At 41.9% G+C, this 136,881-nt stretch overlaps 3 protein-coding genes across 3 annotated transcripts in view; all 3 read left to right on the forward strand.

The window, feature by feature from the left end:
* The window catches only part of LOC106590355 (uncharacterized), a 20,173-nt gene extending 520 nt beyond the window's left edge, over window positions 1–19,653 (forward strand). The window contains exons 1-12 of the mRNA XM_014181294.2: window positions 1–135; window positions 761–856; window positions 1,076–1,309; window positions 1,414–1,573; window positions 1,674–1,835; window positions 3,767–4,299; window positions 16,456–17,061; window positions 17,478–17,573; window positions 17,809–18,042; window positions 18,162–18,321; window positions 18,719–18,880; window positions 19,001–19,653. The exon at window positions 1–135 is cut by the window's left edge and continues 520 nt beyond it. Coding sequence (XP_014036769.2) covers window positions 1–135; window positions 761–856; window positions 1,076–1,309; window positions 1,414–1,573; window positions 1,674–1,835; window positions 3,767–4,299; window positions 16,456–17,061; window positions 17,478–17,573; window positions 17,809–18,042; window positions 18,162–18,321; window positions 18,719–18,880; window positions 19,001–19,521 — 3,099 coding nt within the window. The 3' untranslated portion in view covers window positions 19,522–19,653. The remainder of the gene's footprint in view (window positions 136–760; window positions 857–1,075; window positions 1,310–1,413; window positions 1,574–1,673; window positions 1,836–3,766; window positions 4,300–16,455; window positions 17,062–17,477; window positions 17,574–17,808; window positions 18,043–18,161; window positions 18,322–18,718; window positions 18,881–19,000) is intronic.
* Window positions 19,654–37,372: 17,719 nt separating this feature from the next.
* LOC106590354 (tripartite motif-containing protein 16) lies at window positions 37,373–51,603 on the forward strand. Its single transcript, XM_045710562.1, has 10 exons — window positions 37,373–37,990; window positions 38,614–38,709; window positions 39,150–39,383; window positions 39,485–39,632; window positions 39,773–39,934; window positions 40,036–40,542; window positions 49,355–49,500; window positions 49,603–49,750; window positions 49,877–50,038; window positions 50,140–51,603. The coding sequence occupies exons 1-10, from the start codon at window positions 37,427–37,429 to the stop codon at window positions 50,652–50,654; spliced, it is 2,682 nt and encodes an 893-aa protein (XP_045566518.1). The 5' UTR covers window positions 37,373–37,426; the 3' UTR covers window positions 50,655–51,603.
* Window positions 51,604–52,843: 1,240 nt separating this feature from the next.
* On the forward strand, window positions 52,844–121,658 carry LOC106590353 (apoptosis regulator Bcl-2). Its single transcript, XM_014181290.2, has 3 exons — window positions 52,844–52,972; window positions 53,187–54,306; window positions 120,539–121,658. The coding sequence occupies exons 2-3, from the start codon at window positions 53,749–53,751 to the stop codon at window positions 120,671–120,673; spliced, it is 693 nt and encodes a 230-aa protein (XP_014036765.1). The 5' UTR covers window positions 52,844–52,972; window positions 53,187–53,748; the 3' UTR covers window positions 120,674–121,658.
* The last annotated feature ends 15,223 nt before the right edge of the window (window positions 121,659–136,881 follow it).

A 136,881-nucleotide genomic window follows, 5' to 3' on the forward strand; every position in this document is an offset into this window, starting at 1 on the left:
ATCTGCTCTCATCATGACAAACTGGTGGAGATTTACTGCCATACTGATCAGCAGTTTATCTGTTATCTGTGTACAATGGATAAACATAAAGCCCATGATACAGTCTCAGCTGAATCAGAAAGGACTGAGAGACAGGTAAGGACAACAACTCTGTAATAATTGTTCATTCACAGTATCAATGTGAGAATACTATTAATTACAGAATATTATTCACTGCACATATATTTCTGTATGACATTGAAAAGGAAGTTAGCCCACACCCAATAACCTAAGGCTGACAGGTAGCCTAGCAGTTAAGAGCGTTGGATCAGTAACTGAAAGGTCTCTGGCTTGAATCCCTGAACCGGCAAGGTGGGTGGGTGGGTGGGGGGGACCCAGGACCGAGTTAAGTAAATCCTGGATTAAGGCAGCCACTGTCATCTCTCTGATTCAGAGGGGTTGGGTTAAATGTGGAAAACACATATCGGTTGAATGCATTCAGTTATGTGTATCCCCTTTCCCTTCCCACATATGCACACATGAATGAAACAGAGGTGATTCGATTACAACACAACCTTGACTGAGACATGAGGAGTTGCATTGGCTCCCTGAGCTAATGCCTAGGCTTTAGCAAATGATCGGTCATGCGCATACAGACACGCATGTGACTTTTCTTCCATAGGTCATGGACTTTGACCTATCATGAAGTTTGATCTGTTCTCAGTAAGACAGAGTCACTTGTACACATGAACAATGGACTGACATTTGTTTTTCCCACCAGAGTCAGCTGGGAGAGAAACAGAAGGAAATCAAACAGAGAATCCAGAAGAGACAGAAAGAGATACAGGATGTGAGACAGGCTGTGAAGTCACTCAGGGTGGGTGTTGTTGACCATTTGGATGTATTTACTTAGAAGATAGTCACCTTTAAAGTAAACTACAGTAAAACTGAAGCCAGTGAGTAGCCCAGTGCTGGGCCATGTTCCAATCCCACTGAGCCCCACAGTGGGGAACAGGTTGTCTGGAGTTCTTCTGAGAGCTGAGTGAATGAACTGGTTGAAATGGAACCCCTCCTCTCTTTGTTTGTTTCCTAACAGCGCTCTGCACAAGCAGCAGTGGGGGACAGTGAGAGGATCTTTACCGAGATGATCCACTTAATTGAGAGAAAGTGCTCTGAGGTGAAAGAGCTGATCAGAGCCCAGGAGAAGGCTGAAGTGAGTCGAGCAAAAGGACTGCTGAAGCAACTGGACCAGGAGATGGCTGAGCTGAGGAGGAGAGAGGCTGAGTTGGAGCAGCTCTCAAACACAGAAGACAACATCCAATTCCTCCAGGTGACATCACGATCTCTCTGTCCCCAGCATCAGGTGTTACTGCTGAAAGTGAAATGTTTGTATTTCTCAACAATCATCTGTTCTGTTTTTTTATGTCTCTGTAGAGTTTCCAGGCTCTCTGTGTCCCTCCTCGATCTGAACACTTACTCAGCATCACTGTCAACCACCACGTCTTCTTTGAGGATGTAAGGAAATCAGTCGCTGAGCTAAAAAGCCAATTAGGACAAATCTGCTCTGGGGAAATTGCCAAGATCTCTGTAAAAGGTAGGTAACCTAGGCAACTACTGAGCCCTTTGACTTTCTGTAATGTTTTTGTCATGATCACTATTGAAACAGTGACATTTAATTCCCTATGTTTCCATAGTGACAAAAGTCCACATTGTTCCACCTTCTGAGCCCCGTTGTCTTCCATCATTTGACACAACTCAGTCTACACTGTCAGTTGGAGGACTAGTATCACATTGGAATGACACCACCTGTCAGAAGACAAGGCCTGAACCCAAGACCAGGGAAGAGTTCTTAGAATGTGAGTAAAGAATATACCCCAGCTAGCGTATAACGTTCTGAGAACCATACGTTTCTTAGAGCTTTGTGAGAGCATGGTTATTTTGCATACGATCTTTCCACAGTATTCTGAGAATGGTGCAGGATACCCAACTAGCACATAATGTTCTGAGAACCATGTTTCTTAGGTGGGAATTTCAGTACTTCAGCATACGGATTTCTACGTGTTTCCTCATTCATTAAAAAAAAGTGGTACCGGTTGCCTTCAGACAAGTGCCGTGACACTTGTGGGGGTCGTAGAGCAAGTTAGTTTGTAGCCCAAATGGTTCGGACACTACCAAACAAAAGTTGGCACATCGACATCGACACTTTACATAAAAACCACAAGAAAACATTAAGAAAGTTCAAATAACATTCTACGAGTGTTATTTCAAAACATATACATTCCGTTATCAGCATCAACAAAACTCTATCTTGTTAAGTGTGTTCAGGTGTGTCGGCCACATCCACTAATTGGCCACACCTGATCTTAATGAGTGCTTGCCAGCTAGCACATTTTGTTCCTTGGAAGTTATGGGAATGTAAGTTTTTGGTTTCCCATTGGTTCTGGGAACGAAGCCATACATTTCCTAACCGGTAAAACTGAGTGTTTTTTAAACGTTCTGAGAATGGAATTAAAAACATTTTTTAATTACTAGGTTGCAGGAAGTTCTGAGAATGTTTTACTATGGTTCGCTGAAAGTTTTCCTGGGAGGTTTTATTAACTTTCTGAGAACAGAAATTATTGATATTTGAAGGTAATTAAATAACATTCTGAGAACATGTTTCAATAAGACTTTTAATAACACTGCTAGCTCAGTTTGGGTTAACTGTTTAGAACTCCAAGCACAGATAGGACACATTGGAAAGTCATTTGCTTAGGCATTAATCATGCATTTATTTTTCTATTGTGGCACGGAGTCAGTGAGCCTCAAACCTATGATCTTCTGTTCTCTATTCATGGAATTAGTCCACTACACCACCAGGACAGTTGTGTTTCATTTTTTTAACTTATACAAACCTGTTCATTTTTGTCTATTCAAACAGACCTTATTTCAACATAAAAAAGCACTCATTAATATCAGGTGTGGTCAATTAGTGGGCGTGGCCAGCATACTTAAACACACTTAAGAAGATAGAGGATAGAGAGAGTTTTGTTCACGCTGAGAACTGTTTTCTCCTTCCCACCTTCTGACACCCAGATGGCGGCACACATCTTTGCGTGCCTAGCAGATATCTTAGCTTGAATGTTGGCCCACCACCTTAAGCTCAACCTCGACAAGATGGAGCTGCTCTTTCTCCCGGGGAAGGCCTGCCCACTCAAAGACCTCTCCATAATGTTTGACAACTCCACAGTGTCCCCCTCCCAGAGTGCAAAGAACATTGGTGTGACCCTGGACAACACCCTGTTTTTCTCTGCAAACATCAAAGCAGTGACTCGCTCCTGCAGGTTCATGCTCTACAACATCAGTAGAGTAGGACCCTACCTCACACAGGAAACAATCCAGGTCCTAATCCGGCACTTGTCATGTCCCATCTACACTACTGCAACTCTCTGTTGGCTGGGCTCCCCGCTTGTGCTATCAAACCCCTGCAACTTATCCAGAAGGCTGCAGCCCGCCTGGTTTTCAACCTTCCCAAGTTCTCCCATGTCACGCCACTCCTCCGCACACTCCACTGGCTTCCAGTTGAAGCTCGCATCCACAACAAGACCATGGTACTTGCCTACAAAGCAGCAAGAGGAACTGCCCCTCCCTACCTTCCGGCTATGATAAAACTAAAAACTTACGTTCACACAGCTTCCAAGGAACCAAATGTGCTAGCTGGGACTGTACATTGCACTTTAATATACTACACACACGCACACCTGCATGCACACATACATTTCACCTGTTGTTTTTTCTTCATCCTCAGATTACTGTCAGCTCACATTGGATCCCAACACGGCATTTAACTGTCTGTGTCTGTCTGAGGGGAACAGAAAGGTGACACGGCGTTATAAGGCCCAGCTTTATCCTGCCCATTCAGACAGATTTACCACCTACCCCCAGGTGTTGTGTGGAGAGGGTCTGTCTGGAGCCTGCTACTGGGAGGTGGAGTGGAGCGGGGACTGGGTTGATATAGCTGTCTCATATAAAGGGATCAGCAGGAGAGGACCTGATGAGGGTTTGTTTAGAAGCAGTAAACAGGCCTGGTGTTTGGAGTGTGATGCTTCTGGTTGCTCTTTCTATCACAATGATAAACAGATTGTCATACCTGTCTCCTGTTCCACCAGAGTAGGAGTGTATCTGGACCACAGTGCAGGAACTCTGTCTTTCTACAGCATCTCTGACACAATGACCCTCCTCTGTAGAGTCCAAACCACTTTCACTCAGCCCCTCTATCCTGGGTTCACTGTCTCTAGAACTGTGAATATACTGAAACAAACCAAGATTATTAGAGCAAACTAAAACTGAAACTAAAACAAAAACTAATCTTGAAAAAACAATTTAGTAAACTGAAATAAAATAACTAAGAAATTGTAAAAAAAATATATATATATATATATATATATATATATATATATATATATTATTTACATTATTTACATTGACGGTCTACCTGGGAACAGTGGGTTAACTGCCTTGTTCATGGGCAGAACGACTGATTTTTACCTTGTCAGCTCGGGGATTCGAGCTGACTAACCCGTTTTAAAAACTAAAACTATACTGAAACTATTATCTTTGACTCCAAAATAAAATAAAACCATCATTAACTATGTTCAGTTGGAGTTTTTTTCTCAAAACTTTGGGCAAATATCTAATTTTTATTTATTTCACAAGGTAGGTAAGTTGAGAACAAGTTCTCATTTACAATTGCGACCTGGCCAAGATAAAGCAAAGCAATTCGACACATACAACAACACAGAGTTACACATGGAGTAAAACAAACATACAGTCAATAATACACTAGAAAAATAAGTCTATATACAATGTGAGCAAATGAGGTGAGATAAGGGAGGTAAAGGCAAAAAAGTCAATGGTGGCAAAGTAAATACAATATAGCAAGTAAAACACTGGAATGGTAGATTTGCAGTGGAAGAAAGTGCAAAGTAGAAATAGAAATAATGGGGTGCAAAGGAGCAGAATAAATGAATAAATAAATACAGTAGGGGAAGAGGTAGTTGTTTGGGCTAAATTATAGATGGGCTATGTACAGGTGCAGTGATCTGTGAGCTGCTCTGACAGCTGGTGCTTAAAGCTAGTGAGGGAGATAAGTGTTTCCAGTTTCAGAGATTTTTGTAGTTCTTTCCAGTCATTGGCAGCAGAGAACTGGAAGGGGAGACGGCCAAAGGAGGAATTGGCTTTGGGGGTGACCAGAGAGATATACCTTCTGGAGCGCGTGCTACAGGTCGGTGCTGCTATGGTGACCAGTGAGTGGTGATAAGGGGGGACTTTACCTAGCAGGGTCTTGTAGATGACCTGGAGCCAGTGGGTTTGGCGACGAGTATGAAGCGAGGGCCAGCCAACGAAAGCGTACAGGTCGCAGTGGTGGGTAGTATATGGGGCTTTGGTGACAAAACTAATAGGGTTTTCAATGGGGTTTTCAAGCTTTTAAGGTGTTTTCAAGCTACTGAATCAGGAGAGGCCGACGTTTAAAATAGACCTAGCTTGTGCATCACAATCACTAGGGACGGACTTTGATTTGGAGGCCACAGGCAGATGCCAGTCTGAGCCCACCCTTCCCCTTGAACGAAGCAGAATAAAAAGGCTAACTGAAAACCTTTGAAATACCCTTCATTAGTAAAGGTCTTTGCATCACCACCTACAGGGGTGGGCAATCATTTTGGCTCGAGGGGCACATCTGGATTATACAATTCAACAGACTTTTTTGGGACCGGTTTGTGTGTCAAAAGCAATTTGCGGCCCAGAAACTGGGCAGTTGTTTGAAAATAGGTATCATTATAGTTTCTACATACAGTGGTTCCTCCTTTAAAAGTTACGTCATACTGAAGCACACCTTGTGTGCTGCCTCAGCATTCTGTGGCCCGTCATTTAATTCTCAGCCATTTCTTCTGTTACTGCAAGTTATTGCTAGTTTGACCACCAGAGAGCATCTTTGAGAAGCATTTGATAGTACTTCCGTATTGGCATTACCAGAGAATTTAAAACCCTTTTTGTAATAACATAGTATATGGGATTGATTTTAAGAAATGTGTCTTAATTAATTTGATTAATATTATGGTGTTTCTATTCAGAGAAAAAATATGCACAATCGTTTGTCTCTACATTAACTAACATATTCCTCTCAATTGCACATTTTTTGCTTGACTCGTTATGACGTTATAACTACTTACATTTGCCTCCCGTAATGTTTTGTCAGCCATCTTTGCTGAAGAAAGTCACCAGGGAGGGGTGGCTCGTGTCAAATTCATCATTGGAACCACTCGATATGATTGGTCATATAAAAACCTTGGGACCCAAATGCATACTGAGTGCTCTAACTCTCCCTTGTGGTGGTCTGGAGCAATGAAGCCGTGACGCTGGGTACCTCTAAGTCCCGCGGTGTAAGCTCACAACTTTTCAAGGAGGAACCACTATACTTTTTGTCTGGTTTTAGTTACTCTGCCTTCAGAAAGTATTCACACCCCTTAACTTTTTCCACATTTTGTTGTGTTACAGCCTGAATTTAAAATCACTTAAGGATAGGACCCTTTTTTTCAATTTTCACCTAAAATGACATACCCAAATCTAACTGCCTGTAGCTCAGGTCCTGAAGCAAGGATATGCATATTCTTGACACCATTTGAAAGGAAAATCTTTGTGGAAGTTTGTGGGAATGTCAAATTAATGTAGGAGAATATAACACATTAGATCTGATAAAAGATAATACAAACAAAATAAACATGTGTTTTCTATTTATTTTTTGTTCCATCATCTTTGACATGCAAGAGAAAGGCCATACACTTAGATAGGATTTTAGGTGTAATTTAGATGTTGTCCCATAGATGACAGCAGTGTGTGTGCAAAGTTTCAGACTGATCATGTGAAGAATTGCATCACTACACAACATTTTGTATCAAGTTTGCCAGACGTTTGCCCAAATGTGCCAAATTGGTAAATGTATACATTTTCAAGTACATAACTATAGAGAACATACAAAAATGCTATGGTAATAAAACATTTACGTTTGCACATTCCAAGGCCAGGCATGGGTTAGAGACAGAAGTAAGTACATTATTTACCTTCAGAGGTGAATGTATCAAACCAGTTGGTGTGATAAAAGTTTTTTGTTGTTGTGCACTATCCTCTAACAACAGCATGGTATTTTTGTTGTTGTAATAGCTACTGTAAATTGTACACCGCAGTTAGATTAACAGGAATTTAAGCTTTCTGCCCATATAAGACATGTCTATGTCCCGGGAATTGGCGGTTGTTTACAACGTCATTCTAGTCACATTATCGCATATTGAGCAACAACCGTCCCGGTTTAGGGACACCGATCCCATTAATCCATTTTAACAAGTCACATAATAAGTTGCATGGACTCACTCTGTGTGCAATAAGTATTTAACATGATTTTTGAATGACTATCTGATCTCGGTACCACACACATAAGGTCTCTCAGTCGAGCAATGAATTTCAAACACAGATTCAACCACAAAGACCAAGGAGGTTTTCCAATGCCTCGCAAAGAAGGACACCTATTGGTAGATGGGTAAAAAAAGCAGACATTGAATATCCCTTTGAGCATGGTGAAGTTATTAATTACACTTTGGATGGTGTATAAATACACCCAGTCACTACAAAGATACAGGCGTCCTTTCTAACTCAGTTGCCAGAAAGGAAACCGCTCAGGGATTTCACCATGAGGCCAATGGTGACTTTAAAACAGTTGCAGAGTTTAATGGCTATGATAGGAGAAAACTGAGGATGAATCAACGACATAGTAGTTACTTCACAATACAAACCTAAATGACTAAGTGAAAAGAAGGAAGCCTGTACAGAATATAAAATGTTCCAAAACATGCATGTTGTTTGCAATAAGGCACAAAAGTAAAACTGCAAACATTTTGGCAAAGCAAATAACTTTCACTGACTACCACTCTTCATATTTTCAAGCATTTTGGTGGCTTGTGTTATGGGTGTGCTTGTCATCGGCAAGGACTAAGGAGTTGTTTGGGATAAAAAGAAATGTAATAGAGCTAAGCACAGGCACAATCCTAGAGGATTTGCAACAGACATTGTGAGACAAATTCACCTTTCAGCAGGACAATAACCTAAAACACAAGGTCAAATATACGCTGGAGTTGCTTACCAAGATGACATTGAATGTTCCTGACTGGCCAAGTTACAGCTTTGACTTAAATCAATTTGAAAATCTATGGCAAGACTTGAAAATGGCTGTCTATCAATGATTAACAACTTACTTGACAGAGCTTGAAGAATTGTTTAACCTCTTGTCGTTCGCCTAGGATGGGGCGCTACAGCGATTTTTGAAAAACATTCGTGCCCATTTTAAACGGCCTCCTACTCAAACTCAGAAGCTAGGATATGCATATAATTACTACTTGTGGATAGAAAACACCCTAAAGATTCTAAAACTGTTTGAATGGTGTCTGTGAGTATAACAGAACTCATATGGCAGTCAAAAACCCGAGACCGATCGTAACAGGAAGTGGAATTCTGAATTGCGGACTCAACTTCATCAGTTTGCCTGTAAATCACACAGTGAGCAATGGTTCATTGAGCACTTCCTATTGCTTCCACTAGATGTCCCCAGTCTTTACAAAGTGATTTGAGCCTTCTACTGTGAAAACTGAATGAATGAGACGCAGTGGAACGTGGTCACACGGAGAGGGCCATCACCATTATGACGCCGGTGCCCCTGGCTACCCTCCCCTTTCGAAACGTTTTGAAACACAATGCAATCGTCCCCCTTGAATCTTATTGGAGCTCTGGTTGAAAAAGGCCCTAAAGATTTATGTTATACAACGTTTGACATGTTTGAACGAACCTAAATGGAAAAAAATAATTTTTTCGAAAGTGGAGTCCCGCGCACGACGGAACTTTTGGTGCAGCCTTCAGAACGCGCTAACAAGAACAAGCTATTGGAACATAAAGGATTAACTTTTTCGAACTAAAATACATTCGTTGTGGACCTGGGATTCCTAGAAGTGCTTTCTGATGAAGATAATCATAGGTAAGGGATTATTGACAATAGTATACAAGACTAGATTTGATATGCGATTGTTCCAAGATGGCGCTGACCTGTAACGGTAGCCTATTTTCTGAGTATCGCATCCCCTTTTATCGCAAAGTGTGATTATCCAGTAAAGTTATTTTTAAATCTGGCATTACAGGTGCTTTCAAGAGATATTCATCTATGAATCTTAGAATGACAATATTATATTTTAAAAATGTATTCGCCGATGTACGCGCCGATGTAAAATGCTGTTTTTATATATAAATATGAACTTTATCGAACAAAAGAAAGCATGTATTGTGTAACATGATGTCCTAGGGGTATCATCTGATGAAGATTGTCAAAGGTTAGTGCTGCATTTAGCTGTTTTTTGGTTATTTGTGATGCATGTGGTTGGTCGGAAAATGGCTTTGTGGCTACTTTTACGATATACTCCTCTAACATAATCTAATGTTTTGCTTTTGCTGTAAAGCCTTTTTGAAATCGGACAACGTGGTTCGATTCAGGAGAGGTGTATCTATAAAACGATATAACATAGTCCTATATTTGAATTAAAAAATATATTAAATTTCGTTATGCTAATGGCGATAGGATTTTTCGCTGGATGTCCGTCCCGTATGAGCCCGACCAGGGGTTAAAGAATAATGTGCAAATATTGTACAATCCCAGTTTTTTTTTATACATTTGCAAACATGTCTAAAAACAGATTTTCACTTTGTCATTATGGTATATTGTGTGTAGATGGATGGGAAACAAATACATTTAACTTCTTATGGATGGTGGCAGTATTGAGTAGCTTGGATGACTGACGTGCCCAGAGTAAACGGCCTGCTACTCACTCCCAGAAACTAAGATATGCATATTATTAGTAGATTTGTATAGAAAACACTCTGAAGTTTCTAAAACTGTTTGAATGATGTCTGTGAGTATAACAGAACTCATATGGCAGGCAAAAACCTGAGAAAGAATCCAAACAGGAAGTGGTCTGTAGGACTTCAATTAATTGCCTATTCAAACTACAGTGTCTGTGGGGTCATGTTGCACTTCCTAAGGCTTCCACTAGATGTCAACAGTCTTTAGAACCTTGTTTGAGGCTTCTACTGTGAAGTGGGGATGAATAAGAGCTACTGGAGTCAGAACACTGCCAGCAGGGCATGAGCCTCAGGCATGAGCACTCACATGAGAGAGAGGTACCTCCGTTCCATTGCATTTCTGAAGACAAAGGATTTCTCCGGTTTAAACTTTATTGCGGATTTACGATAAAAACATCCTAAAGATTGATTATATACATCGTTTGACATGTTTCTATGAACTGTAATGGACATTTTGGAGTTTTCGTCTGACATGCGCGTCCTGAATTTGGATTTGTGAACTGAAGGCGCGAACAAAAAGGAGGTATTTGGACATAAAGGATGGACTTTATCGAACAAAACAAACATTTATTGTGGACCTGGGATTCCTGGGAGTGCATTCTGATGAAGATCATCAAAGGTAAGTGTATATTTATAATGCTATTTCTGACGATTGTTGACTCCAACATGGCGGATATATTGTTTGGCATGTTTTTGTGTCTGAGCGCCGTACTCAGATTATTGCTTTTTCGGTAAAGCTTTTTTGAAATCTGACACAGCGGTTGCATTAAGGAGAAGTTTATCTAAAGTTCCATGTATAACACTTGTATTTTCATGAACATTTATGATGAGTATTTCTGTAAATTGATGTGGCTCTCTGATGAGGCAAATGATTACTGAACATAACGCGCCAATGTAAACTGAGATTGTTGGATATAAATATGAACTTTATCGAACAAAACATACATGTATTGTGTAAAATGAAGTCATATGAGTGTCATCTGATGAAGATCATCAAAGGTTAGTGATTCATTTTCTCTCTATTTCTGCTTTTTGTGACTCCTCTCTTTGACTGGAAAATGGCTGTGTTTTTGTGTGTGATGGCACTGACCTAACATAATCATATGGTTTGCTTTCGCCGTAAAGCCTTTTTGAAATCAGACACTGTTGCTGGATTAACAAGAAGTAAAGCTTTAAAATGGTGTATAATACTTGTATGTTTGAGGAATTTTAATTATGAGATTTTTGTTGTTTTGAATTTGCCGCCCTGCACTTTCACTGGCTGTCGTCATATCGATCCCGCTAACGGGATTCAAGCCATAACAGGTTTTAATCAATGTTGAATTCAGGCTGTAATGCAACAAAATGTGGAATTAGTCAAGGGGTATGAATGCTTTCTGAAGACACTGTAGTTAGGGATGCACTGATGTGGAAATTCTGGGCAAATTACCTATATCGGATATTTTCTTTTGCAATATCAAGCCAATATGTATATTTCGTTATTGCCTTTTTAAACATTCTAGAACAGATATACTTTGCAACCAAGTGTTTACATGTATGTTCATAAACCTAATAATAAAATATGTCAAATGTATTTAATATGGGAAAGGAGTATACATTTTTATTTGCATCAAAAAGTGAGTAAAATGCATCCGGAAGGTATTGTTCAGGAAATGATATGGGAAGATTGGTAATAAATGTGTAGAAAAACAGTTCTGCACTCTTTTCAGTTGTGGTTTTGTCACAGTCCTTTCTAACGAGTCTTGTGCAGCTTGCGTCGTAGAGGGAAATGGAATACACATACGTGTTCGGGAGAGTTTTAGCTTTCGGAAATGGGGTCATAGGGGTCATAATAGCTAAAAGACCCAACCAAAAGCTAAAGCCAGATTCGGAGAAAGAAAAATAAAACCTCTCCGTTTGACACAACCAGAGACAGCTACAACCGTTAAATTGCGTACATCGCCGGAGGGCCTCGAGCAGAAGAGGAAGGCAAGATAACAGAGATCTCACCAGTGACTATCACTAACTGTCACTAGCTAACAGGGAAAAAAATGGCAAGGTAGCTAACTTGATTCCTCTTACATTTACAGGCAGTACTAACGTTAAAACGCATTGGATTGGTTAAATAAACATGGGCGAGAGAGAGTTTCCTTCCACAGTATGTTTTGCACCAGTCCTGCCCTCCAGCCCAGCCCGAGTGGCCCTCCTGCCCTCCGGCCCAGCCCGAGTGGCCCTCCTGCCCTCCGGTCCAGCCCGAGTGGTCCTCCTGCCCTCCGGCCCAGCCCGAGGGGCCCTCCGGCCCTCCGGCCCTCCGGCCCAGCCCGAGGGGCCCTCCGGCCCTCCGGCCCTCCGGCCCAGCCCGAGTGGCCCGAGTGGCCCTCCTGCCCTCCGGCCCAGCCCGAGTGGTCCTCCTGCCCTCCGGCCCAGCCCGAGTGGCCCTCCTGCCCTCCGGCCCAGCCCGAGTGGCCCTCCTGCCCTCCGGCCCAGCCCGAGTGGCCCTCCTGCCCTCCGGCCCAGCCCGAGTGGCCCTCCTGCCCTCCGGCCCAGCCCGAGTGGCCCTCCTGCCCTCCGGTCCAGCCCGAGTGGTCCTCCTGCCCTCCGGCCCAGCCCGAGGGGCCCTCCGGCCCTCCGGCCCAGCCCGAGTGGCCCTCCTGCCCTCCTTCCCAGCCCGAGTGGCCCTCCTGCCCTCCGGCCCAGCCCGAGTGGCCCTCCTGCCCTCCGGCCCAGCCCGAGTGACCTGCATGTCTTCCGACCCATCCCGAGTGGCCCGTCTGCCTGGCGCAGCTATCGGCGCCACCAAATTGAGAGGACCAATGAAAGTCCTTAACCTCTCACATCTAGACGTTCCGCTAGCGGAACACCTGCTCCAATATCCAATGATAGGCGTGGCGCGAATTACAAATTCCTCAAAAATACAAAAACTTCAATTTTTCAAACATATGACTATTTCACAGCATTTTAAAGACAAGACTCTCCTTTATCTAACCACACTGTCCGATTTCAAAAAGGCTTTACAGCGAAAGCAAAACATTAGATTATGTCAGCAGAGTACCAAGCCAGAAATAATCAGACACCCATTTTTCAAGCTAGCATATAATGTCACAAAAAACTAAACCACAGCTAAATGCAGCACTAACCTTTGATGATCTTCATCAGATGACAACCCTAGGACATTATGTTATACAATGCATGCATGTTTTGTTCAATCAAGTTCATATTTATATCAAAAACCAGCTTTTTACATTAGCATGTGACGTTCAGAACTAGCATACCCCCGCAAACATACGGTGAATTTACTAAATTACTCACGATAAACGTTCACAAAAAACATAACAATTATTTTAAGAATTATAGATACAGAACTCCTCTATGCACTCGATATGTCCGATTTTAAAATAGCTTTTCGGTGAAAGCACATTTTGCAATATTCTCAGTAGATAGCCCAGCCATCACGGCTAGCCATTTAGACACCGACCAAGTTTAGCCCTGATCAAACTCCGATTTACTATTACAAAAGTTTCATTACCTTGGTTGTCTTCGTCAGAATGCACTCCCAGGACTGCTACTTCAATAACAAATGTTGGTTTGGTCCAAAATAATCCATCGTTATATCCGAATAGCGGCGTTTTGTTCGTGCGTTCCAGACACTATCCGAAATGGTAAAGAAGGGTCGCGCGCATGGCGCAATTCGTGACAAAAAAATGCTAAATATTCCATTACCGTACCTCGAAGCATGTCAACCGCTGTTTAAAATCAATTTTTATGCCATTTTTCTCGTAGAAAAGCGATAATATTCCGACCGGGAATCTCCTTTTCGGCAAACAGAGGAAAAAATCACAAAGACGGGGGCAGCCAGGTCACGCGCCTAAGCCCACAGTCCCTTGATCGGCCACTTGAGAAAGGCGATAATGTGTTTCAGCCTGGGGCTGGGATGACGACATTCAGGTTTTTCCCGGGCTCTGAGCGCCTATGGACGACGTAGGAAGTGTCACGTTAGAGCAGAGATCCTTAGTAAAAGATAGAGATGGCAAAGAAGTTCCAGAAATGGTCAGACAGGCCACTTCCTGTAAAGGAATCTCTCAGGTTTTGACCTGCCATTTGAGTTCTGTTATACTCACAGACACCATTCAAACAGTTTTAGAAACTTTAGGGTGTTTTCTATCCATATATAATAAGTATATGCATATTCTAGTTACTGGGTAGGATTAGTAACCAGATTAAATCGGGTACGTTTTTTATCCAGCCGTGAAAATACTGCCCCCTAGCAATAAGAGGTTAAAGAACAATTGTTGTCCCAAGAGTTGTGTACGGGAGAAGAGAATGTGTTGGACTATGTTAGTCGCTTTCGTGAGCGCCTACACCAAGCCTGTGCACTCGCTAAGGAAGCTCTGTCTTCCTCACAGACGAGTATGAAAGGACGCTATGATAAACAGGCTGTTTCTCGTCCACTACAGACAGGTGACCAAGTACTGGTGTTATTGCCTGTTCCAGGATCTTCACTCTCAGCTCGATTCTCTGGTCCTTATTTGATTGAAAAGAAATTAAGTGAAACTGATTATGTGCTTCAAACTCCTGATAGGAAACGCCAATCTCGTGTGTGCCACATTAACATGTTGAAAGCATCAGTTTTTTTTCTCCCCAGATCAATCTCTCTCTCTCTCTCTCTCTCTCTCTCTCTCTCTCTCTCTCTCTCCTACATGTCACATTTGTCCGGTTATCCTGTGAGTATTGTTTTGTTGTTTGTTTGGTGGGAAAAGGGGGTACCAAGACAAGTCGCCCATGGGCATACATTACCCGTAGGAATACTTTTTCTAGGTACCCTAGTTAGAACTGGGCGGACCACCCACTGTATTTTTGGTTAGTTAGCTAGCTGTTCTTGAAGTAGGCTAGTCTAGTTTAGGGGTGTTTTGGATTATTGTTTCTTTGCTTGGGTCCAGCTCAGCCCCTTTTCTCACACCACATTACCGTGTGTTTAGCAATAAACCTTTAGAGTTTGACGGTAGATTTCAGTTGTCTGTGGTTTTTGTTCTCACTGTTACTTGTCACTATTCTAATTTGCATGATTTATGTTACGGGTCTCGTATCCATCCCCCCTAGACTGCCGGGCCAAAAGGGATTCGTAACAGTAGAAAATAGCAAAAATAAAGAAAATCCCTTGAATGAGTACATGTATCCAAGCTGTTGACTGGTACTGTATGTGTAGTACGTTATTTTACTGTAGTCATAGTTTTACCTAGAAGTGTGCATCACTGAAGAACTGGTAGTTCATTGCTGTTTGAGAATGACTCAACATTCGGGCTGATCTATGACCTTACAGCACCTCCCCTGGTCAGAGGGGGATGAAGCGACCTCACAGAGCTACACACAACAGCACTTTATGGACATACAACAGACATAGATTGGTGGTTCTGTAATGGACAGAAGACAGAGTTAATGAATACACTGTGCACAATACAATCTCTGCCACTGCTTGAGGAAGACAGAGAAGTACGGTATGTGACATGCAGAGTCAGGAGGATGGACAGATGCCCGGAACCCTAACAACTGGACCCTAGCAACCAACCAGTGGTCAGAGCCCCAGGTCACAGAGAGGGCAGAGATCAGCAGGCAGACACCCCGACTCTTGCCGGGGAGGGCTCCTACTACAGAGGTTTGAGAGGGCTGTGAAATGGTGTTAACAGACACCGACAGGGAATTCATAACAATTGCCGTGGGTTTGTAATAGAGGAGCAACCAATCAGTTTTGTGGTTATGTGCCCAAGTTAATAAGCTACTTTTCACAGCTTTCCCACACAATATTTTTCGCCACATTGTTATGTTGGCAACAACCACAATTAAACTAAACGATTGCTTCTGTGCTACAGTATGTGGAGAATAGGGTTTATATGTCTCCAGTGTTTGCAAGCCTCACTCCTTTCTCCTAGCCTGGGAACCAGAGGGTTTGTGCTATCATTCCACTCCTTGCCACTTCTTGTCAGGTGACACAGAGTACAAGGAGTGGAACGTTAGCACAGACAGGCCTGGATTTCAGGCTACATTTCTCCACCCTCTTATCTTCTAACTAACCCGTTTGACAGGATCGGCTGAGCAAGGCACTATACAGAATCACTGATCTACAACTTATATTCCATCACAAATAACTACTCATTATGTTCTCGCAGCACCTTGCTCACACCTATCCCCTGGAACACACTGTAAGTCTATGACCATTGAGGATTGCCACTGTTGCCAAGTGAAATGGGAGCCCAGGACTCCAGTTCACATACTCCAGGTCACCCCCTGATCTACCATCATACTGCCTACAGACTGTTTTCCTGAATTGTCACTTAAATCTTCCTCAATAAATCTGATTATAGCTATGTACTTGGAGGTGTAGTGGTCTGTATCGAGTGAATTGTCAGTTGGGGAGAATAGAGTGTTGCATGACACACATACTATAAATAGAACTTCCTTAACCACCTCTGTCCAATCACAACCCTCTTCCTGGTGTCTGTCCAACGCAACACTGTGTACAATCAGGAATGTTCCCACTCAAAAGCACAAACAATTCTAGAGCAACGAAAGTAGTGTCATTCGGCTAGTGTGTGCACCACAATGGCAGCAGCCATGGACTCAATCAGTTGTTCAATATGTCTGGATATACTGAAGGATCCGGTGACTATTCCCTGTGGACACAGCTACTGTATGGGCTGCATTAAGGACTGCTGGGATCAGGATTATGTGATGGGTTTTCTGATCAGCTGTCCCCAGTGCAGACAGACCTTCATCCCAAGGCCTGTTCTGAAGAAAAGCACCATGCTAGCAGAATTGGTGGAGACTCTGAAGAAGACAGGACTCCAAGCTGCTACACCTGCTCACCATTATGCTGGATCTGGAGATGTTGCGTGTGATGTCTGCACTGGGAGAAAACTCAAAGCTGTCAAGTCCTGTGTGGTGTGTCTGGCCTCTTACTGTGAGACTCACCTCCAGCCTCACTATGAATCTCCTACCTTTAAGAAGCACAAGCTGGTCAAAGCCTCCACACAACTAGAGGAGAAGATCTGCTCTCATCATGACAAACTGGTGGAGATTTACTGCCGTACCGATCAGCAGTTTATCTGTTATCTGTGTACAATGGATGAACATAAAGTCCATGATACAGTCTCAGCTGAATCAGAAAGGACTGAGAGACAGGTATTGACAATCTATAATTTCGCTCATTCAGAGTATCACTGTGAAAATACCATTCATTGCTGAACATTAGACACTACTGTACAACATAGCTTTGAAAAGGAAGTCAGCCAACACCCAATAATTGAGCTGTGCTAATATACACACTCATGTGATGTTACCTTTACTGAGACCTGAATAGTTGCATTGGCTCTTTCAGCTAATGCCTAGGCTTTGGCTTAGCAGGCTAATGATATTTTCTGGCATGCAGGAGATCTGAGATCGAACACGATCGGTCACACTCATACAGACTCACACAGACACGCGCATCCTTTTTCCATATTGCATAGACTTTGACCTATCATAAAGTTTGATCTGTTCTCATTAAGAAAGAATCACTTGTACAAATGAACCATGGAATTACATGTGTTTTCCTGCAGAGCCAGGTGAGGGAAAAACAACAGAAATCCAAACAGAGAATCCAGGATAAAGAGAATGAGATGCAAGAGGTGAGACAGGCTGTGTATTCACTCAAGGTGAGTGTTGTTAACTATTTACATATATTTACTTAGCAGTTGGCCCTCTAGAGAGACTTATTCCTCCTAAACTAAACTACAGAAAAACTGGAGCCAGTGAGGAGCCCAGTGCTGGGATATGTTCCAATCCTATTGAGCCCCACTGTAGGGAACATGTTTCTGGGGTTCTGATGAGAGCTGAGTGAATGGGCTGGTTAAAATGCAACCCCTCCTCTCTTTTGTTTTGTCCTAACAGTGCTCTGCAGAGGCAGCGGTGAAGAACAGTGAGAGGATCTTTACTGAACTGATCCGCTCCATTGAGAGAAGACGCTCTGAGGTGAACGAGTTGATCAGAGCCCAGGAGAAGGCTGAAGTGAGTCGAGCTGAAGGACTGCTGAAGCAACTGGACCAGGAAATGGCTGAGTTGAGGAGGAGAGAAGCTGAGCTGGAGAAGCTTTCAAACACAGAAGACAACATCCAATTCCTCCAGGTGACATCACGGTCTCTCTGTCCCCAGCATCAGGTGTTACTGATGAACTTTTTTTTTAAACTTTCACAGCAATAATCTTTTTCCTGTTTTCTAATCTTTTTTGTTTCATATATCTGTAGAGTTTCCAGTCTCTCTATGTCCCTCTTGGATCTAAGGCCTTACCCAACATCACTTTCAATCAACACGTCTCCTTTGAGTATATAAGGAAATCAGTCTCTGGGCTGAAAAGTCAAGTTGAAAAGATCTGCTCTGGGGAAATTGCCAAGATCTCTGTAAAAAGTAGGTAACATACAGTATTAGGACAGTATATATGATGCAAGTTAGGGCTTGATTAAATCCATAGAGCAGATAATCTGCGTTGTAGCGCGCATGATATTTAAAGGTAATTTCCGATTGAGCCGACACATGCAGCGTTTACTGTGAATGCAGTCTCCACGAACGCGGTACCATTGCCTTTAAATGCCATTTGCGCAACAACGCAGATATTCCACGCTACGGAATTAATCGAGACCCTAATCTGCCATTTAGTAAATGCAGTACATTAGGTGAACTTTATGGTTGAATGTTTGTTCTCAATGGAGAACCTTTTTCAGTTACTTATCCCATTGACTTGCTGTAATGTTTATGTCATGATCAGTGTACACAAGTGATACTTGATTTCCTGTTGTTTCCATAGAGACAAAAGTCCACGTTGTTCCACCTTCTGAGCCCCGTTGTCTTCCATCATTTGACACAACTCAGTCTAGACAGTCAGTTGGAGGACTAGCATCACATTGGAATGACACCACCTGTCAGAAGACAAGGCCTGAACCCAAGACCAGAGAGGAGTTCTTAGAATGTGAGGAAAGAACATACTGTACATACGCATGTACAAAAACACACACACATGCATGCGCATACGCATGCGGACACAAACATGCACACATACATTTCACCTGCTGTTTTGTCTTCTACTCAGATTCCTGCCAGCTCACATTGGATCCCAACACAGCCCATAAAGAGCTGCGTCTGTCTGAGGGGAACAGAAAGGTGACATGGAGTGATAACGACCAGCTTTATCCTGACCATCCAGACAGATTTACCACCTACCCCCAGGTGTTGTGTAGAGAGGGTCTGTCTGGAGCCTGCTACTGGGAGGTAGAATGGACCGGGGTGGAGGTTTATATAGCTGTCTCATATAAAGGGATCAGCAGGAGAGGACATAATGAGTGGTTAAGAAGCAGTAATCAGGCCTGGTGTTTGGAGTGTGGTGCCTCTAGCTGCTACTTCTATCACAATGATAAACAGACTGACATACCAGTCCCCCGCTCTACCAGAGTAGTAGGAATGTACCTGGACCACAAGGCAGGAACTCTGTCCTTCTACAGTGTCTCTGACACAATGACTCTTCTCCACAGAGTCCAGACCAATTTCACTCAACCCCTTTATCCTGGGTTCTATGTCACTACGTCTCTCAAGATACTGACACCGACACAGTGATGAGTTACAGTGAGTTACAGTGATACAGTTAGAATACAGACAAGCAAAAGGGTCAGAATAGTGACCGGAAAGATCCATATTATAAGATGTTAAGAAGTATTACCAAGTTTAAATAAATGTGCACATAAATTATCCTGATTCTATTGCCTTAGTGCATTTTTCTAAAATGGGTTTTGTATAAAACTCCCACTTCCACAGTCAGCAGGAGCCCTCTACCAGGGAGAAACACAGGCAGGTACGGTATGTAATATAAATACCTTGTCTTTTTACAGTGGAGTGTATTCATGGACGGCAAGGGTAGCCAGGCTTCCCCATATATTTCAAAAAAATTCTCATTCTTCTCTCTGTGTGTTAATAATTTTCCATCAATTCGCAAGGGGCTGAATCTCACTGGATAAATCATTTGAGCGAGGGAAACAGTGCCTCTCTGTCTCAGTATGTGTAGCCCAAAATGGTATAACATGTTGCCGCCGTAGCATTTGGCCTTCCTTGATAAAAATATTATAAAATAATTAGCCAATCAGCGTTGAGATGTGCTGAACTCTGGGTTGTCCTGGTGCAGTAAAACACCCCTCAAGGGAGGGTAGTTTGGATTTGGCTTCACACCATTTAAATCACCTCCTAAGCTAAATGTAATTTTCATAAAAATGTGTCTGTTTCTGGTCTGCTTGTGTTGACGTCCTGCAGTAGCTAGCTTGCTAAATTGTCCCTTTCCTAAGCCGTGGATGGAGATGGGGATTTGGAATTGTGGTTTTGGCTTAATTCTTTATACAAGTCAATGATTAGGATCTAACCATAAATGAAAAGGTTGTGCCACTGGCCTTTTTAGCTAGGTAGCCTCTGACAACAAAAACAAAAAGTGTACTGTATGACAGAGTCATAGACCGTTTTGCCAACATCAAAGATAAGAGGATGGTATTGGCGTTCAACTAGTCTTCAAGAAGGGTGAACACGCAGACATACACACAAATCAGTACCATGGACAGCCACATGATATTTAGCAACATTGATTGGACTAAATTGTTTTTGATATCAGTAAGTATGTTTTCAGTGTATTAAACTAAGCATAAATAGCCTTATTGATTTGATGATGTTTAAAACATTTTATTGAAATGTTGCTGGAATAGCGACGGCAGTGCTCCTGTTGTGTTTGTGCTAACTTGTGGTAACTCTGTGATTCTAAATCAGTATGTTGTTTAGTAAACTGTAAAAAACATTAACTTGCTTGATCATGCTGCAGGTGATATAACTGTTTGTTACAGCTTTGTGGGCTTCACAGGACAGATGTTGCTCTCCGGTTTTGTGATGAAACAAACGTACGTGTGGTTGAATTTATTCCGCAACTGTGTGACTGTTGTCTTTTTGTTGTCACTGCCTTATTGTATATCATGGTGGCGTGTGAACAAATGGGTTATAGAGCAAACAACGCTATTATCACAACATAGATTGTAATATGGCTTTTTTACTGGCTTGGCATATTTTCCTTAGTGATTTTACCACACACACTACTACTGTCTTTATATCACAAACAGTTTTACTACACTACTATTACTATCACAAACAGTATTACTACATTACTATCACAAACACACTACTTTACTATTACTATCACAAACAGTATTACTAAATTACTATTACAAACAGTATTACTACGTTACTATTAATATCACAAACAGTATTACTACATTACTATTAATATCACAAACAGTATTAATATATTACTATTAATATCACAAACAGTATTTCTACATTCAATAATCTTATTTTTTGAGCATTAATACCAGTTACTTTCATATTTGGATCCACTTCTCTGGGACCGTTACAAGCATCAAATGATCATAGACAGATGGGATTCTTATAGATGGAAGACACTACTTAATGTTGACAACCTGTATACTCCTATACTAGAGCGGTCCCTATGTTATGCACGTTGCTATAAAATGACAAGATTGTTACAGTGTAAATGTTACATCATAATCATAAATACTCTCTTTGTAGTTTCTCATTTGCACAGACTAATGTGTTTGATACAATTCAAACATATGATCAGTGTTAGGCATGAATAAAACCCAGTCTTTGAGACTAAGTTGAAATAGTAATAGAATTAAAATTATTATTCTGTTTTCACATTTTGTAAAAACAAACTTTACCATAAATTAGTGCTTAATATTTCAGTAAAACTGATATTTTCTCAATATGTATTTAAACAAGCAGCCATGAATCTGTGCTGTATAGTTCAGTTCAGATTTGTGTTGATCGTTTAGTCCACCAGGTGGCAAACTATGCATAGTTTACGGGACTATAGTAAGGTAGGCAGAGCACTGGTGTTTGGAGTAGTACAGAGTTAGGATTTAAACCTAATCCCAATCGCATCTCTCATAATTTTAAAGGTAATGAGATAAATGCACATAGGATTATCAATGAAGGACATGCATACACCAAGCAGAGTATAGTGCTGCTATTAATTGAGGACAGTAAGATACAGTAGTTACCGTTCTGCCTGATTTAAAAAAGAGAAGTGGTTAAAACTATGATCACATGAAAGAAATACTAAGCGCTGGATAGGTTTTAATAAAACGTGATCTTGAACGTATTGCTATTGACACTTGATAATAAAGAATGTATTTTCAAATGGATATTTAAAAGTTACAATTGTCCAGTCATCAATGTTGTGAAATGGCTGAAAAGCTGAAATGGTTGTGACTAGTATATGGCAGAAATTGCAGACAACCATTTATTTGATTAGGATCCCCATTAGCCGACGCCAATGACGACAACCAGTCTTACTGGGGTCCGACACTTACATACAAGAGACCACAATTTACATACATTTAAAACATTAACGTGTGTGTGTGTGTGTGTGTGTGTGTGTGTGTGTGTGTGTGCACGCACGTGTGTGTAGAACTTTGTAGAAGCACCTTTGTTGGTAATTGCTTTGAGCCGTCTTGGATATGTGTGTATCAGCTCAGCGTTCAACACCATAGTGCCCTCAAAACTCATCAATAAGCTAAGGACGCTGGGACTAAACACCTCCCTCTGCAACTGGATCCTGGACTTCCTGACGGGCCGCCCCAGGTGGTAAGGGTAGGTAACAACACATCCGCCACGCTGATCCTCAACACAGGGGCCCCTCAGGGGTACGTGCTCAGTCCCCTCCTGGCTGTCCAACACCATCATTAAGTTTGCCGACGACACAACAGTGGTAGGCCTGATCACCGACAACGACGAGACAGCCTATGTGGTGGAGGAACAACAACCTCTCCATCAACGTGATCAAGACAAAGGAGATGATTGTGAACTACATGAAAAAGAGGACCGAGCACGCCCCTATTCTCATCGACGGGGCTGCAGTGGAGCAGGTTGAGAGCTTCAAGTTCCTTGGTGTCCACATCACCAACAAACTAACATGGTCCAAGCACACCAAGACAGCCGTGAAGAGGGCACGACAAAACATTTTCCCCTTCAGGAGACTGAAAAGATTTGGCATGTGTCCTCAGATCCTCAAAAGGTTCTACAGCTGCACCATCGAGAGCATCCTGACTGGTTGCGTCACTGCCTGGTATGGCAACTGCTCAGCCTCTGACCACAAGACCCTACAGAGGCTAGTGCGAATGGCCCTTTACATCACTGGGGCCAAGCTTCCTGCCATCCAGGCCCTAAAAATTGTCAAAGACTCCAGCCACCCTAGTCATAGACTGTTCTCTCTGCTACTGCATGGCAAGCGGTAGCAGAAGGATCCGTCCCTTTTTTTCAAATTTTTCCAAAAATGACAAACCCAAATCTAACTTCCTGTAGCTCAGGCCCTGAAGCAAGGATATGCATATTCTTGGTACCATTTGAAAGGAAACACTTTGAAGTTTGTGGAAATGTGAAAGGAATGTAGGAGAATATAACACAATAGATCTGGTAAAAGATAATACAAAGAAAAAACGAACCGTTCTTGTGTATTTTTTTGTACCATCATCTTTGAAATGCAAGAGCCATACTGTATTATTCCAGTTCAAGTGCAATTTAGATTTTGGCCACTAGATGGCAACAGTGTATGTGCTAAATTTCAGACTGCTCCAATGAACCATTGCATTTCTGTTCAAAATGTATCAATACTGCCCAAATGTGCCTAATTTGTTTATTAATAACTTTCCATGTTCAAAATTGTGCACTCTCCTCAAACAATAGCATGGTATTCTTTCACTGTAATAGATACTGTAAATTGGACAGTGCAGTCAGATTAACAAGAATTTAAGCTTTCTGACAATATCAGATATGTCTATGTCCTGAGAATTTTTTTTGTTACTTACAACCTCATGCTAATCGGATTAGCCTATGTTAGCTCAACCATCCCGTGGAAGGGGCACCGATCCCAAAGAAGTTCTTTAATAACTCTACCTACATGTACATATTACCTCAACTCACCGGTGCCCCCATACATTGACTCTGTACCAGTACCCCCCTGTATATGGTCTCGCTATTGTTATTTTACTGCTACTCTTTAATTACTTGTTACTTTTATTTCTTATTCTTATCCATATTTTTTTAACTGTATTGTTGGTAAGCGCTCATAAGTAAGCATTTCACTGTAAGGTCTACACCTGTTGTATTCGGCGCATGTGATAAATAGAATTTGATTTGATTTGATCAGCTTTGCATCTGGATTTGTGGATTTTCTCCCATTCATCCTTGCAGATTTTCTCAAGCTCTGTTAAATTAGATGGGGAGCAGCAGTGAACAGCAATCTTCAAGTCTTCCCACAGATGTTCAACGGAATTCAAGTCTGGGCTTTGGCTTGTTCTAAAGTCATTCCAGTATTGCTTTGGCTGTATGCTTGGGGTCATTGTCCTGCTGGAATGTAGATCTTCCGCCTAGTCTAAGGTTGTTTGCACTCTGAAGCAGGTTTTTATCAAGGACTTGCCTGTACTTGGCTCCATTTATTGTTCCCTCTATCCTTACCAGTCTCCCAGTCCCTGCCGCTGAAAAGCATCCCCATTGCATAATGCTGCCACCACCATGCTTCATGGTACGGATGGTGTTAGATGGGTAATGAGCTGTGCCTTCTTTTCTCCAGACATAGCGCTTTGCATTCAGGTCAAAGAGTAAAATGTTTTTTTCATCAGACCACAGAATCTTTTGCCTTATGATCTCAGAGTCTTTCATGTGTCTTTTTACAAACTCCAGACGTGCTGTCATGTGCCTTTTTCTTAGGAGTGGCTTCCATCTGGCCACTCCACATAAAGCCCAGTGTTACGTGTCACGTTTTTCTTGCTCCCGATTTTTCCATGTTAGTGTGCTTGTGTCCTAGGCATTACAGGTGTACCGAGTTGCGGCTGACGATGGTGGGCGTGGCTGTAGCTGATTGGGAAGAGGATAACTGTTTGCCGTGTGAACCCAGAGGGGGAGAGAGAGGAGACACTTGTTTTGTTTGGCTAGTTGATGATTTGTTGTTGTCATTTCTTTGTTTTTGTTTCAGCCTGTCCTCCTGATGTACTCCACCCTACCTAGGTCCTGGAGAAGGGAAAAGGTAGATCTGCCCATGGGTGTACATTCCCACGTAGATAACCCATTGTTTATACACTAGGTTAGCCGGGCGGGTGTCACCCTTGTATTTTCTTGGAACCAGGTAGGACAGTGGTTAGGGCTTAGAGTGTGTTAGGAAGGATTAGGTGTGTAGAAGAGGGACCTTTTGTTTATTTTCATTACTTGGACCCCGATCCCAAACATTCCCTTCTCTTACCTTCCCTGGTTGTTTTTTGTTATTTTCTTACTGATTCTTTATGGGTGTTATATTGTTTATTTAATTACTTTACTAAACATCCCCTGAGGGCTAACATTGAGTTCTAGTTGTGGTCTGGTTATTTTCGCTCATTACACCCCACATTTCTTCCCCTTTCATCTGGTTTACCTGGTGTGTTTAGGCCCAGGCATTTACGTCTCCTCCTCAGACGAGCTACACCCAAGGGGAGAAGGTAATACCCAGATTGGTGAAGTGATGTAGAAACTGTTGTCCTTCTGGCAGGTTCTCCCATCTCAGCCAAGGAACTATGTAGTTCCGTCACAGTGGTCATTGTGTTCTTGGTAGCTTCCCTGACCAAGGACCTTCTTGCCCAGTGGCTCAGTTTGGTTGGATAGCTAGCTCTAAGAAGTCTGGGTAGATCCATATTTTTTTTCTTCCATTTCCCAATGATGGAGAGACCACTGTGCACTTGCAAACTTTCAACATTCTAGAAATAGTTTTTTACCCTGATATATGCCTCATCACAATTCTATCTCGAAGTTCTATGGACAGTTCCTTGGAATTCATGTTATAGTTTCTGCTCTGACATGAACTATCAACTGTGGGACCTTATATAGACAGATGTGTTTCTTTCTAAATCATGTCCAAACAATTTAATTGGCCACAGGTGGACTCTAATCAAGTTGTACTGACATCCCAAGGATGATCAAAGGAAATTGGATGCCTCGAGCTCAATTTGGAGTGTCATAGCAAAGGGGTGTGAATACTTATGTAAAGGAGATATTTATGTATTTCATTTTCAATAAATGTGCAAAAATGTCTAAACATGTTTTCACTTTGTCACCATGGGGTGTTGTGTGTAGATGGGTGAGATTTGTTTTATTTTTTATCAATTTTGAATTCAGGTTGTAACACAAAAAAAGTGGAATAAGTCAATGTCAGTACATACACATGGGGGTTTTGCTTTTTAAACTAGGTTTGCTGTTCACTTGCACTGTATGGAATGGAGTTCCATGCATTTATGGCTCTGAAATTTTATTTATTTAGCTAGGCAAGTCAGTTAAGAACAAATTCTTATTTACAATGACAGCCACAGGGGCCTTGCTCAGGGGTAGAATGACAGATTTTTACCTTGTCAGCTCAGGGATTCGATGTAGCAACCTTTCAGTTACTGGCCCAACACTCAAACCACTAGGCTACCTGCCGCTCCAAAATAATACTGTGTTTCCTTGAACTTGTTCTGGACCTGGGGACTGTGAAAAGACCTCTGGTAGCACGTCTTGTGGGGAAGGTGTGTGTGACAGAACTGTGGGGTAAGTTGACTATGCAAACAATTTGGAATTTACAACACGTTTCTTATAAAAAGAAGTGATGCAGTCTGTCTTAAATTCTTAGCCAGCAGAGACTGGCATTGTATAGTATTGATATTAGCTCTCTGATCACAATGAAGAGCAAAACATGCCACTCTGTTCTGTGCCAGCTGCAGCTTAACTATTTACTTTGCGGCACTTGACCGGACAATAATCAAGAGAAGATCAAACTAGAGCCTGCAGGACTTGCTTTGTGGGGTGTGGAGTCAAAAAAACGTTTTAACACCAAGTAATTCAGTCTCGACAGTTACAATCATTACCAGATTCAGCTGAGGTATTGAACTTAGGGAATTATTTGTACCCAATACAATGCTTTAAATTATGGGTTAAAACTTTATGGTATTCTTCTGTATTTACAAAATCTCAATTGCATGGCTTGGTCTTTTGGTCTCCTAAATGAAGAATACACATTGAAACATTCAAACCAACACTTCAGAAATGCACTCTGGTGAAAAAAGACTAAAATTAAAAATTATAATTTTAATTGAAAGGTACATGCATTCTATTTTGCGACTATTATGACGTGTTCGGAAGAGTTTTAATTTTCAGGAATGGGATCATTGTCACATTCTTCTTCGTCAGAAGATAGAGAAATCATTGTTGGACCAAAACGCAGCGGGGTTATGTGCACTCTTCTTTTATTGAATTGGCAAAGGAGGGAAACCAAAATAAACACGTACACAAAACACAATGATGAATAACAGTCTGGTAAGGCACAAGGCTATACACAGAACAATCTCCCACAAAACACATACCTATATATAGGACTCTCAATCAAAGGCAACTACAAACACCTGCCTCCAATTGAGAGTCCAACACCCAATTACCTAACATAGAAATACTAAACTAGAGAGAACATAGAACATAACCCAAAACCCAGAAATAATAAATCAAACACCCTTCTAAGCAAACCACCACCCCGAACCACATAAAACAAATACCCTCTGCCACATCCTGACCAAACTACAATACAAATAACCCCTATTATTTGTCAGGACGTGACAGTACCCCCCCCCCCCCCCAAAGGTGCAGACCCCAGATGCACCTCACATAAATAAACAAATACCCCCCAACACAAAAAAAAATCCCCCTAAACTAAAGGGAAGCAAGGGAGGGAAGGGAGGGTGGCTGCCGTCACCGACAGCACTCGTGCAACGCCCCCGGATACTCTGGACTGGACACTGTTGCCGGATACTCTGGACTGGACACTGTTGCCGGATACTCTGGACTGGTCACTGTTGCCGGATACTCTGGACTGGACACTGTTGCTGGATACTCTGGACTGGACACTGTTGCCAGATACTCTGGACTGGACACTGTTGCCGGATACTCTGGACTGAGTACTGTCGTCGGAAGCTCGGGACTGGACTGACGCACTGGAAGCCTGATGCGTGGTGCTGGTACTGGATGTGCCAGTTTGGGGACACGCACTTCAGGGCTAGTGCGGGGAGCAGGAACGGGCTGAGTTGGACCGGGCTGACGCACTGGAAGCCTGATGCTGGAGGTATCGGGTCGTGGAGGCGCACTGGCGGTCTCGATCGCATCTCCTGCACAACCCGTCCTGGCTGGATGGAACTAGTAGCCCTGTACGAGCGTTGTGCTCGGCGTTGTGCTCGTACAGGGCGAACTGGGCTATGCAGGGGCCTGATGGTTGCCGTGCGTAGAGCGGGCGTAGGGTAGCCTGGACCTAGGAGGCGCACCGGTGACCAGATGCGCTGCGCAGGCATCCTCCTACCAGGCTGGATGCCCACTCTAGGATGGCATTTGCGAGGGGCTGGGATCACTCGCACCGGACTGTGTGTGCGTATGGGCGAGATCGTGCGCACTTTCGCATACCTCGGCTCTCTCCACTCCAAACGCTTCCCATAAAAAGCACAGGGAGCTGGCTTAGGTCTACTGCCTGGCCCAGCCAAACAACCCGTGTGCCCCCCACAAAAAAATTATTGGGGGTGCCTCTCCGGCTTAAACGCCAGTTCTGTGCCCCTGTAGCGTTCCCGGTCTTTGCTCCACTTTCTCCATGGGCCCTCTCCGGCCATAATCTCCTCCCACGTCCACTTTTCCCGATAGTCCATATTATTATCCCGTTGCTCCTTACCCCACTGCTTGGTCCTTGGTTGGTGGGAGATTCTGTCACATTCTTCTTCATCAGAAGATAAAGAGAAATCATTGTCGGACCAAAACGCAGCGGGGTTATGTGCACTCATTTTCTTTTATTGAATTGCCAAAGAAGGGAAACCAAAATAAACATATACACAAAACACAATGACGACTAACAGTCTGGTAAGGCACAAGGCTATACACAGAACAATCTCCCACAAAACACAAACAAAACACATACCTATATATTGGACTCTCAATCAAAGGCAACTACAAACACCTGCCTCCAATTGAGAGTTCAACACCCAATTACCTAACATAGAAATACTAAACTAGAGAGAACATAGAAATACAAAAAAACACAGAACATAACCCAAAACCCAGAAATAATAAATCAAACACCCTTCTAAGCAAACCACCACCCCGAACCACATAAAACAAATACCCTCTGCCACATCCTGACCAAACTACAATACAAATAACCCCTATTACTGGTCAGGACGTGACAATCATAGAGGTCATATTAGCTAATAGACCCAACTGTTCAAAAGCTTCAAAAGCTAGAGCCAGATTCGGAGGAAGAAAACAGGGGGCGTCTGTGTATGTGAGGTGTGCACATCTACCACTTTGTGTAGCCATTAGCAATGTTGCTAATGAAAAGTCTCTGGTAGATGGGAACGCTTCCCCAAAAACCTTCTCAATTACAGTAAATGTCAGCTACAAAGTAGCTTATGTTAGCTGGCAGAATGATATCATGATTATTTGCATCAATCCAGTGGGTATTTGTTTTTTAAACTCTACCATCACATATGCGCTACAAAAACAGCTAAACAACAGCCTCTTGCTGGTGAACACTGGAAATAAAGGATTACTACAACCAAAAATGTAAACTCAAAAGTGGTCTCCTGATGTGGATTAGAAAATCTAATTTAGATTGACCTCTTTGGCCTGAATGCCAAGCGTCACATCTGGAGGAAACCTGGCACCATCCCTAAGGTGAAGCATGGTGTTGCAGCATGACGCTGTGGGGATGTTTTTTCAGCAGCAGGGACTGGGAGACAAGTCAAGATCGAGGGAAAGATGAACGGAGCACAGAGAGATCCTTGATGAAAACCTGCTCCAGAGCGCTCAGGACCTCAGACTGGGGCGACGGTTCACCTTCCAACAGGACAACGACCCCAAGCACACAGCCAAGACAACGCAGGAGTGGCTTCGGGACAAGTCTCTGAATGTCCTCAAGTGGCCCAGCCAGAGCCCAGACTTGAACCCGATCAACATCTCTGGAGAGACCTGGAAATAGCTGTGCAGCAACGACCCCCATCCAACCTGACTGAGCTTGCAGAATGATATCTGACAGAGCTAAAAACCTGTTTTTGCATTGTCATTATGGGTTATTGTGTGTAGATTGATGAGGATTTTTTTTTTAATCAATTTTAGAATAAGGCTGTAACGTAACAAAGTGTGGGAAAAGTCAATGGGTCTGAATACTTTCCGAATGCACTGTATATGGTGTAGTAAGTTATTTCCACTGACAGGTCATCGCCCTCCCCTGGATTTTAATTTAGTTATAGTTTTACCTAGAAGTGTGTATCACTGAGGAAGTGGTAGTTCACTGCTGTTCACTGTGACTTTATAGCACCTCCCCTGGCCCCTAGCAACCAACCAGTGGTCAGAGCCCCAGGTCACAGAGAGGGCAAAGATCAGCAGGCAGATACCCCGACTCTTGCTGGGGAGGGCTCCTACTACAAAGGTTTGAGAGGGCTGTGAAATGGTGTTAACCATCACCGACAGGAAATTCATAACAATTGCTGTAGGTTTGTAATAGAGAAGCAACCCATCAGTTTAGTGGTTATGTGCCTATGTCAACAAGCTACTTTTCACAATGTTGGGAACAACCATAATTCAACTAAACAATTGCTTCTGTGCTACAGTATGTGGAGATGTTTTCGCATGTCTCCAGTGTTTGCAAGCCTCCCTCATTTCTCCTAGCCTGGGTACTAGTTTGTTTGTGTTATCATTCCACTCCTTGCCACTTCTTGTCAGGTGACACATAGTACAAGGAGTGAAACGTTAGCACAGGCAGGTCTGGATTTCAGGCTACCTTTCTCCACCGTCTATCTTCTTCTTACTAACCCGTTTGACAGGATCAGCTGAGCAAGGCACTGTACAGAATCACTGATCAATAAATCATGTTGCATCCCAAATAACAACACATTACCCACTGGTTGAATCAACTTTATTTCCACGTCATTTCAATGAAATTACGTTGAACCAAAGTGGAATAGGTGTTGAATTGACGTATGAGCCCAGTGGGCATGTTCTCGCAGCACCTCGCACACGCCAATCACCCTGCCAAGGGAAATGAGAGCACATTTCACATATTCCAGTACTCCCACTGTTCAATCATCGTTCCACCTTGTGACTTTGTCCTCATGAATCGTCATTTTAATCTTCCTAAATAAATCTTTTAATAACTATGCATTTGGAGGTGTGGTCTGTGTCTAGTGAACTGTCTATTGGGTCAGGTTTAGTGTTAGGCTTGGTATAAATCAATCAATCAAATGTCTTTACAGAGCCCTTTTTACAACAGTAGTGGTCACAAAGTGCTTTACAGAAACCTGATCATAAAACCCCAGAGAGCAAGCAATGCAGATGTAGGGAAACAGGGGCTAGGAAAAACTCCCTGGAAAGGCAGGAACCTAGGAAGAAACCTAGAGAAGAACCAGGTTCTGAGGGGTAGCCAGTCCTCTTCTGGCTGTGCCTGGTAGAGATTATAAGAGTACACGGCCATTTGTTTTTTTATTTTATTAGGGATTCCCATTAGTTCCTGCCAAGGCAGAAGCTACTCTTCCTGAGGTCCAAACACATTAAGACACTTACATCACACATAAAATAAAACATAAAATAGTGCATCATATAACACTGTCACACCACCACAACACAAAAAGTAATTTGTATTTGTATTTATTATGGATCCCCATTCATCTACTCTTCCTGGGGTCTGGCAAAATACAATTTAAAAAAATTACAATACATTCATAACAGATTTCACAACACACTAAGTGTGTGCCTCAGGCCCCTACTCCACTACCACATACAGTACCAGTCAAAAGTTTGGACACACCTACTCATTCAAGGTTTTTTTTTTATTTGTACTATTTTCTAGATTGTAGAATAATAGTGAAGACATCAAAACTATGAAATAGCACATATGGAAACATGTAGTAAACAAAAAGTGTTAAACAAATCAAAATATATTTTATATTCTTCAAAGTAGCCACCCTTTGACTTGATGTCAGCTTTGCACACTCTTGGTATGCTCTCAACCAGCTTCACCTGGAATGCTTTTCCAACAGTCTTGAAGGAGTTTCCACATATGCTGAGCACTTGTTGGCTGCTTTTCCTTTACTCTGTGGTCCAACTCATCCCACACCATCTCAATTGGGTTGAGGTCGAGTGATTGTGAGGCCAGATCAACTGATGCAGCACTCTATCAATCTCCTTCTTGGTCAAATAGCCCTTACACAGCCTGAAGGTGTGTTGGGTCATTGTCCTGTTGAAAAACAAAGGATAGTCCCACTAAGCGCAAACCAAATGGGCGTGGTGTATCGCTGCAGAATGCTGTGGTAGCCATGCTGGTTAATTGTGCCTTGAATTCTAAATAAATCACAGACAGTGTCACCAGCAAAGCACCCCCACACCATCACACCTCCTCCTCCATGCTTCATGGTGGGAACCACACATGCGAAGATCATCCGTTCACCTACTCTGCATCTCACAAAGACACGGCTGTGTAACGCCCTGGCCATAGAGAGGGGTTTTTGTTCTTTATTTTGGTTAGGCCAGGGTGTTACATTGGGTGGGTGTTCTATGTTATTTTTTCTATGTTTTTGTATTTCTTTGTTTTGGGCAGTGTGTGGCTCCCAATCAGGCACAGCTGAAGCTCGTTGTTGCTGATTGGGAGTCACACATAAGGAGCATGTTTTTCCTTTGGGTTTTGTGGGTAATTGTTTCTGTTAGTGTTTGCACCTGACAGGACTGTTTTGGCTGTCAGTTTTCTTGTTTTTTGTATAGTGTTCACGTTGTTCTATTAAAATTCTAATGATGAACACATCCTCTGCTGCACCTTGGTCTTCTTCCGACGACAGCCGTTACAGTCTGTTGGAACCAAAAATCTCAAATTTGTATTCATCAGACAAAGGACAGGTTCCACCAGTCTAATGTCCATTGCTCAGGTTTCTTGGCCCAGACAAGTCTCTTCTTATTATTGGTGTCCTTTAGTAGTGCTTTCTTTGCAGCAATTCGACCATAAAGGCCTTATTCATGCAGTCTCCTCTGAACAGTTGATGTTGAGATGTGTCTGTTACTTGGACTCTGAAGCATGTATTTGTGCTGCAATTTCTGAGGCTGGTAACTTTAATGAACTTATCATCTGCAGCAGAGGTAACTTTAGGTCTTCCTTTCCTGTGGCAGTCCTCATGAGAATCAGTTTCATCATAGCGCTTGATGGTTTTTGCGACTGCACTTGAAGAAACTTTCCAAGTTCTTAAAATGTTCCGGATTGACAGACCTTCATGTCTTAAAGTAACTGAACTGACATGTTGTCCATCCAGTCATAGATGTAGGATCAGAGAATGAACATAGTGTGTTGTATTAGGATTGTGCCACAGAGCATTATGGGGGTTCTATGTGTTGAGAAGCTTGGTGACATTGTTGGATAGAGATTACGAGTGAAGAGTGATAGTTTAGTATTTTTGGGACATTATTCAATCCAATTTTTTCAAATTACAGGAGATGGAGGAAGTATATTATACATTGTTTTCTTGGGTTTAGAACTTTATTTTTGTGTCCAGTTAGTGCAATTTATTTCAATTTGTCTTGCTAACTTCAGTTGCTAGCTAGCTATCCGACGCGAGTGAGCATTTTTCATCCGCCAGAATGGTAGAATGGCCAACATGGCTGAAAGTGTTGTGGACTTTTTGTTGAAAAAAAAACGTTATTCTCTGGGGTACACGGAAAAGGTGCAAATTAAAAGCGAGTGTCGACCTCTGCCTGAGATCAGTTTCATGAAGAAGGATGAAAGGTGAGGGCATTCAATATCAACTGGTATCAAATGTATAGCTGGTTAAAACTTCTCTGGGCTACGTGGGCCACCCGCGGTACACACTATCAACAGCCAGTGAAATATCAGGGCGGCAAATTCAAAACAACAGAATCTCATAATTCAAATTTCTCAAACATACAACTATTTTACACCATTTTAAAGATACACTTCTCCTTAATCCAACCACATTGTCCGATTTCAAAAAGGCTTTACGGCAAAAGCATAAACTTAGATTATGTTAGGACAGAGCCTAAACAAGAAAAACCACACAGCCATTATCCAAGCAGGAGAGGCGTCACAAAAAACAGAAATACAGCTAAAATTAAGCACTAACCTTTGACGATCTTCATCAGATGATACTCCTAGGACTCAATGTTACACAATATATGTATGTTTTGTTTGATAAAGTTCATATTTATTTCCAAAAACCCCATTTTACATTGGCACGTGATGTTCAGAAAATATTTTGCCTCCAAAACTGCCGGTGAATGAGCACAACAATTTACAAAAATACTCATCATAAACATTGATAAAATATTAAACTGTTATTCAAAGAATTATAGATAAACATCTCCTTAATGCAACCGCTGTGACAGATTTTAAAAAAGCTTCACGGGGAAAGCACACTTTGCAATAATCTGAGTACAGTGCTCAGAAAACCAAACCAGCAATACAGATACCCGCCATTTGAGTCATCTAAAATCATAAATAGCATTATAAATATTCACTTACCTTTGATGATCTTCATCAGAATGCACTCTCAGGAATCCCAGGGCCACAATAAAGGTTGTTTTGTTCGATAAAGTCCATAATTTATGTCCAAATACCTCTTTGTTGTTTGCGCGTTCAGTAAGCTACTGCAAATGTAGGAAGCGCGCCGAAAATTTCATGACAAAAAGTCAAAAAAAGTTATATTTACATTCGTAGAAACATGTCAAACGTTGTATAGCATCAATCTTTAGGGCCTTTTTAACATAAAACTTCAATAATATTCCAACCGGACGATTCCAATGTCTTGAAAAATGTTATGGAAAACAGCTACCTCCTCACGTGAACGCGCGCCACTGAACTCATGTCCACTCCTGAGTCAACAACTTCCAACTTTTTTTAAAAACATGTGACTTGATTAGGAAAAACTGGTCCCATCATAGCCCATATAAAAGCTTTTTACAACTGATTAATCACTGTCATACCTTATAGGGTCCAGAATTTTTCCTAGTTAGGTTAACATATAAGGAAAAACTCCAGGCCCCAGGAGGTAAAAATTGCCCCACCACTCTGGGACCTATGGTGCCACCAGTCTGCTTGCAGTTGTCAGTTATCTTCAGGTATGTGGATGATCAGGGCTTCATTCAGGAACGTTTCTTGAGCTACTTTGATGTGTCAAGTGGGCGAGATGCGCAGTCTGTGTTTGACTTTATGAATTTTGAGATGTCTGAGTTTAACTTCATAGAGAAACTCATTGTCCAAACCTACGATGGCGCAGCTGTAATGGAATGTATCTGCTATTTGTATTAACAGCTAAGTCCTCTCATGTTCCCTGATTAAGAGGTGATGACTACTCCACTCCACTACCATTGTCAACTTTCTCCTGACATGAACTGAAGCCATGACTTCTCATGTGCCAGCTCATCCACTGACACATTGAATGTTTCCCTTCCAAGCACTGTGAGTACCCCTATCAATTTTCTCTCATTACTGTATGTAGAGTCAATCACATACACAATCATATTATTATACATCAAAGATTTTACTCCTTGCTTGGACTAACTCATTCTTAGCTCTTTTGTCTAACTGTGAAGTGTTATTGTTTTTTGTCTTCCCAGTAAAATCATGTCCTGCACTGGTCAAGCCTCTGAACACCTCAACTCATGCCTCATACCCTTGTTCAATCACTGCTGTGATCCCTTTCCAACACTGTGTAAGTAGCCCTCTCATTCCCATTCCCCATAATAGTTTACTATAAATGTCTTTATTAAATGCTTTAGGTTAAAATAATTAGTCTTTGATGATTTTTGAAAGACACTTTGTGGTCTCTGTGTGTCCCGCGCCAATACTGTGCGTCTCCCATGCTCCTCAATTTTTCAAGTCACCAGCCTCCACTGGTGTATCTGTACCTGTGTGTGTGTGTGTCCCTTCACAGTCCTGCTGTTCCATAAGGTGTAATTGTATCTGTTTTTTTTAAATCTGATTCTACTGCTTAAATCAGTGGAATAGAGTTCCATGTAGTCATGGCTCTATGTAGTGCTGTGCGCCTCCCAAAGTCTGTTTTGGACTTGGGGATTGTGAAGAGACCTCTGGTAGCATGTCTTGTGGGGTATACATGGGTGTCCAATTTCAACAGACAGCTCGGTGCATTCAGTTTATCAACACTTCTTACAAAAAAAAGTAGTGATGAAGTCAATCTCTCCACTTTGAGCCATGAGAGATTGGCATGCATATCATTAATGTTAGCTCTCCATGTACATTTAACCTCACGGGATCTGTGTCCCTCCTTTGGGACTGTTGAGCTAACATGCGCTAATGTGATTAGCATGACGTTGTAAGTAACAAGAACATTTCCCAGGACATAGACATGTCTTATTGTAAAGGTCGTCGTAAGGAGTGGACCAAAATGCAGCGGGTAAAGTGCTCATCTTCTTATTTATTAAAGGAAAAACACTTAAACAAAACAAACGACGACGACGATGACGATAAGGTGCACAGACTATACTGGAAACAACCACCCACAAAACACAAGTGAAACAAACCCCAACCAAATATGGCCTCCAATTAGAGGCAACGACAACCAGCTGTCTCTAATTGAAGGTCCTACCAAAACCCCAACATAGAAATAGAAAAACTAGATAAACACATAGAAATAGAAAATGTAGAACATAAACCAAAAAACCCGAACCACACAAAACAAACACCCCCTGCCACACCCTGACAAACTACAATAACAAATAACCCCTTTTACTGGTCAGGACGTGACACTTATATGGGCAGAAAGCTTAAATTCTTGTTAATCTAACTGCACTGTCCAATTTACTATAGCTATTACAGTGAAAACAATGCCATGCTATTGTTTGAGGAGAGTGCACAACAACAAAGCACTTATCACGGCAATTGGTTTGATACACTCACCTCTGAAGGTAAATAATGTAGTTTTATTTAGTAATCTTGCTCTGAATTGTCATCCTAAGGGTCCCAGAGATAAAATGTAGCATAGTTTTGTTTGACTAAATCAATTTATATATTCAAATGTAGGAACTGGGCTCTAAAGTTTGAACCCCTGCTGTTTCTGGGATATGGGAGAATTAGAGGGACCATATCTAAGTTCACACAGGTAAACAGATAAGACAGGAGAATTACACAAGATATAACAGACTGACCCTAGCCCCCCGGCATTCAGACTATTGGAGCATAGATACTGGAGACGACACTGTGGCAGGATATAACCCCACCCACTTTGGCAAAGCACAGCCCCAACACCATCAACTCTCTTCCTGGTCTCTGTCCAACGCCACACCCTGCACAGGTACAGAGTACATACAGACAATCAGGAAATATTCCCACACAAACATAACATTTCTCAATCGGCTCAGTCTGTTAGTGTCAGCAGCCATGGACTCAATCAGTTGTTCAATATGTCTGGATCTACTGAAGAATCCGGTGACTATTCCCTGTGGACACAGCTACTGTATGGGCTGTATTAAGGACTGCTGGGATCAGGATGATCTGAAGGGTGTCTATAACTGCCCTCAGTGCAGACAGACCTTCACCCCAAGGCCTGTTCTGAACAGAAACACTATGTTTTCTGAATTGGTGGAGACTCTGAAGAAGACAGGACTCCAAGTTGCTACCCCTGCTCACCATTATGCTGGACCTGGAGATGTTGCGTGTGATGTCTGTACTGGGAGAAAACTCAAAGCTGTCAAGTCATGTCTGGTGTGTCTGGCCTCTTACTGTGAGACTCACCTCCAGCCTCACTATGAATCTCCTACCTTTAAGAAGCACAAGCTGGTCAAAGCCTCTACACAACTAGAGGAGAATATCTGCTCTCATCATGACAAACTGGTGGAGATTTACTGCCATACCGATCAGCAGTTTATCTGTTATCTGTGTACAATGTATGAACACAAAGGCCATGATACAGTCTCAGCTGAATCAGAAAGGACTGAGAGACAGGTAAGGACTACAACTCTGTAATAGTTGCTCATTTAGAGCATCACAATGAGAATACTAGTAATGACTGAATATTAGTCACAACTGTATATATATATGTACCGTATGTGTATAAGACCTGGCTTTGAAATTGAAAACAGCAAACACCCCAAAGATTTAAGCTGGTGAATATGCACACATACATGTAACTGGTGGTGTGATGACCACATTCACATTATGTGTAACCTTGACTGAGGCATGAGGAGTTGCACTGGCTCCCTGAGCTAATGCCTAGGCTTTGAGTTAATGCTCTTTTTTGGCATGCAGGAGACCCAGGAAAACGCATGATCGGTCATGCACATACAGGCATGCATGTGACTTTTCATAAGGCATGGACTTTGACCAATCATAAAGTTTTAGCTGTTCTCAGTAAGACAGAGGCTATGTTTACACAAGAAGCCCAATTCTGATATTTGTTCTCCATTAATTGGTATTTTAACCGATTAGATCAGCTCTGAACAATATCTGATATGATTGGCCAAAAGACCAATTTGTGAAGAAAGGGTCAAAATTGGGCTGCCTGTGTAAACACAGCCAGAGTCACTTGTGCACATTAACATTGGAATGACATAGATGTTTTTCCCCAGAGGAAGGTGAGAGAGAAAAATAAGGAATCCAAACAGAGAATCCAGAAGAGACAGAAAGAGATGCATGAGGTGAGACAGGCTGTGAAGTCACTCAAGGTGAGTGTTGACCATTTAGATGTATTTACTTAGTAGATAGCCCTCTCTAAAGTAAATGACTCCTGTGGTAAAACAGCGGTAAAAGTGAAGCCAGTAAGGAGCCTAGTGCTAAAGCCATGTTCCAATCCTACTGAACCACAATGTGGGGGACAGGTTGTCTGAGGTTCTAGTGAGAGCTGAGTTAATGGGCCTGTGGCGCAGTGGTCTAAAGCACTGCATCACAGTGCTAAAGGCGTCATTACAGACTCTGGTTCAATTCCAGGCTGAGACACAACTGGCTGTGATTGGGAGTCCCGTAGCGCACAATTGGCCCAGTGTCGTTAGGGTTTGGCCGGGGTAGGCCTTCATTGTAATTAAGAATTTGTTCTTAACTGACTTGCCTATTTAGATAAAGGATATTTAAAATATGAAACCCCTCCTTTCTTTCTGTTTCCTAACAGCGCTCTGCACAAGCAGCAGTTGGGGAAAGTGAGAGGATATTTACTGAGCTCATCCGCTCCGTTGACAGAAGGCGCTCTGAGGTGGAAGAGCTGATCAGATCCCAGGAGAAGGCTGAAGTGAGTCGGGCTGAAGGACTGCTGAAGCAACTGGACCAGGAGATGGCTGAGCTGAGGAGAAGAGAAGCTGAGCTGGAGAAGCTTTCAAACACAGAAGACAACATCCAATTCCACCAGGTGATATCAGTGACACTCTGTCCCCGGCATCAGGTGTTACTGCTGAAAATTAAGTGTTTGTATTTCTCAACAATCATCTTTTTTCTGATTTGTCTCTGTAGTATTTCCAGTCTCTCTATGTCCCTATATTACCCAGCATCACTGTCAACCACCACATCTCCTTTGAGGATGTAAAGAAATCAGTCTCTGGGCTGAAAAGTAAAGTTGAAAAAATATGTTCTGCGGAAATTGCCAAAATCTCTGTAAAAAGTAGGTAACATATCTGGTCGTTGATATTACTAAACCAATTACCTAAACCTCTTTCAACTACTGAGCCCCTTGAATTACTGTAATGTTTTTGTCATTATCAGTATTGAAACTGTGATATTTGATTTCCTGTGTCTCCATAGTGACAAAAGTCCACATTGTTCGACCTTCTGAGCCCCGTTGTCTTCCATCATTTGACACAACTCAGTCTAGACAGTCAGTTGGAGGACTAGCATCACATTGGAATGACTCCACCTGTCAGAAGACGAGGCCTGAACCCAAGACCAGAGAGGAGTTCTTAGAATGTGAGGAAAGCACATACTGTACAATGCACTTTAATATACTACACACACAAACACCTGGATGCACACATACATTTCACCTGTTGTTTTTTCTTCATCCTCAGATTCCTGTCAGCTCACATTGGATCCCAACACAGCACATAAAATGCTGTGTCTGTCTGAGGGGAACAGAAAGGTTACACAGAGTAACAACAACCAGCTTTATCCTGACCATCCAGACAGATTTACCAATGGCTGCCAGGTGTTGTGTAGAGAGGGTCTGTCTGGAGCCTGCTACTGGGAGGTAGAATGGACCGGGGTGGAGGTTTATATAGCTGTCTCATATAAAGGGATCAACAGGAGAGCCTGGGATTGGTTTGGAAGCAGTAATCAGGCCTGGTGTTTGGAATGTGGTGCCTTTGACTGCTCTTTCTGGTACAATGGTAAACGGACTGCCATATGTGTCCCCATTTCCACCAGAGTAGGAGTGCACCTGGACCACAGGGCAGGAACTCTGTCCTTCTACAGTGTCTCTGACACAATGACGCTCCTCCACAGAGTCCAGACCCCATTCACTGAACCCCTCTATCCTGGGTTCGGTTTCAATTATGGATCTGTGAATATACTGACATAGACACAGTGATTCACTTTCATGAGAATACAGACATGTTTTATCCTCTTAAGACTACAGTGCCCGATTTCGGGCACGAGATTTACTGGTAATTATTGATAATATGTTTAGTTATTTTATTTATTCTCACGCCGTTTTATAAGTCAGAACAAAACAAACTAGACATTTAAAGGACACTCAGAAGCAGATGCATCAAAGCTGGGACCGAGAGACCGAAAAACAGCTTCTATCTCCAGGACATCAGACTGTTAAACAGTCATCACTAGCTGGCCTTAAGTCAACTGACTTAAAGAGAGAGAAAGACAATAGTTGAACAGTTTTTTTCTTCAAAAATGAAGGAGAAGCAACAGATGGCTATATATATATTTTTTTTTTCACTTTCACTTATTTAGCTAGCTAATGCAGCTAGCTAGTTTAGCCTATTCATAAACCTGGCTCAAAGAGAAGGATGCTATGTTAGTTAGCTGGCTATGACTATCCAACACAACACTGGAGCTCTTCCAAGTCAAGGTAAGCATTTGGTTTTACTAATGTATTGCCACCGAGGCCCGCTGTTGTAAATGCTTAACTGCTTACTGACTGCACACTGTAATGTTACTGCATGATTGTAGCGGGTTTACTCACCGACAACAATGAGACAGACAATAGGGAGGAGGTCAGAGACCTGGCAGTGTAGTGCCAGGACAACAGCCTCTCCCTCAACGTGAGCAAGACAAAGGAGCTGATCGTGGACTACAGGAAAAGGAGGACGAACAAGCCCCAATTCACATCGATGGGCTGTAGTGGAACGGGTCGAGAGCTTCAGGTTTCTTGGTATCCACATCACCAACAAGCTAACATGGTCCAAACACAACAAGACAGTTGTGAAGAGGCCACGACAACACCTTTTCCCCCTCAGGAGACTGAAAATATTTGGCATTGGTCTCCAGATCCTCAAATAGATCTACAGTTGCACCATCGAGAGCATCCTGACTGGTTGCATCACCGCCTGGTATGGCAACTGCTCGGCATCCGACCATAAGGCACTACAGAGGGTAGTGCGTACGGCCCAGTACTTCACTGGGGCCAAGCTTCCTGCCATCCAGGACCTATATACTAGGCGGTGTCAGAGCAAGGCCCAAAAAATTGTCAAAGACTCCAGTCACCCAAGTCATAGACTGTTCTCTCTACTACCGCAAAGCAAGTGTTCTAGTCTAGTTCCAAAAGGCTCCTTAACAGCTTCTATCCCCAAGCCATGAGACTTCTGAACAGTTAATCAAATGGCCACCCGGACTATAAATAAAAAAATGTACCTGACAAACATTTTAATTGGAGAAATGTTCCTTCCAACAGTCACCTGTTCAGTCATTTCACCCTTTGTTTTTACACTGCTGCTACTCGCTGTTTATCTATAGCATGGTCACTTTACCCCTACCTACATGTACAAATTACCTTGAATAAACTGTACCCCCGCACATTGACTCGGTACCGGTAACCCCTGTACATAGCCTTGTTATTGTTATTTTATTGTATTATTTTTATTTTATTTTTGACTTTAGTTTATTTGGTAAATATTTACTTAACTCTTTCTTGAACTGCATTGTTGGTTAAGGGCTTGTAAGTAAACATTTCACAATAAGGTTGTATTCGGCGCATGTGACAAATACGATTTGATTTGATATTGCTTGTTCTGATATTTCTGAATTTCTATTATTTCTTTTTTGGGTGTATTGTTATTGTATTGATAGATATTACTGCACTGTTGGAGCAAGAAACCTAAGCATTTCGCTGCACCTGCGATAATATCTGCAAATCTGTGTAAGTGACCAATATTCTTTGATTTGATTTTGTCGAATAAACGTGTCTCTGACTGTCCAGTGGTCGGCGGCGTCATTACAATCCATTTTGTCGCCTCTTTTCCACATCACGTCAAAGGGCCCGTCCTAAGAAAAGCTCCTATTGAGCAAGACTTTCTAAATATAGTGAACAAAAACATAAAAGCAACATGTAATATTTTAGTCCCATGTTTCATTAGCTGAAGTAAAAGATACCAGAAATGTACCATACGCACAAAAATATTATTTGTCTCAAATGTTGTGCACAGATTTGTTTACATCCCTGTAAGGATTTCTCTTGACAGGTGTGGCATATCAAGAAGCTGATTAAACAGCATAATCATTACACAGGTGCACCTTGTGCTGGGGACAATAAAAGGCCACGCTAAAATGTGCAGTTTTGTCACACAACACAATGCCACAATGTTTCAAGTTTTGAGGTAGTGTGCAATTGGCATGCTGAATGAAAGAATGTCCACCAGAGCTGTTGTCAAATAATTTAAGGTTAATTTCTCTACCATAAGCATCTACAATGTCGTTGTAAAAAATGTGGCAGTGCGTCCAACCAGCTTCACAATTGCACACCACGTGTAACCACACCAGCCCAGGACCTACAAATCTGTCGTCTTCACCTGCGGTATTGTCTAAGACAAGCCACCTGGATGGGATGAAACTGTGGGTTTGCACAACCAAAGAATTTCTGCACAAACTGTCTGAAACTGTGAAGCTCATCTGCGTGCTTGTCGTCCTCACCAGGATCTTGACCTGACTGCAGTTCGGCATTTCGTAGCCAACTAAAGTGGGCAAATGCTCACCTTCGATGGCCACTGGCACTCTGGAGAAGTGTGCTCTTCACAGATGAATCCCGGTTTCAACTGTACTGGGCTGACGGCAGACAGCATGTATGGCGTCGTGTGGGCGAGCGGTTTTCTGTTGTGAACAGAGTGCCACATGGTGCCACATAAACACTCCAAACAGCCTACCCGAATGCTTGGATGCGTCCACATGGTCCTAAAGCACACCGTTGCCTCGTTTTGTATCACATTCTAATGATAATGAATGTGGAGGGGACATGTCCCCCAATCCCCAGTGAAAGTTGTGCCCCTGTGTTATGGTATGGGCAGGCATAAGCTACGGACAACGAACACAGATGCATTTTATTGATGGCAATTTGAATGCACAGAGATACCGTGATGAGATCTGAGGCCCATTGTCGTGCCATTCATCTGCTGCCATCACCTCATTTTTCAGCATTGTAGTGCACGGCCCAATGTTGCAGAGATCTGAACACAATTCCTGGAATCTGAAAATGCCCCAGTTCTTCCATTGCCTGCATACTCACCAGACATGTCACCCATTGAACGTGTTTGGGATGCTTTGGATCGATGTGTACGACAACGTCTTCCAGTTCCCGCCAATATCCAGCCATTGAATTGGAGTGGGACAGCATTCCACAGGCCACAATTAACAGCCTGATCAACTCTATGTGAAGGAGATGTGTCACGCTGCAAATGATGGCAAATGGTGGTCACACCAGATACTGACTGGTTTTTTGATCCACGCCCCTACATTTATTTAAGGTATCTGTGACCAACAGATGCATGTGTTTATTCCCAGTCATGTGAAATCCAGAGATTAGAGCCTAATGCATTTATTTAAATTTACTGATTTCCTTATATGAACTGTAACTCAATATAATCTTAAAAATTGTTGCATGTTTATATTTTTGTTTAGTGTAAAAATGATTTTGGAAGCTATAGAAATGCATTTAATAATGATGATAGTGATGTACTGGGCCGTACGCACTACCCTCTGTTGCGCCTTGAGGTCGGATGCCAAGCAGTTGCCATACCAAGCGGTGATGCAGCCAGTCAAATGCTCTCGATGGTGCACCTGTAGAACTTCTTGAGGATACCACAGAGGTAAGAGGCGTTGGCATTCCCTCTTCACAACTGTGACGGTGTGTTTGGACCATGATAGGTCCTTAGTGATGTGAACACTGAGGAACTTGAAGCTCTCGACCCGCTCCACTACAGCCTTGTCGATGTGAATGGGGGCATGCTTAGCCCTTCATTTCCTATAGTCAACGATCAGCTACTTTGTCTTACTGACGTTGAGGGAGAAGTTGTTATCCTGGCACCACACTGCCAGATCTCTGACCTCCTCCCTATAAGCTGTCTTATTGTCGTAGGTGATCAGCCCTTCATGCACCATGTCGTCGGCAAACTTAAAGATGGTGTTCGGAGTCGTGTTTGGCCACACACTCGTGGGTGAACAGGGAGTACAAGGGGGGACTAAGCACGCACCCCTGTTTGGGCCCCGTGTTGAGGGTCAGCATGGCGGATGTGTTGCTGCCTACCCTCACCACCTGGGGGTGGCCAGTCAGGAAGTCCAGGATCCAGTTGCAGAGGAAAGTGTTCAGCCCCAGGGACCTTAGCTTAGTGATGCGCTTTGGCGTGCAGTAAAGATTTCGTCATCTGTGGATCTGTTGGGTCGGTATGCGGACTGGTGTGGGTCCTGGGTGTCTGGGATGATGGTGTTGATGTGAGCCATGACCAGCCTTTCAAAGCATTTCATGGCTACAGATGTGAGTTCTATGGGGTGATAGTCATTTAGACAGTTTACCTTGGTGTTCTTGGGCACACGGACTATGGTGGTCTGCTTGAAACATGTAGGTATTACAGACTGGGTCAGGGATAGGTTGAAAATGTCATCGAAGACACTTGCCAGCTGGTCAGCACATGCTCTGAGTACCTGGTAATCCGTCTGGTCCTGCGGCCATGTGAATGTTAATCTGTTTAAAGGTTTTACTCATTGGCTATGGAGAGAGTGATGGCAGAGTCGTCAGGAAAAGCTAGTGCTCTCACACATGGTTCAGTGTTGCTTGCCTCGAAGCGAACATAGAAGGCATTTAGTTCCTCTGGTAGGCTCGTGTCACTGGGAAGCTCGTGGCTGGGTTTCCCTTTGTAGTCCTTGCGAGTTTGCAAGCCCTGCCACATCCGATGAGCGTCAGAGCTGGTGTATTAGGATTCGATCTCAGTCCTGTATTGATTCTTTGCCTGTTTGATGGTTCGTCAGAGGGCATAGCGGGTTCCTTATAAGTATTTCCTATAGTACCAAGTATAAATAAATGTGTACTTGAATGATATAGGGATGGACACGGTTATTTGAATATTCAAATATCTGAACGGACGTTAGTAATCGATTACTTGGGAGAGTATTCATTTCTGAGCTAAAAAAATATAGCCTTATTTTTTTTTCTTAGTCTAAAATGAAATAAAAGGATCTATGTGACATTGACACATAGCCTACAAGGACAGACCATTTAATTAGACATTTGAATAAAACAACAGCTTTGTGACAGTTTTTATGAGTGTGCCCCATAAAAAAGAGGCACCATTTCACAGGTGTCACTTGTTGTTATTGTCGGTCAATCAGCACAGCGCTGCAGTCAGAGGCTCCATGTGTAGCAAGTGAAGTGGAAAATGTCTAATCAATGCAAAATGGGATTACAATTATGGAATTAATTTGGCTAAATGAGAAGGAGTAGGCTACAATGATCAACCAACAGGTAGGCTGTTGTTTCATATGAATGGAGTTGTAGATGTAACAAATTTAGAATTTTGTGTTGTACAATTACCCAAAATCTGAATAGTTCCCATGCCTGACATTAGTGTACATTCCTTTTGTTGTTGTGCATTTTTTTTATGTTGTACACTTCCTTTTCCTTCTGTATTCCCCCTCATAAGCACCCCTTACCGGTTCCCTTTCTACTGGATCTATGTGAAAGAGGTATGTTACTAAACAGTTGTCCTACAAAAATTATAATCAATCCCAGGGGCGCAACTTTGGTTTTAGAAGTGGGGGGGACATAACAGCCTACCTGACCACTCGGAGGCGTCCGCATGGTCCTAAAGCACACCGTTGCCTCGTTTTTTATCACATTCCAATGATAAAACTGGGGGGACAAAAATGCAATTTCAGAATGTGGGGGGGACATGTCCCCCATCCCCAGTGAACGTTGCGCCCCTGATCAATTCTGAATGTTAAAACACAGATACTGAGTTTATATGGTCACTGACATTGTAATAGTATGGTCTTCTATCAGTATATTGTGATATTTATGAATTTCATGCATTTACGAACATTTTATCTGTTGATTTGTGAATGCTCTACATGCTACTGTAGCTAGTTACTGTACTTTTCTCTGTACATGTCATCATTGGCTATTCATGTCCCCTGTTAATTCATACTTCAAACACAAGCTCTTTCGGACTAAAACCAAGAGATTCCTGAACATCTACCAGGGCTGCAAACACCACAAGACCCCTTCATACCAGTCCTTCTCAAACTCAAAGCAGTAAGCTCTCAACATAGACTTCAAAGTCTGATCAAGTCTCTCAAGTGCACCTTGAGACTCTGGGTGGTAGGCACCAGAGGGGCAGTGAGTTAAACCCAACTGTTGTAGCCCTTGCTGGTACATTTGTCTGAGTTTGCACATCTGAGAATAAACCTTGACATTCTAAAAGAAATACCTTATTTACATAAGTATTCAAAATTGAGCTCAGATGCATCCTGTTTCCAGTAATCATCTTTGAGATGTTTCTTCAACTTGATAGGAGTCCACCTATTCTAAAAATCAATTGATTGGACATGATTTGGAAAGGTATACACCTGTCAATATAAGGTCCCACTGTTGACAGTGCATGTCAGAGCAAAAACCAAGCCATGAGGTCAAAGGAATTGTCCGTAGAGCTCAGAGACAGGATTGTGTCGAGGCACAGATCTGGGAAGGGTACCAAAAAACATCTGTAGCATTAAAAGTCCTGAAGAACACAGTGGCCTCCATCATTCTTAAATGGAAGAAGTTTGGAACCACCAAGACTCTTCCTAGAACTGGCCGTCTGGCCAAACTGAGCAATCGAGGGAGAAGGGCCTTGGTCAGGGAGGTGACCAAGAATCTGATGGTCACTCTCATAGAGCTCCAGAGTTCCTCTGCAGAGATGGGAGAACCTTCCAGAAGGACAACCATTTCTGCAGCACTCCTCCAATCAGGCCTTTCTGGTAGAGTGGCCAGACGGAAGCCATTCCTCTGTAAAAGGCACATGACAGTTCGCTTGGAGTTTGTCAAAAGGCACCTAAACACTCTCAGACCATGAGAAACAAGATTCTCTGGTCTGATGAAACCAAGATTGAATTTTTTTGCCTGAATGCCAAACGTCACGTCTGGAAGAAACCTGGCACCATCCCTGTGGTGAAGCATGGTGGCGGCAGCATCATGCTGTGGGGATTTTTTTCAGCAGCAGGGACTGGGAGACTAGTCAGGATTGGGGGAAGGATGAACAGAGCAAAGTACAGAAAGATCCTTGATGAAAACCTCCTCTAGAGCACTTAGGACCTCAGACTGGGGCGAAGTTTCCCCTTCCAACAACCCTAAGCACACAGCCAAGACAACGCAGGAGTGGCTTCGGGACAAGTCTCTGAATGTCCTTGAGTGGCCCAGTCAGAGCCCGGATTTGAACCCGATCTAACATCTCTGGAGAGACCTGAAAATAGCTCTGCAGCGACGCTTCCCATCCAACCTGAAAGAGCCTGTGAGGATCTGCAGAGAAGAATGGGAGAAAGTCCCCAAATACAGGTGTGCCAGCATCATACCCAAGAATAATCAAGGCTGTAAATGCTATCAAAGCTGCTTCAACAAAGTACTGAGTAAGGAATCTGAATACTTATGTAAATGTGGTATTTCAGTTTTTTTTATAGATTTGCCAAAAAATCCAGAAACTTGTTTTTGCTTTGTCATTATGGGGTATTGTCTGTAGATTGATGAGGAGATAAACAATTTAATATTTTTAGCATAAGGCTGAAGCGTAACAAAATGTGGAAAAAGTAAATTGTTCTAAACATACTTTCCGAATGCACTGTATTATAAAAGCCTTTTTTAGTTATCCAGTCTGCATCACTTCCGGCCGTGATTGGGAGTCCCATAGGGCGGCGCACAATTGACCCAGCATCGTCCAGCTTTGACCCTGGGTAGGCCCTCATTGTAAATAAGAATTTGTTCTTAACTGACTTGCCTAGTTAAATTTAAAAAATACGTTTAACAAAACTAGTTAAAATGCTCAAGTAATAATTTCTATTTGAATGAACATATGAGACAAGCTGAGCAAACACATCATTTTAAGTTGACTGAATTTTTGCCTGAATTTTCTCAGGTAACACTTTGACCAAAAAATTGTGAAAACTAAAAAAAGCAGTTGAACCAGCTACTTAATAATAGTTAGTTGAAACAACTTGATTTTTATTTACAGTGATAGAAGGAATCCAAACAGAAAATCCAGAAGAGAGAGAAAGAGATGCAGGAGCTGAGACAGGCTGTGAAGCCACTTAAGGTGAGTGTTGACCATTTAAATGTAGTCACTTAGCAGTTAAATATAAATAAATCCCACTCACATGATGTTACCTTGCGCAGAGGGAAAATTGTATATGCTGGATTTTTTCTTTTTTCTCAAATGTAGATTTTTGGGGCAGTAACTCTCAGCGACACAAACGAGATACGCTTGGTAGTGTGCGTGTTAACTCTTCTATTCACTTAGCAGTTAGCCCTCTCTAAAGTGACTTACTCCTCCTAAACTAAACTGCAGTAAAACTGAAGCCAGTGCTGAGCCATGTTCCAGGGTTCTGGTGAGAGCTGAATGGACTGGTTGAAATGGACCCCTCCTCGGTTTCCTAACAGCGCTCTGCACAAGCAGCAGTGGGAGACAGTTGAGAGGATGTTTACTGAGCTGATCTCATCTATTTATTTTAACTAGGCAAGTCAGTTAAGAACAAATTCTTATTTTCAATGACAGCCTAGGAACAGTGGGTTAACTGCCTTGTTCAGGGGCAGAACGACAGATTTTTATTTTGTCAGCTCAGGGATTCAATTTTGCAACCTTTCAGTTACTCGTCCAACGGTCTAACCGCCAGGCTACCTGCCACCTTGAGAGAAGGTACTCTGAGGTGAAGGAGCTGATCAGCGCCCAGGGGAAGTGAGTCGGGCTGAAGGACTGTTGAAGCAACTGGACCAGGAGATGGCTGAGCTGAAGAGGAGAGACGCCAAGCTGGAGCAGCTCTCAAACACAGAAGACAACATCCAATTCCTCCAGGTGACATCAATGGTTCTCTGTCCACAGCATCAGGTGTTACTGCTGAAAGTGAAATGTTTGTATTTCTCATCTTTTCTCTGTTTTTCTGATCTGTCTCTGTAGAGTTTCCAGTCTTTCTATGTCCCTCTGTTACCCAGCATCACTGTCAACCAACACGTCTTCTTTGAGGATGTAAAGAAATCAGTCTCTGAGCTGAAAAGTCAAGTTAAAAACATCTGCTCTGGGAGTATTGCCAAGATCTCTGTAAACGGTAGGTAAATTATATCTGGTCATTGATATAACTAAACCAATTACCTAAACCTCTTTCAACTATTGAGCCCCTTGATTTACTGTAATGTTTTGAAACTGTGATATTTGATTTCCTGTGTTTCCATAGTGACAAAAGTCCACATTGTTCGACCTTCTGAGCCCCGTTGTCTTCCATCATTTGACACAACTCAGTCTAGACAGTCAGTTGGAGGACTAGCATCACATTGGAATGACTCCACCTGTCAGAAGACGAGGCCTGAACCCAAGACCAGAGAGGAGTTCTTAGAATGTGAGGAAAGCACATACTGTACAATGAACTTTAATATACTACACACACAAACACCTGGATGCACACATACATTTCACCTGTTGTTTTTTCTTCATCCTCAGATTCCTGTCAGCTCACATTGGATCCCAACACAGCACATAAAATGCTGTGTCTGTCTAAGGGGAACAGAAAGGTTACACAGAGTAACAACAACCAGCTTTATCCTGACCATCCAGACAGATTTACCAATGGCTGCCAGGTGTTGTGTAGAGAGGGTCTGTCTGGAGCCTGCTACTGGGAGGTAGAATGGACCGGGGTGGAGGTTTATATAGCTGTCTCATATAAAGGGATCAACAGGAGAGCCTGGGATTGGTTTGGAAGCAGTAATCAGGCCTGGTGTTTGGAATGTGGTGCCTCTCGCGGCACATTCTACCACAATGGTAAACTGACTGCCATATGTGTCCCCCTTTCCACCAGAGTAGGAGTGTACCTGGACCACAGGGCAGAAACTCTGTCTTTCTACAGTGTCTCTGACACAATGACCCTCCTCCACAGAGTCCAGACCCCTTTCACTGAACCCCTCTATCCTGGGTTCTTTGTCGGTAGATCTGTGAAAATAATGACATCAACACAGTGATTAAGGCCAGGATTCAATCTGAGCACTCTAGTCAACAATGCAGCTTCTGGGTCAATCATTATAGTAAAGTATTTCCATTGATAGGTCAATTCCCTTCCCATGATTTAACTGTAGTCACATAGTGTTACCTCACTGTGATTCAGTTATGGTTTTATTGATCATGGATGGATCGACAGATTAGAATCATATTGTATTTCGGTAAAATTAATATTTTCACAATGATGTATTTAAACAAGCAGCAATGACTCTGAGCTGTTTAGTTCAGTTCAGATTTGTTTTCATCGTTTAGTCCACCAGGTGGCAAACTATGCATAGTTTACGAGACAATCGTAATGTAGGCAGAGCACTGCAGTTACAATGTCTTTGAAGTGCAGAGCTAGGATTTAAACCTAATCCCAATCTCATCTCTCATCAATTTAAAGGTAATGATATAAATTAGGATGATCATTTAGACATGTATACAACATTCAGAGTAGTGCTGCTATGAATTGACGACAATTAGATACAGTAGTTACCATTCTGCCTGATTTTTATTTTTTTTAAGATACGTGGTTTAAACTATGATTAGGAATTATAGGCCTAAATGATCATTTGAAATTGATCGCTAGGATTTCAATTACACTTGGTCTTCAACGTATTACTACTGACATTGTGTTTTCAGATGTATGTTTAGAAGTGACCGATATCCAGTCATCAATGTTATGAAATGTCTCTCCAATCTACAGATGGCTGAAAACTGCAAAGATGGCTGCGGCCTGATATGCCGGGAATTGCAGACACGCACTCAAACGTTATGAGTTAAAACTATATACAAAATTAATCTGTGTTTACAAAAGCTCAATTCCATGGCTTGTTCTCTTGGTCTCCTATATGAAGAATTCACATTCATGAAATAATCAAACCAGTGGTGAAAAACAGACTAAAATAAATGCACTTCATTATGATGATATGATTGTATCTGCAGTGAAATAATGAGTGAAAAGGAAATACAATCCATAATCATGATTTTTTCTGAATACTTGTACACCACATTACCTAACGTGACTACAAAGGACACAGAGGAGCACGCAAACCATGTAAATCAACCCATCAACCCCTTCCATCATCCCGACCGTGGACTTGGGACAAGACTGCCATTGTCTCAGAACCCAGCCACCGTCCACCCCCATTCCCACTCCAAGCTCCCTGCACACTTCGAGGAGACTGTTGGTGACCTAAAAGTAAATGCCAGTGAAGAGAAGGCTTGGGCCCATTGTTTCAAGAAGTCGCATACATCACTATTGTAAAGGCGCCCCCCCAATGATTCATGTAATTGCGTTCATGTTCTCAAGTAGGACAGGGGTTCTCATCCAGCCACATGCACACAATATCTTTGTTGTCTCATATTACATACAGTATTCTGCAACAGGACTATGTTCGGTTTCTATAAGGCTTTCTAAGTCGCCATCCACTACTACATGATTGGAGTCCCACACACACATCACATTCACGTGTGCACACACACATGCACGCACATGCACATGCACACACGCATGCACACACAAACTCACACACAAATGCACACACACACACCATCTCAATAGACTGTGTAGTAGGGTGATGAATGTGCGTGGTGCAAGACTCTAAAAATGATGTTTGAGGGATTCTCTTTCATGCAAGGAGCTATAGCCCAAACCAAGAGCTCCTGAACATGGACCCCTAGGAGAGGTGTCAGTGGTGGGGGGCTATAGTTAGATATGGGTCAGTGAACTGGAGACAGGGATTTTTATAATATCCAATTCTCATTGGTTCCAATAGTGTCCAATTCTCATACCTTTGTAACCCACATATTGATATTACGTTTAAAAATATAAGAGTTGTGGTGGTATACCTTTAATGTAGCATATTTACCATACATTTTGATGTCTATTTGATCCATACATTTTGAGGTTTATAATGTATTGTCTTTGTTAAGGCATCACTTTACTTTATGAAGACATTAGGCTTATCCTGTAACTACACTTTCACTACTTATTCCACTTTGTAGGCTGGCTACTCTGTTATAACATCTGTCAAGTGTTAACGTGTACAACGCAAACAGATGACGTTCATATAATTATATGGCCATATTCACTGCACATAATGACAAGAAAAGATTGAATGGGAGTGACGTAGCTTGACGGAAGTAGCCTACCTCCCCAAGAGGGAGTGAGTGGCTCGCCTATGTGGGAGTAAACGAGAGAAAGCAGAGTTTGCAGACTACCCTTGGATAGGAAGACCCTACTGGAACTGACTGCATGACCGAGCGTCGCTGAAATCGTCTGCAGAGAAGCCACAAAGTAACCTGCGCTGTTCTATTCTTAGAAATCTTCTTCCTTGTGCTTATGTTAGTGTTTTTTGTGTAAGCTATTTCTCTGTGAAATAAGAGTAGTCTTTCAAGAGCTGCCTTGCAAATGATTTCTCTTCCGTCTTTCTGGAACTGTGTAGTAAATGTCAGAGTATTGAACCCCAAAACGGATAACTGTAACTTAATCAACAACTTCGTTTTTCCAGATAAATACACAATATCGATTGACGCAAGCGATTGAAACTCTCAGACGCTCATGTTGAAGTGAGGATCAGCTCAAAGGATATCCAAAACTTATTACTGTTCGGTCTTGTTCCAATGGATTCCTGAAAAGGGGCGTACCATAAGCAAGGAGAACCAGACATTGCGCGCCGATCATGCTACAACATGGACGCATTATACTGTAAAGTTGACTTGCTACTGGAACTCGAAATGCATGTGATAGAATAAGAATAGCATTATTTATTTGATCTGATTAGATATGTGTATGTGCATGATTTAATCAATTTGTTCAAGAAAACCGTATTTCCACTTTATTTTATTAGAGGCTATATGCCATTCGGATATACTGTTTGATTTAATGTATATTTTTTTGCAGGGCTGGAACAAGTGTTGCTATGCAGGTAATGCGCTGTAGCAATATGTTAGAGATGCAATTTATCGTCTGATACCATATCTAATTTTAGGGGATATCTTGTAGGTCGTCTCAGCCAACCATTGGAAATGTGTTTTGCGTAAACAGCTTGCTGGGTATTAGGCTATAGCACCATGATGGCGAACGATAATCCTTATAACAGTCGCTTTATTGTTGAAAAATACATCCATCACAAACTGTTGAAGAAGGGATTTGTATGGGAATTTAATCCAGAAAATGATTCCCCAAATAATGGCTTTGGGGAGCCCTCTCCCCCTAACTCCCCTGAAGTTTTTGCACGGAGGTCCCAGCCCTCCGCTGAAGGCGTGGACACTGACTCTCCGCTCCCAAACAGGATCCCGCAACCGGACCGACATGCCCGGCTCCATAGGGTGCTGCGCGAGGCGGGGGACGAGATTGAAATAATGTATCAGCGGGACTTTGCAGAGATGTCGGGGCAGTTGCATTTTACGCCCAGTACAGCACAGAGAAGGTTTACTGCTGTAATAGAGGAGCTCTTCCGCGACGGTGTAAACTGGGGTCGGATTGTGGCTTTCTTTGAGTTTGGAGGGACAATGTGCGTGGAGAGCGTCAACCGGGAGATGACGACCCAGGTAGACAACATTGCCCATTGGATGACAGAGTACCTGAACGGACCCCTGCAGAACTGGATCCAGGAGAATGGTGACTGGGTATGTCTGTTAATAAATCATTCCACATTTGCTCAGCCTCTATCCACCTATCACACCTTTGCATCAGTTGCAAATACAATCACTTCTCATCAGTGACAAGTGCATAAATACATCTTATGAATCCCTTCAGGTCTGCATGCACCCTACCCTACAATTTTGATTGACCAAAAATCTTTCTACTAACACATGTCCACCACCACCATTGTCTAACATTTGAGACAATATTTCAGCCAACCCTGTTATCATGACTAGGGCAGTAGCCTAGCCCTACACGGACAATGATTGATTTGTTGTCTGTTTCTGGGGTCCTTATATCTCCTGGCCAATATTTCAGTCAATCTAGGGAAACCCTACCCTTCCCATATTCTGACTGAAGGTCAAGCACACACACTCAGAAAACCCACACTGAATTATCTTGACTGCATTCTACTCTGTCATTAGTTCGCCAGATGTTTGGAAACGCCTGACTTCCTTTCTCTCCCCCAACATCTGTGGATGGAGTGGAACTGCTACACAGTATGATGTCTCTGAGGAGAAAATTGTCATGTTTCCGCAATTCAAGTTTGAATGAATGAACACAGCGTTTCCCTATTTAGAATCCACATCAAATGGAGAGAAAAAGCCTCAGTAAATCCCGTCTGCCTGTTTTACCGCATCGCACTAGCATTGAATAATTTAAGTCTGAAATTGGATCAGGCACACCATGCTTTCATACACCCATCTTGGTGCAATAGATGTCTAGGTTGTAATAATAACAACTACACTCCTTATTTTGTTAATTCCTCTCTCATGTATTTATATATTTGCAACATCCTGGATGAGCAAAGGAACTGCTCAAATAGTGAAACATTGGTTACATGGACTTAACTTTTAATTTGGGGTGAAGTGAATTGAAATGTCATGATATTGGCAGGGCAATTTTACTGGCTCTTCATGTCCTCTTTACTTGACCCATCACTTGACCTGTCACCGTAGTTAGGGTGGAGTGCATGGTTTCCAAGACACAGGCAGATGTTTCCAGACAAGCAGATACTGTATTCATAGACTGCTGTATAAAGGGAGAGTGGAGGTGGTAGCTGTCTGGACTGAGTATCAACTGGAGCAGAATAAATAGCAGAGGCCAAAGGCTTCCACCACCAACTCTATGACGGCTAGGGAAATCACATTCTCATTGTATAGTTGTGTGGTGTTGTGTATAGTTGTCCCCAGAAACAAGAAGAACTGTGTGGGTATGTTTGTGTGTCTTTATAATATATTATTGCATAGCAGTGGTAATTTCTACTTGTTCCATCAGAAAACTATTAGGAAGCAATCAGCACAGGTACTTTTCAAATTAAATCAAAGTTTATTGCTCGCGTATACAGATTTGCAGATGTTATCGCAGGTACAGTGAAATGCTTGTGTTTCTATCTCCAATAGTGCAGTAATACCTAGCAATAAAAAATAAATAAAAAGCAGTACACAAATAATCCTGAAAAATTAAGAAATTTCAGAACGAGTGTTACGTGTGCTCCCTCTCCGGCCTCTAGGTCACCAGGCTGCTCGTTATGCTGCACACCTGTCACCATCGTTACACACACCTGCGCGCCATCAGACTCACCTGGACTCCATCACTTCCCTGATTACCTTCCCTATATATGTCACTCCTTTTGGTTCCTTCCCCAGGCATCATTGTTTCTGTTTCTTGTCTGTGTGCTGTTAGTGTTTCTTGTTTTGTATTATGTTCCGTTTATTAAAACACTCACTCCCTGAACTTGCTTCCCGACTCTCAGCGGACATCGTTACAACGAGAAATGTCAGAGACCGGAATATATACTGTACAGTTGAAGTTGGAAGTTTACATACACTTAGGTTGGAGTCATTAAAACTCGTTTTTCAACCACTCCACAAATTTCTTGTTAACAAACTATAGTTTTTGCAAGTCGTTTAGGACATCTACTTTGTGCATGACACAAGTCATTTTTCCAACAATTGTTTACATCCAGATTATTTCACTTATAGTTCACTGTATCACAATTCCAATGGGTCAGAAGTTTAAGTAAAATTCCAGAAAATGATGTCATGGCTTTAGAAGCTTCTGGTAGGCTAATTGACATAATTTGAGTTAATTGGAGGTGTATCTGTGGATGTTTTTCAAGGCCTACCTTCAAACTCAGTGCCTCTTTGCTTGACATCATGGGAAACTCAAAAGAAATCAGCAGACCTAAGGTGGAAAAAATGTAGACCTCCACAAGTCTGGTTCATCCTTGGGAGCAATTTCCAAACGCCTGAAGGTACCACGTTCATCTGTACAAACAATAGTGCGCAAGTATCAACACAATGGGACCACGCAGCAGTCATACCGCTCAGGAAGGAGACACGTTCTGTCTCCTAGAGATTAACGTACTTTGGTGCAAAAAGTGCAAATATTTCCCAGAACAACAGCAAAAGACCTTGTGAAGATGCTGGAGGAAACAGGTACAAAAGTATCTATATCCACAGTAAAACAAGTCCTATATCGACATAACCTGAAAGTCCGCTCAGCAAGGAAGAAGCCACTGCTCCAAAACCGCCATAAAAAAGCCAGACTACGGTTTGCAACTACACATGGGGAGAAAGATTGTACTTTTTGGAGAAATGTCCTCTGGTCTGATGAAACAAAAATAAAACTGTTTGGCCATAATGACCATCGTTATGTTTGGAGGAAAAAGGGGGAGGGTTGCAAGCCGAAGAACACCATCCCAACCGTGAAGCACGGGGGTGGCAGCATCATGTTGTGGGGGTGCTTTGCTGCAGGAGGGACTGGTGCACTTCACAAAATAGATGGCATCATGAGGCAGGAAAATTATGTGGATATATTGAAGCAACATCTCAAGACATCAGTCAGGAATTTAAAGCTTGGTCGCAAATTGGTCTTCCAAATGGACAATGACCCCAAGCACACTTCCAAAGTTGTGGCATATATATACACACCATTATATACTGTCCGTACTGTCTTTGCACACCATTTTATATATATTATAATGGTGTGCAAAGGCAGTACGGACAGTATATAATGGTGTGCATTATACAGTTGTAGTCAGAAGTTTACATACACCTTAGCCAAATACATTTAAACTCAGTTTTTCACAATTCCTGACAGTATATGAATAGAAAAGGTGTGTACATTAGTAGTTATATAGGATGAGCCATGATTGGAATACAGTTTATACACAAAGAGTATACAAAACATTCAGAACGCCTCCCTAATATTGAGTTGACCCCCTTTAGCCCTCAGAACAGCTTCAATTCGTCTGGGCATGGACTACAAGGTGTCAAAAGCGTTCCACAGGGATGCTGGCCCAGGTTGACTCCAATGTTTTCCACAGTTGTGTCAAGTTGGCTGGATGTCCTTTGGGTGGTGGACCATTCTTGATACAGAAGGGAAACTGTTTAGCGTAAACAAAAGTCAGCAGCGTTGCAGTTCTTGACACACTCAAACTGGTGCGCCTGGCACCTACTAACATACCCTGTTCAAAGGCACTTAAATATTTTGTTAAAATAAAATCTAATTTTATTGTTCACATACACATGGTTAGCAGATGTTAATGCGAGAGTAGCGTAATGCTTGTGCTTCTAGTTCCGACAGTGCAGTAATATCTAACAAATAATCTAATCTAACAATTCCCCAACAACTAGCTAATACACACAAGGGGTGAATGAGGGGGTGAATGAGAGGGGTGAATGAGAAAGGGGTGAATGAGAATATGTGTATGTGACAAATAAAATTTGATTTGATTTTTGATTTGATTTGGTGACTGTTTAACAGTCTGATGGCCTGGAGATAGAAACTGTCCTCAGTCTCTCGTTCCCAGCTTCGATGCACCTGCTGCACTGTCTCCGCCTTCTAGATGGCAGCGGGGTGAACAGGCCGTGGTTAGGGTGGCCTTGATGATCTTCTTGGCCTTCCTGTGACACCGGGGGCTGTAGATGTCATGGAGGGCAGGCAATGTGCCCCCGGTGATGCATTGGGCTGACCGCACCACCCTCTGGAGAGCCCTGCCGTTGCGGACGGTGCATTTGCCATACCAGGCGGTGATACAGCACGAAATAATGCTCCTAATGGTGTATCTTTAGAAGTTTGTGAGCGTCTTACGGGCCAAGACTAATTTCTTCAGCCTACTGAGGTTGAAGAGGCGCTGTTGCTCCTTCTTCACCACGTTGTTTGTGTGAAGGGACCATTTCATGTTGTCAGTGATGTGCACGCAGAGGATCTTGAAGCTTTTGACCCTCTCCACTGCGGCCCCCTTGATGTGTATGGGTGTGTGCTTTCTCTGCTGTCTCCTGTAGTCTGCGATCAGCTCCTTCATTTTGTTGACGTTGAGGGAGAGGTTATTTTCCTAGGCACCACTCAGCCTACAGCAAGGTGGGAGACTTGGCGGTCTCATTGTTGTTGGTAATCAGGTCTACCACTGTTGTATCGTCAGCAAACTTGATGATTGAGTTGGAGACGTGCACGCAGTTATGGGTGAACAGGGAGTACAGGAGGGGGATGAGCATTCACCCCATGTTGATGATCAGTGTGGCGGAGGTGTTGTGGCCTAACTTCACCACCTGTGGTCAACCCGTCAGGAATTCCAGGACCCAGTTGCACAGGTAGAGTTTCAGACCCAGGGCCCTGAGCTTAGTGATGAGCTTGGAGGGCACTATGTTGTTGAAGGCTGAGGGTGTCGGGTAAGGTGGAGGTGATATGATCCTTAACTAGCCTCTCAAAGCACTTCATGATGATAGTGAGTGCTACAGGGCGATAGTAATTTAGTTCAGTTACCTTTGCTTTCTTGAGTACGGGAACAATGGTGGACATCTTGAAGCAAGTGGGGACAACAGACTGGGATATGGAGAGATTGAATATGTCCGTAAACACTCCAGCCAGCTGGTCTGCACATGCTGTGAGGACACGGCTTGGGAGGCCGTCTGGGCCGGCAGCCTTGTGAGGGTTAACACACTTAAATGACTTACTCATGTTGGTCACGGAGAACAAGAACATACAGTCCTCATAAGCGTCGGCTCGATGTTGTTTTTCTCGAAGCGGGCGAAGAAGGTGTTTAACTGGTCCGGGAGCGACGAGCTAAACACAGCTTATATTATTCAGAAGGCTCCAGGACTCCCTCTTAGGGCCAATCAATTATTTATTTTTTTCATTTCGTCATCAAAATAACATTTTGCATTCGTATTAGGACTATATATTTACAGAGGAAGTCAAGTTCCAGTTAAATCTGCCCTTTGAATTTAGCCCATTACTTACTCTTTCCAATAGTCATTACAATAAGCATGTGTTGAAACTTTCATTTTTTACCAGCAAGTCCTGGTTTTATATTGTATATATAATATAGTTATTACTAATGACTGTATGCAATATACTGTATGTTGTATTGTTGAGACAGATCGTTGTTATATAAAACATTTCTATGTTTGACACCTGTTCATAATGGGTGAGTCTTAATCTGGATGGTAAATCAATACACAATACATTTAGAGAGATGTAGAGAGATCCAAATGGGCATCTGGCCACTGGCCTTCTGTTATAGTTTTTGCCTGTGTGGTATCAATTACACTAACATCCGATTCTACACATGCTGTACAGCTAAAACTTGTTCTCATGCGATGATTGCATCACCTCAATAGTGTATGGATGTTGCCGTAAGACAACTGAGCTTTTCCTATGCTCTTGCACTATCACTTTCTGGAGCATTAAATCATTTTGTCCAATTACGAGATCTAGGAATGTACTGTCTTTGGAGGTGTTCCTTACATCTGGTCTGTTTCACTGTATGTACAGGTAAGGTTGTAGAAAAAAGTTGCTCACTATCATATTTTGAGATGATTGTGGTCTTTCCCTCAATTTCTCTGTGTCCTATTTGGCACAAAGAAATCTTGAAGCAATGAGTTACAACCAAAGAATGTCCATGTCAGTCAGATGGACCCTCTAAATTGCCTTAGCTGTCAAGAAGAATTGTCCTTTCCCCCTATGGTTAAGCTGAACTCGGTGGCGGCCTGCCCGTTAGGGGCTGCAACCCACTGTGATTAGTCCTGACACATTTCAGGAAACTAGGCGTATGTCGCGCGTCACTACTTCACAGGGGAGGCATTTGAACATCATTTTTTTTTTATCGAAATGCGTTTTTGGGCAGAAATGCCTTCTGGAACAATCATTAATTATTATCCATGAATTATTATATACAGTTGAAGTTGGATGTTTACACACACCTTAGCCAAATACATTCAAACTCCGTTTTTCACTATTCCTGACATTTAATCCGAGTAAAAATTCCCTGTCTTAGGTCAGTTAGGATCACCACTTTATTTTAAGAATGTGAAATGTCAGAATAATAGTAGAGAGAATGATTTATTTCAGCTTTTATTTCTTTCATCACATTCCCAGTGTGTCAGACGTTTACATACACTCAATTAGTATTTGGTAGCATTGCCTTTAAATTGTTTAACTTGGGTCAAACGTTTCCGGTAGTCTTCCACAAGCTTCCCACAGTAAGTTGGGTGAATTCTGGCCCATTCCTCCTGACAGAGCTGGTGTAACTGAGTCCTGTTTGTAGGCCTCCTTGCTCGCACATGCTTTTTCAGTTCTGCCCACAACTTTTCTATAGGATTGAGGTCAGGGCTTTGTGATGGCCACTCCAATACCTTGACTTTGTTGTCCTTTAACTTCCTGACTGATGTCTTGAGATGTTGCTTCAATATATCCACATAATTTTCCTGCCTCATGATGCCATCTATTTTGTGAAGTGCACCAGTCCCTCATGCAGCAAAGCACCCCCACAACATGATGCTGTCACCCCCGTGCTTCACGGTTGGGATGGTGTTCTTCGGGTTGCAAGCCTCCCCCTTTTTCCTCCAAACATAGCGATGGTCATTATGGCCAAACAGTTCTATCAGACCAGAGGACATTTCTCCAAAAAGTACAATCTTTCTCCCCATGTGCAGTTGCAAACCGTAGTCTGGCTATTTTATGGCGGTTTTGGAGCAGTGGCTACTTCCTTGCTGAGCGGCCTTTCAGGTTATGTCGATATAGGACTTGTTTTACTGTGGCTATAGATACTTTGTACCTGTTTCCTCCAGCATCTTCACAAGGTCCTTTGCTGTTGTTCTGGGATTGATTTTCACTTTTCGCACCAAAGTACGTTCATCTCCAGGAGACAGAACGCGTCTCCTTCCTGAGCGGTATGACGGCTGCATGGTCCCATGGTGTTTATACTTGCGTACTATTGTTTGTACAGATGAACGTGGTACCTTCAGGTGTTTGGAAATTGCTCCAAAGGATGAACCAGACTTGTGGAGGTCTACATTTCTTTTTGAGGTCTTGGCTGATTTCTTTTGATTTTCCCATAGTCAAGCAAAGAGGCACTGAGTTTGAAGGTAGGCCTTGAAATTCATTCACAGGTAGACCTCCAATTGACTCAAATGTTGTCAATTAGCCTATCAGAAGCTTCTAAAGCCATGACATCATTTTCTGGAATTTCCAGGCTTTTTAAAGGCACAGTCAACTTAGTGTATGTAAACTTCTGACCCACTGAAATTGTGATACAGTGAATTATAACTGATATAATCTGCCTGTAAACAATTGTTGGTAAAATTACTTGTCATGCACAAAGTAGATGTCCTAACCAACTTGCCAAAACTATAGTTTGTTAACCTCTTGGGGCTAGGTGGGACGCTAGCGTGCCACCCGTGGTGCACTCCATCAACAGCAGGTGCATTTCAAGAGCGGCAAATTTGAATCCAAATAAATGTCAAAATTCAAATTTTTCAAAAATCCAACTATTTTACACCATTTGAAAGATAAACATCTCCTTAATCTAACCACGTTTTACGATTTCAAAAAGGTTTTACGGCGAAAGCATAAATTTAGAGTATGTTAGGACAGTACATTTACAAGAGTTGTGTGTAATGTTTTGTCAAGTCAAAGACAGGGTCACCAAAACCATAAAACCAGCTAAAATGATGCACTAACCTTTTACAATCTCCATCAGATGACACTCCTAGGACATTATGTTAGACAATGCATGCATTTTTAGTTTTATCAAGTTCATATTTATATCCAAAAACAGCGTTTTACTATGGCATTGATGTTGAGGAAATCGTTTCCCTCCAATAACCGGCAGTCAAGTCAGCGTCACAAATTAAATAATTAAAATGAGAAAACATTGGTAAAATATTATATTGTCATTTAAAGAATTATAGATTTACATCTCTTGAACGCAATCAACTTGCCAGATTTAAAAATAACCTTACTGGGAAATCACACTTTACAATAATCTGAGCACTGCGCCCAGAAAAATACGCTGCGATGAGCAGACTAGACGTCATGTTGGGGAGATCTAAAATCGAAAATACTATGTAAATAATCCATTACCTTTGATTCTCTTCATCAGATGTCACTTCCAGGTATCACAGGTCCATAACGAATGTAGTTTTGTTCAAAAAAGCTCATCATTTATGTCCAAAAATCTCGCCGTCTCGTTAGCACATGATGTAAGCCAGCCGGACTTCTCGTCATGAACGAGGAGAAAAAATATATTTCCGTTCGTTCAAACATGTCAAACGTTGTATAGCATAAATCATTAGGGCCTTTTTAACCAGAACATGAATAATATTCAAGTTGGACGAATGCATACTCTTTTATAACGTATTGGAACGAGGGTACCCAACATGAACTCGCGCGCCAGGTGTCTAATGGGACATCATCGTTCCATGGCTCTTGTTCGGTCAGATCTCCCTCCAGAAGACTCAAAACACTTTGTAAAGGCTGGTGACATCTAGTGGAAGCAATAGGAAGTGCCAAAATATTCCTAAGCCCCTGTGTTTTTCAATGGGATAGGTTTAAAGTCAATACAACACATCAGGTATCCACTTCCTGTCAGAAAATGTCTCAGGGTTTTGCCTGCCAAATGAGTTCTGTTATACTCACAGACACCATTCAAACAGTTTTAGAAACTTTAGAGTGTTTTCTATCCATATATAATAAGTATATGCATATTCTAGTTACTGGGTAGGATTAATAACCAGATTAAATCGGGTACATTTTTTTTATCCAGACGTGCAAATGCTGCCCCCTAGCCCCAACAGGTTAACAAGAAATTTGTGGAGTGGTTGAAAAACGAGTTTTAATTACTCCAACCTAAGTGTATGTAAACTTCCGACTTCAACTGTAATTCATGGATTATGTTTTAAATGCTCATAATAGTGTGGTAAATGTTCCTGTTTCTAAAATATATTGATCAAAACAAGCTGTTCATTTACTTGCTGCTGTGCCCCTCAGTGACTGCCAGCAGCAGCAGCAGCTCCGTGGGCACATAGGCTGTGTGAATATTGCTTGTTTTGCCAGCAATTTTTTATGAGGGGGAACTGTAAATGGACTGTCCTGGGGTGCTTTGAAATGTGCGCTCAGTCAGAACTTCTGGGTCTGCTCTAGTCTCCCTCACAACGAGTCTCTCGCGCCAGACTTCTTACTGGTACAGATGGCACTAAAGCAAAAATAACATTTTAATCAACTTGCAAATAAATAATCATAACAGTCATGGGAGCCTGGGACCTGAAAACCAGACATCTACATTCAACAAGAGTCGAAGGACAGAGGGATACACTAGCTAGAACCTTCTCATCATGGATCTGGTAGGACAAAAAAGCATGACGGTGGCTGGCCAATTTGATTGTTTCCCCATGGTGTTCATGTACTGTAGTATGATCAAATTAATTAATTTTGAGAAACATTGAGAAATAGTTTGGTCGATTAAAAAAAAGAATCTAATTCATTTTCCTTTTGATAATCAGCAAGCTAGCTAGTTAGCCTCTCTAGGGCAGGCGGGACGAATTCGTCCCACCTACGCAACAGCCAGTCTAATCCAGTGGCGCGATTTTCAAATACCTTAGAAATGCTATTACTTCAATTTCTCAAACATATGACTATTTTACAGTTATTTAAAGACAAGACTCTCGTTAATCTAACCACACTGTCCGATTTCAAAAAGGCTTTACAACGAAAGCAAAACATTAGATTATGTCAGCAGAGTACCAAGCCAGAAATAATCAGACACCCATTTTTCAAGCTAGCATATAATGTCACAAAAACCCAGAAGACAGCTAAATGCAGCACTAACCTTTGATAATCTTCATCAGATGACAACCCTAGGACATTATGTTATACAATACATGCATGTTTTGTTCAATCAAGTTCATATTTATATCAAAAACCAGCTTTTTACATTGGCATGTGACGTTCAGAACTAGCATACCCCCCGCAAACTTCCGGGGAATTTACTAACAATTTACTAAATTACTCACGATAAACGTTCACAAAAAGCATAACAATTATTTTAAGAATTATAGATACAGAACTCCTCTATGCACTCGATATGTCCGATTTTAAAATAGCTTTTTGGTGAAAGCACATTTTGCAATATTCTAAGTACATAGCCCAGCCATCACGGGCTAGCTATTTAGACACCCGGCAAGTTTAGCACTCACCAAAATCAGATTTACTATTACAAAAGTTTGATTACCTTTTGTTGTCTTCGTCAGAATGCACTCCCAGGACTGCTACTTCAATAACAAATGTTGGTTTGGTCCAAAATAATCCATCGTTATATCCGAATAGCGGCGTTTTGTTCGTGCGTTCCAGAAACTATCCGAAATGTTAAATCAGGGTCGCGCGCATGGCATAATTCGTGACCAAAAAAATCTAAATATTCCATTACCGTACTTCGAAGCATGTCAACCGCTGTTTAAAATCCATTTTTATGCCATTTTTCTCGTAAAAAAGCGATAATATTCCGACCGGGAATCTCCATTTAGCTAAACAGAGGAAAGAAAACAAAGCTTTCGGTCGACGCGGGCACGAGCCTGAGTCTCACAGTACTGTAACCAGCCACTACCCAAACGCGCTACTTTGTTTCAGCCAGAGCCTGCAAAGCCACGATTCAGCATTTTGCCGCATTCTGAGAGCCTATGGCAGCCGTAGGAAGTGTCACGGTACAACTAAGATCCTCACTCTTCAATAAACAGAGACAAGAAGAACGACACCTTGTCAGACAGGCCACTTCCTGCATGAAATCTTCTCAGGTTTTTGCCTGCCATATGAGTTCTGTTATACTCACAGACACCATTCAAACAGTTTTTGAAACTTTAGGGTGTTTTCTATCCAAAGCCAATAATTATATGCATATTCTAGTTACTGGGCAGGAGTAGTAACCAGATTAAATCGGGTACGTTTTTTATCCAGCCGTGTCAATACTGCCCCCTAGCCCTAACAGGTTAGCTCTCATGCCAATTTCAGGTCTTTCTAAACTAATATCTGACACTGTGAAATATGAAGTTATTTCAAAATGAAAGTTAACTGGCTAGCGCATCATGCTTTGTGACATTATGTTAGCTAGCTATCTCCAGTTATATTATGTGTTTTCAGTTAATGCATCTGCATGCCTGTTACGTTCTCCCTGGTGCACTCGTTCGTTCGTAAACTGGCTGTATAATCTAATCTGTTCAAAACAGTAGCAGCATGTGCTGCAGTGGTCATTCCATTTTTGACATGCAAAGGTGAAATAGGTGTATTTATCCTGTTGTGCAAATGCACAGATCGTTTTATATATCTTCTCAAAGAAATGACCAGTAGTTCGAAAACTTGGAATCCTATTTCCTACTCAAACCACCCTGCGCCCAGGGTATTCAGCCAATCAGTGACCGCATCTGGCTGTACTTATTATCCTTTCTTTTGAATCCATGTGATTCATTAGTCCTCGGATAAAGCCTCCCGAATAATTGCACCGTCTGTGGAGAGGACATGGTTCAGCTGCTCTACCCTGTGCTTTTTCAGTACTTCTGATATTCCAGATCCCCTGCTGGGACAAACCCAGTTTACCAGCATGTGATCAAGACCCTCGTTTTGTATTAACTGACTTTGATTTTTGTTTTCTTTTGAGTTTCTACAGAATTTCCTCTAGATGTGCTTTTGTATTTAGTCTACAGTCAACTGTTTGTGGTGACTTAACAACACCTGTGAAATGACACAGCAAGACATGATATTTAGTTGTTTATTCCCACGAAAAGATTTTGACTTTGAATGCGGTTTTTGTTTTGGTAATCTGATCGTCTGGGGGAATCCAGCCCAAACAAATCAGTGCTGATGACATGCGTTGTAAATAAGGTGGGGAAAAGGATAGGAATGTTTAGAGGCAGGTAAAGGTCACTTGACATTGTGGTAACGGGACCACTCTTTGCCTCGTGGGTGTCTTGCAATCGAGTTTGGATATTTCTATGAACCCCTTTACTAAAAATAGCCCAGAGCTACATTGCAGTTATCCTAACGACAGCTTAGGAAAAAGACTTATGTATTGTACTAGTATAGTCCACAGCAGAGAACATCCCAATTATGAACTCTGCTTCCCTATCTCTGTTATTGCAGAGTAGCCAGAGTATGCTCTGTGGGCCCATTATGGAATGCACTCTCTCTGTTTGTCCAGCTTCTTCTATGCTGGGAAGATTTTCCAGCAAATAACCATTTCTGATTTGTCCGTCAGAAAATGGTTTCATCACAATCAAGGAGCTGCATATAGTAGTCTTCAATTAGTTGGAAGAGTTTTGATGTTCTTTAGGTCTTGGATTCGAGCATTGTTCTTTGTTGATGTGAGGGGGTAGAGAGCCGACATTGCTCTTTCATGTCTAAATGTAAAAAACGAACGAAAGGCTCCTCAAATTTAAAGTCACACCCTCTAGTACTGTGTAGTTGGGAATGTGTCATGGTAAGACATGAATGGCATGATGATTTGCACTTGCCTGATGACTCAAACTGAATTCTTCCGTTGCTCTATTGTCCGCTACATACTTCAGTCTGAGACTGCCATCATTGAAGTCATTTGTGAGGGGTGTCGTACAAAACAAAGTCCTCAATGATTGGATCATCTCTAACCAATCACAGTATCAAAGCCAATGCCGAATTTTCAAAACGCTGCTATAAGCGCGTGTGTTCTGGCCCTGGCCCAATCCCCCGGTTTCTGTGACAAATCAGACAGTCTAGAATGGATTTCCATTCTCGAAATTGTTGGGTAGGTACTCAGCTCCAGACTCATTGCAGAGAAGAAACTTACATCCGTGGGCGTGGCGGAGCAAGGAAGGGTAGCCAGGCAAGATGTGCACCACACCATGCTGTAGTTCACCGAAGACGGTCCAATAGTTAAAATCACTAAACTGGAAATATCAGTATCACCAACCAAATAAAATAATTTACACATTTCTTTACAAAGTAAAAAAAAAAGAATACATTGGCAGGAAACTACTTGGCTATGCAAATGAGGACAGGTGAAGGATGTCGATTTGCAAGTGGCAGATTGTAGCTTGCCTAACAAGTTTTCTCATTATCTCTTACCGTGCTACAAATGATCAATGGTGGTTATCATAATCACTGTACATATTCCTAACTGCCTATAATGTGGATGAGGGAGAAATTCCATGAATTTAATTGGAATAACCCACTTGTTAAAGTACTCCTCTGCTCTTACCTTTTGGCTCAGTTTGAGATGATTGCAGTTAGCCTATTGCTATTAAAAGCATTGAAATAATGCCTTTGAGCACAATCAAAACTAATGAGCGATAACAAACTATTAATTGTGTTAATAGAGCATAAATATCTCTGCAAACTTAATAGCAAATGTATTTTTTTGCTCAATCAGGGTGGGATGCTTGGTGTCATTAAGTTAACAACCTTTCAGCAGTTAGTTTGTGTAGACATTCAGGTGCTGAACCCACGCATCACATACCTGTGGCTCTTGTCATTTGTTTGTCTCGATGAAGGACGCTAATTAGCTATGTTTAGCAACAGGTGGAGCTCAGTTAAGCAGGTTTGACCTTGTTGGTATTTCTGGGGTTTTAATAGTAGGAAGGCGTTCAAAGGAAGAAAAAAGCTAACGCGCTTCAATCAGTGGAACTTTACTCAGGTATTAATTTTCCTGAGTATGTGCTCCTTACCAAACGCTTTCAAGTGACATTATTTATGAAAGCAAACTGGACACAGAGTTGTATGTGAAAATCCCCAAAGATAAAGAAAAGAAAGACCAAGGGGGAGCTTTTCTCTTTCTGTTGTTTCCCCCGAATAATGGCTTCAAACGAACCCACTGTATATCCTGCAGCTGCTGTACTTACCCTCACCACCTCAGGCTATGAGGGCAGAGGAGAGAGAAGAAAAGAACCAGGAAGAGTTTGAAAAGAGAAGAGAGCCAAGCTGATTGTAGAGATACAGCTTCCAATTGGCTCATTCATCCCCCCTCCTCTCCCCTGTAACTATTCCCCAGGTTGTTGCTGTAAATGAGAACAGCAAGTGTTCTCAGTCAACTTACGTTGTAAAAATAAAATAATAATAGAATTGTATCACCCTGTTGCAGGAGAACTTTCCTGAACATGTTAAACTTCTTGTGTATTTGAGGTTTAAAAAGGCTTCTAAAGTTTAATTTTCACTTTGAAATTTCAGACTTCATTTTCCCTTACGAAAAATGTCCATCAATTGTTGCAGGATAATTTTTTGGAGAACACAACAGTTCACCTGGAAAAAGACTGAATCCAAACGTTACACTGTTGAATTTATGTGCATTTTACATTTACTGTACTTTCCGCCGCATTTGTTGATAACAAAATCTCAAAATAATCAGGGTACATTCAGTAACATGATAAGAATATTCATGGTAAATGTGGGGTAGGTGCAACATAAGACATAGAAATGACAAAGGTTTGAGTGAGAGGACTAATTGGTGGTCTCAAGTGGCCAAAACACCTCTCAAAAGTGTGCACAGTTCCTAAGTAATTTCAATGCACTTTTATGACTCAAAGAAGAGTCTTCAACTATAAGGTGCTTTTTTTGAGCTCTCCTAGCTGTGCCGTTGAGGAACTAGAGCAAGCACACTTGTAGTTGTTTTGTTGGGACACAACCTTGCATCCCTGCCATCACACAATTACTTTTGCTGTTTACGCAATCCAAAAACGGCCCATTGGGCAATCTGGGTCAGGTGGGCATCATTTGAAAGCTTGTTCTATTGTCAAAATGACTAGCTAAGTTTTAAAATACAATCTTACAGTGTTAGGCTTTCAAAAGACAATTCTGAGAAAAATATCGTAATTTTGGTGGCATAGAAAGGAGTCATGAATGCTTTCAGGTATGTGCTCCGCAGCAAATTTATCACAATAGACACACATAAGCTCATTCTGTTCAGAACCACTTTTTAGTGCTTTATAAAAAATGTATGTGAAAAAAACATCGCAGAATTTCAGAAAGCTGCTGCAAATCAAGCTTTTTTGGCCGCAGAAATCACAAACAACAAAAAACATGCATCCTCTTTGCAACAAGGCACTAAAGTAATACTGCAAAAAATGTGGCAAAGCAATTGACTTTTTGTCCTGAATACAACGATTATATTTGGGGCAAATACAGTACAACACATTATTGAGTACCCCTCCTGGGGAGTTTTTCAGAAGAAAAAAATTAAAACAATTGAGGTAAACGCAGGTAAAATCCTAGAGAAAATCCTAGCTCAATCGGCTTTCCACCAGACACTAGGAGTTTAATGTACTTTTCAGGCCGATAATATCCTAAAACACAAGGCAAAATCTACACTGGAGTTGCTTGCCAAGAAGACGGTGAATGTTCCTGAGTGGCCGAGTTACAGTTTTGGCTTAAATCTGCTTGTAAATCTATGGCAAGACTTAAATGGTTGTCTAGCAATGATCAACAACCAATTTGACAGAGCTTGAAGTATTTTGAAAATAACAATGGGCAAAGATTGTACAATCCAGGTGTGCAAAACTCTTAGACTTGCCCAGAAAGACTCACAGCTGTAATTGCTGCCAAAGGGGATTCTAACATTTTGTCATGGGTGTGAATACTTACGTAAATGAGATTTCTGCATTTAATTCTCAATACATTACCAAACATTTTTTTAAACATGTTTTCACTTTGTCATTATGGGGTATTGTGTGTAGGGGGAGGAGGGGGGGGTCCATTTAATTAATTTTGAATTCACAAAATGTGAAATAAGTGAAGGAGTATGAATACTTTCTGAAGGCACTGTACATCAAACACATGGTTTCCATGCAGGGCCGGTTCCAGTCATAAGCCACATCAGCGGCCTCTAGGGCCCCCAGAACTTTTTGGGGGGAACTCAGTCGGGGGCTCAACTTACTACTGAGAGTAAGAATAGTAGAATACACCAGGTACAATTTAGAAATTTGGTTGTGCATCATCAGTTTTTCTCTTATGTCAGTCACTGACAGTCACTCAATTAGCCATGTTAGCTAACCATTTTTAGATTGGTAGTTGATCTAGGGTTAGGGTTAGGGTTAGGGTTATTTAAACTTGTAGTAATCATAGCCAAATACCAATCGGGCATGCAGGACTCGACCTCCAGGGGGCCCCCATTGATTTTGTTAGTAATTCTCACTATGGTATCATATTAACATGGCATAAGTCATTACAAAATCTGTGAATTGCAGGAAATTCATTTTAAAACTGCAAAAATATCTCTCTACCCCATGGCAAAATGGGTAGAATTGCAGGAAATTAGCTGTAAAACTTTTTTTTCACCCCATGCCAAAATGTGTAGAAATACAGGCGTTTTTATCTTAACTTCTTGGGGCTATGTGGGACGCTAGCATGCCACCCGTGGTGCACCCTATCAACAGCAGGTGCATGTCAAGAGTGGCAAATTTGAAACCAAATAAATGTCCAAATTCAAATTTTTCAAACATACAACTATCTTACACCCTTTGAAAGATAAACATCTCCTTAATCTAACCACGTTGTCCGATTTCAAAAAGGTTTTACGGCGAAAGCATAAAGTTAGATTATGTTAGGAGAGTACATTGACAATAGCTGTGTGTAATGTTTTGTCAATTCAAAGACAGGCGTCACCAAAACCATAAAACCAGCTAAAATGATGCACTAACCTTTAACAATCTCCATCAGATGACACTCCTAGGACATTATGTTAGACAATAAATGCATTTTTAGTTCTATCAAGTTCATATTTATATCCAAAAACAGCGGTTTACTATGGCGTTGATGTTCAGGAAATCGTTTCCCTCCAATAACCGGCAGTCAAGTCAGCACCACAAATTAAATAATTAAAATTAGAAAACATTGGTAAAATATTATATTGTCATTTAAAGAATTATAGATTTACATCTCTTGAACGCAATCAACTTGCCAGATTTAAAAATAACCTTACTGGGAAATCACACTTTGCAATAATCTGAGCACTGCGCCCAGAAAAATACGCTTTGCTATACAGACAAACGGCCGTGTTGGAGAGATCTAAAATCGAAAATACTATGTAAATAATCCATTACCTTTGATTCTCTTCATCAGATGTCACTTCCAGGAATCCCAGGTCCATAACGAATGTAGTTTTGTTCAAAAAAGCTCATCATTTATGTCCAAAAAGCTCTGTGTTGTTAGCACATGATCTAAGCCAGCCGGACTTCTCGTCATGAACGAGGGGAAAAAATATATTTACGTTCGTTCAAACATGTCAAAAGTTGTATAGCATAAATCATTACTGCCTTTTTTAACCAGAACATGAATAATATTCAAGGTGGACGAATGCATTCTCTTTTATAACGTATTGGAACGAGGGTACCCAACATGAATTCGCGCGCCAGAGTCTAATCGGCCATCACCGTTCCAAGGCTCTTGTTCGGTCAGATCTCACAGTAAAAGACTCAAAACACTTTGTAAAGGCTGGTGACATCTAGTGGAAGCAATAGGAAGTGCCAAAACATTAATCAACCCCTGTGTGTTTCAATGGCATAGGCTTAAAGGTAATTCAACACATCAGGTATCCACTTCCTGTCAGAAAATGTCTCAGGGTTTTGCCTGCCAAATGAGTTCTGTTATACTCACAGACACCATTCAAACAGTTTTAGAAACTTTAGGGTGTTTTCTATCCATATATAATAAGTATATGCATATTCTAGTTACTGGGTAGGATTAGTAACCAGATTAAATCGGGTACGTTTTTTTATCCAGCCGTGAAAATACTGCCCCCTAGCCCCAACAGGTTAATATCAAATCATTTCTGGTGTCATGACTCTCTCCTTGGTGAGGATCAAAGGTGCCAGATCAGCTTTGCAAATGGCTGACAGATAGCCAGCCCCCCCCCTCTCCCACAGGAGAGGGGAGTTGGGGGGAGTTGGGCCGGTTTTATGACTTAACAGCCGGTCATAAATTGTATGCAGTAAAATACTCTTTCTTGCCTTCTAGTATTGGGAAAGGAATGTGCTATGTGTAGAGAGAGACTCTTGCCGCCAAAACCTTTTTCTAAAAAAAAAAAGGTAAACATTAGAACATTATTCCTGACATCCAAATGTTTGGAATAGTTAGTAGGGATCTAAAGAATAATCATGTCATATTGTTTATTATTTTGTGATGTCATTAAGGATGGTATAATGAAATAATTGTAACTTAGGAAGGAAACATATTATATCTGTCAAATTGACATCTAAATGTATAAAATAAATTATGAAGTATTAGAGTATTTTTGAAAAGATAGAAATATGATTTTAGTTTTCTAATGAGATAATTGTTTTTCATATAAGCTATGCATAGTTAGTAGCCACTCCCAAGTGAGCTCAGAGTTCGTGTCAGCATGACAGAATGCCCCCTTTGGCCAGAGTGCTTAAAAGGACTCGCTAAGAATTAACATATAAGACCAAGCAGACATACGGTGTGAGCCAGACGTTACGAATGGTTAGACTAGACTAGAAAGCGTGGAGCGGTGGCTACACGTTGAAATGGTTAGAAACTCTGAAACTCTCAACACAAGTGAAGAAGATAAAAATTACACCAGAACATTCATAGTCTGCAGCTGTGGATGTAAAAGTGGTCCTAGAACTTTGACTAAAGACACGAGGGGGGAAGGAAGACATCCCATCTCAGACAACCGTTGGTGCATCTGAAGTATCTGTCTAACAAAGCTCTACAACTAAGGACATTGTGACCTCTGGTGGACAACCAGAGAATTACACCCATCCAGTCCCTTCCTAGTAGAAGGATCGATTGGTTTCAACAGAGATAACAGAGAAAGACATCTATGCGTAAATATATACATTGTATTTCTTATCCAAATGAGCGGTGGTTCATTGACCCCTCCTTTTTATAACCAATCGGGTTTTCATTGTATTACATTTCTAATCAATAATCTATACCGTGTGTGTGTTTATGTATTCTGTGTTATTATTTAGTTAGTTAGTAAATAAATAATCAAGCCAATTTGTGTATTGCTGATTCATCAACATTTTTCGGGTGTTTTTCGGGCGACGTTCAGAAGGAGACTGATATTAGGTAATGATTAATAAGTGACTGTTATCGATATAATATGTATCTATATATCTTCCAAGAGATTAATTTGGGAGATGGTAACTCGTGGGGCATCAGGTAGCCTAGTGGTTAGAGCATTGGACTATTGACCGAAAGGTTGCAAGATTGACAAGGTATAAATCTGTCGTTCTGCCCCTGAACAAGGCAGTTAACCCACTGTTCCTAGGCCGTCATTGAAAATAAGAATTTCTTCTTAACTGACTTGCCTAGTTAAATAAAGGAAAAAAAATAAAAACAACTTATTCCGTGGTGCCCCAAATTTCTAATGAGTTAATTGTTATATGATTCATTTAATCAAGTAATAATTCAACATAGTTAGTTGATTCGATAAATAACAGTCGTCAGATTAACGATAGTCACGTCACGACACTGGGTAATAATTAAGTATCTTACTATGATTGTTTTCAATTAAAATCAAAAGAAACAAAAATAGCTTCTTAGCAAAGAGCAATTTCTAAAGCAGTCATTTTTCTAAGACTGGTTGGGGATGGGAAAACAGAAAATGTGCTGTTATTGGCAGAGAAGTTTGGAATTCTCTTTCTTATTGGTCTATTAACTATTTTACTGCATGGTGATGTCACCATGGAAGGCCAAAACTCTATCCCACCAAAACAGGCAGAAATCAGGCAGTCTTTTTCAAACAGCTCTTACGCTAAAAGGGCATTATCATCATATTCACAATTTCACAGTATTAGTCCAACCTCATAGTATGGAAATATATATAAAACACCGTTTTTGACTGCACTGGGCCTTTTAGAATAGCAGGAAATCAACTTGAATACTAAAACTGTCTCCACACACACACTTTCTAAGCACCACAAATGACTATTTATGTATATGCCAAGCAAACCTGGGTTCAAATTATATTTGAGCATTTGTTTTTTTAGCCTGCCTGAAGTGGCAGATGGGTGGTGTTTACACTTTTGTACTGGTTCCATTTCACCAGGCAAGCTGAAACAAATTCAGCTAAAATAGCATATGAACCCAGATCCAATGCCAAGTACAGTAAAGGACTGTATAGCATACAGCCGGTTGGGGCCGCCCCAGTCTCAGCTGCAGACTGGCTTAGGTGATCCTTTGTTGACCAAAGCAGATTTGTCTTTTGTGAGGACTGTGGACAACTGATCGTAACTGATTTCTATCCCATTTTAAAGTAATGGGCTACTCGTATGTGTGTTGCAAGACTTTTGTCCATCTGCTTTGGCTCAAAGCTACCAGCTTCCAATTTGCTTCCTCTCAGTCAGTTATTATCAATAACTGTGAGTGAGTGAGAGAGTGTAAGAGGGAAGATTGAGAGACATATACAACAACATAACTCAGAAGAATTGCCAACATAAAAAGCCATAGGCTAATTCCAGTTGCAGGGACTGTGTTAGACTGTAGCCCTTTACGCTTGTACCCATATACGGGTTGAGCTCCTAAATTGGAACGTAGTAGCTGTACAGTAACATGCTATAAATGACGTCAGAGCCCAGGCTCTGCGCATCACAGCTCTGTATAGGTTTGGACTGACAGACGTTCTGAACTGTGCGCGACAAGAAGTTGCTCCCATCCCTCCCGGTAATTGGGCAACTTTTGCACATTTTGTTGTCTGAGTGAAGGAAATGCTGTAAATTTAAGATGACTCGATGTATTTTGAAAGATGCCACATTGAGGATTATAATGAATACCTCTTTGATGTCATACAAGCAATTCAAACACCCGTGAGTCTAAATGTGCACTTCACGTAACCCTAACCCTAACCCATAGGGTGTTCTTTAATGGAAGCCTCTCCAACATAATCCAGGTAGAATCAGGAATTCCCCAGGGCAGCAGTCTAGGCCCTTACTTTTTTCAGTCTTTACTTGTATGCTGATGACTCTGTACATGTCAGCTACTACAGTGAGTGATATCACTGCAACACTTAACAAAGAGCTGGAGTTAGTTTCAGAATGTGTGGCAAGGAATAAGTTAGTCCTAAATATAAAAAAAAAAAATTTAAACATTGTATTTGGGACCAATCATTCACAAAATCCTAAACCTCAACTAAATCTGGTTATAAATAATGTGAAAATTGAGCAAGTTGAGGTGACTAAACTGCTTGGACTAACCCTGAATTGTAAACTGTCACGGACAGAACATGTTGATACAACAGTAAAATGGGGAGAAGTCTGTCCCCCTTTTTAACAACACTATCAAGAAGGCAGGTCGTACAGGCTCTATAGTTTTGTCGCACCTGGAATACTGTTCAGTCGTGTGGTCAGGTGCCACAAAGAGAGACCTCTGAAAATTAAAATCAGATTCAGGTAACATTAATAATATGCATGTAAATCTCTCATGGCTCAAAGTGGAGGAGAGATTGACTTCATCGCTACTTGTTTCTGTAAGAAGTGTTGACATACTGAATGCACCGTGCACAATGTCTGTTTAAACTACTAGCACAAAGCTCGGACACCCATGCATACCCCACAAGACATTCCACCAAAGGTCTCTTCACAATCCCCAAGTCAAGAACAGACTATGGGAGGTGCACAGTACTACATAGAGCCATGACTACTTGGAACTCTATTCCACATCAGGTAACTGATGCAAGCAGTTGAATCAGATAAAAAACAGATAAAAATACACCTTATGGAACAGTGGGGAATGTGAAGAGACACACACACACAGGCACCGACACATACTGTACACATGATAAAACACGCACTCTACACACACGTACACATGGATGTTATATTGTAAATATGTGATAGTGAGTAGTAGCCTAAGTGAACACACTAAATGTATTGGGTAAAGTGTTATTTTAAATATTATGTAACTGCCTTCATTTAGCTGGACCCCAAAAAGAGTAGCTTCTGCCTTGGCAGCAGCTAATGGGGATCCTTAATAAATACAAATACCTGAACCAGATTGCGATTTATAGTGGACCGATTTTGGATTGCGTAAACAACAACAGTAATTGTGTGATGGCGGGAAAACAGGGTTGTGTTCCTAACAAAACAACTACAAGTGTGCTTGCTCTAGTTCCTCAACGGCACAGCTAGGAGAGCTCAAAAAGTACCTCATGGTTGAAGACTCTTCTTTGTGTCATAAAACTGCATTGAAATTAATTAGGAACTGTGCACACTTTGGAGAGGTACGTGGCCCCTTGGAAACACCGGTTAGTCCTCTCACTCAAACCTTTGGATATTTTTTGGTCTTATGTTGCACTTACCCCACATTTTCCAGGAATAGTCCCATCATGTTACTGAATGTATCCAGATTCATTTTCAGATTTTGTTGTTAACAAATGTGGCAAAAAGTACAGTAAATGTGAAATGCACATATAATCAACAGTGTAATGTTTGGATTCATTGTTGTCAGGTGAACTTTCCCATTCTCTCTAAACTGTTTCTTTTCAATTGCAACCATGATTATACATATGCTTTTCATATTTATTCTGTAATAAACATTTCGATGTAGCCCTTCCTCTCCATATATGCCATATAGGGTTAAAAACTGTTTGCGAAAGTATCCCCCCCCAAACCCTACACATCTCCAGACTCATTCGATTAATGGCACACCATCATCCGCCTCCGGAGGGACGTTGCTAATGCCATTAGGGGACCAAAAATGACGGCCATAGGCTTTGTTCCGGTATGGGACATCAACATCAAACCCTTTTCCCAACAATGTCTAGTGTTTGGAATGTAGCCTGAAGATAAGGATCTTTAAGTGAAGATGTCAGTTTCGTTTCGAACGGTGTTGTGTATTTCGGCAGCGCTAAGGTATCTGATGACTGTCCTGATCTTACACGGAGATGGGGACAAAGCACCCTGTCAAGTCTCAAAAAAGGGAGGCTTTTTTCCACTCCTGTAGCTGTGGAGTCATCTGTCTCCCGCACAAAGGGAAATCCGATTTTGTTTGACAAAAAAACCCTGCCGGTACCATGCAAGCCACCCCCCTCCCCTTCAAAACACGGCTGATTCAACCACCCACACAAAAGTTGTCAGCCCTGACGGTTGGCACATAGGAACACTTAACTGTAAATCCATGTCTCCCGCTCAAAGCGGGTACAGACACATACTGTACACATAAACAGACAAGTACAAATACGCAACAGACTGCTATTTGCACAAAAGGACATACTGTACACACATGAAAATGATTCAGACTTGCATAAGAACATAATACTGAATATATACACACACACGGAATACATACACACACAGGGTGCACATGCTGAAAACAGAAATGGGCAAAAGACACATGTTCAGATCAATATAAACACTATGTATTTGGTGTGCTGTTTGCACCACACGGGTCTTACGTGTGGGAGGGTGTGTGGGCAGGTTTGGGGGGCTTGCTAATGGAATTAGTCTGGGAGCAGGGTGCGGATTGCTTTGTTCCCTTAGATGTGTCGCTGAAAAACAGTCTGTTCTGCAATTGCCTCAGTCTCAATTCTGTGATTTGTTAATTTTCTCAATATACACCAATATAAAAGTCTCTCTTGCATGTAAATACTGGTTATCCACCATATTTGTTTGTGTTGTGCTTGTCTTAATGTTGTGCTTCATTGCTGTGTGCTTCCAATGTCTCTGTTTCACTCTCGTGTACAAGCACTAGTTTGTTTTATTGTCCATTTCTATCCTGTCTTTGGGTCTATTAAAACACAATTAAGTGCGCTAGTTGTTGAAAATTGAATGATTTTACATGCAATTATGAAAATATATGAGCATTTCTCTCTGCACTGATCTGGAATCAGGAAGGAATGATGAACTGTCCCTCTAAATCTAAGGGCTCGATTTAATCCGTGTTGCTGAAGATCTGCGCGATTGAAATTAAAAGGTCATTTCCGATTGAGCTAACATACAGTATGCAGTGTTTACCGTGAATGCATTCTCCGCGAACACGGGAACATTGCCTTTTAATTTCTGTTGCGCGAACTAACTAGTGTTTTCATTAACATGCCATTACAGACCAATTTGTCTCAGTGGAGGTTTGTCAAAAGTGTGGCACAGCACATGCGTCCATTCCAAGTTGTTTCTTCCCTTGGCTCGCGTTGTCTGGACTTAACAGATTCTGGTTCCCCTTAAAGCAGTGAAGAGGGGCTGAAGCCAAGTGTTCCCCCTCTCCGGTACCTCCAGGTCGGGTTCTGGCTCTGCCGCCTACCAGCTGCTGCACTGTTTGCACCCGTCATTGCAGGGCCTGTAGTCCCGAAAAAAGCGCACACACAAAAAAATAAAATTTCCTACCAACGGTCCAAATGGAGCTCAGTACGTGAAAACATGAATACCCCTCTTTCATATGTCCACAGTAAGATTCTCCCTCAGGACTAGAGATAGCCAGTAGATGAACAACTCAGCTCCCATTTCATAACTGCAATGATTTTGGACAATATTAGCTCTCAGTGTTTCCTCACTGTGGTTTTAACATCATGTATTCTGAGTATTTTGTGTGTGCTTTACACTGTTGTGCCCTCTATTGAACAAAATTAGGAGGGCGATAATCGTAAAATACAGTGTTCCACCCAGGAGCCGTTGCTCCCTGCCACTGTTGAATGCTAATAAGCCGTTGTTAAAAAGATTCAGCAAAGTTTAGGCAGCACTGATGTCAGATATGACAGAATCAAAGTTTGAATAAGTCAACCCATAACTATGTATTTTAGGTTCCCTCCAACGTGCAATTAATTATTCATCATGCTGGGGAAGGAGGCAATCTTCTTATGTTAACATTAAACATACTGACCTTTTGAAAATTGAAGTCGCTCATTAGCTAGCGACTTCAAGTCTCTCTTGACTGGGTAATGCCTCGGGTCATCCAATAGACCTGAGATATTACTCAGTGCTTCAGTGGTGCTTTGAGTTGGGGCCGTTTAAAGCTCACATTTAGGTTGTGTCCGAAATTTGAATACATCTCCTATTAGAATACATTTTTATTAGGAATGTCTTAAAATCAACACTTGTGTTTGGGAGACTCAACTCATCCATGTTCCACTGAACTGCTCATAGGCACATGGCTGCATACATGATTATTATATTAGCTGCATGTTATCAGTATTTAATCAAATGAAGGTTTCCATAGAAGCTGGTGGTAGTGCAAGATCACTGGCAGGCTTCGGTCTTATAAATAAATAATGCATCACTGCTCTCTTATGCTCTGTCTGTCTGTCTGTCTGTCTGCCCCCTTCCCTTTTTCCTTCCCGCCACCCGTTCCTGTAGCCAATTTCCTGTGTAAATTAATCATTAATGGTGATGTTAATATCCAACCCTAAATGTGCCGCCCTCACAACAAGAGAGCCATGTCCTCCTCTCTGCCGCCCAGTCATGTTCTTGTATGTGGACACAGCTGGAAGCGAGGATGTGTTCACTCCTCACAGATGCGTGTTGTGTCGTCACAAGACGTCATGGGGAGGGTTGACAGCAAGCTAAACATAGCAACCCCTGCAGTGCAGTGTACACGTCATGCGCATCACATTTACTGTAGGACTTTATTAACATGCAATGTATAGAATGCCTCCTGCTTTCCTCACATTGCCCTCCATTACTGGCTGTAAATATAGGCTATATGAGAAAGCATCTAGTAATGCTCCATTGATGTGCTAGTGTTGTAGCGCTTAAGGAGCTGGGTTGAACACTTTGACTCTAGGAAATCAATTGTATCGTCCATAGGAATCACAAGTGAAAAATACACTACTATTGCGAATCCTGGCTTGAGACTTCCATTTGTTTTTCAAACTTTAGCGACCACCAAGCTCTATCACACGTGTCAAACTCATGGCCCGCGAGCACATTCAACCCTTCCTGCGGGTGTTTGCGTAAAAAAATATTGACATGTATAGAAATTATAATAACCCTACATTTGAAACCCAACATTTATAGTCTCTCCAACATTCATCGAAACAAAAACTAGAACATCAAAAATTGTGGAACATCAAAAATTCCAAGAGCGATGATAGAGAACTATTTTTTGCAAATTTTGATAGCGAGGAAATATTATACATTTTAAATATTACCCTCTGAATTTGGCCTGCGGGGAAAATGAATTTGAGGCCACTTCTCTATCAGAAGTGATTGTCCACTCATAAGACTGAGGACATACAGTACCAATTCCAACCCCACCCTACCTCACCCTACCCTCAATCTTCATTGTGTCTGGGGATTGTAGGGGATTTCCTGGATCATACAGAAGCCATGGTCAGTGCAGCTGGGTTAGTGAAAGGCACGCACGCCAGGGTCGTCAGTTGTCCCCATGCCTCATTCACAAACCACCATGGGTATTATCCCAACAATTCATAAACTGTGTCGTAATTGGGTCGAGCCGTGGCCACAAGCAGAGTGAAACAGGAAGTCTTTGTGTGGGGCGCCATGATGTCTTCCTCCAATAGCCTCAGGGTTACCCCTGCCTTGGCAACACATTTTCACCATCCATGCCACAGCTAAGGCTTCACAAAGAGCAACAGCTACATATTAGGCCTTTTCAAAATATATATAAATAACTTAAGTTCAAGTGCTCATGGGTATATTTTTTACAACATCACGTAATCATCAAGAGACAAGTGACTTCAAAAATATGCTGGTATGATCCGATTCTAATTAAAATCAAGATTCATTATGGCTACTAAAAAATACCATTCTCATTCACTGACTCTCCCAAATAAGAGTGTCCATTTCCATTGATGCTTCTTTTGCAAGGGGGATGTCATTGACAGTCGCGGTATTGTAGTCTGTATTCAGTCAGACAAGGGCTTTCTTCAGAGAGAGGAGGAAGGCAGGACCCATCTCCTATCCCAGGACCGTAGTGATTGGGGAGAAATCGATATGGTTACATATCGGGATATTATTTTTGACAATATTGCAATATTATTTTTGCGCTAGTCAGCTGTACCTGCACCAAAATTCTAGTATTTCTCCTTCATAGCTTGTTCTCCATCTTCTTTTTAATAGTGAGCCAATATTTTTTTCAGCACTTTTATTTCCCTGACTGATCAAAACTCGTTTCATCATGCTCTCTCTTGTCTCTCTGCAGCAGACATATGGTGAGCAATATGTTTGGAACGTATAATCGCAATATAAAATCATCACAGAATCCAATCGCAATACATATAGAATCGTGAGAATTGTGAAAACCGCAATGTATATCGTATCGGCACCTAAGTATCGTAATCCCATCGTATCTTGAGGTCCCTGGCCTTTCCCAGCCCTACAGGACTGCATCAAGATTGATAAGCATCTAAACTTTTAAGTTGTCAAATAGTTCAGGTGGTGCGGGATGCTGGCGATGGTGGTGGCAGCAGATTGGAGTCCTCTCATAGGCTGACTCGGGATCCTCCCACGGCTCAGCGTTCACCTTTGATGAGAGCTGATGGGGTTTGAAGTTCCCGGGAGAGGTGGAGAGGGGGATGGCGAGGAGGGGGTATACCTGAGTGATGAAGGGAGATGAAAGTGAGGGAACTGTCACATTCCAATGTAGTTGAGTGAAGAAACTTTCTCACAGATTTGCATGCGCACACACACACAAACATATACACACACACACATGAACCCAAATACACATCTAGGTGTGTATTCCCTGTGGCTCAGTTGGTAGAGCATGGTGTTTGCAATGCCAGCATGGTGTATGCAATGCCAGGGTTGTGGGTTCGATTCCCACGGGGGGCCAGTACAAAAAAAAAAAAATAAAATGCATGAAATGAAATGTATGTATTCACTACTGTAAGTCGCTCTGGATAAGAGTGTCTGCTAAATGACGTAAATGTGCTAGTGCTTATAACAACATTCATGGATATTGTATGTACACACACATTTGTACTTTGCTGCAAAGAGGACGCCTCATAACCATCCTTGTGTTTGTTTGGCAGACAACACTCTTGGGAAGGTTGAGAAATGAATTCCTCCTACAAGCTGCTTTGTGGTTGTTCTGCTCAGCTTAGCTTCAGAAACAGAATCTGTCCATGGATAAACTTCACCATCCCTGATGTTATTGGGCTTGTGAGCTGTCTCTACTCTAGTGAGTTGTCTCCACCCCAGTGAGTTGTCTCTACTCTAGTGAGTTGTCTCTACTCTAGTGAGCTGTCTCTACTCCAGTGAGTTGTCTCTACTCTAGTGAGCTGTCTCTACTCCAGTGAGTTGTCTCTACTCCAGTGAGCTGTCTCCACCCCAGTGAGCTGTCTCCACCCCAGTGAGTTGTCTCTACTACAGTGAGCTGTCTCTACTCCAGTGAGTTGTCTCTACTCCAGTGAGCTGTCTCCACCCCAGTGAGCTGTCTCCACCCCAGTGAGTTGTCTCTACTCTAGTGAGCTGTCTCTACTCCAGTGAGTTGTCTCTACTCCAGTGAGCTGTCTCCACCCCAGTGAGTTGTCTCTACCCCAGTGAGCTGTCTCTACTCTAGTGAGCTGTCTCTACTCCAGTGAGTTGTCTCTACCCCAATGAGCTGTCTCCACCCCAGTGAGCTGTCTCTACCCCAGTGAGTTGTCTCCACCCCAGTGAGCTGTCTCTACTCCAGTGAGTTGTCTCTACCCCAGTGAGCTGTCTCCACCCTAGTGAGTTGTCTCCGCCCTAGTGAGCTGTCTCCACCCCAATGAGCTGTCTCTACCCCAGTGAGCTGTCTCCACCCCAGTGAGCTGTCTCTACCCCAGTGAGTTGTCTCCACCCCAGTGAGCTGTCTCTACTCCAGTGAGCTGTCTCCACCCCAGTGAGCTGTCTCTACTCCAGTGAGTTGTCTCTACCCCAGTGAGGACTCCCTAGGCCTGATTGTACTCATGTATTATGAAAGTAGCAATAGATTTTGTGTGTTTCATGGACTGTCATAATGCACAGAGTGAGTGGCCAAATCCTAACAGGAAATGAGTTTGTGTATCTCAGACTAAATCATGCAGTGATTTCATTGGTAGACCTGAGCGATTTATGCACACATCTCAGTTAGGATTCGGGCCCAAGAGTATATAATAGGTTACCCATATTCTTCTTGTTTAAATGCCATTTAATTTGAGCTGAAAATTATACATTGATTACAAGAGTGAGCCAAACTATGGTAGTTAGTTCTACATATTTAAGTGTCAGCATTTTCATGGAGGGACAAGCCTTCAATCTGAAGATGTAACTCTCATATGGCTTTTTTCGGTTCACTTCCTGTTTTGGGATTTTCCTCGACCAAGTGCAGTCTGGGAAAATGAGTTTTCTAGATGTGGTTCCATGGTACAATAATGACGATGGCGAGGCGAAATTCAAACTTGAACCTTTGCGTTTTAACATTGGGACCTATAAAGTTCTGAAATGTAACCCTTTGTTCAATTGTCAATGTATTTAGGGGGAATAGTGAACATCCTAATGAAGGAAGAAGAACAAGGTGAGAACCTGGTTGTCTCATGTTTCTCATCTTGTCGCTAGGTAACGTTATAGCAGTAACTTCACCGTGTGGGATGGATCTGCAGAGGAGTATTAACCAGAGACTGTGGTGTGGAACTGTTTCTGTTTGTTTTGATAGTCTGTTAATTTCACTGGCGTAACACACAGTCATTAAACCCATAAAGGCAGTTTAACACCTCTGTGATAGTGACGGAGAGTAACTGTCAATCACAAGTGGCTTGAACAATTGATGCTGTTGACAACGGCACAACACAAGGCGGGCACATATGCCCACACACACACACACAATATCAGTGCACACATTAGTGCCACTGCCACACACATGCTGATTACACTTCCTCTCGCTCATGCAAACAGACTTTCATTATTCAAACTCAAACATGGGCTGCTTTTACACTCAGACACTACCACACACACATTCTGAAGCAGGAGATTGTATCTCCACAGGGGCAAGGGGGCGGGCATAAGGGGAACGCAGTGGCAGATGGGTGATTTAGCATTCTGCGAGCCCAGAGGGGCGCCCCACAACTTCAGACTGGGGGGGGTGGGTGCAAGATGAGATGCATAGCAACACACTCTCTCCTTTCTGCTCAATACAACTGTATGTACCATTGTCTGTGTATTTGTTTGTATTCCTTTCAAGGTTGTTTTTATCACATTGCTCTGTGCCCGACTCGTCCTGGAGGCTCAATCTGTCAAACTACGCTTTGGAATATGTGCTTTTTAAGATCTCTGGGGTTGATTTAGAAGGATGGTCTTAAGGGGCTCCAATTGATAGCTGGGTAGTTTGGGGAGAGGGGGGGTGATGCTATGGTTCAGGGAGGACAGAGATTGTGGAGTGTGGCTGTCTGAGTAATGAGCGTTAGCACTTTGACTCTATGCCCCTAGGGCTTCCACTGAGGAAGACCAGACTGAATGGTTAACAACGCAATGGGGACGGTTGATTTGAAGTCAGGCTAGAGGTTGCGTTTGCCGTATGTCTTCAGTCACAGTGCTATAAAGACAGAGATGGATAGTGAGGCCTTGAGAATGGAGAGCTGACACCAGTTTGGTAACCTTGACCCCTCAGATGTTACCAGGACCGGTGGTTCCACCCTGTCCTCACCCTGCTTCCTTGTATTGAAAACACCAGAGGGACTATTGTGGCTTTGGCAGGACATTTGTCACCGGCTGGCATCATTTGACTATTTCCATCGTTTTTTGGACAATGCACTTGGCTGGACCGCATTGTCCATGTCAACCTTTCCTAGCAGAGGTACAATGTGCTGTGAATGAGAGGTCATCAAATGCTAACTTAACATTAGTATGGTACAATGTGCTGTGAATGAGAGGTCATCAAATGCTAACTTAACATTAGTATGGTACAATGTGCTGTGAATGAGAGGTCATCAAATGCTAACTTAACATTAGTATGGTACAATGTGCTGTGAATGAGAGGTCATCAAATGCTAACTTAACATTAGTATGGTACAATGTGCTGTGAATGAGAGGTCATCAAATGCTAACTTAACATTAGTATGGTACAATGTGCTGTGAATGAGAGGTCATCAAATGCTAACTTAACATTAGTATGGTACAATGTGCTGTGAATGAGAGGTCATCAAATGCTAACTTAACATTAGTATGGTACAATGTGGCAGAGATGGTTGTGATAGTTTTTTTTGTTTAACACTCCGTTTGTTTATTTTGAAAGAACCGATTGGCTCTTGCAGTGATTATAAAACAAGTTCTGAGTCTCAAACTGTTTTCGAAATTGAAACACAGAGAAAGGGCCCAACTACTGTTTTGAAGTGAATGCAAATATATGCAAAGGAGAAAAATCCCCATTTTAGTAGGCATTATCACTGTTCTGTTTACCATCTTGTTCCCCTGACAGAAATTGAAAGTCCCCTCGGTATTCCCCCCTGCAAAAGGAGAACAAACTAAAACTTCATAACAAAACCCCTGGGGGTTTAGATGCTTAGTTGTAAGTACCATAAGGCTGGCAATAGGTAATAAAGCCACTATAAAGCTATAAGAAATGCATGATGAATTATGCTATTATGAATATATTATGATATGACAGATGAAGTGTGACAATATTTTCACATGAAAATACATAATTACATTGTGAAATGTTTTTTTGTTGGGTCTTGATACAATGTGTCTTTGAACGCAGCAAGTAACAGTCATTCAAACATATACGTGCCTCCTAAATCCAAAACATAATAGCCCCATCTGAGAAGTCATGTTTTCACGGCAAGGATGGAAAAAAATAACTCTCGCTGATCTAACACCAGACAGCCTGCCTCATAGGGGAAAATTGTTTGTTCCACACTTTAATCTGGTGATGAGGTCACCGGCCCCGGCGTTGCTCTTTGTGTTTTGCAAAAACCCGCTTTATGGAGGATTACGCCTGGAGACGATCACACAAGACAAGGCCTCGCAGCGGAAAGATGTAACAGAAGAGTGGGTCGACCTGAATCGCTGATCCTCATTGTTCTGTTTGGAAAGAGATAACTCTGGGGGGAAAAGAACATCTTTCTGGGCTAATTGGTAACCCTGGCTTCCTGTCAATTTCTATTTGAAGGTCCAGATGGATGTGAAGCCCATGCTGGTGTAACAGTATTGCTTCCGTCCCTCTCCTCGCCCCTACCTGGGCTCGAACCAGGGACCCTCTGCGCACATAGACAACAGCCACCCTTGAAGCATCGTTACCCATCGCTCCACAAAAGCCGTGGCCCTTCCAGAGCAAGGGGAACAACTACTTCAAGGTCTCAGAGCGAGTGACGTCACCGACGATTGAAACGCTATTAGCGCGCACCCAGCTAACAAGCTAGCCATTTCACATCAGTTACTCTGGCCATGTATTCACAGTGCTTAATACTGTATTGATAGAGAAGGTCTTACTGGACTAATTCAACCAGTCTGTTGAACCTTGAATACTGATTAATAATCACTACCTTACATGTTACATCAGAGACCAGCAAAGTTGTGATGGCATTGACCTTGCATTTGGAGAATGCAAGTGTAGCTTTCCAAGAAGAGACACTTATTTAAGGCATTGTGTTCCTCAAAAGTTCAATAACGCATACTCAGAAATCCTAAAGTCCTACATTTCGTAGAGTTCAAAGCAATAGTTTGTTTTTGAGAAGTTCACGTTTCGGGGGGAAAAAAGCTCAGCGTTCGACAGTGACAGCATTTTGGAGGCTGATTTCTGTCGTGTTTTGACCGTGTTGACTGTTGCTCTTTTGGTTCAGTAATGGATGGCCCCTGGTTCAGGTATCCATTGTTCCGTTGATCAGGGAAGCCTACAGTAGAATAGATTTTGCGCTGAAGAGCTTCAGGAGAGGATGATGTAGCAGAAGAGGATAATCTCAGGTTTTCTGTCAGAGCGTACAGAGCGCTGGCCGTGGAGTAGGGTTGTTCTGAGCGTTCTGACCTCACAATGGCAGTCAAGCACCCAAGCTAACTGGCTAACGTTGGCTAGCTCGCTAGCTACTTCCAGACACAAATGAGAACATTTTGCTGACGTTTACTGACACCGGCTATATTCAACGGGTGTTGAGCGTTCGTAAATTCATCAGTTATTCTGCGCTCAGATGAGAGTGCTCTGAAATCGGAGTAGATAGCCAGAGCGATTTTACGAATGCACCCACTGTCTTCCTCGCTCTGTGGCTACCCAAGCCTATTAGTCTGGATGCCAGTCTGTTTAGCTATCATTCCACTCCTTACCACTCCTGCAATGGCATAGTAAGAGTACAAGGAGTGGAACGTTAGCTTAACAGACTGGTACTCAGGCTACAAGCCTATTCCACAGAGAGCAAAACAAAGCCAGATTGTCTTACTCACCCCTGTATTAATGCTTTCCTCACATTCATTTTCCTGGCCAGGGTGAGATCAGCTGATACCCAAAAACACACAGAACGAATGAGAGAGAGGTAAAAAGGTAATTGAACTTTTCCCTGGTTCCAGCCCCAGACAGAGGAAAGGGGGAGGCATGCGTGGGTGTTGAACGAGAGAGGGAGTCAGTCAGCAGTAGGCGTGCGTGGGTGTCAGGGGAAGTTGGGGGTGGCGTGGGTGGAAAAGGTGAGACTGGCGATGACCTCTGCTTACAGCGTTGTTGGGAGGGATACATGAGAGGCCCCAGCTTGAAGCATTTCCACCAGCAGCAGCAGTTCACCCATGAGCTAATGCTGAAAAAATGTTTTCTCTTTCTGCTCTCCTCTCTTTTGTCTGGTCGAATCTTTTCATCTGGGCCTCCACGTGGTCTGGTCACCACCCACAAAGCTTCTGTGGCCTGGAGAGAGGGAAGATTTGGCAGAAGGACATCTTTCTTTCTTACTTGTTCTTTCTAGTTGTCTTTTTCCATCTCTCATTCTGTCTTCATGTCTCCTTCCATCAACCTTTTTCTTTCTTTACTATCCTTCGTGTCTTTTTGTATATTCCTCCTCTCCCCGCAGTCTGGAAATTGCTGTTTACCACAGAGATGTATCACGTCAGATGAATGTGAAACAACATTAAATAATGTAACCCTGTGCAGGCGTGTGGATTCCCAGGCTTAGGGAAAAGACCATGGTGGTGAGCGTAGGCAGGAAATGGACTTTCCCTGCTTGTAAAAGCAAAATACGTTTTTTTGTTTTCAACATACCAGTCTGTCTTCATTTAGTTGTTTTGTGGTGCTATGTATCCTTGATTCCCCTCTGTATGGAATGAACTCCTGAGAGAAAATGCTTTTTTCAATGCATTTGGTATCATCTTCACTAATTGAAATGGCTGTGAAGTAACAGAAGGTGATTATATGAACATAGCTGTTGTTAATTGAGATGCATGAGGCAATTGTATTGAAATACTGGTCCTTGTAAAAAAAGAAAAGAAATGTCCATACTGTTCAATAAGAGCATTCGATGTTTGATCTGATGTTCACTAACCTTGAAAAGCACAGCAATATTCCCCTGCAATGTTTCTCTCAGCAGTGATATAAAGCTATTTTAATGTATCCCCTCCTTTTCCACCCAACAAATGGGACAGAAATACGCTCATCCTATCAAGCTGGCTATTACATAAATCTCTGTATGACGAAAATAGGTTGAACCAGGGGGTAAAAAAACATTAAGCTGTCTGGGCCCCACTGGACATGTGTGTCTTTTGTCAGGGGTCCCAGCATTGTGTGTGTGTGTGTGTGTGTGTGTGTGTGTGTGTGTGTGTGTGTGTGTGTGTGTGTGTGTGTGTGTGTGTGCGTGTGTGCGTGCGTGCGTGCGTGCGTGCGTGCGTGCGTGCGAAAAAACAACCCAAGAAAGATGCATTACTGTGTCACATGGTATGAAACTGGACATGCCAGCATTGCAACGTGTTCAAGCACCAAGACAACATCAACATTAACTTAAGGACACTTCCATTCTTAGAATGGACTTGTTGACGTTCTTTACATGCCTTGTTGCAGTCAGTGGTGACTCATTCCTACCACTAAAATAAACCTTCCTCTTTAAGATGAAATAACATGTCTCTATGATGTAGCTCATGAAGGGGACATTCCCCTTATTTGCACTGGCTGACTCATAGCCAGACACTAGGGGATTGGGTTGCCATTTCTGGACCATAATGATTTAAAGGGAGGGGGGGCGGAAGCCATGTGTTTTCGAACACACATGGGCATTTGTTTGTGTTTTGATATCCCCCCCTACTAAACATAATGGTCTATCATTATAACTCAGGCGTCATCACTGTAGGCTGTCAACTTTATGTAATACTGCAATGCTAACTCTGAATTTTCCACAGTGGGGTTACCCATTATAGTGAATCTGAAACTGGTTTATTCAAGCAAAATGACTTGAATGTAAAAAGTGGCTGGCATTATATTGTTAAGTCTGGGCAGAACCGGAATACTTTTTTGCACCTGCTGCTCACACTGTGAAAATATGTATTTTGGAATTCATCAGCTGTACCCACATCAAAGTCAGGTCCATAGCTCTCCTGAAACACGTCAGTGTTACCTCTCCCGTCAATAGCTTTAGGAGTTTTGCGAATTACTCAACCAAAGTGTAGTAAACAGCTTAGCGCCTCCTTTGCGGCTTTGTAATTTGCTAAGATCTCAATGTGAGCAAATCAAACATCAAAAGGGTGTTGAACTAATGTGTTCTACATCAAGAATACGTTGATGCAAGGGTGAAGTCTAGACTGCTTTGAAATCATTAGATGTTTTACAGTAGCAAGAAGGGAAGCTGATCTGGCTGTTGTGTCATGTCTTGTTTTTTTTATTATTATTGACGACTAACATGAGGGAAAGTTAAGGTTATTTGTTAATTCGGCAATTTTTTCACAGCAGGAAAATAATCCTGCAGCAACAGGAAATGGGAATTAATGTATGGATTGTGATTAATGGACATTTTTGTCGGGGGTGATATATTTTTAGTTCGGGAAAATCAAGTCTGACATTTCAAATGGAATTTACAAACTTTAGAAGCCTTTTTAAACCTTGAATACATTACAAGTTTGCATTTTCTGCTGTGAAGGACATTTCCTGCAAGTACAGGGTGATCAATTTGAGTAACATGGATACATTTGAGTAACATGATAAGAATATTCATGGTAATGTGAGGTAGGTGCAACATAAGACAAAGAAATGACAAGGGGTTGAGTGAGAGGACTAACTGGTGTCTCCAAGGGGCAACACCTCTCCAAAGTGTGCAAAGTTCCTACGTCATTTCAATGCACTTTAATGACTCAAAGAAGAGTCTTCAACTATAAGGTACTTTTTGAGCTCTCCTAGCTGTGCTGTTGAAGAACTAGAACAAGAACACTTGCAGTTGTTTTGTTTGGAACACAGCCCTGCATCCCTGCCTTTACACAATTACTGTTGTTGTTTACGCAATCCAAAAACCGTGCTTTATAAATTACAATCTGGGTCAGGTGAGCATAATTTGAAAGCTTGTTCTATTGCCAACATGACTAGCTAAATTATAAAATGTGATCTTACAGTGTTAGGCTTTCACAGGGCAATTCAGAGAAGCAGATGGTATTTTTGGTGCGTATAGAATGAGGTCATGAGTGCATTCAGATGTGTGGTCCACGGCAAATGTTCTTACAACACAACAAACACATTCTCTTCAGGACAACCCAGGATATTGTGAAGTGCACATTTGGACTCACGGGTGTTTGACTTGCTTGTATGACATCAAAATTGTATTTATTATAATCGTCAACGTCTCATCTTTCAAAATACATAAGAGTCATCGTAATTTACAGCATCACTCAGATAACAATTTTTTTCCAAAAGTTCCCCAATTAGCGGAAGGGATAGGGGCAATGTCTAGTCTCGCACGGTTCTCAAGTTCAGAACGGATGTCAGTCAAAACCCATACAGAGCTGTGAAGCGGAGACCCTGAGCTCTGATGTCATGTATAGCACGTTACTGTACAGTCACTGCGTTCCAATTTAGCTGGTTGTCCAAATCTGCCATTTTCAGCCTGAGTGTAAAGGGCTACCTCAACCAGACCAATTGGAACAGCTGTATAGAACATATTCTGTAAACAGGAAGCCGAAAATGTTTGCTTTTCTTTTTTCTGTCTGTGTGAGTGTGAGTGTGTGAGAGAGAGAGAGCTTTTATCACTACTTTAAACACCGCCACTTGGCTTGTAGGGTAATAAAGGCACAGTCTTCAGGGTACATGGTATGGAATGCCACTCTGCATCTCTCTGCTACGCAAGAGATAGGCATAGCAGAAAGAAAGTAGTGCAGAGAGATTGTGAGCACTGCATTACAAATTTAGACGATAGATAGATCAGGCCTTACATTTGCCCTAACTAAGAATACCGGTTGTGGTGAATCTCTTCCATTCTCAGAAATGGTGAGGCGTTCTAGAGAATACAGGATGATGGCATTTGTGAATATTAAAGAGAGATCTAAAGCAAAGGGAGTTGACCTGTTAATGGAGTGGTGCCAAGTCAAAAAATGAAAGAAAGGAAACAAACCTTCCAAATCAATTTGCAGGGAAATGGTAGCTGCTGTACAATTGACCTTTTTTTTTACTGTCCTTGTTTTTTTTTACACTGGACAAAAATATAAATGCAACATGTAAAGTGTTGGTCCCATGTTTTATGTGCTGAAATAAAAGATCCCAGAAATGTTCCATACGCACAAAAAGCTTATTTCTCTCAAATGTTGTTCACACATTTGTTTACATCCCTGTTAGTGAGCATTTCTCCTTTGCCAAGACAATCCATCCACCTGACAGGTGTGGTATATCAAGAAGCTGATTAAACAGCATGATCATTACACAGGTGCACCTTGTACTGGGAACAATAAAAGGCCACACTAAAATGTGCAGTTTTGTCACACAACACAATGCAGCAGATGTATTTTGAGGGAGCATGCAATTGGCATGCTGACTGCAGGAATATCCACCAGAGCTGTTGCCAGAGAATTTAATGTTAATTTCTCTACCGTAAGCCACCTCCAAAATATTTGTAGATAATTGGCAATACATCCAACCATCCTCACCACCGCAGACCACGTGTAACCACGCCAGCCCAGAACCTCCACGTCAGACTTCTTCATCTGTAGGATCATCTGAGACTAGCCACCCGGACAGCTGATGAAACTGTGGGTTGTCACAACCAATGAATGTCTGCACAAACTGTCAGAAACCGTGTCAAGGAAGCTCATCTGCGTGCTCGTCGTCCTCACCAGGGTCTTGACCTGACTGCAGTTCGGTGTCGTAACCGACTTCAGGGGTGAAATGCTCAACTTCGATGGCCACTGGCACGCTGGAGAAGTGTGCTCTTCACAGGTGAATCCCGGGCAGATGGCAGTATGCCGTCATGTGGGCAAGCAGTTTGCAAATGACAACGTTGTGAACAGAGTGCCCCATGGTGGTGGTGGAGTTATAGTACGGACAGGCATAAGCTAGGGACAACGAACACAATTGCATTTAATCGATGGCAATTGCACAGAGATACCGTGATGAGATCCTGAGGCCCATTGTCACGCCATTCATCCACCGCCATCACCTTATGTTTCAGCATGATAATGCACAGCCCCATGTCTGAAAATTGAAAATGTCCCAGTTCTTCCATGGCCTGCATACTCACCAGACATGCCACCCATTGAGCACGTTTGGGATGCTCTGGATCAACGTACACGACAGCGTGTTCCAGTTCCCGCTAATATCCAGCAACTTCACAGCCATTAAAGAGGAGTGGGACAACATTCCACAGGCCACAATTAACAGCCTGATCAACTCTATGCCAAGGAGATGTATTGAGCTGCAAGGGGCAAATGGTGGTCACACCAAATACTGACTGGTTTTCTGATCCACACCCTTACTTTTTTTAAGGTATCTGTGACCAACAGATGCATATCTGCATTCCCAGTCATGAAATCCATAGATTAGGGCCAAATGTATTTATTTAAATTGACTGATTTCCTTAAATGATCTGTAACACCGTACCCAAACCCGGCCGCACACCATCGTGCGCAAATTGATTTTGTTCCCCCCACACCAATCGCGATCACGACACGCAGGTTAAAATATCAATACAAACTCTGAACCAATTATATTAATTCGGGGACAGGTCAAAAAGCATTAAAATATTTATGGCAATTTAGCTAGCTAGCTTGCAGTTGCTAGCTAGCTAGCTTGCAGTTGCTAGCTAATTTGTTCCTATTTAGCTAGCTTGCTGTTGCTAGCTAATTTGTCCTGGGATATAAACGTTGAGTTGTTATTTTACCTGAAATGCACAAGGTTCTCTACTCCGCCAATTAATCCACACATAAAACGGTCAACCAAATCGTTTCTAGTCATCTCTCCTCCTTCCAGGCTTTTTCTTCTTTGGACTTTATATGGCGATTGGCATCTAAACTTTCCTAGTATTACCACGACGACCGACGAATTCAGTTGTCTTTCAATAACCCACGTGCCATCTCCTTATTGGTTATACCCACACGATTGAATCTGCTTCTATAAACCAATGAGGAGATGGGAGAGGCAGTACTAGCACCGCGATCAGCGTCACAAATAGAACTGACTTCTATTTTAGCTCTTGACAACGCAGACACTCGTTGGCGCGCGTGAGCAGTGTGGGTGCAATAATTGAATAACGTATGTCGCGCACGCGACACGAGCAGTGTAGTCAACATGTAACTCCGTAAAATATTTTACATTTATTTAAGTAGGCAAGTCAGTTAAGAACAAATTCTTATTTTACAATGATGGCCTTTTGACGTCATTGTAAATGGCCTTATTTTACAATGTTGTATGTTGCGTTTATATTTTTGGTCAGTGTAAGTATTGTGCAAGCATTGGCCGTTTTTGTTTGTACTCACATTTAGGTCATGTACAACCTTTCCTAATCTGAATGAGATAACAGAAATGATGTTATGGGAACCTCACCTACAGTGTAATATCATTATCATCGAAGTGATGGTGAAGTGGTTGTTGAGTCAATGGCCGTATCCGAAACCTGTCTTACCTACTACTTACAAAAACAACTTTTTGTGTACTAATCATATTACATACTATTAAATAACATACTGTTTAGTATAAATGTATTCAGTAAGCAACCAACATCAACATACTAGGCTCACCCATACTGCCAGTGCGTCACCTAATGCGCTTTTGAATTGTTTCCTGCCATTGGTTCATTTTGGTACAGTCGAGGTTTAATGACTCCAACCTAAGTGTATGTAAACTTCCTGGTGAACAGACCTTTATATCTAGAAAAAAAGGACATACAGTTGAAGTCGGAAGTTTACATACACTTAGGTTGGAGTCATTAAAACTCGTTTTTCAACCACTCCACAAATTTCTTGTTAACAAACTATAGTTTTGGCAAGTCGGTTAGGACATCTACTTTGTGCATGACAAGTAATTTTTCCAACAATTGTTTACAGACAGATTATTTCACTTATAATTCACTGTATCACAATTCCAGTGGGTCAGAAGTTTACATACACTAAGTTGACTGTGCCTTTAAACAGCTTGGAAAATTCCAGAAAATGATTTCATGGCTTTAGAAGCTTTTGATAGACTTATTGACATCATTTGAGTCAATTGGAGGTGTACCTGTGGATGTATTTCAAGGCCTACCTTCAAACTCAGTGCCTCTTTGCTTAACATCATGGTAAAATCGAAAGAAATCAGCCAAGACCTCAGAAAAAGAAGCTTGGCTACGGTTTGCAACTGCACATGGGGACAAAGATCGTACTTTTTGGAGAAATGTCCTCTTGTCTGATGAAACAAAAATAGAACTGTTTGGCCATAATGACCATCGTTATGTTTGAAGGCAAAAGGGGGATGCTTGCAAGCCGAAGAACACCATCCCAACCGTGAAGCACGGGGGTGACAGCATCATGTTGTGGGGTGCTTTGCTGTATGAGGGACTGGTGCACTTCACAAAATAGATGGCATCATGAGGCAGGAAAATTATGTGGATATATTGAAGCAAGTCATCAGTCAGGAATTTAAAGCTTGGTCGCAAATGGGTCTTCCAAATGGACAATGACCCCAAGCATACTTCCAAAGTTGTGGCAAAATGGCTTAAGGACAACAAAGTCAAGGTATTGGAGTGGCCATCACAAAGCCCTGACCTCAATCCTATAGAAAATTTGTGGGCAGAACTGAAAAAGCATGTGCGAGCAAGGAGGCCTACAAACCTGACTCAGTTACACCAGCTCTGTCAGGAGGAATGGTACAAAATTCACCCAACCTATTGTGGGAAGCTTGTGGAAGACTACTGGAAAAATTTGACCCAAGTTAAACAATTTAAAGGCAATGCTACCAAATACTAATTGAGTGTATGTAAACTTCTGACCCACTGGGAATGTGATGAAAGAAATAAAGTTGAAATAAATCGTTCTCTCTACTATTATTCTGACATTTCACATTCTTAAAATAAAGTGGTGATCCTAACTGACCTAAGACAGGGGATTTTTACTCGGATTAAATGTCAGAAATTGTGAAAAACTGAGTTTAAATGTATTTTGCTAAGGTGTATGTAAACTTCTGACTTCAACTGTAGGTGTCTAGGAGCAGTATTGCTCCGCCCGCCTTTCTTTAATATGATATAGCAATCCACTGAGATCTATAGTGCGACTGCAAAAAGATCACATGGAATACCCCAGTATGGTATTTGAGAAAATTAATCTGATGGGCATGAATTCCATGTTTGGTGTCTAGATATCACAGAAGGGGTCTTTTAAGACTTACAGTATATGAATTCGAAATTATGATCTTTAAGGTATGACTAGGCCGCATTTCTCCATATCATTTAATCCAAGGTCTTTACATTTACTGTTTGTTTGCTGGTTACCATAGTTGCTTGGACTCAGAAAAGGGGGGAAAGCACTGTACAACTAAGCCCCAACCGTGCAATTACGGTACTTACATCTGCAATGTGGGCTCCAAGTTTTGGAGATGGCAGCCTTGGGTAACGCATGGAATGCGACCAAAACAGCAATGTTTTATTTTTTACCGCTTACCTAAATGAATGTGCACTCTGCTGAATATGTGCGGGTTCTGAAATCAAAAGTCTCTTTCTCTCTTTCTTCCTCCTCCTCCAAGACTATAAACAAGCTCTGAAATGCTTGCCAGAGCGTAAGGAATCATTATGCAAATTCTTAAGAGTATATTCCCAAGAAGCATGAATTGCTGAAGAAATTGCACGAGCAAGCTCTCTCAGAGGGTCAAGATAATTTGACACCTCTCTCAAACCATGTTGTGAGATACATGCAGCCCCTGCTTGCAGAATATATTTTAAAGCATTTCTGCGATGACCCATAGCGTTAGCGTATGTTAGCTAATGAGCAGCTATCTAGCATATCCCACACAAAGACCCTTCTTTTATCATCACCATCTTGATCGATTGTGGTCTGGCTCTGACTTTGAAGATATAGAACTTTGATCCAAGAAAGCCTGTTGGTGGAATGTTTTAAACTAAACTTGAGGCCTTGTTTTCCAAAAAATTCTCCAAAGAGCATGCATTTGTAGGCCTATATAAGCTACATTTTAAATTGAACTGCAGTCATTATAGCAGTTCCGCAGGTAATATAAGTACTTTTCCTCAGACTATGATTTGGCTAGTTGGCAGGCATTTTGTGCCTGAGAAAACACACACAACTTAGTCTATGTCATGGTCTCAAAATATTGATATACTTATATACTGCTCTACAAATTCAATGTTTTTAACTTGCCTGCATGCCTTTCCTTTTTTCCCATCAGGACAGTCAATAGTCTTAAAGCAGATTGCTGAGGTAACAATACCTCCTACCTAAGCGGGTTAAAGGAAATATTCCATATTTCACAGATTTAGCTCAGTCTACCATTTCAATAACATCATCTATAAAGAGATTGCAGAAAAGTCTGAATTTACATACTTCTGTCTTAACACCACGGGTCAATGTGTAGTAACATCTCAAGATCACTCCAATCCATATTTCACAAAGAAGCGTCTCAATATAGAAGTGTCTCAGTAAATGTTTTATGAAATGTATAGATTTACACTACCATGTATCATGACGTAGAAGCAGTTATGTTGGACCATGGTATTTTACAGCAATTGTTATTACATATCTCAGTGTTTTGAGAAATAGCATAGAGGTATGTTAAAGGGAATTTTCTAAAATGTTCATCTTCATATTCATCATCTCCAGTACCGCCCCAAGCATCAACATACTGTACGTGAAAATGGCACGTTTTTATGTTTTGTAGTAAAAAAATATAGAGGAAGATAAGTGTTTCCAATGACATCATCATCCAACTAGTAGACAATTAGTAGGTAATGCCTCCTCATTGGTTAAAATCAAACAATGCACACCGATGTCATTGGAAACACGTATCTTCCTCAATCTTTTTTACTACAAAACATAGAAACGTGCCATTTTCACATACAGTATGTTGATGGTTGGGGTGGTGCTAAAGAGATGATGAATATGAAGTAAAACATTTTTTAAATGCCCCTTTAGGTGTCATCACTCTTTCTTGATATTGAAACATGTAGCCTCATAACCCTTGGGACAAAGCCTGATAACTCTCACCACATGCCACACCCAAGGGCTTTTTAAAATATGAAATCTCCTAACTATGACCCTGGGGCCTTGTGCTAGTTGGCTGTTGCTAAACCCACAGTAACGCTGTGCAACCTCGGTGCAATGGCTTCCCCCTTTTGAATGTGTGGGATCTTCAGTCGCCCACTGGTTCCCCCTCCTCTTCTTTAGCAATGGTTTCCTCCCAGCCTGGGTTGCTTGTGGAGATTCTGAGCTAAAGAAACACAAAAGCTTTCACTGGTTTCAGAGGCTAAATGGTTAGCTTGGCCCCTTAGCCTGCAGGGTCCTCACATTGCATTATTTATTCCTCATCCATTATTGCGCATTCTCACTTGAAGTGGACATTTCGCCCTTGAATTAGTTGTTGAATTCAATATAATTGACTTGGGATTCAAATGGAACAAGATCAAGGGCAGAGAGACCAGTCAAAGTGTGGGCTCTATTCAATCTGTATGGCGGAAGTTCAGCTTTACAGCGTGATTGAAATTTAAAGGAAATGTTCCTGCGTTAGCGGAGTCTGCATTCACAGTAAACGCTGCATATGTCGACTCAATCAGAAATTACCTTTACGTTTTCCATCGCTCAATCTGTAATGCTTCAGCCATACAGATCGAATTGAGACTATTCTTCCTAACAAGTTTTTAACAGGTCTCAGTAAAGGCCATTGCATTTGAGTTGAGTTAAACTGGTTTAAACCTTTAAAGCACTGAGAAGGAATACCAACAGGAACTGCTGATGTAGACTTCTACTGGGAGAGAGATTCATTTGGAAGTGCACGTCGTGCCTCTCAGGGTAGAGGCAAAGCACTTGTTCCCTTTCCCCAGTCCGTGAGAGATCTGTGCCAATCCCAATCCCAGAGAAACTGCAGCCAAAATCGCCCTCACACTACCGCCTCTTACCACAATCACGCCTCCATCTCACGCATTCCAATAGTGCACATCGACCGCACATTCAAAACAGTTTGCAGATTAGACACTGGACAAAAATATGAACGCAGCATGTTTCATGAGCTGAAAGATGAAGAATGAAGGTGAAGGATCCAGGGGGTGTACTCTCTTTGGCTTGGATTCTCAGGTCAACATCATCGCCAAGCCAGTTAGGCTGCTGTGGTGGTGGCAATCCCCCTCAGGAGATCATTGGAAGAACCTAAGAGATACTAGATAGAAGTGGAGGGATGCAAAGCTTGATAAGGCTAGAAATGCACAGTATCATGTGACATGCACTGCAGAACAAAGAGGAGGAATGTTAGTTTGGTCAGGTTTAAGTAGGGTTGCAGTGGTGATTAAGGAGAGTTAAAGTAGTTAAAGTGGTTGTATCCAAGTCTGGTCCTCTCCTGAATTTTTGTTAATTTTTAACACCATTAAAGTCCATAAAAAAGATTGACTTAATTAATTGAACTAACTTAAAGAGAGATGACACGTTATCGATGGGGATATTTTGTTTCCTCAGAAGAAGATGAAGTAGATGAAGTGTGGATGGAAATGTTACCTCAACTACTTCGTACCCCCGCACATTGACTCAGTACCGGTACTCCTTGTATATAGCCTCGTTATTGTTATTTTGTTATTGTGTTATTATTTCCTTTTTATATTCAGCAAATGTTTCTTGTTTTTTAACTCTGTATTGTTGTGAAAAGGGCTTGTAAGTAAGCATTTCACTGTAAAGTCTACGCCTGTTGTATTCGGCGCAGGTAACAAATAACATTGGATTTGATTTTGATTTGAAATGTCATACTGGAGTGTGTCATGTACAGTCAACCAGCTGCTACTGTTGTCGTCTCTTGCCCTTATAACTCTGTCTATGTAATAACCAAGGGCAGTTTATCTGTGTGTAACTGTATGCCCCTCTGTTCGGTCCTCCCATGCCTCTTTGTTCCAGGAAAATACTCTCTCACCCTCGCTCTCATTTCTGGGCAGTCTTCACAAAAACAGGGCGTCACTTAGGCTATCTCTGATTCATAATTTCAGTGAAATGTGAACCAGGCCTTAATTTTGTGCGGTTTCATGGTGTTATTTGTTACAGTAAAGGCATTTGTTAGCAGGGCTCGCCAACACTGTCCTGGAGAGCTACCAACCCTAATCTAGCGCACCTCATTCTAATAATTATCTGGTTGGTAAGATTCATCAGGTTACAACGAGTTAGAGTGAAAACCTACAGGAGAGTAGCTCTCCAGGAACAGTGTAGGAGAGCCCTGGTCTCGTAGGCCTTGGGCCCTTTAAACGTTTAAGCAATGCTAAGCCATTAGAGTTAGTAGGCCTAATTCAATTAACATCACCAATGTCCTCGAAATTAGCATTAGCAGTGCTAATAACACTCTAATGTCCTTTGCCCTAGAAAGCCCCTTTCTTCCATGCATGCCAGCTGGGATGTTTTAGCAGGAGATGGGTGGGTAGTATAGGGAGGGATAGTGGTTAGGTTACTAATCGTAACTCTATTGCCAGGCTGCTGGGGTGGAATTTACCAGCACATGTTGTCAGCTGGTGCCAGTCATCGAGTGATGACTCTGTGTGCCAGTCCATTTTCCTCTTAATGCGCCAGCTCTGCTTTCAGATGAAAGAGTTTTATAGCGCGCCAACACACTGCCACGCGTCTGTTTATTTTTAGCATTAGCAGCACCTATAGTACAGTAGGGTTCTCTGATAGCACTGAAAACCCAGATATTGTCTTTTGAAGGTTCTCATTTGTTAAACTGTTTTTTAAAACATTGTACAGTAGTGTAATGATTGTAATAAAGTATGCACATCCTATTTGCTGAGGTTGTTGACCCTTTAAATATAATAGTATTCTCCCTCTATTCCATCTCCCACAATCAGAGAAGGCTACTCCTTTCTGGGAGTCCATTTAACTTTTCCAATTATCTGTACATTGATTTTAGTAAATTAATAATGATTTTTTAATTTCCACATAATGGATCACTGGAAGAAAATTTGTATTTTTTCCTTTAGAAAGTGTTCGGCCTTACCGGAAGCCAAGCCTTAAGGGGGTTCCACCTGACGCATATGATGTATTGCATGTAACACCATCTTAATCCCTTGCTGGATTAATATTTAATGCCCTGGTCGTAATAAGGGAGTATGTATTTACAACTGGCATCAAGCTGCTAAATTATGTATAAACTTTGAGTTGATAGACATCAGGTATGAGACTGATACTCTTCCAAGGAAAACTTTGGAGGATGATTCTCCACTTCTCTACAAGATGGAAGTTTGTTTATGGCAGATATTGAATTTGATGCGTTGATTATTCCTCCCAAACCATCAAGGTTATGATGCCGTGGAGCATCTGGAACGTGACCCAGGATACTGCTATGTCTATCCTAATGTGGAAACAGAATCGATGGATAGGTGAAGGGGTCAGTGTGTGTGTGTGTGTGTGTGTGTGTGTGTGTGTGTGTGTGTGTGTGTGTGTGTGTGTGTGTGTGTGCGTGCGCATGCGCACGGGGAGAGATAATGTTCCCTCAGACACACTCCAAGTGTAATTATAAAGAGTGATGAGACAAAGTCCTTTGACAAAGAATTTAAATGTTTTCAGCAAAGTCTTAAACAAATACTTGTAGCTAAATGTTACCTCAGACCTACCGCAGTTACAGTAGGCCCACCTCTTTAACTACCCAAGTTTTCACGCTCCGTAATAAACTACTAATACTAATAATACTCAAGGTAACAGATGGTAATAAACTGTTGGTAATGGGATAACGGAAACCAAGGACGTACAAATCTATACAAAAGCTGGATTTTCAATAATTGAATTGTTCAGTCAAGTCATAAAAGGCCCCGGTTTTAAAGGCTGAATGGGTGTTGGGTTTCAAAGAAGCCTCTATGAAAGTGCCCAACATGATATGGAGCCAGCCATTCAAACAGAACAGTGGACCAAAGCTTTATGATGGTGAGCCAGGCTTTGGCTAAACAAAAAATACATACTGTACAGTATATGAATAAAAGATATCTTGAAATTCATAACTTGACAGTGTCAAGTGAGAATACATTTTGTGCTTTCTCTTTTAACTGAATGAATGTTTTATTTCACTTTACCATTTCAATGCAAATACTTAGTGTTTGTTGGCACTTTTCTTGGTAAGACACTTGAAAGTGCAGAGCAGGGTTATTCTTCAGTCAAAAGCCTTTTTTCCATGCCCTCTCTTGTTGCCAAGGCAGTCTTGCGAAGAAAATGTTTCTTGTTCCTTCTGATAGTAACATTTTGTAAGAACTTTGAACATCCTCCGACAATGCCCTCTGACCCTGAAGGATTCACATGCTATCAGTGCTTCAAAAATCCAACCACCACAATCAACCTGTAGATGCCTCATCAAGTAACACTGTCATCGAAAATATCCTCATGAGGCGTGATGTTATAGTCTCTGTCATTAGGAGCATAGTAATAAGGCAGTATGAATATGTACATGATTCCTCACCAAATAGTTTGGGGTTTTGTTTTGGTTTCTTTTCATCTCTTTTTGCCTCTGCTTTCGGGGAGAGATCGAGTTGCGGCTCTCACGGGGAGTGAGCGAACTTGAGCTGCCATGGGAACACAGGGTATGGTTGAAGCCGAGGGACTAGATTCTGTGGCTCCAACATCAAACAATCTCGATGCCATTGTGTGACTAGCCACACACATACAGTCACTCACACACACACATTCTGAATGTATGTGGTTGACGTGAAGGAGAGATTGAACAAGAGAGAATTGACTGAGGAAGGGAGGCGCAGGCAAGTACTGATAGGACACATGGGGTGTGAGTAGGTCCATTTTGTATAAAACTATGGTTATATGTAGAAACCAGACAGCAAACTTTAAATCAATCCTCTAAACGTAATAAATCAACAAATCCCCAAGCAACTGGGAGAGCGCGAGCTATCAGTTTTGTAACACAGCAAAGCAATCAGCTGGTAAAACAGCGCAGCGACACAACAGTCCAACGGAACATGGCCTCCTTCAAAGGATAAGGAAAGGACAAAGGACAACAAGAGTAATAAACAGTTAAATGCTATCCAGGAAAACATAGGTAAAATACTCTCAATGCTCACAAAAACAAACAAAAAGACAAGAGGCTATCGTGTCAGACATGCACAAACAAGGCGTGCGCGTGAACAAACAATACAAAAAAATGGGCCTTTTGGAAACAAAGTTGCAAACTTTAGAAGAAGAATTGGACCAGCAAGATTACAGAATGAGACATAACAACATGAGAATATTGTCCTTACCAGAAAACAAGAAAACAGGAGACCTTTTCAGTTACGTTGTCAAACTGATATCAGAGAAACTTGACGTGGGTATATCACTAGAGGATCTGGACCGATGCCATAGGATCGGCGTGAAATAGAAGAACCCTAAACACCCACGGGTAGTAATCTTCAAACTATGGAACTATCAGACCAAAGTCAACATTCTGAAGGCACAAGGGGGGAAATGAGATCAAAATCCAAGGCCAGACCATTGGATTCGTCAAGGACATGTCTCCTAAACTGAGAAAGAAATGCAAAGAATACCTGCCAATCAAACAATCACTGGAGGAAAATGGGACCAAATCTCATGGGTATGGAAGGGAATGCAAAGGATGGAATTCACAAGCGCAGATGAAGCCGTAATCAAGCTGCAAGAAACCTTTCAACTTGAAGGCCTACAAACATTACTTCCAGACTTGGAATTGTATCAACTTGCCACCCAAGGCTATTACTTATGACATATTGTTCAATGCACGAAAGAGGAACAATGGGTACATATTGAAGATGAGCATGCTCATCCCCAGAATCTTTTCAAGTGTCTGTTTTCAAAGGATGGATCTAACAACATTAAAAACTTTGACATCGGTTTTGCACATCAACGTTAAACTAGACATCGAGCCGATACCGTTGTTGGCATTTTTAGCTAATATCGGCCGATTCCGATATGTATTAGATGACACTTACCCAGACACACTTGTCTAAATTGGTGGGTCAAATGACTAAAACCAAATGGAAAATGTGTATAAATGATAATGGACCTACATTCTTCACTTTTTCCAGCTCGCTAGTAATCACCCAAATTAAAGCTAGACAGTCAGATTATAGAAAATTCCAAAAACAATGGATATAGGACTATCTTTTGCAAATTTCGACGGGGAGGAAATGTAACCAATTTTCAGAACAGCCCTTCGGACCTCGTTGAAGACAGAATGCAGCCCCTGGGGCAAAATGAGTTTGACACTCCTGATCTAGGCAGTCAATCCATTATCTGTCAGACGAGTGAGATCTTGAAAAACCTGACCTTGGCAGTGTGTCTCAGTCTCTGACTCAGCTCTTGACACCTCGCCCCATAACGGAGAGAATGCCATCCCGTCGATTCTTGATGGAACGCTGTGGTTGTTCACGGGTTTGCAGGTGCTGGGCGGTCGTGTCTCTGTCTCGCATCTAGACACGAGCGGGTGTCCGACACTGCAGGGATTGCACCCCATGCAAATTAGTAGCAAGCCATGGATGTGAGTCAGATTCTCAACAGCTGTGGCTTTTTACACATGCACATGCACACACACACACAGTTACACATATACAGGAACATTCAACCACCCAAATCATACTTCAGCTTCATATGGCTTCCTGTGATTTTGTGCTGTGTACAATATGCAGCACCTGTTCATCCTGCAAAATATCATGCCTAAGTTACCAAGCCAAAACAATCTGAAGTCTCACTCAACCCTGTAGCCAAGCTCAAGGAATGTCTCACAAGGCTCCTCCATTCAATCATGAGGAAACATGCCTCTGGGTCAGTTTTTTCCCCTCTGTGACGGTTTAAACCTTCAGAGCAGATTAATTTGCCGGCCACATAACAATAGCTAACACCGCCAACCACAGATGCTAAAGGCCAAGCAGGTCTTCACTGCTCTCTGGTGTAGTGGTTCCAAACCCACAGAACAGCCAGCCGACAAAGCTGACCTGGCTCTGTGGTGGAAGAGGCCAACAGTTCCTCTGGCCGTTAATACATCAGATTATAAATAACCCCCAGCACCTTTTAAAGAAGAGAGAAAGAGAGTCCTGGTGAATGGGGGAGACCCAATGCCTCCACAGACTTTGTGAGTGGCCTCCTGACTGTTGTGGTCAGTGTGTTCCATCCTTATAAGGATGGTGACAGTTGTCAGTGACACAGGGTTGGATTTCAGAGTGACAGAGGCATCATTTCCTCAGATTTCCTGGGCAGCCTGGCTTGGCGCTAAACCAAGAGATGACTTAACCTCCCCCCACAGATTTAACAGCATAGACACAGCAACTCTAGACTAGGAACTAAGAAACTCTTCTTCCTTTGTCGTATTTTACAATTTGGACTAAAAGAGAGAACGGTTTATATTGGGGCAGGGGCGTGCATCTTCTCAGTGACGGTTCAGCACCCACCCAACCTATCTGCCTTTGCTTCCTCCCTCATACATCATTCACTTTGACTAGCTTATACACACACAGTAACAGTCCATGTCCCTCACACAGTAACGGTCCATGTCCCTCACACTATAACGGTCCATGTCCCTCACACAGTAACGGTCCATGTCCCTCACACAGTAACGGTCCATGTCCCTCACACAGTTACGGTCTATGTCCCTCACACAGTAACGGTCTTTGTCCCTCACACAGTAACGGTCCATGTCCCTCACACAGTAACGGTCTATGATGTCCCTCACACAGTAACGGTCTATGTCCCTCACACAGTAACGGTCTTTGTCCCTCACACAGTAACGGTCTATGGCCCTCACACAGTAACGGTCTTTGTCCCTCACACAGTAACGGTCTTTGGCCCTCACACAGTAACGGTCTATGGCCCTCACACAGTAACGGTCTATGTCCCTCACACAGTAACGGTCTATGTCCCTCACACAGTAACGGTCTATGTCCCTCACACAGTAACGGTCTATGTCCCTCACACAGTAACGGTCTATGGCCCTCACACAGTAACGGTCTTTGTCCCTCACACAGTAACGGTCTATGTCCCTCACACAGTAACGGTCTATGGCCCTCACACAGTAACGGTCTTTGTCCCTCACACAGTAACGGTCTATGTCCCTCACACAGTAACGGTCTATGTCCCTCACACAGTAACGGTCTTTGTCCCTCACACAGTAACGGTCTATGTCCCTCACACAGTAACGGTCCATGTCCCTCACACAGTAACGGTCCATGTCCCTCACACAGTAACGGTCCATGTCCCTCACACAGTAACGGTCTATGGCCCTCACACAGTAACGGTCTTTGTCCCTCACACAGTAACGGTCTATGTCCCTCACACAGTTACGGTCTATGTCCCTCACACAGTAACGGTCTATGTCCCTCACACAGTTACGGTCTATGTCCCTCACACAGTAACGGTCCATGTCCCTCACACAGTAACGGTCCATGTCCCTCACACAGTAACGGTCCATGTCCCTCACACAGTAACGGTCTATGTCCCTCACACAGTAACGGTCCATGTCCCTCACACAGTTACGGTCCTTGTCCCTCACACAGTAACGGTCTATGTCCCTCACACAGTAACGGTCTATGTCCCTCACACAGTAACGGTCCATGTCCCTCACACAGTTACGGTCTATGTCCCTCACACAGTTACGGTCTATGTCCCTCACACAGTTACGGTCTATGTCCCTCACACAGTAACGGTCCATGTCCCTCACACAGTTACGGTCTATGTCCCTCACACAGTAACGGTCCATGTCCCTCACACAGTTACGGTCTATGTCCCTCACACAGTAACGGTCTATGTCCCTCACACAGTTACGGTCTATGTCCCTCACACAGTAACGGTCTATGTCCCTCACACAGTAACGGTCCATGTCCCTCACACAGTAACGGTCCATGTCCCTCACACAGTAACGGTCTATGTCCCTCACACAGTTACGGTCTATGTCCCTCACACAGTTACGGTCTATGTCCCTCACACAGTTACGGTCTATGTCCCTCACACAGTAACGGTCCATGTCCCTCACACAGTTACGGTCTATGTCCCTCACACAGTAACGGTCCATGTCCCTCACACAGTTACGGTCTATGTCCCTCACACAGTTACGGTCTATGTCCCTCACACAGTTACGGTCTATGTCCCTCACACAGTAACGGTCTATGTCCCTCACACAGTAACGGTCCATGTCCCTCACACAGTTACGGTCTATGTCCCTCACACAGTAACGGTCCATGTCCCTCACACAGTTACGGTCTATGTCCCTCACACAGTAACGGTCTATGTCCCTCACACAGTTACGGTCTATGTCCCTCACACAGTAACGGTCTATGTCCCTCACACAGTAACGGTCCATGTCCCTCACACAGTAACGGTCCATGTCCCTCACACAGTTACGGTCTATGTCCCTCACACAGTTATTTTAGGCGTGTCCTTAATAACATGATCCAACGTGCTTATTTCAGGAAGGGCTGGTAGGGATATTTAAGACCAACTAAAAGCTGGTTTAAGAGGTAACACGGATGGTTATGGAATTAATTTTGACAGCAGAAACACAGCCTATCCAGCCGTGACACACACTGCCCAAATGAGCATGGAACAAGATGTGCTTTTGGTGCCTGTATACTTCGTATTTAGAAACATAAAACACTCATGCTATGCTTAAACCAAGCATATCCTCCCTTCCCCTCAATGAAGTCTGTTTTCTTTTTGTCCTGACCAATGTAGCTAGTCAAGTAGGCTAGTCATGACTGTCAGTGTTTGGCTTGTGAGTCTGCTTGGAAATAAATCTTAATCACCAAAGCTTTATTAAAATATCAAGTTTGAGAGGAGCAAAACAGTGAGCTGACATTCCCTTTTTATCTATGTATTGTTGACATTATCTTGGCCATGCTTTGGTCGTGCCTAAAACCCCCTCCATGATGTAGGCTACATGTATCCATTGTTTTTCGCTGAATTTTATTAAAACCAAACTTATTACAATGATTCACTGTCCAATGCAACTTCTGGAGAAGTGTAAATACGATCTATAAGATGGTTCCGATATGTACACTACCGTTCAAAGGTTTGGGGTCACTTAAATGTCCTTGTTTTTGAAAGAAAAGCACCTTTTTTTGTCCATTGAAATAACATCAAATTGATCAGAAATACAGTGTAGACATTGTTCATGTTGTAAATGACTATTGTAGCTGGAAACTGATTTTGCTGGCCTAGAAGGCCTAGAAGGCATCCCGGAGTCGCCTCTTCACTGTTGACATTGAGACTGGTGTTTTAAGGGTATAATTTAATGAAGCTGCCAGTTGAGGACTTGTGAGGCGACTGTTTCTCAAACTAGACACTCTAATGTACTTGTCCTCTTGCTCAGTTGTGCACCGGGGCCTCCCACTCCTCTTTCTATTCTGGTTAGTGCCAGTTTGCGCTGTTCTGTGAAGGGAGTAGTACACAGTGTTGTGCGAGATCTTCCGTTTCTTGGCAATTTCTCGCATGGAATAGTGTTCATTTCTGAATAGACTGAATAGACTGACGAGTTTCAGAAGAAAGTTATTTGTTTCTGGCCATTTTGAGCATGTAATCGAACCCACAAATGCTGACGCTCCAGATACTCAACTAGTCTAAAGAGACTTTCATCTGTGCTAACATAATTGCATAAGGGTTTTCTAATGATCAACTAGGCTTTTAAAATGATAAACTTGGATTAGCTAACACAACGTGCCATTAGAACACAGGAGTGATGGTTGCTGATAATGGGCGTCTCTATGCCTATGTAGATATTCCATTAAAAATCAGCCGTTTCCAGGTACAATAGTCATTTATAACATGAACAATGTCTACACTGTATTTCTGATCAATTTGATGTTATTTTAATGGACAAAAAATTAGCTTTTCTTTTAAAAATAAGGAGATTTCTAAGTGACCCCGAACTTTTGAACGGTAGTGTATATAGAACATTATATTTGGGAGCAGTATGACGGTGAGTGGACATTCTCTCTTTCTCTTTATATTGGATCTTTGTCCAGCTACTGGAAAGAGTTTAGATGTGTGTAAAACCCTCCATAGTTTGTATTGTTTTAATATTATATGCCCACTGGAAGCAATTATTGTGCTTGTAAGTGTATTTAGACATAGCCTATTTAAAACAAGTTGTTGTTTTGTTTAAAATTTGATTCAAATTATTTGCTCCCTTTTTAGGCCTTGTCAATAATTTATTTAATATTGCTTATTGACAACATTTGGCATGTCCATGCTCAGCCATAATGCAATTTACAGTAGCCCTAGCCCCTTTATCAGTGTGAATGCTATGTATATATTTCAACATTGAAGCTATGCAATTACTTACAACAATGTGGAACAACAGGTTCAAGTTAACATATTTAGCAAAGATGGGATAGGTTTACATTTTGTTATTTTGTTTCTGTAAGCTGTATAACAGACTATAACAGACTAACATTGGAATTGGAATTGATTCCAAGGCAATACATCAAAGACCAGACCTTTCTCGCCAATGGCAGCAACTTTCGCCAATAATTGTGGTTGTGAAAATAGCAAAAATATTTCTGAACCTATAGCGGTACCTATAGCTCTACCACCAGCGCTTTGATTGACCATTGCGTTAGGTTTGTTAAAATAGATCCCTAAAGGTTAGCTAAGGTTCTTACAGCTTTACTTATGTTCAAGGACAAGAATGTTGTCACAGATACTAAATGATAAACTCTGGGCTTTTTCCATTGGCTAACATCAGAATTGGACCAGTAACTGAAAGGTTGCTATTTCAAATACCCGAGCCGACAAGGTGAAAAATCTGTTATTGTGCCCTTGAGCAAGGAACTTAACCCTAATTTGCTCCAGGGCCGCCGTACTACAATGGCTAACCCTGTAAAACAACATATTTCACTGCACCTATGTGGTGTATGTAACAATTAAAAAAGTTTGCATGTGACACTTTTTATACTTTCTGTGGGAAAGGGATTTTCACCGAAATCCCTGTTGCCTTCACTACATTTTGGGCACATGTATATGGGGACAGGGAAAGGGGAGACAGCTGGATTGGCTCTCTTGGAACTTTTGGCAGAATGGTGAATGAAACCAGATCGGTGGATCGCATTGGCTGGGACTAGATTGACCCCATCCCACTGCTTCCACTTTCTGTCCTGTGCATCGGTTGATGATAGCTTTGCTCAGCCACGAACAGGACTTACACACTCAAATTACCAATGTGACTCTCAATGACCCAAAGCAGGCTTTGAAGAGTAACACGTGCAACATGTCTGTTTATAGCAGAAACAAACAAGCATACACTATGTGACAGATGGTAAATATAAATATATATTTTTAATCTTCATCACAAATTAGGTTATTGGTTACTAGAGATGTTAACATTTACATTTTAGTCAATTAGCAGATGCTCTTATCCAAAGCGACTTACAGGAGCAATTAGGGATAAGTGCCTTGCTCAAAGGCACATCGACAGATCTTTCACCTAGTCGACTCAGGGATTCAAACCAGCAACCTTTCAGTTACTGGCCAACGCTCTTAACCGCTAGGCTACCTGCTACTTATATGTGTGATACCATGCACTGTAAAAGAGGCCGTTGTAAGCAGATCTAGGCTCTTGTCCCCAAAACAACAACTAAGAGTACTGTATCCGGAGATGAACCAAAACAGGACCAGCAGAAGGTAGCTTCAAGAGGAAGAGAGAGCAAGGGGATGAAATAAAAACCCATTAAGTAAAGTGGAGATGGGAGGGGACATGCCCCCACCCACCAAGATAGAGGGCCTGCCACGTGGGCCAATCTCATTACGCATAAGGCTTTCCTGAAAAAGCAACAGTCTGGCCCTTCTCTAGGTTCAGTGTCTGGTGTTCTGTTTCAACTCTCGGAGCCCTCCTAACCCACAATCCTCTCATATCAGTGTGGGGCCGCCCTCCCCCGGTCGCAGGGTTCAATGCCCCCCCCCCAAAAAAAGATACAAGCCGAGAAGGGGAGACATAGGAGGGAGGGGGATTGCACCTTGACCCAGTAATCCAATACATCCTAAAAAGGTAATTACTGCAGTTTAATCTCCTGACTCTGGTATAGTGCAATAGACAAAATACAAATCTCTCTCCCTCCGGGCTTTGTACATTTAACAGCATTATTCATGTCTCACTCGTACTTATGCCAATAGCATTGTTAGGCCTTAAAGAACAACAGTCAAACTGCGTTTCATCATTAAATGAAGGATATTCTCTGAGGTATAAAGTGTGAGGAAAGAATCCTATAACGTCTTGACTAAGCTGCAGCTCTATGTGTGCTACCGCAAGCTAGTTACAGCTCCCTGAGAATGTCTCAGTATCAGTTTTTCTATTAAACACAAGATAACATAATACCAAAATAAAATGTTAATCTTTCCTCTATGGAAAATAAAAAAAAACATCACACTGGGACAACATTGCATCTGCCCCAAACTACTTCATATAGACAAAATAATTTCCTGCTTTCTGCGTTGCACTCACCCAGCCGTGGGGTGCATACAGATGGAGGTGCACGTTCAGGCCCTGTGGCTACTACATCAAAGCGAACAACAAAAAAACTCCCCACCCCTACTCTCTCTCTACCACACACGCATGTTCACACACACACACCATGGCCTACACACTGATTGGATAGGACTGGGAGGATGTGTGCTTTTTAATTCCCTAATGCGTTTTTATCTGTGATGCTGACCCCCTGAGGAAGGGCAACCTGGGAAGGGCCACAGGGGCCCCTGAAGTAAGGGATGGGTCAACCTGTGCACAGCAGGGGGGTCCATCTTCACCTCCGCTACATTGCCTTAATGACTGAATCTTGTTTAACTCAAAGAGAAAAAACAGCTTTTAACACCTCATTAGTCCATGGGGCTCCCTGATAGTGCGCTGTAAGGAGAGGAACTGTTGCTAGGGTAACAGCTAAAAGGAAAGTTCCTTGAAATGAACAAATATAATTTCCATGTCGTGGTCAGGGGCACTAAGGGCATAGTTTGTGTGCTTGTGTCGCATGTTAATTTCCCCAGGTAGTCACACTATTTTGTTTTATTATTTAGTGTCTGTGACAAGCTATACAAAAGGTACTATGCATAAATCCCATGTTGATGTAGTTATTTCTGTATTTGACGTGTACTGTATGAATCATTCTAAAACGTTGAGCCGTTCTTCCGCAGTGGTCCTTTTAATTAGATGAATGCGCTAATTGTGCGTCTCTCTCTGCATAAGAGCATCTGCTAAATGACTAAAATGTCAAATGTAATTGTTGTTTGTGTATCCCAGCATGCATCTGTTCCAATGAGAACACTCCTCTTTGTAGGCAGCTCAGTATAGTGTGAACCGTGCTCTGTTCCCTTTCCCATGGTGCCTTTATATCTATGACCAGCTAATTCATTTGCTCAGCTGAAAACATGACGGGGGTCAAAAAACGGACCCAGAGGCCTGCTTCCACGTGATTGAATGGAGACATTGTAAGACATTCCTCCTGTTCAGCTCAGGGGTTGTGTGAGACTTGAGGTCTTTTTGGCTGTATGATAAAGTTGTCGGATTGTTACACGTTAGCTCTGGCTAGTGGCTGTGGGAAAGGATGTCATAACGTGCATGGCTCCTAGGAGGCCTGTGGGCCAAACACACATCATGGGATAGGCAGCAAGTGGATCAGCGAATTGTCACACGCTTGAACTCGGGAGTGTGTGAGTGTGTATCTGAGCTCATCATGGGACAACTCACACACTTCTGAACTCGGACTCCACAAAGACTCACATAATACAGCCACATCTGAATACAGTATACACACACAGCACACACACATACATACACACACAAACATTGTTAAATCTTATCACATCACTCTGTCAAGTTGTTTTTTCCAGGGCTGGCTACATTTAACATGTGATGTGACAAAGCCAGAGACATGGAGGCTATAACATGAACTATATTTCCTTGAACTTACAACAACAAATCAAAGGGCCCCGCTATTGAAGCCGATAACAGGTCCACTGTCATCTGACAGATTGGGTGGGCCTGGATTGGAAGCCTCCCCATTTTCAGAGAGGTTTGCTTCCTTTCTCCTTTATTGCGATATCCCTCTGGCAAACTCTTTTTAGAATGTCTGCCAGGAAAGAGGCCCTCACACTAAAATCTGTGTGTCTGCCGAGGCAAGGGGAGGAGGTTGGGGGGGGTTCAGCACATATGAGAGACAGGGACGTGTTGTTGCTTCTTGTTTTCTCAGTCATTCCACCTTAAGAAGACTACCATACCTCGAATTGACCCACCTACTCATTTGATCAAAGCGATTGAATATCAGAGAGAGAGAGAGAGACACACAGAGAGAAACACACAGAGAGAGACACACAGAGAGAGACACAGAGAGAGACACAGAGAGAGAAAGAGAGACAGCAACACAGAGAGAGTGAGAAAGAGAGAGATGGGAATGAGATTGGAATGAGACAGAGAGAGAGATGGGAATGAGATTGGAATGAGACAGAGAGAGAGATGGGAATGAGATTGGAATGAGACAGAGAGAGAGATGGGAATGAGATTGGAATGAGACAGAGAGAGAGATGGGAATGAGATGAGAGATGGGAATGAGAAAGTAGAAGAACGATAACGAGGGAGAAAGGAATGAGAGCGATGGAAATTAGAAAGAGAAAGAAAAAAAGAGAGTTTGATTGTCAGTTTGATTGTCTCTCCACGATAAGCCATTTTATCATGCTGACCCTCCAATGAACCGAGAGAGGAAACTCCCCAGACGAAGAATTCCCCCATTACCCAGTCTATGCCCTAATCAGCATATCATGCAAATGAGTCTAAATCCCAGCCATTTGGCTAATCCCCTGGATTAAACGACCTAATCAAGCCCCTATTAACCCATGTGTGGGTATAGTGAGTCAGAGCCTGTCACATTTGGCAGGCTATGTTACAGTACCTGGGCTTTGATCCAAGGCATTAGGGGAAACTCTGGGAAAGGGCTTCGTTGACTTCTTGGGCTGCATACAAAGCAAAGTCTGTATAACAAAGAATGACATCTGTTTATCTCGCAATTATTGGATGTGGCATTCTGAAGATTCACAACTGAGTCTAACCCTTTGTAAAAAATCTCAGTAAATATTAGTACAAAGGCAAGTGAATAACCATATTTTTTTATTCACCTAGGGAAGATCTCAATTGAATACTCCTCGCGTCTTCTTTCGTCATCTCCTTCTCAAAACTCATTGGATGAAAAAGACAGAAGTCCCTCCCCTCTGACCTTCTCCTCCAATTGGTTTTGAGAAGGAGACGAGGAGAGAGGATGCGAGGAGTATGCAATTGAGATCTTCGCCTAGACACTGTCAGCATTAGCAGTATGTAATCCAAAACAACCCACTCGGCCACACACTGGTTGAATCAACATTGTTTCCAAGTCATTTAAAAGAAATGACGTTGAACCAACGTCGACTAGACGTTGAATTGACGTATGTGCCCAGTGGGAAGTAGGCTAGTATATCCTGGTGACCATGACAGCACTGGTAAAACCTGCTGGGTTCCGGCTCGGTTACCTCAGTTAGCTAGCTCAGCTCCTCCAGCAGGTCAGAGTTGTGTTCAGAATCCATTAGCGCTGTCTTTGGGCAAACCTAGCTGGTCGGTTTAAACACACGCTGGAAGCTCACCTAATGACATGTTTGCCGAGGTGGGGAAAAAAATGTAAAGCAAACAGAGATGACAACATGTTGGAAATCCAAGGGCCCTGTCTGTCACCGACCCTCTGGCTAGTTAACAGGACCATACAGCAACCTGAAGAGAGGGATATTAGGACAGCACCATACAGCAACCTGAAGAGAGGGATATTAGGACAGCACCATACAGCAACCTGAAGAGAGGGATATTAGGACAGCACCATACAGCAACCTGAAGAGAGGGATATTAGGACAGCACCATACAGCAACCTGAAGAGAGGGATATTAGGACAGCACCATACAGCAACCTGAAGAGAGGGATATTAGGACAGCACCATACAGCAACCTGAAGAGAGGGATATTAGGACAGCACCATACAGCAACCTGAAGCGAGGGATATTAGGACAGCACCATACAGCAACCTGAAAAGAGGGATATTAGGACAGCACCATACAGAAACCTGAAGAGAGGGATATTAGGACAGCACCATAGAGCAACTTGAAGAAAGATAGATATTAGGAGGACAGCACCATAGAGCAACCTGAAGAGAGAGATATTAGGACAGAACCATAGAGCAACCTGGAGAGAGATATATTAGGACAGCACCATAGAGCAACCTGAAGAGAGAGATATTAGGACAGCACCATAGAGCAACCTGGAGAGAGAGAGAGAGAGAGAGAGAGAGAGATATTAGGACAGCACCATAGAGCAACCTGAAGAGAGAGATATTAGGACAGCACCATAGAGGAACCTGGAGAGAGAGAGAGATATTAGGACAGCACCATAGAGCGACCTGAAGAGAGAAAGAGATATTAGGACAGCACCATAGAGGGACCTGGAGAGAGAAGGAGAAATATTAGGACAGCACCATAGAGCAACCTGAAGAGAGAGATATTAGGACAGCACCATAGAGGAACCTGGAGAGAGAGAGAGATATTAGGACAGCACCATAGAGCGACCTGAAGAGAGAAAGAGATATTAGGACAGCACCATAGAGGAACCTGGAGAGAGAGAGAAATATTAGGACAGCACCATAGAGCAACCTGGAGAGAGAAAGAGATATTAGGACAGCACCATAGAGCGACCTGAAGAGAGAAAGAGATATTAGGACAGCAACATAGAGCAACCTGAAGAGAGAGATATTAGGACAGCACCATAGAGGAACCTGGAGAGAGAGAGAAATATTAGGACAGCACCATAGAGCGACCTGAAGAGAGAAAGAGATATTAGGACAGCACCATAGAGGAACCTGGAGAGAGAGAGAAATATTAGGACAGCACCATAGAGCGACCTGAAGAGAGAAAGAGATATTAGGACAGCACCATAGAGCAACCTGAAGAGAGAGATATTAGGACAGCACCATAGAGGCACCTGGAGAGAGAGATATTAGGACAGCACCATAGAGCAACCTGGAGAGAGAAAGAGAAGAAAGAAGGGGGAGAGAGGGGGGCGATAGAGGGGTGGGGGGTTGGTGTGTGTGTATCAGGTGATCAACAAAGCAGCTGTTGTTGCAGGTGTAAACACCTAATAGCCCTTGCTTGTGTGTCATAATGAAATACACACCGCAGGTCCACTTCATCTGGCCAGAGTGGCAACCATCGTGACGAGAGAATGGAATAAACCATGACATCAAACCAGCGTTGTCCATGTTATGGACAGCTCTCTATCATGGTGCTACTGTGTAGCCCCATACTGTAGAAGTCTGACCGTGACAGCAGAGAGCCAGTGTGACATTTATGGTTTACAGTACATGCACGAGGTTGTTTTGTTGACACTGGATATGCATGATGAACTGTACTCTCCTGGACACCTGTTCCCCTCGCTGGAATCAATGAATGGAATTACCCGTGATATGACATTTATTAATATGCTAATGAGGTACATATGCTAATGATGCAGTTCCTATGGTGAAGCTGATGTGTCCAGACTGAGCCAATCTAGGAATTTCCCATGATGTCATCAATCTATTTTTGTTTAATGTGTGTTCTCGTAATTGTAAACTTTGAAAGATGCTCCCCTCGATTTCCCACTTTTATTACAGTAAGCACCTTGGTGGATATTGGAAATGTAAACAATGGCTATGTACATCATATTGCTGGAAGAGAGGGTATTTTGTACATAATATGATGCGGTGCTCTTCATTTTTATTTATTTATTTATTTATTTCACCTTTATTTAACCAGGTAGGCAAGTTGAGAACAAGTTCTCAGTTCCAATTGCGACCTGGCCAAGATAAAGCAAAGCAGTTCGACACATACAACAACACAGAGTTACACATGGAGTAAAACAAACATACAGTCAATAATACAGTAGAAAAATAAGTCTATATGCAATGTGAGCAAATGAGGTGACATAAAGGAGGTAAAGGCAAAAAAATCAATGGTGGCAAAGTAAATACAATATAGCAAGTAAAACACTGGAATGGTAGATTTGTAGTGGAAGAAAGTGCAAAGTAGAAATATAAATAATGGGGTGCAAAGGAGCAAAATAAATAAATAAATACAGTAGGGGAAGAGGTAGTTGTTTAGGCTAAATTATATTCATGCTCCAAGACACAGGATATCGACCTGTGGCTGTCAGAGAAATGGTCAAAGACGTGCATTTTTCTCATTAACATATAGTTTAAAATTAGGGAAAGTACGTGTGTATGGGAAATTGGGAAGATTCCATACTGGAAGGCTACGTTTTTATCCTATCCATTCTGACTAGAGGATTATCCTAGGTTATGAAGACAGACTTTTGTGTGAGCTACACTAATGAATCTGTGGTGCTGAATATTGCATCGGCACTCTGACTTGAGCTCGGAAGAGATGTGAACTCTAGCCAGAGTACTCAGCAGCACATTTCCTCTCTCTCTCTCCTTCGACTCTGAGTCATTTTGATGTGCAACAGTTGTGGGTTAACCTCCTACCAGCACCAGAAGCATACCGTTACCGCTCCTTCTCTTTCCACCCTTTCCTCTCGGTCTCTCCTCTTCACGTCTCGTCATCTTCTCTAGCTGGTTTTGATGTGCAGCGGTTGTGGGTTAAACTCCTCCCAGGCAGCACATTGGGGAAGCTTCCTTCCTGCAAGCTGTTTAGGGCTAAGAAGCTAAAAAATGGGTCTGCCCTGCAGATATTCTCTCCACTGACAAGATGCTGGAACCAGTGGGAAGGGGAATCATACAATCCAAACAATTGCGCACGAGCCGGCCCCTCACTGGGCTAGAACACTGGGGCCTGAACGCAGCCTACGGGCTTGAGCTGCAGATGAGAGACTGTGCCAAATGTAATGTGGTACAAGCACGCTGCAATAAAAACACGGCTTTACTTATTAAGCAGTCTACTCCACTGTGTATGGGGTCTGGGGAGGGGAGGAGAAAACGGAGGCACACTAGTATTCAGTTTACCAACCACACACACACACACACACTGGGATCTAGGGTTCTGGAGCTTAAAGCTACAATTTGTAGCTTCGCTATACTCGCATTAACATCTGCTAACCATGTGTATGTGACCAATAAAATTTGATTTGATTTGTAACTTTTTATGCGACCATACCAAATTCACATAGAAATGTGAGTTATAGATCTTTCTTTCTCCTTGAAAGCAAGTCAAATAAGCGGTAGATCCATGTACGCTATTTCTATGCTTCCTGTTCTTCCGTTTAGTTTTTGCGTCTTCTACTTTCAGTTTTGTGCCCCAACTTCAAACAGCTGAAAATATCATATTTTTGGTTATGGAAAATATATTTCACAGCAGTTTAGATAGTTGAATTATTTTCTACACAATGACTGCTTGTTTTGTCATATAAACTGAAATTAGGAGAACTATTTAAATTTCAGCAACCAAAGGCCATAGAAAAGACACACACACTCAGATTTCACAAGGTCTGGGAATACAGTGTTACATATCCAGCTCTTAGTACACAACCTGAGTCGCATACACACAGGAATACAGTTTACAGTGCTAAACAACCTTAAAAATATGTTAAACACTGGAGGCAGTCTAGCACTGGAGGCAGTCAAGCACTGGAGGCAGTCTAGCACTGGAGGCAGTCTAGCACTGGAGGCAGGCAGTCTAGCACTGGAGGCAGTCAAGCACTGGAGGCAGTCTAGCACTGGAGGCAGTCTAGCACTGGAGGCAGTCAAGCACTGGAGGCAGTCTAGCACTGGAGGCAGTCTAGCACTGGAGGCAGTCAAGCACTGGAGGCAGTCTAGCACTGGAGGCAGTATTGTATGCTCTAACTTTGTAAAGATTTAATCTGAAGACGCTGTACTGTGTATTGTTATAGTGTATTGTACTGTGTATTGTTATATTGTACTGTACTGTGTGTTGTTATATTGTACTGTACTGTGTATTGTTATATTGTACTGTATTGTTATATTGTACTGTGTTGTTATATTGTACTGTACTGTGTATTATTATATTGTACTGTACTGTGTGTTGTTATATTGTACTGTACTGTGTGTTGTTATATTGTACTGTACTGTGTGTTGTTATATTGTACTGTACTGTGTATTATTATATTGAGCTATACTGTGTGTTGTTATATTGTACTGTACTGTGTATTATTATATTGTACTGTACTGTGTGTTATATTGTACTGTACTGTGTGTTGTTATATTGTACTGTACTGTGTGTTATATTGTACTGTACTGTGTATTATTATATTGTACTGTACTGTGTGTTGTTATATTGTACTGTACTGTGTATTATTATATTGTACTGTACTGTGTATTATTATATTGTACTGTACTGTGTGTTGTTATATTGTACTGTACTGTGTGTTGTTATATTGTACTGTACTGTGTATTATTATATTGTACTGTACTGTGTGTTGTTATATTGTACTGTACTGTGTGTTGTTATATTGTACTGTATTGTGTATTATTATATTGTACTGTACTGTGTATTATTATATTGTACTGTACTGTGTGTTGTTATATTGTACTGTACTGTGTATTATTATATTGAGCTATACTGTGTGTTGTTATATTGTACTGTACTGTATATTATTATATTGTACTGTACTGTGTGTTGTTATATTGTACTGTACTGTGTGTTGTTATATTGTACTGTATTGTGTATTATTATATTGTACTGTACTGTGTGTTGTTATATTGTACTGTATTGTGTATTATTATATTGTACTGTACTGTGTGTTGTTATATTGCATCAGATATTCATTCCTAATTTTTCCATCCAGTTTTTTAAAAGCAACAAATTACCAGGAACAGGTATTCATTAGGGTTATCCCCTTGCTTGTCATATTAGTATTACACTCTATTACATTCCACTGAACATGTTGGGGGAAGAAGCGGAACGTTTCCTTGTAACCGGACCAGTGGACAGATTTGGGGAAGAACCTGAACATTTCCCCTTGTTTCAAAACCAGATAATATGCACAGATACATTTGTTTGTGGTTTGTAGTTGTGTGGGATCGGATGTTTTGGTCTTACTTACTTACTGTATGCCTGGTATGCAAAGAAGCTGTGTGTGTGTGTGTGTGTGTGTGTGTGTGTGTGTGTGTGTGTGTGTGTGTGTGTGTGTGTGTGTGTGTGTGTGTGTGTGTGTGTGTGTGTGTGGGTGTGTGTGTGTGTGTGTGGGTGTGTGTGTGGGTGGGAGGCATGACGCTAAGGAGCTTTCTTGCTGAGACGCTGGCTGTGAGACATGGTCGTCTATTCCTCTGTCTTTTGTCCCTGTGTGTACCACAGACAGAGGAGGCTCAGGGATAGAGCCACAGAGATATGGGCCCCATGTAGCCATGGTCATTGAGACATTTTACTGATGCATAGTGTCTATATAGATCTATGAAAGAATTACATTGAGGGCTTGATGATGCACAAACTGATATTATAACAAACTCATTTACATAGCGAGTGAATGTTCAGTAATTAGAATAAAGTAGTGATGATACTAACCTCTCCCTCTCTCTCTCTCTCTCTCTCTCTCTCTTTCTCAGGACGCCTTTGTGGAGATCTATGGGCAGCAGAGGATCTCTGTCTTCCACTCCTGGCCCTACCTAAAGACAGTGTTCGGCCTGGCCGCCCTGGGTGCAGCCGGAGTCACCATTGGAGCGTTGTTCATCCAGAAGTGATATAAAAGACCCCAGAGGATCTTTCCCCTCCCTCTCGCCTCTCCTAATAGGTCCTTACCCAGTAGCCCAAAAAAAGAAAGGCAAACAGCACTTTTTTCCCTTGAAAAACTGGCCACATATAACTTTGCTGTGCACGGACTACAATATTTCGTCTCTCGTTCCTCGCTCTTTCTTTTCTCTTTGAAAGCTCCTCACAGCTCAGCACTGCCCATCCCGGGCCTGTAGCCCGGTTCAATCCCAGAGCTCCCGGGTCTTCAAAGGAGACCGCACTGCTCTGTTGCTTTGTTGCTCGTTTCATACCCCATGACCCGTCCTCTTGCGTATTGAAAAAATGAAAAAGAAAAACAAGTATACAAATCAATCACATGGAACGCAAGATGTTTTTTCTGACAAATGCAGCCTTGTATATTCTTACAGATGGATTCACCCATGCGTACTGTATACTAGACAGCTACCAACAGGGCATATCCTTGGAAAGATTGCATACACACTTTCTTGATCATTTTATACTAATGCATTAACACATACCAACGGGTAGATACTGAATGTTGCAGGCAAACATATTCACACAAACTCATGTGTGTGCTCTAACAATTAAACAAACGACTTTTACGATGTATGGTTAATGAACGTAAGACAAGTGATTGTTTATTCATAAACTGAAAAACAAGATTTTCTTTCTTTTTAATAACTATTTTCAGCATGATTCTGTGGTATATGTAGCATGTAACATTGACAGAAAAGTTTTAAAAAATTTAAGAACATCCCAAATGTACTGTACATACAGCTACCATCGCCAGCATGAGTGGTGAAAGTGGTCGTTTTTGCCTGAGTGACCATTTATGCATGATGACTTTTGATGACAGGAATTATTGGTTTGTTTTTCTAGTTTGGGTGGTGAAGGCTCACTGTGCACAAACCCCCAAGGCAACTTCAATCAAATCCAATAGATGTGAGAATTTCCTATTAAAGTTCTTGTCTCTGATTCGTCCCCCATGTTTCTTTGTTTGTGGAACACAAGAGCGTGTCTAAATGTTGAGAAGGAATATTCTCTGGAGTTTCTCTCACTTACTGTATATTCTAAGGATCGAAAGACATTTTCAAGCACACCTGAATGTATTTTAGCCGGTCCCAATTTGCCACCTACCCAATCCCTTTGGCCCAAAGCCTTCGATGGGATAGTAAAACGAGGACAGTAAAACAAGGAAAATTTGTCAGTCCCCACATGGAAAAAGGTTGTTTTAAGCTTAGGGCTTAGGTTTAGGGTTTGGGTTGAAATGAGTGTTAGAGTTAGGGTTTGGGTTAAGTTAGGGTTACATGCTGACTACACCGGCCACACACGTGTCCACATGCTTCATCGCACTCCTGTTGATTTCATCAATCCACACCAGACGTGATCATGACACACAGGTTAAAATATTAAAACCAACTATATTCATTTGGGGGCAGATCAAAACACAGCTTCATGGACATTTAGCTAGCTGGCTGTTGCTAGTTTGTCCTGGGAGATGAGCATTTGAGATCAGGATTTGAACCAGCAACCTTTTGGTTACTGGTCCACCACTCTTCACTGCTAGGCTACCTGCCGTCCCAGGAGTTAAGGAAAATAGGATATTAAGTGGGAATGAATTGTTTGGGCCCCACAAGGATAGTACACTGAACAAGATTTGTTTACATCCCTGTTAGTGAGTATTTCTCCTTTGCCAACATAATTCATCCACCTGACAGGTGTGGCATATCAAGAAGCTAATTAAACAGCATGATCATTTCACAGGTGCTAGGGACAATAAAAGGCCACTCTAAAATGTGCAGTTTTGTCACACAACACAATGCCACAGATGTCTCAAGTTTTGAGGGTGTGCAATTAGCATGCTGACTGCAGGAATGTCCACCAGAGCTGTTGCCAGAGAGTTGAATGTTCTGAAACATAGTTGAAAATGTCCCAGTTATTCCGTGGCCTGCATACTTACCATGTTTGGGATGCTCTGGATCGACGTGTACAACAGCGTGTTCCAGTTACCGCCAATATCCAGAAAGGAGTGGGCGTTATTTCAAACGTGTTGCACTGAATGAGGCAAATGGTGGTCACACCAGATACTGACTGGTTTTCTAATTCACACCCCTACATTTATTTAAGGTATCTGTGACCAACAGAAGCATATCTGTTTTCCCAGTCATGTGAAATCCATAGATTATGGCCTAATGAATTTATTTAAATTGCCTGATTTCCAGTGGTGTAAAGTACTTATGTGAAAATACTTGTAGTTTTGGGGTATTTGTACTTAACTATTCATATTTTAGACAACTTTTACTTTTACTTCACTACATGCCTAAAGAAAATGATGTACTTTTTACTCCGTACATTTTCCCTGACACTCAAAAGTACTCATTACATTTTGAATGCTTAGCAGGACAGGAAAATGGTATAATTCACACACAAGTTTCGTTTGTAAATTATGTCTGAGTGATGGAGCGTGCCCCTGGCTATCCGTAAAAATAAAATACATTTTTTTTTAAATGGTGCCATCTGGTTTGCTTAATATAAGGAATTTGAAATGATTTATTCTTTGACACTTTTTTAAATTATTTAACTAGGCAAGTCAGTTAAGAACAAATTCTTATTTACAATGACGGCCTCCCCCGGCCAAACCTGGTCGACGCTTGGCCAATTGTGCACCACCCTATGGGACTCCCAATCACGGCCGGATGTGATACTGCCTGGATTCAAACCAGGGACTGTAGTGACACCTCTTGCACTGAGATGCAGTGCCTTAGAATGCTGCTCCACTCGGGCCGAAATTACATTTACTTTTGATACTAAAGTATATTTAAAACCAAATAGTTTCAGACTTTTACTCATGTAGGATTTTACTGGGTGACTTTCACTTTTACTTGAGTCATTTTCTATTAAGGAATCTTTACTTTTACTCAAGTATGACAATTGGGTACTTTTTCCACCACTGCTGATTTCCTTATATGAACTGTAGCTCAGTAAAATATTAGAAATTGTTGCATGTTGGGTTTATATTTTTGTTCAGTATAAAACAAAAGTGTGTGTGCGAGCTGTAGAGAACAGAAGGGCTATTGAAGCTGCTATGGGAAAATAAGTTTGATAGGGCTATGGTTTGGTGGCGTTCCAGAATCCCCTCCACCTCCCACCCAAGGTCACAGAACGGTTCATTCCACAGGTGTGTTTCTGCTATTACACCCCCTTTTCTTAAATTTTTCTCTCTCTCCCCCAACCCCCCTTTCTGCCACTCTCGCTTGCACACGTGTGCTTAGACATACGCACACAAACACACAAGATGGTGCCGACAGACACGGTCACCCTGATTCTAGCTCCTAGCCAACTTTGCAGTATTTGTGTTTGTTATTTCTTACGTAATTTGCTTAGAACGCTTCTAGTACTATTAACTACAGCCGAAAATAACTTTTGGATATTAGATCAGCGGTCACTCACCAGAAATTCGACTTGTTCCTAGAACCTGGATCCTTTGTTTGAACTGCTCATGGCAGATCCATTCATCCCGGGTGGTTCTCCAAAATGTTGCCGTCGGAGAAGAGGAAGGAGGAGTGGGGTCTTAGTCACACTCAGGAAGCGTGCATACCACCCACCGCTTATAGTCCAGTCCCTGGACTATAAAATAGATGAGCTCAGAGCGAGGATCTCCTTCCAGAGAGACATAAGGGACTTTAACATATGGGGGTTGAATGGGGGTTGAACAAAGAAAACAGAAAAATCTAATCTGTCTGCTGCTGCTTCCGCCTAAGAGAGAGATGCATCGATCATCTGGTATCAGATAACGGCCCAAGTCTACTCCGATGGGAGGGTTTATTTTCCGATCAGCAGAGGCAGACATTGAGGCACGACTCTATCTGTCAGGGAGACACGAGGATGTTGCTGATATATTTAAGGTTCTTATTGGACAGAGGGGATTTTCCAAGGTCTCTGGTTGGTTACCCCTGATGTCTAACTACTGTCATGGTACCTACTGATTAGCTATATCCATAGAAAAGCAGGGGACTGTTCATGAGGGTACAAGGTTAGGATTAAGATAGAAATGTATTGTGAGTTGAGATTAATTAGACTGAAACTTCCAGTCACATAGAAACCATAAGGAAGCCGTGGAGTTTGCATATAGTATCTTAACTAAGGGTTGTAGGACCCACCAAATAAATCTATTCTGTTTCTGTAGATTGTGTGATAAGTCTGTTAAAGCTGAACATACAAAGGAAGCTCCAAAAAAATGTTGGTTGTTTGACAGCTTTTTTTATTTTCCCACAGCTCGCTCGCTTATCAGACTAGACAGATCAGGTCATTCATTTTCTTTTGAACTTCCATCCTCTTGAACTTATACAGTTTTTTTTCTATCCTCAGTTTTCACAGTTTACATTGCAACATAAAAATATAAATCCTATATGCAACAATCATAGCTACATTCTGTATTAATTCACTTTTACTCATTAGATGCACAGGTCCATGAAATGTCTTCCTGAAGCTGCAGATTGAAATGAAAATAGCAAATATAATGCATAACAAATGGAATCATTATTTCCATATGGAAAAATGTAACGTTTTACTGCACTTATTAAAATAAATACTCAAATACTTCTCAAGTATGGCAATGTCAGTGATAGCAGTACTGTACTTTGGTACTTTGTCCTGTATCATCAAGAAAATGTCTGATCAAACCCAGACACCCCATGCACAGCAGACTGGTGCGTGATGTTTCTGGAATTGACATCCATCACGTTCTTTGACTGCAATGAAGATCCTAAATATGTTTTAAACCAGCGGTTTTCTCTATCCAGAAAGAAGTGAGAGCGGTTTTGAACAGCACATACAGATTGTATGGATTAGTAACTGTATATTGACCTAAACAAAAACCACGAAGATGTGATAGCCTACCAATCTTACCAATACATGGGTGAGGGCTATTTCCATAAACCACAGTTTGTTCACAAAACTGATATCAATTATGTATTTATTATTTGACTTAACTGTTATATGTTTACAGATTTATATGAAATATGACCTATAATGAATTAAAATATGAGGTAAGGTAATTAAGTATGTAAAAATTGCTTTTCTGTATTGGAAAGGTGTGGGCGTACCCCAAGAACAGAATGCTGGGGGTGTATAGCACTCAAAAAAACGATTTATGACAAGTTAACAGCTGATTGGCCAGCTCATTGGCCAAGGTGAAGTCACGTTATATGAGGAAATAGCAAGCATTTTTGAGATACAAGTTTGAGGTGGGTTTTTTCTCTAATTCATACTTTGGCAACAAATACGAGTATAGAACAAGTAAATATTATTTGGGTATGAGTTAACAGAATATGAACATTTAAAAGTGAGATTTTCACTGGATAGTTACTTTAATTTATGCATATTTCACTGCTAAGGCATAAATAGTTTTGATAAACTGTACACACAGTCCATCTAGCAGTATTTGACTGGTCCAAATTTGCGCCTGTTGTTGTTTGGGACTAAAACTAAAACACGTAGGACAAGCAGAAGAAAATAAGATCGTAAAATGAGGACAGTTTTGTATCTTCCTTCTGTTGTTGATTCACCTATTAGCAATCTTTTTTCTCAGTGAAATCTAACTATATACAATAGTATTGCATTGATACTGTATATGCACATAAATTGGTTTACAATTAAGTTATTTCATTATAATTCTATATGTAGGCTACATGTCTCTAGTCTCCATGGTAATATCTCATTGTATAGCCATTCTACTTCATTATGTATGATGATAACACTTTAATCGCTCTGTGTAATTTTAATATCTTTGATAATAGTTCAAGCATGACTATCTGGTTATTTAACATTATTTTTAAAAAGAGAGAAAAAAAGGTAATTTGTGAAGAAAAAGCAAGGCTTGAGGTCCTAGTATGCCAAGACACAAGCATTCATGGATATTTTTGAATATGTTGTTTTGCTTCTGACTATGAGATCAGTTTGTTTAATGTGTATGCTTTGACATTTATTTTGTAGACCTTACAGTGAAATGCTTACTTACAAGCCCTTAACCAACAATGCAGTTTAAAAAAAAAGAGAGTTAGATAGATAAGTAATTTTTTTTTAAATAAAAGTAACAAATAACAAAGTGCACTTTGTCCTTAGATTGCTAACAATGAAACTAAACAAATATGTACATTTTGTATTTGGGTGTACTATTCCTTTAACATGCTGTTTAAAACAAGAATGGTTTACTTAGACTCATGAATAGCACTCCCAGTATGCTATCTTCAAACTGCACAGTACTGTATGGACGACATTAAGAGCTCCATACACTCAAGTGTAGTAAGGTGTGTGTGTGTGTGTGTGTGTGTGTGTGTGTGTGTGTGTGTGTGTGTGTGTGTGTGTGTGTGTGTGTGTGTGTGTGTGTGTGTTGAATACTCTGGGTACTACACACACACACACACACACATCAGTGGTATAAATCATGGCTTCCCATTGCAGTATTACAGTAATAATCACCTAAGAGAAGGAACAAAGCAGTGAAGTGTGACAATGACTCAGTTCGAGGTCGCTAGCGTCAAAAAGCCCCCTGGTGTAGGCCTGTACCAAATAGCAACCCCTGCTCTCTATTCTGCCTGCCTCTCTACTGCTGTTACAGCTACTACAGAGGTCGATGATGATGAGGATGAGGATGATGATCGTCATCATCAGGTGGTCATCATATCACTGATAACGATGATCACCTCTATTGATCAAGATAATGATCTGGGTTAATCCATTGCCAACAGTCTAATTACTGCTGTTTATCTCCCTGGACAACCAGGGTTCCAAATTATGCTGCAATAACCACTCTTAGCATCCTACACCCGCAGGACTTAACCCCCGTCTACAGACTCCCAACATACTGTACCATCATGATACATGGGAAGGAAACAGTGTGGGATCTACATCCCGCATGGAACTGTGAAATGCATTTCATTTGTGTCCAGAGTTCTCACTGTTGAAAAGAAAATCACACACTCAATGTATGAAATACTTCAGCTGCAGAGAAGAAGGAGAATTAAAAAAAAAGTTTTTAGTTGACAGTTTCGCTTGTGGGGTTGGCAATTGTGTGGATAGCTAGAATATTGCTGGCATCGAGTGCTGTTTTCTCGCACTCTCGGGTATCGAAAACTGATGACTGTGACGGAATTTAAGACCGTGTTTAATTTCAGGGTTAGAAATGGAAGTGGAGAACAGGAGTATGTTTGGTTTTGCTTTTTGTACAGAATTTTTTTTTATACGATTTCAGAAACTTGTGCTTAAAAATGAATTAATGTTGCTGCAGCTAACCATCAGTTTAACCAATTTTTCCTTTATAGGAATTCATCCACAATTTACGTTGGTCACAGTATGTTTTACTTTGTTTATAAAAAAGAATCCATCTTAAAATAAGGCTCCAAAACAAGAATAGATTCTCAGCCCTGAAAGTGAGAGCAATGTTACAAAAAAGTGAGAGCAATGTTAGATGTTTGTGTCATGTTAAAGAGGTAGTTTACTCAAAATACAAATGAACACAGCCAAGGAAAGGGAAAGGGGGATACCTAGGCAGTTGTACAACTGAATGCCTTTGACTGAAATGTGTCTTCCGCATTTAATTCAACCCCTCAGGTAACTGGCAAAATCATAATCATTTGTATTTAAAGTGAACTATCCTTTTAAGACGACACAAAGGCCTCATACACTAGGGCTGAGCGATTAGTGCTTTTTGATGTCAGTTTGGTTTCATTATTAAAAAAATACAATTTAATCATGGATTTCGGTTTTGATTATTTGGGTTGAATGCTGTAACACAGAATAAAACAATAAAAGTCCCATGATGGTAGCGACTGCTCATTACTGCTTATCACTAATTAACCATAATTTTTTCACATTACTTTCATAAAATATTTCATTTGTGTATATTACATTTTTATTTTCATTTTTATTTGATACTTTATTATTTCATTCCCAGTGGTGGAAAAAGTACCCAATTGTCATACTTGAGTAAAAGTAAAGATACCTTAATAGAAAATGACTCAAGTAAAAGTGAAGACTTTTCAAGTAAAAGTGTAAAGTCTAAAAGTATTTAAGTATACTTAAGTATCAAAAGTAAATTTAATTGCAAAAAATATATTTAAGTATCAAAAGTAAGTATAAATAATTTAAAATGACTTATATTAGGCAATCCAAACAGCACAATCCAATGTCAGTCTGAAGAGATAAGACACACTATGACAAAACTGTGTTAGAAGATGTTTGTGGATCATATGGAAACCAAATGGGTAAACATCTTTTATAACAATCAATTATTTATTGTTTCAATAATCTTTCGGGAGAGTTAGAGAGGAACAGAGAGAAAAAAGCGAGCGATTGAGAGAAAGACATGACTGTGTTGCATAAGACCATGTCAATCTCAAGAGATAGACTTGACTGTGTTGCACAATCCAATGTCAGTCTCAAAAGATAAGACACACTATGACAAAACTGTGTTAGAAGATGTTTGTGGATCACATGGAAACCAAATGGGCTAACATCTTTTATAATAAACAATTTTATTGTTTCAAGAATCTTTCAGGACACTCCGCTTGTAAGAGCATTGTCAAACTGAGCCAAACTCTTTAGATCTGTTTCCTGGACAGAGATTAGTCCTGGGCTAAAAAACAACTCTAAATGGAGGATCTCCACTGAAAACCCTTTTTAGTCCAGTACTAGGCTTAAACTGTGTCCGGGAAAACCAGTCCTCAGAATCAGGTGTTGTGTGTTGTCTTCATCAGTGTATGAAATTGGATGAGACCAAAGAGACATTAGGGTTTGAGTTTCGTTAGAAACTGTTGATGTCACTTTTCGTGTATAGTCATGAGGTAGTTCGTCTTGAGTCTCAGGCGATGGTCACCAGTAAATGCAAAAGCAGAAGTGAGCTCAGCCACACTTGAGCTGAAAAAAAGAGTATCTTAGTTAAGGTTAAATATTATAACCACTTATGTTGTGAGTCAGCAATTCACAAAATGGGGTATGAAGCCATTTGGTTGACTTGAGAAAAAGTGATTCAACCGATTCGACCAAATCATTAGGCACATTGTCTCTGTTCAAATGTTCACACTACCATTAGATTGAAGCTATGAATTGGATATGCATTGTAAGTGGTTTGCTAGTACAGTGAGGGAAAAAAGTATTTGATCCCCTGCTGATTTTGTACGTTTGCCCACTGACAAAGAAATGATGAGTCTATAATTTTAATGGTAGGTTTATTTGAACAGTGAGAGACAGAATAACAACAAAAAAAATCCAGAAAAACGCATGTCAAAAATGTTATAAAATGATTTGCATTTTAATGAGGGAAATAAGTATTTGACCCCTCTGCAAAACATGACTTAGTACTTGGTAGCAAAACCCTTGTTGGCAATCACAGAGGTCAGATGTTTCTTGTAGTTGGCCACCAGGTTTGCACACATCTCAGGAGGGATTTTGTCCCACTCCTCTTTGCAGATCTTCTCCAAGTCATTAAGGTTTCGAGGCTGATGTTTGGCAACTTGAACCTTCAGCTCCCTCCACAGATTTTCTATGGGATTAAGGTCTGGAGACTGGCTAGGCCACTCCAGGACCTTAATGTGCTTCCTCTTGAGCCACTCCTTTGTTGCCTTGGCCGTGTGTTTTGGGTTATTGTCATGCTGGAATACCCATCCACAACCCATTTTCAATGCCCTGGCTGAGGGAAGGAGGTTCTCACGCAAGATTTGACGGTACATGGCCCCGTCCATCGTCCCTTTGATGCGGTGAAGTTGTCCTGTCCCCTTAGCAGTAAAACACCCCCAAAGCATAATGTTTCCACCTCCATGTTTGATGGTGGGGATGGTGTTCTTGGGGTCATAGGCAGCATTCCTCTTCCTCCAAACACGGCGAGTTGAGTTGATGCCAAAGAGCTCCATTTTGGTCTCATCTGACCACAACACTTTCACCCAGTTGTCCTCTGAATCATTCAGATGTTCATTGGCAAACTTCAGACGGGCATGTATATATGCTTTCTTGAGCAGGGGGACCTTGCGGGTGCTGCAGGATTTCAGTCCTTCACGGCGTAGTGTGTTACCAATTGTTTTCTTGATGACTATGGTCCCAGCTGCCTTGAGATCATTGACAAGATCCTCCCGTGTAGTTCTGGGCTGATTCCTCACCGTTCTCATGATCATTGCAACTCCACGAGGTGAGATCTTGCATGGAGCCCCAGGCCGAGGGAGATGGACAGTTCTTTTGTGTTTCTTCCATTTGCAAATAATCGCACCAACTGTCATCACCTTCTCACCAAGCTGCTTGGCAATGGTCTTGTAGCCCATTCCAGCCTTGTGTAGGTCTACAATCTTGTCCCTGACATCCTTGGAGAGCTTTTTGGTCTTGGCCATGGTGGAGAGTTTGGAATCTGATTGATTGATTGCTTCTGTGGACAGGTGTCTTTTATACAGGTAACAAGCTGAGATTAGGAGCACTCCCTTTAAGAGTGTGCTTCTAATCTCAGTTTGTTACCTGTATAAAAGACACGTGGGAGCCAGAAATCTTTCTGATTGAGAGGGGGTCAAATACTTATTTCCCTCATTAAAATGCAAATCAATTTATAACATTTTTGACATGCGTTTTTCTGGATTACAGTGGGGGGGGGAGTGGCGGGACACAATGCAAATTGTCCTGGTAGCCATTTGATTACCTGTTCAGGAGTCTTATGGCTTGGGGGTAAAAGCTATTGAGAAGCCTTTTGGTCCTAGACTTGGCGCTCCAGTACCGCTTGTCATGCGGTAGCAGAAAGAACAGTCTATGACTAGGGTGGCTAGGGTCTTTGACAATTTTTAGGTCCTTCCTCTGACACTGCCTGGTATAGAGGTCCTGGGTGGCAGGCAGCTTAGCCCCAGTGATGTACTGGGCCGTATGCACTACCCTCTGTAGTGCCTTGCGGTTGGAGGCCGAGCAGTTGCCGTACCAGGCAGTGATGCAACCAGTCAGGATGCTCTCGATGTTGCAGCTGTAGAACCTTTTCAGGATCTGAGGACCCATGCCAAATCTTTTCAGTCTCCTGAGGGGGAATAGGTTTTGCCGTGCCCTCTTCATGACTGTCTTGGTGTGTTTTGACCATTCTAGTTTGTTGGTGATGTGGACAAGGAACTTGAAGCTCTCAACCTGCTCCACTACAGCCCCGTCGATGAGAATGGGGGCGTGCTCGTTCCTCCTTTTCCTGTAGTCCACAATCATCTCCTTTGTCTTGATTACGTTGAGGGATAGGTTGTTATTCTGGCACCACCCGGCCAGGTCTCCGATCTCCTCCTTATTGGCTGTCTCGCTGTTGTGTCATCTGCAAACTTAATGATGGTGTTTGAGTTGTGCCTGGTCATGTAGTCTTGGGTGAACAGGGAGTACAGGAGGGAACTGAGCATGCACCCCTGAGGGGCTCCAGTGTTGAGGATCAGTGTGGCAGATGTGTTGCTACCTACCCTCACCACCTGGGGGCAGCCTGTCAGGAAGTCCGGAATCCAGTTGCAGAGGGAGGTGTTTAGTCCCAGGATCCTTAGCTTAGTGATGAGCTTTGAGGGCACTATGTTGTTGAATGCTGAGCTCTAAGTCAATGAATAGCATTCTCACGTAGGTGTTCCTTTTGTCCAGGTGGGAAAGGGCAGTGTGGAGTGCAATAGAGATTGCATCATCTGTGGATCTGTTTGAGCAGTATGCAAATTAGGGTGGGTCTAGGGTTTCTGGGATAATGGTGTTAATGTGAGCCATTACCAGCCTTTCAAAGCACTTCATGGCTATGGATGTGAGTGCTGCAGGTCTGTAGTCATTTAGGCAGGTTACCTTAGTGCTCTTGGGCACAGGGACTATGATGTCTGCTTGAAGCATGTTGGCCTTGTGAATGTTGATCTGTTTAAAGGTCTTACTCACGGCGGCTACAAAGAGTGTGATCACACAGTCGTCCGGAACAGCTGATGTTCTCATGCATGCCTCAGTGTTGCTTGCCTCGAAGCGAGCATAGAAGTGATTTAGCTCGTCTGGTAGGCTTGTGTCACTGGGCAGCTTGCGGCTGTGCTTCCCTCGGTAGTCTGTAATAGTTTGCAGGCCCTGCAACATTTGACGAGCATCGGAGCCGGTGTAGTACGATTCAATCTTAGTCCTGTATTGGCGCTTTGCCTGTTTGATGGTTCGTCTGAGGGCATAGCAGAATTTCTTATAAGTTTCCGGGTTAGAGTCCCGCACCTTGAAAGCCGCAGCTCTAACCTTTAGCTCAGTGCGAATGTTGCCTGTAATCCATGGCTTCTGGTTGGGGTATGTTCGTACAGTCACTGTGGGGACGACATCCTCGATGCACTTATTGATCAAGCCAGTGGCTGATGGTGTACTCCTCAATGCCATCGGAAGAATCCCGGAACATATTCCAGTCTGTGCTAGCAAAACAGTCCTGTAGTTTAGCATCTGCTTGATCTGACCACTTTTTTATAGACCGAGTCACTGGTGCTCCCTGTTTAAATTTTTGCTTGTAAGCAGGAATCAGGAGGATAGAATTATGGTCAGATTTGACAAATGGAGAGCGAGGAAGAGCTTTGTACACGTCTCTGTGTGTGGAGTAAAGGTGATCTATCACAAAGAAATTAGGGTGAGTGAATTCCAGAGGCAGTATCCTGTCAGGGTCAACTGCAGTATACTATCTGAGAGTCAACAGCGGTATACCGTCAGAGTCAACTGCGGTATACGGTCAGAGTCAACTGCGGTATACCGTCAGAGAGTCAACTGCGGTATACTGTCTGAGAGTCAACTGCGGTATACCGTCAGAGAGTCAACTGCGGTATACTGTCTGAGAGTCAACTGCGGTATATCGTCTGAGAGTCAGTTGCGGTATACCGTCTGAGTCAACTGCGGCATACTGTCAGAGTCAATTGCGGTATACCATCTGAGAGTCAACTGCGGTATACCGTCAGAGAGTCAACTGCGGCATACCGTCAGAGTCAACTGCTGCATACCGTCAGAGTCAACTGCGGCATACCGTCTGAGAGTCAACTGCGGTATACCGTCAGAGTCAACTGCAGTATACCGTCAGTCAACTGCAGTATACCATCAGTCTCAACTGCAGTATACCGTCAGTTAACTGCAGTATACCGTCAGTCTCAACTGCAGTAACCGTCAGTCTGCAGTATACCGTCTGAGAGTCAACTGCAGTATACTGTCTGAGAGTCAACCCAGAGTGAGTACACAACATGCAACCAACAATTAATAGATCATTCTGTTATGAAACAGCTTCTCAATATGAACTGTTCACAATGGTACTATAATACACTACACAGTAAGGAGAAGAAGGATACTAACTATGCCAACTGAGAAGTAAAGGGCCTATACCCATGGGGAAATTTCAAACGTCAATGTTCCAGTCCTTAGAGAGTTACTCTAATATCTCAACTTTCAACTCCAATATCAAAACCAACCTTTGTGGTAAAGTGATGCTATTGCGCTGAACCACTCAAAGGCAGGCATAATCTTGAAACTACAAGGAATACCAAACATTCTTCAAGGGAACGTTCCTGAAATGGGAATTTTGTGGGAACGGTGAAAGTCACTTGTATGTCGGAATGCGCCGGAGGCGGAGGCTCGGAGTGAACCTGTATCCTGAAGGGATTGGGAAAATCACTTTATCCATCCTCTTAGTAGAGTGGAGCCTGGTAACGTATATCCTGGGAGGAACTATTTTTCTGCCTTCCCTAATTAGGTGGAGGGAGTCCCTCAGCAGAGTACGCACCCTGCTTTTCAAGTCTCAACTCCAGCTCCAAACTGTGGGAAATACCCAATCCTCAACTGAAATTGCTTAATCTGTCTTTCTCTCCCTCTCTCTGTATCTGTCTTTTTCTAACTTGTTCCTTTCAATTGCCTTTATCTCATTGACACATTTCACATCAGCCTATTTATTTTTGGCGCTCTTCTTTCATTTCTACATCTCACTTTATTCGCTTCTACTCCATCTCTTCCCCTCTGCCTCACTTTTTCCCTCTCTTTACCTCCCTCTCTTGCCCTGTGTCTGTCTTTTCTCTCTGTCTGTTCTCTGCCTTGACTCACTCTGTGTTGTGGTCCTATTTGTTTCCTGGCTGGATTTCTCCTGAGGTAGCATTTTACTTCCTCCATGAATGCTATAGGGTTTCTCAAGGGCGGGAGATGGAAAGAGAGAGTTTGTGCTACTTTCAACACAAACAGGCACAGCCAGGTGCTCTTCCCCATCATTGTAAACAGGGTGTGTCTGGGGGATTCCTCAACTGAAGCCCTGGCTCAAACACCTGAGCCTCTCTCTCTCTCTCAGAGAGCGGGTGCTGCAGGTGAAAAGGCTGTGTCTACTGCAAGTCTGAAACACAATATCACAGCCATGGGAATCTGAGATCTGCACAACATGTCTGGTGGAGCTGGTCAGATTAGAGTGGGTGTGGGGAATTTTTCTGATGGAAAGAGGAGCAAGGAAAAATGGTGTTGTGAAATTGATTTTTAATCTAACATTGTACTCTATCCATTTTATATAGGGTGTAAATGCAATGTGTAGGCCAGTGGAATACCAGAGTTGAATATTTTTGTCCTGGTTGAATTAATATACTGTACACTACTTACTTAATAACATTTTGGATTTCAGCCAAGCAATACTATATGTTTTTACATCTTCAGCATTTGGCCTATCGGCCAATAAAAAATGAAAATGTTATTGTGATACAATGCTAATGTTATGATAATTAAATCAGAATCACTTGTACCGAGACTGTGCTCTGTAGCATTGCACCAAACTGTGGTAACACTTTACTTGAACCCACCATCATAACATTGTAGTTCCACTGCACTAGTTCTACAGTACTGGTGTGGTAGTGTAGCGTATGTCACAAAAAGTCATGATAGCAAATGTATAAAATGACAGAACCCTATCATGTTGCATACATCAGTGTGCAATCTAACCGTGCCTTACATTTTAGCGAGCTAACCATTAAACCACGTTTGCCTGTGTTAAGTCAGTTGGCATAATCTGATATCAGTTATTATTCATGCTTATTACATATGTCATGCTAACGACAGTCAAAAGACCATTTTTAACACATGAATAAAAGAAGACTGGTCTAGCAAAACAACATTATTTACACTCAAGTGAGGACCTTTATCAACTGACCTAGGTTTAGCTCTCCAGACCACTCTCCTAGCCTTACCCACTTCTCCAACACCACACAGACGGTACACTATCAGACAACGAACGAACGAGAAAGAAAGAATAACACGATTACATATCAATGTTGAAATCATCTTTAGTAACCATTCTATCTGATCAAAAATTAAGAGGGTTTGAAACACTAGATTATTCTAAGTACTTCATTGCGTTATTGCTTAATCCATTTCATATTTAATTGGGATCCAAATTCAGGAGAAAGCCAGCTTATCACAGACTTGATTGTGAGCAGACAATATTCTATTATATACAATATTATTATTATATACAATAAATCTTTGTGGTAATTTCTCATATGGGGAGGTTGGAACTTGTAAAGAATGAATCACCATTCCAACAATGTGAAATAAATCTTTCATAGAGTGAGTTTATATTGCCACCTTGTGTTTGAACTACAATATTGGCAATATTTAGTTCAAGAAAAACAGGTATATGTCATGGTAATGTACATTCAACAGTAACAGTGTGATCTTTCACCTATTTCTGAACATTACTGGTCAGTATTACACCTTTACACCAAACATCCTAATCCTGTGATGAAGAAAAAACAGACATTCAACATCTAATCAAACAAATCATAAAACAAGAGGAAAGTTGGTCCACATTTACACTGCATCAGAGATTTTCGTAATGTCAAAACGTTTGGACTGAAACTATAGTATTGAGAGCTAAATCTACTTAGAGCTTAATCTATTGAGAGCTGAACCTAATGTGCCTTTGGAGCACTTCCAGAACATGTTTTTGAATACAATATTCCACCCATTCACCTGCTACAAATATACAGTGCAGCCCAGTACACCATTCTTGTGTCACTGAACTCAAGCCACGCCATTACCCAGTGAGCATTTCTGAAATACTGTATACACCCTTTCCAAAGGGAGAGCTTCTTTTACCAAACACCTGGTCCCTAGGGCCGAAGTCCCTTATTGTATTACTTATCATTTTTGATAGGTCTATTTGGCTTAGGTGAGGTGATTCCATGCACCTTAAAGCAATACATCTAGCCAT

This window comes from Salmo salar, chromosome ssa29 (genome assembly GCF_905237065.1).
Source record: "Salmo salar chromosome ssa29, Ssal_v3.1, whole genome shotgun sequence".
Lineage (NCBI taxonomy): Eukaryota > Metazoa > Chordata > Actinopteri > Salmoniformes > Salmonidae > Salmo > Salmo salar.

What these genes read in the sequence shown, in the direction of transcription:
- LOC106590354 (XM_045710562.1), top strand. Translation starts at nt 37,427, where the DNA reads ATGGACTCAATCAGTTGTTCAATATGTCTGGATCTACTGAAGAATCCG. An exon ending in ACAACATCCAATTCCTCCAG is followed by an intron (nt 49,501 to 49,602) that starts GTGACATCAATG and finishes CTGTCTCTGTAG; the next exon opens with AGTTTCCAGTCTTTCTATGT. An exon ending in CAGAGAGGAGTTCTTAGAAT is followed by an intron (nt 50,039 to 50,139) that starts GTGAGGAAAGCA and finishes CTTCATCCTCAG; the next exon opens with ATTCCTGTCAGCTCACATTG.
- LOC106590353 (XM_014181290.2), top strand. Translation starts at nt 53,749, where the DNA reads ATGATGGCGAACGATAATCCTTATAACAGTCGCTTTATTGTTGAAAAA. An exon ending in TCCAGGAGAATGGTGACTGG is followed by an intron (nt 54,307 to 120,538) that starts GTATGTCTGTTA and finishes TCTCTTTCTCAG; the next exon opens with GACGCCTTTGTGGAGATCTA.